The 121203-nt window shown below is 31.8% G+C and overlaps 9 protein-coding genes across 18 annotated transcripts; 6 read left to right on the forward strand and 3 right to left on the reverse strand.

The window, feature by feature from the left end:
* Positions 1 to 8691: 8691 nt before the first annotated feature.
* LOC130828431 (uncharacterized) lies at positions 8692 to 15832 on the forward strand. Its single transcript, XM_057694413.1, has 8 exons — positions 8692 to 8902; positions 10642 to 10713; positions 10919 to 11105; positions 12350 to 12504; positions 12744 to 12887; positions 12980 to 13080; positions 13421 to 13586; positions 14641 to 15832. The coding sequence occupies exons 2-8, from the start codon at positions 10648 to 10650 to the stop codon at positions 14734 to 14736; spliced, it is 915 nt and encodes a 304-aa protein (XP_057550396.1). The 5' UTR covers positions 8692 to 8902; positions 10642 to 10647; the 3' UTR covers positions 14737 to 15832.
* A 591-nt stretch (positions 15833 to 16423) lies between these two features.
* Positions 16424 to 22016, reverse strand: LOC130828430 (uncharacterized). The gene is made up of 3 exons (XM_057694411.1): positions 21722 to 22016; positions 20220 to 20388; positions 16424 to 19598 (listed from the first exon to the last, which is right to left on the reverse strand). Exons 1-3 carry the CDS (start codon positions 21833 to 21835, stop codon positions 16870 to 16872), a joined length of 3012 nt encoding a protein of 1003 aa, XP_057550394.1. The 5' UTR covers positions 21836 to 22016; the 3' UTR covers positions 16424 to 16869.
* Positions 22017 to 24580: 2564 nt separating this feature from the next.
* On the reverse strand, positions 24581 to 30477 carry LOC130828432 (aspartic proteinase-like). Of its 2 annotated transcripts, none has more exons than XM_057694414.1 (13): positions 30229 to 30477; positions 28596 to 28961; positions 28458 to 28518; positions 28165 to 28372; positions 27454 to 27622; positions 27297 to 27336; positions 26816 to 26880; positions 26561 to 26674; positions 26400 to 26452; positions 25868 to 26021; positions 25658 to 25777; positions 24973 to 25061; positions 24581 to 24878 (listed from the first exon to the last, which is right to left on the reverse strand). In XM_057694414.1, exons 2-13 carry the CDS (start codon positions 28944 to 28946, stop codon positions 24794 to 24796), a joined length of 1509 nt encoding a protein of 502 aa, XP_057550397.1. In that variant the 5' UTR covers positions 28947 to 28961; positions 30229 to 30477; the 3' UTR covers positions 24581 to 24793. The 2 variants fall into 2 exon arrangements, with proteins under 2 accessions (XP_057550397.1, XP_057550398.1); XM_057694415.1 differs by lacking the exon at positions 30229 to 30477 and adding an exon at positions 29905 to 30081.
* Positions 30478 to 37151: 6674 nt separating this feature from the next.
* LOC130828434 (uncharacterized) lies at positions 37152 to 40965 on the forward strand. Of its 3 annotated transcripts, none has more exons than XM_057694418.1 (3): positions 37152 to 37334; positions 38896 to 39130; positions 40521 to 40965. In XM_057694418.1, exons 2-3 carry the CDS (start codon positions 38983 to 38985, stop codon positions 40661 to 40663), a joined length of 291 nt encoding a protein of 96 aa, XP_057550401.1. In that variant the 5' UTR covers positions 37152 to 37334; positions 38896 to 38982; the 3' UTR covers positions 40664 to 40965. The 3 variants fall into 3 exon arrangements, with proteins under 3 accessions (XP_057550401.1, XP_057550402.1, XP_057550400.1); XM_057694419.1 differs by having other exon boundaries at positions 37153 to 37334; positions 38907 to 39130; positions 40521 to 40962; XM_057694417.1 differs by having other exon boundaries at positions 37154 to 37334; positions 38911 to 39130; positions 40521 to 40955.
* A 1731-nt stretch (positions 40966 to 42696) lies between these two features.
* Positions 42697 to 48977, forward strand: LOC130828433 (probable L-cysteine desulfhydrase, chloroplastic). The gene is made up of 2 exons (XM_057694416.1): positions 42697 to 44315; positions 48555 to 48977. Exon 1 carries the CDS (start codon positions 42907 to 42909, stop codon positions 44308 to 44310), a length of 1404 nt encoding a protein of 467 aa, XP_057550399.1. The 5' UTR covers positions 42697 to 42906; the 3' UTR covers positions 44311 to 44315; positions 48555 to 48977.
* A 3807-nt stretch (positions 48978 to 52784) lies between these two features.
* Positions 52785 to 60665, forward strand: LOC130828435 (thioredoxin-like fold domain-containing protein MRL7, chloroplastic). Of its 5 annotated transcripts, XR_009047385.1 has the most exons (7): positions 52791 to 53265; positions 54110 to 54188; positions 56093 to 57124; positions 57862 to 57946; positions 59659 to 59770; positions 59869 to 60035; positions 60426 to 60665. XR_009047385.1 is itself a non-coding variant. In XM_057694420.1 (6 exons), exons 3-6 carry the CDS (start codon positions 56364 to 56366, stop codon positions 59964 to 59966), a joined length of 1056 nt encoding a protein of 351 aa, XP_057550403.1. In that variant the 5' UTR covers positions 52791 to 53265; positions 54110 to 54188; positions 56093 to 56363; the 3' UTR covers positions 59967 to 60665. The 5 variants fall into 5 exon arrangements, 3 of the variants coding, with proteins under 3 accessions (XP_057550404.1, XP_057550403.1, XP_057550405.1); XR_009047386.1 differs by lacking the exon at positions 54110 to 54188; XM_057694420.1 differs by having other exon boundaries at positions 59869 to 60665.
* Positions 60666 to 63520: 2855 nt separating this feature from the next.
* On the forward strand, positions 63521 to 76114 carry LOC130828437 (polycomb group protein EMBRYONIC FLOWER 2-like). Of its 2 annotated transcripts, XM_057694423.1 has the most exons (15): positions 63521 to 64051; positions 65444 to 65607; positions 65861 to 65916; positions 66650 to 66714; positions 66808 to 66860; positions 69164 to 69217; positions 69290 to 69349; positions 69780 to 69826; positions 69928 to 70040; positions 71931 to 72180; positions 72792 to 72840; positions 73568 to 73651; positions 75221 to 75300; positions 75412 to 75501; positions 75581 to 76114. In XM_057694423.1, the coding sequence occupies exons 2-15, from the start codon at positions 65482 to 65484 to the stop codon at positions 75717 to 75719; spliced, it is 1266 nt and encodes a 421-aa protein (XP_057550406.1). In that variant the 5' UTR covers positions 63521 to 64051; positions 65444 to 65481; the 3' UTR covers positions 75720 to 76114. The 2 variants fall into 2 exon arrangements, with proteins under 2 accessions (XP_057550406.1, XP_057550407.1); XM_057694424.1 differs by lacking the exons at positions 63521 to 64051; positions 65444 to 65607 and adding an exon at positions 65676 to 65694.
* Positions 76115 to 77457: 1343 nt separating this feature from the next.
* Positions 77458 to 90075, forward strand: LOC130828438 (nuclear envelope-associated protein 2). Of its 2 annotated transcripts, none has more exons than XM_057694427.1 (6): positions 77458 to 77592; positions 85270 to 85820; positions 86034 to 86137; positions 88565 to 89026; positions 89126 to 89227; positions 89630 to 90075. In XM_057694427.1, exons 2-6 carry the CDS (start codon positions 85610 to 85612, stop codon positions 89795 to 89797), a joined length of 1047 nt encoding a protein of 348 aa, XP_057550410.1. In that variant the 5' UTR covers positions 77458 to 77592; positions 85270 to 85609; the 3' UTR covers positions 89798 to 90075. The 2 variants fall into 2 exon arrangements, with proteins under 2 accessions (XP_057550410.1, XP_057550409.1); XM_057694426.1 differs by lacking the exon at positions 77458 to 77592 and adding an exon at positions 84509 to 84991.
* Positions 90076 to 90120: 45 nt separating this feature from the next.
* Positions 90121 to 94621, reverse strand: LOC130828439 (PLASMODESMATA CALLOSE-BINDING PROTEIN 4-like). The gene is made up of 4 exons (XM_057694428.1): positions 94051 to 94621; positions 92945 to 93517; positions 92251 to 92416; positions 90121 to 91452 (listed from the first exon to the last, which is right to left on the reverse strand). Exons 1-4 carry the CDS (start codon positions 94112 to 94114, stop codon positions 91257 to 91259), a joined length of 999 nt encoding a protein of 332 aa, XP_057550411.1. The 5' UTR covers positions 94115 to 94621; the 3' UTR covers positions 90121 to 91256.
* Positions 94622 to 121203: the final 26582 nt, after the last annotated feature.

Raw genomic sequence — 121203 nt, forward strand, 5'->3', positions numbered from 1 at the left:
TGTTCTTTATTCAATTTTTTTATTGAACTTTCAGCTCTGATATCATGTTAAATTGAATTAGATTTATTGCGAATGTTAACATATAATCGAAAAAAATACAAGTTGCACACATTTCATAGGCCAATGAAATATCTTCACAAAACCGTAAATGGGAGGAAGCTAAGGGCTTTAATGATGACTTTGGGAAGGGGAGCAAAAAATCAAACCTATAGGACATCGACTTGAAAAAGTGATACATATTTTAACTGGATAAATCCCAATTCTCACAATGCAGTTTATTAAAATGTACAATTAAATGGAATAGGAGTTAAAATAAACAAAAAAATATTATTGAATTAAAAAATTACACCTAGCATGGATATCAAACCACCAATACTTTATTTTGTCTAAACAACGTGTAATGAAAATGCACTATTATAAATTAATTACACATTTAAATGAGCATAATTCATCGAATCAAAAAATACGATTTCAATTTATAAAAACAAAATTAGATGTTTTCACACTCAGCTATCAACAAAAAAAAAATTTAAGTTTAGAAAAAAAAATTAAGATTCTTTAGTTACCCACTAACAAGTGCACCCCAAAAAAAGCAAAGCAAATTAGTGCATTAGACTTAAAAATATTATAAAAATAGTATTATAATGCTTCTAGAAATTACACTAGAGTTTAATAGAATAATTTTTACATTATAGGCAGAGTAAAAATTGCCAAATTCTTTAAAGACTTTATGCAATTTTAAAAATTATGATATTTTTCTAATAACTTTATATCTTTAAATACTTAACATATACTATATAATCTAATATTCAACCCTCCAATTTTTTAAACCCCTTGCGATCAAATATGTTTGAACATGGTCATAACTACCCTATTTTTCAAACTACTCAAAATCAAGACACTATATTAATTTTTAAAATTAAATATACTTGAGCTTTCTCACGTGTATTGGATACTACAGTCTACCGACGGTGTTACACTCCCGTCCCAGTCTGTGTGTTTCTTAATTAATTATTAAATATCAACTAATATCGATTCTGATCAACAATTTTATGATCTAACAATCTGATCCTATAAGAATAATCTCAATTATAAATAATTTTTCTTATAATTTTAAATAAACTAATATATGAATATATATGCTAAAATTATTTTATCAATACGACAAAATTCATATATTTAATAATTTGCAGGTTTAAAATGTTATTAAAAGTAGTCCTTTTCGTAGCTTAATAGATGAAGTGAATAATTTTTTATTTACTACTTAAAAAATATGAACAAATATAATTGATAATCAATTATCTTAAGCATATTTGTAGGATCATACAATCCTATAATCCTACTCACTCCCTCGTCAATCGGGGTAGAATCTTAATCCTAACAACCTTGATTACTTATAAGTTATAATTAACTTTTTATTTATAAGTTAAAATATAATTAATTTTGAAATTTTTTTGATTTATTTCAACGTAAAAATTATTAATATTAAATTTTTAATTTGTAATTATGTTAAATTAGAGATCATCAAACTCAATGGGAAATACAATTAGGAGGAAGAAAAGGAAAATAAAATACCATACAACAACAACAATTAGGCACTATCAACAAGTGATTAGATGTTGAAGTCATCAATAAACATCAAAAGTCTGTAGGATTAAAACTAAATTTGAAGTTCATCGTCCCAACATACACTAATATATACTTAAAATTCGACAAAATAATTTTTTTTTTTTGCCTAAGTTTGACATATTACGTTTTATTTTTCCAATGTTCTTGGGACAAAAAGTTAGAATACAATAAAGAAATGAGTGTACAATCTAAGAGATCTCGATCAAAAACTTAGACTGATGATTGCAGCATTATAAATGTTATATGTTTGGAATTTCAATCAAAAACTTAATCTGATGGTTAGCTGTTGTTGAAAGAACGGCCATTGTTGGAGAATTGAGCTTGAGCTCGAGCTTTAAGATGAAACTCATTAATGAAAACTGAAGCTTTATTGTCAATACCCGGCTCGCCAACCCAATAACCTCTGTCATAGTCGCTAGGAAACACCTTGCTTGTAAGTTGTTCATCTCCATAATAATTCTCCACGTTGTTTTTACACTCTTTGCTGCTAAAGCATCCCATTTTATTTGCGACAAGGCTAAAAAATCTCTATAAACAAGCAATTTATTCTGTAGATGGTGAAAATTAAACCTTTATCTCGAGGATAAAATTAAAGAAACCTCAACCACTAGACTAACCTATTTACCTGAAGTATATATACTTCGTAATTTTTATTACTAGCTTTGTTTTGTGTAATTGTGTATGTACTAACTTAAACTTAGCTTACTTTCTTCTTGTTTGTGATGAATGAATGTAATAATTTATGACAAGTTTGGAGCTCTAAGAATCATCTTATCTATATATATAGTTAAAAAAAAAGGTGATTAATAAAGAATTCACATTTGGAAGGTGTTTAGTATGAACTTTTTAATACTAAGTAAGGAATTCAATTACTATTACTCTACATATTTGTTTGGTATGATATTAGGTTAACCCAATCCCTTTCTTGAGGGTAATGGATACCCTTACTTTGTTACCATCCATTTATGTCAAGTAACAAATTCCCTTTCTATGATCAATTAAGTGTTTCCCTTATATTTTCATACCAAACAACATATAACTACAACCCATACCCTTACTTTTACTCATCTTTATCATTTTCCTTTCCATTACATTTTACATTCCCGTACTAAACACCCCTTAGTATGCAATTAATAATAAAAAAATAGGGTTATGAAGACTTTGTTTTATGGTCTTCTATACTTATTGAACAAGTATTCATTTGTGAGTTGAATTAAGTGTCTCAAGTCAAGAATCAAGACTTATAAGCATGTTCTTTTTAAAATACTTAAAGCTACTTTTATATTATTAAGAAGTTGCTCTAATGTTAGATTGATAACACTTTTTTCTTGGTGTTGTTTGTTAGGGGAAATTTTTTTGACTTTGTGATCAAAATTTTTAATCTTGTTAATTATTTATGATAATTATAGAGGTTTCTTTATTCTTTTTAACTTTTTTTCTAATTTGGAGGTGTTTAGTTTGTGAAATTAAAATTAAATGAAAAAAAATGCTATAAGAAGGATTTGATATCGTTAAGCATTTATTTATCTATCCCAAAGAATTAACGCTATTTTCCTTTGTAGTTCGTCCATTGAATTTGCTTAATTTTTTTTGTCTTGACTTATATTTTTTATTTAATTCTCGTTTATATATATTTAAATTATTTTTTCATTTTATCAACATATTTATTTTACTTTTCTATTAAAATATATACCTTTTAACCATTTTTTTTTCACATTTCTTGATTTTCACTCGTTTTTATTTGGGGCTATTTCTTTAAAATAGATTTTGAGATAAAAAGGTGAAGGTAAGAATGAACTTGGGATATGTAGAATTTGTGAGAATGTTGGAAATGGGATTAGGAGGATGGATTTGTTTGTTTATTTATTTCTTCTATAAAATATTGATGTAACAAATTAAGTAAATGAATCATTTATATCAAAGTAATAGAAATAATAACTAGCACACACAATCACTTACTAGCTGGGTAGCTCACATAATTTGTTGGTATATTCAGGACAAAACCAGGTTCATTATTATTTTCATTCAAAATAATTTTAAAATTAAAATATAAATAAAGTGTTAATAATTCACCTAATTTTATTTTACTATGTTACGGACAATTCTATACTTATTATTTTTTGACAAAATGCTTGATATTGATTATTATGTTTTAGAGACTTTTACTCGTCATATTGATGGAGAGCCAAAGTAAAAATTGACAATTATATTTATGATTTATTTTGAATAAATTAAACAAAACCAACTATTAATTTTTAAAGTTCCTTAATACAAGTAGTACTTTATTGCGCACCTTTATTTAAATATTTTCATTCGTCTAAAATTTTATTAAAATATTAACGTTTTTAAAAATCTGTTTATTGCATGGGTTTCCATCCTAGTATTACTATTAGTGTAATATTATAGGTTATATATGTCCCTTTTAATTTGTATTGATTTACTTTAATGATTTCACTCTTCTTTTAGTCTTAATCATAGACTTATTATTTTTTTTTTCTATCTTAACCACTTAACAATATCATTTACTTGTTTTTTTTTATTATTCTCCGACTTAATTCCATTTTCATTAAATTTTAACATTACAATATTGTACTTGTAAAAAGTATTTGCGGTGCCCAATTATTCCATATCTTTTCATAGAAAGTAATTAAGAATATTATTTAATCAGATAAAACGGCATAAAACACTTTATTTTCTTGCCATCTCTTTTTTAATCAACTAATTTGTTGATCGATGCCTTTATCCTATTTTTTTTAAAGCAAAATTTTGTGTAAACTCAATTTACATATTAATAAAAGAAAAAATTACTCAGAGCAATTCAATCTTTTATTGATTTTCTTATAATAGTTTTAACTTTTGATTAATACATGAATAATTTCAATTATAAGGGTGCTTGCTAAAATTGCACCAAGGTTACTTTTTACCTATTAAACAAGTCATTTTGCATTAAAATTGAAAAATTAAATTCAAAATAAATTATAAAAAATGAAATTTTTTTAAAATTAAAAAGAGAAATCAAAGGTTGAGATTATTGTAGAGAAATCAATAAAAAGTTAAATTATATTCTGCCTAATTTTTTCTTAATAAAAATGTTGAAAAATGACAAATGTCATCTTTCAAAAGCTTCAACAAATGTAATTATTTTAGTGTGTTGATTTTTGATTACTTGGTAATATGACTTGATTTAGAATTTTTTTTTTTAATTAGAGCTACTTTATGTAAAAGTTTTGTATGATATATTTTAGCAATTCTATATACCTATCTAAAATTTGATATGTTTAATTAAATGAAAAAGTGATATAATTGATAAATTATTTTAACAGTAGTAATTAATTTTTAGATAAAAAAAGTAATTTAATCATGTAATATAATATTTATACCAATAAATTCGTACATTCTACGAGTTTTTGTACTAGTAAATAATATATAATACTCCATCCATTCCCTAAAGTTATTCTCATTTGGTATTTTGGGTTATTCCCTTAAAGAATATTTCTATGTACTTCACAAATTTTGGACATAAATAAATTTATTCATTTTCATGTTAATAGGAGTATTTTCCACTAAATTTGTTTCAACATTTTTATATTGCTTATGCTCCTTACATGTTTTCACTAATTTTATTTTTATAATTATAGACCAATATTTTTATAATTAACTTTATTTTAATATTTTAATGCTTATGATCCCCACATTTTCTCTATTAAATTTATTATTTAATAAAATAATAAATTCACCATCTAAAAGATTTTATTTATTATTAATTATTCCTGCAAACATTTCTTATAAGAACAATTTTAAAGAACGGAGAGGGTAATAGTCTTCAACAAATAATAATAATAATAATTATTATAATTATTATTATTATTATTATTATTATTATTATGGTATTTGTTGAAATGTTTGGTGACTCGAACGTCGATGAAGATGAATCAAAATGGTTGTTCCAGTAGCCAAAGTCGAGTTGGCTTGGCTTTAGGTTTGATGACAGTCGAGGCGGCTGCACTCGCTGCAATTCATGGCTTTTTCCGGAAGTTTCAGTCGAGTTGGGCGAATGTTGCTACCTTGGAGCAATTTTTGAAGCCATTAAAGCCGAGTAAATCTTCTTGAAATATTTACAATTTCAAAACTAAAAAACTATATATTTTTAACTCTATCCAAAATGAATAATTTAGAAAAATTCAGATTATTAAAATGAAAAGACAAAAATAAGAAATGATATACTTTATATATAATTTAAGTAGAGTTGTTCATTTGGATCATCCAGTCAATTTCAGGTCACATATTTCGGGTCGATTCAAAATCGGGTCGATTCAAAATCGGGTCTTGTGTTCACATTGATTTTTATATAATTTTAAATCATTTAATTTTAAAATCGGGTCAAGTCGAATTCAATTAAACGACACTTCTAATATCCCGTGCAAGGCAAGGTCGGGGTGAGGGTTTTCTTTTTCCTGAAAGATTCAAGAAATCATTCCCATTCTCGCAAGGAGAGAGTAAAAAGAAATACGCGCACTCAAGAAATCCCTCAATTAATACCTGCATTTAGTAGAGGTCGAACCTCAAACCTTCTGCTCCACGTATAAATCCTCTATTCATTGACTTACAAACATTTTTGGTCTGTTTTTAAATTATTGACTGCGACTTCTGTTAGGTTGATTGAGACGAATATGAGTAGTTGGTTAACGTGTTCTACCTAAATTGGTCAAATAATGATCATCTTTCTATTTCTTAACTTTATAAATCTGAACTTTCAGGTAAGACGTTGTAGATTCCTATTTTTTTGGTCTTGGTAAACTTCTATCCAAAGACATGAATATGTTTATTGTTCTTGCTATTTCTTATCAACTTATTTGATTTTTATGTTCCAAGTTACCGTCTCTTTAAGAAACGTCTCTCAAACTCAAGATGTTTAATCTTAATTAAACTAAAAAATGATAATAGACTAACTAAATTAGGAATGGTCTCTAAAGAGACCGTCTCTTACAAGAACTTTTGAAATTAATTTGATTTTTAATATTCATGTTCTAAGAGAAAGTCTTAGTAAATAACGTTATTTGTGAGGTTAACAAATTACTCTTATGTGGTAGGATTTAATAGGGAGAGAGTTTTGTCATTTTAATTTATCTTTTTAATTTTATTTGTTTTATTATTATTCTTTTTATCTTTTTGTGATGATTTATAAATTAAGATGATTGATTATAAATTTTTAAATATTCTGATTAATAGAGGCGTCAATTAAATTATTTTTTTAGTCGGACCCAATGTAGTCCATTTTTATATTAACACGGCCCATATCCAACCCTTTGCATAGTCATATTAACATATTTCATAAATCTTACAAGAGGAACTACCTCTGCGTCGTCAACTCCACTACCTGAATAATAGAAATACACACAAGTCATAAACTGCAACTAAAAAACAAAGAAAAAGAGTATATTACCTTCCAAGACTAGAGTAGCAAAAACTTTTGTGACCGTCGTTGATGTTAGGAAAAAACATTACTATAAATGTGATCTCCATAAAATTGGCACACGATTACAAAGATTTGTATTTTTGGTGTTTTGGTGAAAGAATTTCTTTCATCTTTATATAATTATCAACAACAAATAATTTAGAATAGGTTTGATGACCTGATATTAATTCGATTTGACCCGATTTCAAAATAAAATTAAAATAATATGTAGCAATTAATGTGAAAATAACACCCGATTTTTAACTAACCCGAAACACCTAACTCGAAATCGACCTAATAACCCGAATGAACACCTCTACCTGTATTTATTTGAAAACTCTCAAACACTCTCAAAAAATTAATGAGAACTCTCTCCCTAATCTCACAAATTTTTCTAATTGCGTTTGACCTCCAATTTCTTAATTATATTATCTAACAATAATAATAATAATAATAATAATAATAATAATAATGATATAGGACAAGAGGCTTGTCTTGGCCCTTAGGAGCTTTGGTTGGTTGCGCCGCCTTAGTTTATTGACTTGAGATGTAAAGTCTTAGCTTTTTCCTAACATCTTATAAAATTTACCTTGCCAAAACAAAATAATAATAATAATAATAATAATAATAATAATAATAATAATATCCATATTTGGTTTACTTCTTAAGGAATATTCCCTTAAATTCAATATGACTATCAACTCAAATTAATGAGTCACCAAAGCTCCATTTTGACAAACTTGTTTCAATGACACCTTCTCTTGAATGTAAATCTCTTCACTATTCTTATAAATATAAAGATTTCCCTCGTTTCTTTGACCAACCATAATGACCGAGAGCCAGCTAATGATCATAATCCATCCATCTATATTGTAAATATGATACCCTAATTTTCCAACCCTTCCTAACGAGATTACATCTCTTTCAAAATTGGGTACATACCTTACCTAATCTAAAGTTATTATTTGGCCATAGTGAATCACAATATCCACCTCTCTAACCACAATAACGTATTGATCTCTTTTTTATTGGGTAGAGTCATCACTTTATCTCCACACCTCTGTGAGAATAAAAATTCATTCCTCCCACATAGATGATTAGGACAACTAGAGTCAAAGATCCGCTCATCATACACCAACTCTTATATTAGAAGTCATCACCTCCATGTTGTGCAGTATCAACATTACCCTTCTTCTGCCTCTTTCAACTCTTCCATGACCTCATTTACTTCGGGTGGAAATCAAATGTGCGAATAACATATATATATATATATATATATATATATATATATATATATATATATGAGAGTAAGCACATATATACTTGGGGAGAAATGGGAAAATTAAATCATAGGGATAACATATGCGAATAAGAACATATAATGAATTAAGACTATATGACAATAGGACTATTACACCCACCAAATCTTTAGAGATGAACAAGGGTTTAAAACCCTACCCGAATCATATTTGACCCTATTTTTTTAAGGGTAAAGGTTTTTTTTTTAAACTCTAACTATTTGATTTCGAGTCTGAGTTTAAATTTAAAAAATATTTTAAATGTTTGGATCTAGGTTTATAGGACCCTACTCTTAACCCTTTTTCAATTGGCCTTCCCACTTCTTATTTTGACTCTACTCTTAGTCAGATCAGACCCACGCCATTTTCCCTTTTCAATTATCTCCTTCATTTTCATCTTCATCTTCATCTTCATCCCCTTTTTTTTCTCACTCTATCTCGTCGAACTTAAATCTCGTTAGAGTTGAAAGCAAGATAGTATCGGATCAAGGAGAGAGGAGCGAAGTCGTGGTTTCTTCTGGTAAAGGAAATTTCTAAAACACCCATCTTTTTCTTTTCATTTTTTCTTTGTATCTATATTGAATTTTCTTCCCCTTATGGTTTTTGGTGGGTACTAGTACTACAGTAGGACAGTGTAAAAATTAAATTGGTTGTTTGTGAATCCTCGATCTTGAATTTCTAGTTATATATTTGCTGTTTTGGTACTCTTTCTTATTTGCCAAAAATTAGTCCTATTGGGAAACTTCTAATTGTGTAAAGTTTCAATTTTTATTCATAAGTTGATAGAGAATTGATGGGTTTAGCATTGTATATCTGGTATTAACTATTAGCAAGTGATTTGTTAAATTTTTTGGGGTTTTTAAGGATATTTTTTTGATGCTCTTGAATATTGAAAAGAACAAAGATGAAATACCCTTGTCATAGAGCAGTGATAAAAAGATTATGTGTTCATGTATTTGGTTTGAAGAGATGATTTTTGTTATGTTGATTTGTTTAGGCTTAAGTTTGAATTGGAGTATCATCTATTAGCATAATATATGTATTACTTATATGAATGTTGCCCATATTATGTTCAACTTAATGAGTGTAAATAACCCTAGGAGGCTACTAGGCTAGACCTAATGTTAAACCCTAGATGCTTAAATGCTTATATATACTCCCTCTAGCACTTAAGATATGCTACAAGTACAAGTTTGATTTTTTTTTGTTAAGAAGTGGGACAAAAAGGTGTACTTCATGAGAAATGGGATAAATTTATGGATAAGTTGACAAGGATAAGTTATAGGAGTATTTATGTAAATTTAAGAAAGAGAGTAGGTCGTGATCATAATTTATAATTTTAGCAATCTTCATGTCATGGAGTTCAAAGGAATTCACAGCTATTCTAATGGGACATAGGGAGTGTATGCTAATATAATGTTGTTGAGAAATACTTGATGAGTTTGATTAGATTGAGTATCATGTTAGAGTGTTTTTTGTTATTTGGATGGCTTGTATTCGTTGTGGCTCGAGCTAGATGTTTAATGGGTTGATAGAAAGAGGTTATTGTTTGTTCACACTTAATTTTAGCTGAGATTGTGTGAACTTGGTGCTTCTATTGGCTGTGATTGTAGAAATTCAACATGGATAAGTTGTAAGTAGGCTGTCAAGGAGTGTCTTATGCTAAGTGTGATGCTTGGAGCAGTATGCTTTTAGGTACATGATAAGGTTCCAAGTATCTGTAGTGGCATTCTGGTGGTGACATACTGCTATTAGGTTGTTTGCCATGTTGCTGATATTGAAATGAACAAAGAAAAATCTATTTTTGGTTTTTTGATGTGAAATATTTTATATCATACTCTTGAATGTAGTTATAAAACCCCAAATCCTAATGCATTTTTTGCTTAAGTCATGATTATTTGTAATGGGGTTATAGAAATTTTTAGCATATGAATCAAATGGAACTCCTTAAACAATGGGTAAACACTTAAGTATTTTCTAGCTGCGGCTCCATTTCCATTTGTCTACACAAATTATGTTGCCCTCGAAGAAAATCTGGAAGTTGTTCGCTTGTCGTCTTGAATTTCTGTAAACAGTTGATGTTCTTTGTTTTAGCTTTTAAGGTGTTGAAAAATGGAAATTGAGATTGTGATCAACATTTTCTTTCTTAGAAGGACTTCAATCAAATAGTGTATCCCCGATTCCCCCCTATTAAATGAAGAAGCTCGTCAGACAAGAGAAATATCGTAATTCATTTTTTTTAATTATCTCATCTTACAGGGTAAAATGGACTATAGATTGAAGTATAGAGCGGAATCAAGCATGCGCGACAAAAAGCTGGAAAGGGAAGAGGTAAATTGTCTTTTTACTAGAGGTTTTCTCTGCATGAAATAACTCTTCCTTATTCAACTAGACCCTATTATGTTTTAGTGTCCTTTTAGTTTATGCCATGTAGCCTTTTCATTATGCTTTTGGGTAGTCATTCTAAAGTGGACTAAAATTGACTTCTATTATGTTTTGTTTTGTTTTTTCATTTCTGTACATGTTTGCTTATCAGGATTTATTTGGTGACGATTTTTGTGAAGATTTTTGCTTGCCAATCAACCACAGACCTACTGAGAACGTTGATTTAGATAATGTTGAACAAGCATCAGAAGACAGGCAACTGTCATCATCTAATATAGGATTCAAGCTTCTTCAGAAAATGGGATGGAAAGGAAAGGGACTGGGAAAGGATGAGCAGGGTATGTTTTGCTTTTACTTAATTACTAAAGTAATTTTCTTACATCCAAAACCTAACCACTTAAATCCCCCTTAGTGGGGGCCACTTAGTGGCAATTGGGTAATGGAATGATGTTGTACTAGAGAATCTTTTTTTAATGTTTATTCGATATTTTGATAACATGAATTGTGAAATGATATTCTACAATATATGTTGTTTTATGCATGTTAGGCCTTGTTTTTACGTTAAAGGATAAGTTATCTAAAAAGCTCACGTATGGGCTAAGAGTTGAGGGTTAGTTCAATTGATGACATAAAACTCTGCTCCAATGAGGGGTTTTCAGATGGAGTGAACAAGCCATAATTCTCATTTTCCATAGACGACATGGTTCATAACACTTACGTCCCTTAATACTTTGTCATACACCGCCTTTAAATCAATAAAAATCATAAGCAAACATTTTTCTTTACCCTATAGTACTTTCTTTGCCGTGTGAAATGAATAATTTTGAACGTAGATCGCCTGCAATAAAACCAAATTGGTTCTCAAAAATGCTTGTGCACCTTTTCATGCATTTTTCTTTCACCTTCTCCCACAACTTCATGATGTGGCTCATAAGCTTAATTCTTTGATAGTTACAATATTCCTGCCGCTTGTGCACCCCTTTGAATTATTGACAGGTACTACAATATTTATCCTCCAATTTTTCTGCATATTGTTTGTTTTCCATATGTTAAATAATAATTTAATTGATCAATTCAACTCATCTACTCTAAACACTTTCAAATCTTAATAGGAATACACTCGAGTTTGCTTTTGCTTCACTTTCTCAAATTTTTTCCCCATACTTTGTTATTTGTCTCATAAATTCCTTGTCATCTTCTACCAAGTCCACCAAGATGTTTAGTGTTGCCCCTTTGACATTGACTAAACAACGTGTCAAAGTACTCCTTCCATCTATCATCTTTCTTTGATATCTTCATCATGTATATGAATGTTCAGCTTTTGTTTCTGTTTCTCCTTGACAGTTGAGTTGTGACACTTCGCAGTTTTTGATGGAGTCATGTTAAGGTTGAGTCATTTTCAGGATTTGGGTTACCGTTGGGTTTGACCTACTTTTCCAATTTTTTCCGAGTCGGATATTTTGTTTCACATGTCAATTTTTTTGGGTCATGATTCAATCAGATTTTGGGTTCATTTCGGATCAGATTTTGGGTTACAGATTTTGGTATTTAGTAAAATGTAATCTCCGTTTGGCCCCTGTAGGTATAATTGAGCCAATAAAATCAGGCATGAGAGATCCTAAACTAGGAATCGGAAAGCAAGAAGAAGATGATTACTTCACCGCAGAAGAAAATATACAGCGTAGGAAGCTTGACATCGAGGTAGAGGAGACAGAGGAAGTTGCAAGGAAGAGAGAGGTATGCCGACTTTATAAATAAATCTAGAGTTTCAACAAGAAAATAATAAAATAAAGTGATTTGATTCGTTACTCTTTGTGAAACCATTAATTTTAAAGGCAGCATATACCTTATATGCATGTCTTTTGAGGGGAATGGTATATGATAAGCGAACATCCACTTTGGAAGCTCTTGAGAATTTCGTGCAGTTTTTATTACCTGGTGGGTTCTTCTGCCTGCTTCGTGCACATGAAAATTAGGTGATAGCAGAACGGGAGCAAAAAATTCAGACCGAGGTGAAAGAAATACACAAAGTATTTTTCTGTGATCTGTGTAACAAGCAATACAAGCTGGCTATGGAATTTGAAGCTCACTTGAGCTCTTACGATCACAATCATAGAAAGGTAACGAATGGACTCTGCATAAATTTATATTTTGTGCTTCATCTCTATGCAATCGCCCACAATCTAATTGATTTAAATAATTGTAATTTCAGCGCTTTAAGGAAATGAGAGAGATGCATGGTAGCAACCGTGATGATCGGCTAAAGAGAGAATTGCAGCGGCAAGAGAAGGAGATGGCCAAATTTGCCCAAATGTAAGTTCTTTTTCATGAGGTTTAATACTTCCTCCGTTCCCTAATACTTGCAACATTTGACTTTTTACGCAATCTAATGTGTTATTTTAATCATTTATAAATTGAACTATATACATTTAAAAATCATAAAAAGTTAGTATTATGAAAATATGCAATTAGACGATTTAAACAAGATCCATATTGACTATATTTTTTATTACACATTAGTCACAATATGTAAAATAAACTTAAATGGTGAATAGTGTTAATAACCGCTATGTAGCGAGTATTTCAAAAACGGAGGATGTTTCTATGGTTGATTGTGTTATAAGGTGTCTTATGCGGAATCTTTGGTGATCAGTGCTGATGCTCGCAAACAACAGCAAATGCAAGAGCAGGAGCAAGAGCAAGAGCAGTCTGGGAGTGGATCTGTTACGAATACTAATAAACCCGCCATTGCCTTTGTTGATAACGACCAGCGGAAGGCACTGAAGTTTGGCTTTTCTGCTAAAAGTGGGACATCTAAAGTAAGTAATATTGTGTTTTTGATATAAAATAAGATTCATGTGTAAAAGGGTCGTCTAATATAAGATTTGTGAATTGTTGTATCGCATTTTTGACAAATTTAAGAATTGTTATACTTCCTCGATCTCAGTTGCAAGTAAACATTACTTTTGGGCATAGGAGATTGAGAAACGATTGTACATGAAACGAAATTTAATATGAAACAAGAAACGAGAAATGGTATTTTGTGTTTCAGAAACTTAGGAAACGAAATTTCATCTAAAAGAAGCTAAGATAGAGCCATGGTGTTGTCCAAATACATTGATTATAAGTAGGAAACATATCACTAATCATAGGTCAAAAGTTTTTTATACAAAGTAGTATATAGCCATAACTATAACAAAAGAAAAAAGGATTAGTTTTCCATCTAGATGCAAACCAAAAATGGGAAACGGGAAATGTTTATTTTGTGTTTTAAATTGAGCTTCCATAGCATTTTGGTACAAATGGCTCAAATGTGGTATGGGCTGTAGTTTTGCACTTTTAGAGAGTAGATTAGCAAACAAAGTCGTTTTTTACCCTTCAAATTTTGAAGTTGCAGAAGTTGTATGAAACGAGAACATTAGCATGTTAAAATTTACAGTTTGGACAGAGAGGAGAATCATTGCGCATTATTATAGATACGGAAACTCCTCTTCACTAGTATAAGCTTCACCCTGTTTATTTAGTACTCCCTCTGTCCCATTATGATTCAATCAAAGAGTGTAGGAGTTTCTTAAGAAAAAAGTGGATAATGGTATAAAGAGAGAATGAATTGTGTGGATGAAATTAAAAGAGAAATAGAAAGTATGGATGAGATTAAAAGAAAGTGGTGGGCCGTGGGCCATTGTCCAAAAATAAAAATGATACAAATTAAGTGGGATGCACCAAAATGGCAAATAATACAAATTGAGTGGGACAGAGGAAGTAATTGTTTAAAGTCTATTTTCACTAAGTAGGCTATTGCAATGACACTTCACCAGAAACTATAAGCCTATGGGTTATGGCTAACTCCAGCATATATGTCTTTCTTGACAGGGCTTATTTGGTGCGGCCGCTAAGGGTGCTGCTAAGAAGCCAAAAGCTCCAGTGGCCTCCATTTTTGGCAATGACAGCGATGAAGATCAGTCGTGATCGTTAGATTTTTCAGCTGATAACAAACACATGCCCGTCCAAATGAAGCTCATTAGATTATATATATATATATATATATATATATATATGTGTGTGTGTGTGTGTGTGTGTGTGTGTTTGCTTAGTTTCTTTTCCCCTTGTTGGGATTTTATTATTTAAGTGTGACAAACAAAGTTTTCTGATATCTGTAGGGTGTTTAGTATTGCAGTGTCAATTGTAGTCAATTTCTCAGAATCATGTTGCAGTTTGCTGTATCTTTCTATTACTCTATTTTTCTTGTTTAGTTGACAACTACACTACTTAGCACAAGGTAGAGGAAATGGCTTATCCAATTCTTACTTCGTATGCTCGAGAAAGCGACATTCTACTCTTCAAGGATTGAAATTGTTATATTTCTTCCTGAAAGATTTGAGGACAAATTATTGAAAGACACGAGTTTGGATGAACATGTGACGTGCTTGGCCGAGCTAATGTACAAGAACAAGGCACAAGCATTGAAAAGGCCTGCTTAAATGAGCACAAACAATGCTTGGGCAAGTGCGTATGCTCAAGCAAGCATACAGATGCTCAGGCTAGCAAAATTAGTCAAGTGATAGAAAATGTTGGTGAGGCATGTTGCTTGAACGAGTAGCCTAGGTGCTTGAACAAGCAATATTTTGCATAGGTGAATAATGCATTGCCTATGAGCTTTATGTCAGGCATGTATTGTCACTTGTCTTTATATGACTTACAAGGAATGATTCCTTTAGTTTTTGGGGGCGATAAATATCTCATAGCTAGGATCTTCATAATCATTAGGCAAAAATGTGATTTCGTTCGTGATTGTTGTAATTGACATAATGATGAGATGACGGTTAATGGGATGATGCAGTTGTTATATTGTCAAATATCGATTAACACATCAGATATCTCTTGAATCACATAAATACAGAAAGTACTTGCAGATAGCTTGATTTTATAAAAACAAGGGATATTATCAATGGTACCCCTGTGTTATTCCACTTTATCTTTGGTACCCCCGTGTTTTTCGTAATTCTAATGGTACCCCCAAACTATCTTGCTAATTACAATCGTGACACTTTTTAAGTTTTTTCCATTAAGTGGCCGTTAATTTATGAATTTGACCTAACCATGGTTAGCTTCTTATTGCTTTCTTCTTCTTTCCTTTTTCTTCTCTTCCTTCTCCTTCCATGATTGCTTCTTCAATGTACTCATCAAATAAACTTAAACCAATCCGGTAAACTTAAACTAATGGCACAAAATTAAAATCAAATAACTAACAAGCTCACATCAATTACACAAACGTTCCATTTCCAACAATTAAAACAAATCCAGTTTCCAAATCCCAAACATTCTTCCAAAACATTCAAATTAAAAAAAATTGAAATTTTCTGGGTAAAAAAAGAAACATGAAAACAAGAAACAGCTGGTTAGTGCTAGCTCTATTCTTTTTTCCTTTCATACTTGATTCTTTTCCCCAAATTTTCTGGGTCAAAAAAGTTTTTGGGTTTCCTTTTTTTTTCATTTTGTTGATTTTTTTCCCCAATATTATTATTGTTCTGTAATTTTGTTGCTTAATGATTGGTTGACTGATGCATGTTTGATACTTGCAAAACTCAAATTGTATTGTAATTTGAGCAGTTTGTTGCTTGGAGATGCCAATAGTTGGTTTTATTGGTGTTGATTGATGAATGATGATTTACAATAGAAGTTTAGATTAGGAATTATTTCGATAGTGGTAATTGAGCATGGGCTGTGAAAGTAATAAACCTTGAAGAAGCAGCTATGGAAGGAGAGAAGAAAGAGAAGAGGAAAAAGGGAAGAAGAAGAAGCTAACCATGGTTGATTTTTTATAAAAATTAACGGCCACTTAATGGAAAAAACTTAAAAAGTATCACGTTTGTAATTAGCAAGATAGTTTGGAGTACCATTGGAATTATGAAAAACACGGGATACCAAAGATAGAGTGCAATAACACAGGGTTATCATTGATAATATCCTAAAAACAATTTAGCTTTACACTAGTCTTCATCCAACTCAAGTAGAATTGACATGTTTCCGTAAAATTAGGCAAACTTTTATGCTGTTTATTCTCAAGAATATAAGTGAAATCCATCATGAACATAATTATTATTATGAAGGCAGTGAGTTAAGCTTCTTTTCCATTTGTTTGGCTCGACGAAGGGCATCCAACGCCTCTGCTTGCTTTCCAGAGCGTTTCAGAGTTAGGGCCTTCGTTTTTTCAGCCTTGATTTGCACTTCTAATCGAGTTCTCTCTTGATTGGAATTCTCATTCCTGCTTACAATAAATGTTGTTTGCTCTACCTTGGATATCGGTTGTTCTGTCTTTACTGGGGTTTGATGGACAACTTCATCTTGCAAACCGATTGCCTTGAGGGCCGATATGAGCTGAGGGTCAAAAAGATCCTCAACAATTGCATCATCAGTTGATCCTACATCACTTGATGTAGCAGCATGGTTAGCAGGACTAGCTTCCTCGAGCTTTGATTCAATTTTCTTGGCCGATTCAAGTTCAGTATCTGCTTCTTTGGTTTTACCTTCTCTACGTAGCTTCAAAGCATTCCGTTTGTGATTAAGACATGCTCGCTGCAATTTTAAACGTTCACTGCTGGACAATGGTTTTGAAGGGCTCGCATTAGGAGCCTGCTCCTCGGGTAAGGTGGAACTGGTAGACAGGCTATCCTCCTCTCTGGCAGACGATGACACAATGGCAGATGAAGGTTCCACGAATACAGGACCAGTGGACTCCTCCAAATTTCTTTCCAACAACTTCGCTTTTCTAAGCTCCTCTTTGGCTTCCGCTAGTTTTCCCTCTTTCTTCAAAGCAAGTGCATTCCTTTTGTGAGAAAGAATTTCTTGTTGGATTGGACTTTTTTGGTTATCCGGAGAAACACCTGAAGAAAGGTTAGCTGAATGAATAGGAACCTGGACCAATTGACGTTTTTCCGAGGCATCATGGACTTCTACGGGTCTCTTGAGAGGTGTTTGGTGAGTTCCTTTTTCCACAAGCTCGATATTTTCAGGTGGATTTCCGGGTATTGCAGCTTCAATTTCAACCTTGGATTCGGAGATAAAAGCCGGTATCTCTACCTTTGGTGCTTCCAGTTCAGCCAACTCTTCCTCCAATATCTTCGCATTTTGAAGCACCTCATCAGCCTCAGTCTCCTGTCCTTGACGTCTGAGACCCAGAGCTTTCCTCTTCAAACCTAAAAGATCTCTTTGAATCTCGGCTTTACTTCTTCGCTTCACAACTGAAATAGAAGTGTTTTCGTTAGACGCCGCAGAGTTCGTCCCAATAACATCATCTTCATCCTGCCAGCCCAAGTTCTTGAGAAGCGAAAGATATGCCGGATCATGCAGATCTTGATCTGTGACATCTCCTTGTTCATCTTCGAGAGCAAGAGTAGAAGACAAATCAAGGGGCTCAATTAATGGCTCTGAAACTTCATACCCGCTATTTGAATAAGTGTCCACAACCCCAGAAGGATTATCCATCTCCTCCAGTTGCTGCTCAAGGGCTTTTCCTTTAATGAGTTCATTATTAGCCTCCTCCAGTTTCCCTTCCCTTCGTAAAGCAAGAGCTTTCTTTTTCAGTGCAAGAAGCTCCTTCTGAATAATATATCTACTCTTCACTGGAGCTTTTCTTTCGATATTGGGCACTACGTCAAAAGTTCTAGAATGTGGTCCAGCTGATTTAGGTTCCGTTTCATTAAACTTTTCAAGGTCCTTTTCTAGAGCTTTGGCTCTCTTAAGCAGAGACATTGCCTCTGCCATGTTTCCAGATCTTTTCTGATTTACAGCTTCTTTCTTTAATTTGAGGATCTCATCTGAATATACTTCTCTATTAACAGGAGAGGATTGAGTTACAATGTCCTCGAAACGATCAGGCTCCTCGGTCCAACCTAGCAATTGCAAGGCAGCAGCCATTTCTGGGTCATGCAGATCTTCTTCTGTAGCCTCAAAATTTCCATCAACACCAAGATCACTACTAAAGGCAGAGAAATTGTCCAGGTCAAATGCAGAATCCAAACTAAACCCAGCAGAAAAATCTTTTTTCTCATCATTATCCAAACTACGAATCAAAGCAGACAGCTCATCATCAGAGTCCTCAGCATCAGCCAAAAATTCCTGTTCCTCGAGTTGCCTCTCAAAAATTTTTGCTCTCTTTAGCTCTTCCTTGGCTTCAGCAAGTTTTCCCTCACGCTTAAGCAAGAGAGCCCGTTTCTTCAAAGCAAAAACTTCAGTCTTGTCTAAACTTGTAGACACTTTACGGCGGCTACTTTCACCAGAATCCTGGATTAGATTGAGAAGTTCACCTTCTAAGCTTGTTGGAACTGGTTTTTTACTTGTATCATTGATATCCATATCAGACCATCCAAGTTCTTTGAGTTCTGCTGTGAGATCATCATTTTGCTTGACCTTTAAGGACTTGTCTCTAGTACCTAAATAAAGAGATGTGCCTTGATCTTTCAGTGTCTCAGCCGAGCTTTTAGAAGCCAGAGCCTTTTTCCTATTCTTCCTCAATTGGAGTTCCAGAGCAGCCGCTTGTCGTTCAAGTTCCCTAGATCTCTTAAATGCTTTTAGAGATTCTGCGAATTTTCCTTCTTCCTTAAGGATCTTATATTTGTTCTTCTCATCCAAAGCTTGTTGGCGCAGTTCCTCTGGAGTAAAAGAATCCATCTCATTATTATTTTCATCAGACACAGACCCAAACATGTCTGCACCCTCATCTTGGCAAGCAATTTCTTTACCGGATCCCATACGAGCAGATTCTTTACCATCAGTCACCAAGATATCATTGAGAACTTCATCCACACTCCTGGATGCAGCTTTTGAGGACCCTGCTCAGAACTCAAAATGATTAATATAAGCTAAAGATGCAGATCTTAACATATGATATTATGCAAGGCCAGAACCTAAAAGAAAACAGGAAACCACATAGAATCATGGCATAAATGGTTTCCAGTCAGTTCTTCTCCAAGCAACACTCAACTCAACCAAAAAAGTGATAGACTAAAGGTTCATGGGGGCAAGGTCTCAAACTTCAGATAACTATTAGACTACGGAGTATGGACTAAGCAAATACCTCACTATATTGTGCTTTAACTTCTATTTTTCTGTGACTCAAAAAGCTACTTTGCAATCATCTAGACATAGTGACCATACTTACTCCATCCTTGACTTCTTGGCAAGAGTCTCAAAGCATTTGGATAATAATAGTAGAGTATGCTATGGTAGATCTACTGTACAAGAACCATATCTCAATCAATATTGTAAGTCTACTAGCATCCAACTTAACCCACCACGTCAATAAAAAATAAAGCTTGATTCTGACGTTATATGAAAGGGAAACGACATAGGCATTTGAATAACTAGTGCCAAAACAACATTAGCAAAGAGCAAGCACTTCAGCCAAGAATATGTTCCAAGAAGCAAGAAGCGTGAAAAACGAGAGTCAATACCTTTACCAGTTCGATTCTTATATCCGTATCGCTGCTCAAGGCGAGAAGCCTCTTCTAATTCCTTGCAAGCTTCACATATACGAACCAGGGATTCGCCTTGTCCCCGCAACACCATTCTGTGTTGAGAACAACTGTTACAAAAAATTCCTCCACACCTTCGACAATGATGCTGAAAACAGAAAAAGAAAAGCCCATGACTCCCTGCTTCAAAAACATGAATTTCTTTGATATTCCTATGACAATAATGATGATCTTTCTTAGAAAACCAAGCTCATATAAGGGCTATTTACACTATCATTTCAAACACAAAAGAACAATTCAGTATATCAATTGACATTCAAGAGTCTCCATTGACAACTAAATACCATTATTGGCATTATTTATTGTTGTGAAAGGTGACTTGTCTCACCCAAGAATTGACTTGGCTTAGCTAAGTTTTTGGAATCATTCATTAGGAGTCATGGGAAGTGGTGTTGATTCACCAAAGATAATCTTAGCTAATTTGAGCTAAGCTTTGAAATCATCAAGATTATGCACAAAATGAAGAGAAGTGTGTTTTCATTGGTCAAACATGTTGGGGAAGAGTGTCTAAGGATTTTGCCATACTAGTGCAGCACATAGTGTGTTGATATTTGGAGCATGCTTAAAGCAATCACGTGAAGAAGAAGGTTTTATGCCTTGTTGAGTGCTTGAATGAGTGACCTTGGAGCTCGAATGAGCTCAGAACAGAACATTGAGACAGAAGGTACTAACCTAAGTCTTATTTTAAGCTTCCCTTACATTGCTTGTAGTGTATCTCTATCTCTATAATCTCTTCCCTACTCTCATTAGTTACTTCACCATTGTACTACATTCAATTTGTGAGATTTAAGCTCTTACTTTGTAAGCACATGAATACAAACACTAGCCCTAACTGAGGACATTGCAAACTTTGGTGAACCTCGTGAATTTGTTGTTATTTGCTAGTTTAATTATTGCTTATTTCATTTAATCACATGCAATTAAAGTCCACTTTATAATTTGCACCTTAAACCACAATCCTCAATGTTCCTTAATCGTTTTTCATCACTTCAGCTCCTCTACACCATTCATACTTAATAGAACATAATCAAGAACAGCTAGGTGACTAAGCAATATCAACTCAGCACATCAATTAAACAATCAATAAGAGTCTTCATTAACAATTAAATACCATCATTGGCATTATTCTACCTGATCAAGAACAGCTAGATAACTCACCAATATCCATTTCCAATAACTTCAACGCAAACTTTCCTAATTTAAGTATCATAATAACCTAAATAAGTAGTAAAGCATACCAATTTCATCAATGTAGCAGGAAATTATTTTAATCAAAATCACCTAAACATATACTCAAAAACATCCATTTTCATCAAATTGCAAAAGATAATTGCCCACATCAATAATTCTCTCATAATCACCTAATGAATACTCTACAAATTAAGAGCAGAAAAAGTGAAGAGAATTGATTAAAAAAATACCTTCCGATTGATAAAGGTGAACTGAGAAGAGCAAGATTGACAGTGAGGAGCATCAACAACCCAATTATGACCTCGTGATAAGGGTTTTAGAGGTAAACCTATCTTCTCCAACATTTTTCTGTCAAAGAAGAGATTAATGCAGAAATGATAGACTAGCAAACAACAAATATTGATCAGTCTGCAATTTTCGGAGATCTAAAGTTTCAATACTAATGGATTTCTCTTACGTTTACCCCTGCCTGCCATTGCCCCTTTCTTTTTTTTTTTTCTTTTTTTTTTTTTTTTTTTTGTTTTTTGCTTCAGATTCCTTGACTTGAATACTAAAGTAGAAACACAAATAAGCTATTTTTCAGAAAAGTCTCTCGATTATTTTAATGTCTACTTATATTATTTTTAATATTTATTTACCGTATTGATATTTATTTATAATATCTTAAATACCTATTTACATCATTTTTAATGCCTAATTACAGTATTTTAAAAAAATATATAATGCGTCAGCCCAATCTCAAAAAAACCGTCTATCACATGAATTTGTGAAGACAAATTTGTATGTGACTGTCCTATCGAAAGACGCCTCTTACGAGTTAAAATCTTACTCATTTTGTTATATAGTCGACTAATGTAAATCTTTAGTTTATGAACTTCTTATTTTGAATTTGTCTCATCGAAAGACGATCTACTATAAGAATAAATTAAGCAATGATAGTCTATATGATATTCTAATTTGAGCTTTAGAGACTTTTTGAATATCTAAATATCTTTAATTACGTGTAGTTAAAAATTATTAAAATTATTTTAATAAAATTTATATTAAAATGAATTAAATGAGATGTTATTTGACTGTATTTTAACATATAAATTGAAAATAACATACAAGTTTAAAGTGATTGGTGAATTGAATAGCGTAAAAAAACCTCTAATAAAATGAAACAGAGTATACAATGACATAGGTCATCATCATCATACACAATATCCCGCTCGAGAGCAGGGTCTAGGTGAGGGAAGGTAACAATTTAATCCATACCTGTACTCTCTTCACAAAAAAGACTAGAGGAAAGTGGTTTACCCCAAATAGAAAAAGCCCTGCATAAGAGGATATGAATGACAACGTTCTCTCAAAAAAACACCTGCTTGCAAAAAAAAAAAAAAAAAAAAAAAAAAAAAAAAAAGATCTACATAAAATAAAATAAAAATAGATGACTAGATAGATAAAATAAAGGAAAATTTATTCATAATAATCTCATCTATTGTCCACTGCTGTGAATAATCCTCACAATTGATTGTTCTAAATAATCCAACCTTTGTATATTATTTGCTGACAGCACTGCTTTTTACATTTTAACCGGCTATTATAGGCATCTAAAACCCAAGAGGAGTAAAGTTAGAACAATGAAAAGCATAAGGAGGAAGAAGAAGTGAGTATAACGGCTAATAGATACTTATAATAGCTGGTTAAAATATGAAAAAAGGTGTTGTCAGCAAATAATATACAAAGGTTGGATTCTTTAAAAATAATCAATTATAGGAATTATTTACAGCTAATGAGCAATATATGAAATTATTTTTGACTATTTTTCCTAAAATAAAAATCACAATGAGAGTATAAAAAAACAAATAATGACATAGGTGTTTTTTGATTGATTTTGATATTTTGACATTTTGTTGGTCAGAGGATGAAAAATTTTTTAGTGTACCAGTTTTAAGCCACTTGCAAAGTTAATTTTGAAGCCAAATCAAAATACTAGTTCCTTCTATTTACTATTATTTTTATATTTGGTTTTTTGTATGTTTGTAAATGCAGAGATTCAATTATAAATATCTCAAATCATGTTTAATAAAAAATTATAAAATATTAATGTTAATTAAATTTTCACCAAGACTAATTAAATAAGATTCCACGTTTTAACTTATAAATTAAGGATAAGATACAAAAGAAGACTGATCGATGAATAGTAAAAAAAAATTATCAATGGTACCCCTAAATTTTAGCACTTTATCAATAGTACCCCTGAGTTTTGGCACTTTATCAATGGTACCCCTAAGTTTTTTTATTATCAATGGTACCCTCGTATTATTGAGCATTTTACAACCATAACCTTTTTAAATTTTTTCCGTCCAAAATCGTTCAAAACAATTAACTTTCTTTTATGTTTTGAATTGAAAAATAAAAGAAAAAGAAAAAAGTTACCGTTTTTGGATGCTATTAGACGGAAAAAATTTAAAAAGATTACGGTTGCAAAACGCTCAATAGTACGAGGGTACCATTGATAATAAAGAAAACTTAGGGGTACCATTGATAAAGTGCCAAAACTCAAGGGTACCATTGATAATTTCTCTAATAATGATAAACATCCAACAATTAATTGTTACGTACTACGATCCTATAACAACTAGTTTAAATAGCTGATTTAACAGCTAATAAAAAGTCAATGTTAACAATTTCTCAAATAAGCAAACAACCAACTGTCAAAAACCAATTTTAAACCCCACTATAATGATAATATATACTTGTATGAGTTACCGCTAAGACTTATTACATATCCTAGAGCCTCAAACATCATGTTAAACTTTTGATTAAATTACTTCCTTAACTTGGTATTAGAAGCTAGTATGACAAAAAGTCACTAGTTCGAATCTCAACCACCCCGCATTAATATCAACCATCTAGTATAAAAAGAGCATATTCTACATCCATACTTCTAGCCCAAAGGAGTATCATATGAAGGAGCGTATTAGAGTTTAAATCATATTCTGGACTTTAACCATCCGCTAAACTTGTAGTTGAAGTGGTTTCTCGACAAATAACAGATAATTAATCAATATTAACTACGATAGATGATGCCATTTATTGGTGTGTCAACACTCAACATGCTTAAAACTTCAAATTGAAGCATGATATAGCAATTTACATACAACGCATTGCTTCAAACTGCATCGGTTTATGTTCAAATAAGGTACACATCTCATGGGTGAACAAATTTGGTTCTAGTACAACATCTAAACAAGCACTAGTACATTATTACACAGCTACAATTACATGGCACGGGTAGGGGCGACTTGAGATGCTAATCAAGCAGCTTCTGCGAAACCCAACTGAAGATTACCGTAGTCAAAGACAGTGTGATAAACTCCCATGAATACATCTCCGAGGATCCTACAAATAATCAAACATATCGTTGTAAGGCACAATGGAAGTCAATGAAGTAGTGACAGACATATGAGTAATGCCTCGGTTTGGTAAAACATACCACAAGGGGCCTCTCGGAGGAGGCACATCAAATGCCATGAACCCGCTAAGGCAAATTGTTGCAAAGCCTGATCCGGTTTTCATAATGTACTGCAAGTTTGGAATACGTTAGTGATAGTCGTGAGTGCTAAATATGTAGGAGTGATCAACTAGCGCATCCAAGAAAAAAAAAGGTGATGTCCAAAAGAAAGTTAAGTAAAATGCACTTTTAAACCCTGGTCACTTGTGTGGAAGACAATACACTAGATATATTTATATATACTACTTGATTTTATTTTGGATTTAAAAGATGTCAACGGACCTCAATGACTTATACTGTACACACTAGATCCGCCCATGGATCAACAGTTAGCAAAATACCATCAAATGAGATGAAAAGAAATGAATAACTAAAAACAGCCATATTGTATTTAGACAATTTTGAAAATTAAGGAAATGTCATCATCGTCACCATCCCGTTCATAGAAGCTATGATTAGGGTCTAGGGAGGATAGGTTGACAACAAATCATGCCCTTATCAACGAATATAAAGAGGTTATGGCCAGTGAGTCCCTCCACTCGAGATGATGAAACGTAATATTGTAATGTGTAGATCAGCACACAAGCAATGGGATGACTCGAACAATTAAAATAAACAATACCGAAAGAAATTCTCATCTGCTTCCTATCATCTAATGAAAACAAACCTGATCAGGGCTTAAGGTGAAAGGTTTATCACCAATCGTAAACGTCACATTTGGCAAGTTGGGGATGGTATCACAGTCGATAACTGATTCTTGGTGCGGACTAGGTAAGCTACCGCAAAGCTGCATAAAACAATACTTTGTTATTAGAATCAAACCTTATTGGATGGTTAGTCTTGAAAATGCAAGCGAGTTTATTTCAGAACATGTTACCTTGTTTACATAATCAAGTACATAATCCTTGGTTTTCGATTGCTTCAATTGGTTCTGAACCCAAACCACAGTCATCTGACAGGCGGTGCAAAACAAGTCTCCACCTTCCACATTCTTCCCGCTCTCTTTTTCTACAACTGATTCTAAACCAGCACTGAAAACAGAAAATTCTTTCGTATTATGTAAGTCAAAGGAGATTTCCATCTTGATTTCGACATTAGAACTACTAAATAGTTGATACTATTCTTATTTATTATCTCCCATCCCTTTGAGTTGAGACTAGACCCATTTCGGGATTGAGGGAGTACAATCTAAGTGATCTCATTAGTGAGTTACAAACTCCTTTAAGTGGGTAATTGATAAGAAATACAGACAACAACACAATCTCAGAAAATTGGGGTCAACTACATGAATCAATAAATCAGTTCCAGTGATTATCTACATGAGATCTTCTCCATTTATTTCGATTTTCTACCGTCTCAACATATACCAATTGACAAATATAAGTTATGAAATGTTTAGATATTCTAACCTGCCGTAAATGGTGCACAAGTTAAGCTGAGAGCATACTTTATTTGGATTCACCTGCGTGATAGGAACTCCTATTAGAAACTTAATTCGAAGGTGTAATAAGTGCTATGAAATTCTCGGACATGATGAAAAATGAGGTTAAGAGGGGAATAGAAAACAAACCCCGGACACCAAAAGATCCCATATCATATCTCCATACTGGTTAACAATATCTTTACATTCATTGCTTATAACACCTTCAGCACCAATAGCGTGATTGATTTCAGTAATTACTGGCTGAAATAAGATACGTGTGAGGAAAACTGATCAACCAAAGCTATAGAACCAACTAAAATTTTATCGTAAGATGAGATAATCGAAATAACAATGTACGAGATTAAGATGCTTCGGTGTTGATTATAAAAGTTGCAGTCTTACCGTTGGACCTGAAAGTAACGAGGTCCCAGAATCTATGATAGCAGCACAACCATCAGCACAAAAACCTGAAGAAATGAAGCAACAGGGTCGTTATTTGATGGGGTTGTGCAGAGTTTCCTAAAAGATATTGTTCGGTTTCTACAGCACATTCCTCCATTATGTTGATGGGGCCAAAGAATCATGGGGTTTTTTTATTTTGGATTATAATTGAAAATATCGAAATGACTCATTAAATTATATATAGTTTTTTTTATGATGTTTGCTACTAAAGGTCAATGGTAAATAATTTATTTGTTATTACTAGCAAGGGTAAAGTTGAGTACATCCGACCTCCCTGAACCTTGCTAAGGTGGGAGTGACTTAAAAGCATAGAGGTACCGGAATGTAGCACATCTAGACTTCTTTGAAGAAATTCCTATTTTGTAACAGAAAAGGCTTACAGCTAAAAGTCAGATATCAAACATAACAGTCATAAACTTACTTGTTGAGTAACTCCCAATTAAGAAATCTCCCATATTAAACTGAGAAAATGAAATGGAAGTACATACGTTAAGTTAGAGTTAAGAATAAATACAATATAAGAAAATAAACCTTAATATACATGTTAAAAACCAAAGAATTTTATTTTTCTCACTAACCTGCCAATAACCTTTCTCGGTTAATGGCACATAAGTATGCTTTCCCTTGTAATGATTCTCATCAACTCCTCCAAATACCAACTCCCCTCCAACTTCGGCATTTACATCTCTATTAAGCCAGAATGAGAAAACCTGGTTTTTCACAAGTTCTTGATCTACCATGTTATACCTACATCATATGTTACAATCAGTAATGTCAAGAAACCAACTCAACAAAAGCTTAAGCTAATGGGTTATGGATGTAATTCCATGATACGTTATACGTACATCATATTTTACAACTAGCACTGTCAAGAAACCAACTCAACAAAAGCTTAAGCTAATGGATTATGGATGTAACTCCATGATACGTTATATATCTATCACTCTCCCTCACACAAGAGTCATTTAAGCAAGAATTATGGATGCAACACATGCCTTCTCACACATGGTGCTAAATATTCCAATTGAAATAATAAGAGAGGATGAAATTTGAATTCGTTTTCGTCACGTTAGCCTCTGATACCATGTCAAGGAACCAACTCAACCAAAAGCATAAACTAATGTTAAAAACAAGAAATCTCTATTATAGTCCCATAATATGTCATATACTCTATCAAGCACATCCAACAATCCACCAAAAGAACAAGAAAAGTAAAAACAAGTTTCGGGAATTAAGAACCAAATTAAGATACAGAATTTCGGGTTACCATCTAATTGAGAGTGGCTTACCATACAGGAGTAGCATTTCCAACAGAAATCTCTTGGAACCCAAGTCCGAATATGCCATCAAATTTAGCTAGTACAAAAGTAAGGCTTCCTTCTCTTGTTGCTTCTATAAATACTTGATCCTTTACAACAAGATCCCCAACTGTTACATCATCCTGACTGAAGAAACCAGAGACAGACCCCGTACCATAATTTATATGACACGACTTCCCTACAATAAAATTACGTCAAATATATGATTCACACAAAAAATTCGACAAACTTAACCGTTATGAAGCATCATGTTTATATGTTACCATTGGCAGTGTATGTACTCGACTTCCTAGCTCTGTACTTCGAGTGAAAATAGCAAGGAATCTGCACAAAAACGAGTGGTAAGTCGGATGATCATGTCAAAGATTGGAAGCACATTAGTATTATTCGTTATTACTTACAGAGAACAAGCATTTTGATGATGGAACCCAAAGGTTAGAACTTCCAGTATCAAATATCACATCAAATGTTTGTGGAGGTGTGCCAATACCAATCTCTCCATAGTATTGTGCACCCAAGTAATCTTTTAGATACACTGTGTCTGTTTTCGAACTGTCGTAACCAGATTGAAGCACATGCCTAGCGTTTTGATCTGATGCCAATTTCTTTGCAATTCTCATTGCATTGAAAGTGTCACGATCGAGGGCACGCCGCTTTAGAGTCATTCTCACTAAGGCTTCAGTTTGTGGAAAGAAGTAAGGGCTTATAAAAGCCAAGCACAAGAGAACTACTAGTAGGCTCTTAAGACCCATTATTGGAGTTGAATCCTAGCAACCATAGAAAAAAGGGTTTTAGCCTTTAGGATTCAATTCAAACCAAATCACAACAAATTTCTAAAATCATGTAATGTAAAATACAAGCATTATGCTTTGGAAAAGGGATAATCAAGTTTAGTTTATGATGGAAACAAAATGGCATAGAAATTATCACGCAATTCCCCAATTGTTCTGAATAATCCAACCTATTACTCATTCTTTGCTAATAATCCCACCTTTTGAAAAATTTTAAATAATCCGACCTTTGCATATATTTTGTTGCGAATGGACCTTTTATTGCAAAGAACTGATTACAACCGGCCAATGGCCAATAGGTTATATTATTCAGAACAATTTTTCCTTCTTTAGGTTGAAACTGTCAACAAACAATTCAACTAAAAGCTTAAGTTGATAGTTATAGCTCTTGGATACAAAAGCCCTATCGACTACTAGAAGTATGAACTTACACCGCGTTGGCTCTGATACCATAACGAGAAACTAACTCAACAACAGCCTAAGCCGATGATCCTAACCAACACATGCTATATACTCTTTCAGAAACTAATCTTTATACACATATGTTTAGTTTATGGAAACAGAAATATAGGCTCACAAGCCACAACCTTTGATGAGAGTTCACCAATTAAACAAGTAAATAAGTCAGTAAGCCACAAAACATCAAGAAATAAGTACAAGCAATTCATTAGACTCTAAAAAATTATAAAGAACTAAATCATTCAATTAAACATGATAAGCCTTTGACTTTTAAGAACCCTTCTTGATCACTTTCCACTGAATAGTCAACACAAGAAAAACCCACCTAAAAGAAAGGATATAAACATAGAATCCAACCAAGAAGAAAACCCAATATTAACAAATATATAAAAATTTTTAAAATTCCTTTTAAATTTTTTGGATTTATCAATTTTATGTATAAGTGATGATTATCAATTACCTGTTCATAATTAATTAAATAATTAATATACCCTTTCTATAGTTTATAAAGTGGAAAAAATTCAATGAAAAAATATATAAGTATTTTTAAAGGTGCAAGCTTTCTCCTTTACAAAATATTTGAAATTTGGAGTTTGAAAACAAAAAGATTCATAATAATCCAACATAAACTATAGCACAAACAGTCAAAAACTCAAATTCCAGCTCATGATTTTCATCAATAATAATAATAATAATAATAATAATAATAATAATAATAATAAATAATAATAATAATAAATAATAATAATCAATGAAAAATATAAAATATAAAGAAAACTTAAACCTTTCTCACTTCTCTTTAATGTTTTGTTCCCTGTGTATCTCTCTTTGGAAGTGAAAAAATATCCTACAAAAAGAGGAAAAACTAACAGTAGAGAAGATATGATTCACATGTCTTTTAAAAGAGGAGTAGAAATGGCTAGTGTCAATAGGTAGGTCCCACTTCGCGAAATTTCCACCATTGATATTATATTTTATTTGATGGTACACCATCTAATATAAAATTGTACTCCTATAATGGGTGATTGGTGAATGGAGATGTGTTGTTTTATGTGTTTCATGGCTAGTCTCAACTTTTAGCTACCTCCGGAAACAAAATCATTATCCCATTTCTATTATTTAATACCATAATTCTTAATCAATAAAGGTGATTTTGTAAATAACTAAAAAAACAAAATAATAATAATAAAATAAATAAAATTTAAAAGTTAAATTAAATTTATAAAACTCTCATCCTATCAAATCACACGCAAATAAAAGTAATTTATTAACTATATAAATCACCGTTATTTAGTAAGACTTCTTCTTATTTAATATAGTTGAAAAAGTTGATGTAAATTACCATCTTCCTTCTAAATTTGGAAGACTATGTTTTATTCTCAATGCCCAAAAACAATTGAACACAATTAATATAGATCTTGTTGAATTGAATTTGAATTGAAAGTTATTTATATTTTTTTTTTATGTTTTTTCTTTTTATAATATTTTACTTTAAGGAAAAATAAATTTGAATAAGTTTTTTGAGACATATATAGAAGATAAAATAAAGTCATGTGAGACCTTGTTAGATTCATTTTTATGTATACTTTTTTATTATATAATTTATAAATTTTTATGATGCATATTTAAAAATATTTAGGTTCATAATTTGCTTTGAAAATTATGAAAAAGGTAAATAAGAAGAATAAAAAAGAACAGAGGGAGTATGTATAGAAAAATGAAGATAGAAAATTATATATTTTTTTCTATTTTTAATATTTTGCTATAATTACTTTTAGGACTCCGTTTATACATTAATCAATTTCAATTTATATATTACTCCATTGTTAATGTATAAGTAGGAACAAACACCGTACATATACTATTATTACTTTTAAGTATGCCAAAATAATAAGGGTCCGTTTGGTTCAGTGAGCAGGATTGGAATGGTATGGATTCAGAACCTCATACCAGACTAAAACTGTTTGGTTCAATCCTGTAATAGATATTCAATCCATTAACACTGTTTAGTTCAATTATGGAATGGATTCTCTGTCCAGACTAATGAATTCGAATTATTTTCTATTGAGCTTGAAACCTCTTAAGCCTTAGCTGACCTTACCCATAAAACGGTATAGTACAAGTTTGGAATGTTGGCTAGCAAATATACTGTTATTTTCTTTAATTTTTTCTATCTATTTAAGAATAATTTGTGAAATATAGGCTTAAAGTTTAAGACTTTTACAAATTACAACTTTAAAGCCTTTTTTATCTGCGAATTACAAACTTTTAGTGGTCGGTATTGTTGTTAAGATTGCGATTCTGATCTACGATTCTACAATTTCACGATCCAAAAATAAGTGAGCGATTTGAATCATAGGTAGAATCTTCAAGTTGCAGAATCTTACGATTCTAGATGGAATAAAAGTTTTAGTGTAGAATCAAAACACGATCCTCCGATTTAACGATCCGATTATACTAATTTAGTATTAATTATTATTAATTTTTCTTATGTATCATCTTTCACTAATCTCTTTTACTTATATAAATAAATTTCAAATGTATAATCGTGATAACTTATAAAAAATAAATTCATAATCGGTTTGAAGATTTAAACTAATTATTAAAAAGTTTTCTTTACATTCTTAAAAACTTTGATTTATAAATTTAGACTTTTACAATGGACAATTATGATAAGATACTATATATTTTAATATATTTAAGTTTATTTGTAGAATCGTATGATTTTACGATTCGATTCTACCTCTGTAAACGATTCTAAGTAGAATTCCGATTTTAACAACTTTGGTGGTCGGAAATTTTATGTTAAATGGTCGGAATTTTGTGATTGGCCTAAATGTTCTAGATTTCAATACTTTGGTAACTGTAATTTGAAAAAAATAAAGACATTAAAATTATAATTTGCAAAAATTATAAACTTTAAAACTTTAATTCAGAAATTATTCTATATTTAATCACTTCACATATGTACGTTTTTTTGGTATTTGTTAAGTCGAGAGAAGGGAAAGATTATGCAAGAAGATAGTACAAATCGAACTCAAGTCTTTTCTCGAGAAAGCAATACACATTATAACCGACACAAAACTATGAATTTATGATTCTTAGATTTTTAATGTTTAAGATAAGATTTTTAACTTTGGTAGTTATTTCATAATGATCACTATAGATTTTACATTAAAGATTTTGCATTAAATCACGACTATCAATAAAGATTTTACATTAAAGCGCCAATTTACATTATTTTAATATTATCAATTATTATTAAGGTTTTTCTAAATAGAAGATAAGTCGAGCAAAGAAAATATTAATAAAAATTAATTAAAAAGTGATAAATATTTTAATTGAAATAAGATTTAATTTTGAAATTACTCACTCCATTTCATATTATTTGTTGGCGAGGTTTAAAAGAAAAATTAGTATAGCCACTTTTTTTTTTAGTACTTCTATTAAATATATGTTCTTAGTAACATTTTTTACCCATAAACTTCTACCGCTAATAGTAAATATTTGATGAGGATAGTTTTTTTATTGGAAAATTGCATGAGATAGGTTAAAATTTATTCTATTGAATTTTATTAGGTCGAACTTTATGAAATTTATTCGCTGAGATAAATAGTTTCATCCAACAACTTTTACATTTAAATTCTATTAAATAAATTTTTTATGTGAAGTTATTTCTATATGAATTTGCGAATATGTTATTAAATCGCTAGTTGAAACTATTAGGTTCATTCTTTTAAATTAATTTGAAATTATTTTTTATAAATTTTTGAAAATCCTTAGTAAATCGCTATTTGAGAGTATCCTTATTAAATTTTTGTGCTTTAAAATTTTATTAGGTTAATTTTAGTAGTATTCAATTATTTCTATTTGAAATTTTACGTACACAATCGCTATTTACAAATATCCTTAATAAATGTGTAGTAATAGATTTTAGATGAATTCTTTTGAAGTTTTATATCCTTCCCTTTAGAAATATCCTTATTTTTTTTAATATGCTTTTAAATTTGACAAAGATTGAAAACTACTATTTCTATCTTTTTCAATAACAGGAATATGCGCTAGTAATATAATAGTCTCTCCTGTACACTTGTCGATTTATGTACGAAATCAATTCTAAATATCTTTAATTGTCTTTAATTAAATTATAAATGGAGATATTAAAAGCTACATAAAGACAAATCAAATAATATATTTCAATGAAAATAAGAAACAAATTGAATATTTGATTAGACTGTAAGGGAGAAGAAATAGTAATTATACTCCCTAATCCCATGAAAAAGTTACTCCATTGATAATCAGTGGAAACATTAAGAAAAGTGAGTAAAGTGATACTTTATGATAAAGTGAGAGAAATATATGAATCTGAATCATGACAAAAAATAAAAGTATTGCACATTTATAGGTCAATAAAGTAAAGCAAATTCAATGGTATTTTTTTAAGCTATTCTAGTGAGATACCGTCTCTTGATAAAACGATATGAAAATAAGAAACTAATATACTAATAATTTATATTAGTTGAACTATCCAACCTATACATAAAATACATCTCGCGACCAAACCTTCTTATAAAAAAAATTTGTTTTTTTTAATAAAATAAATCTAATAAATGAATTGGCAAGTGAATGAGTATGACAAGGGTCAGTATGACTACAAGTGCAATCACTTAAAAAGTGTCAAACATGAGGAAATTACTTGGAATGTTCCACTCTCATATGCTTTCCTATTATTGTTGGCTTGTTAGTTTTCTAAAGCCACCAACAAAAAAGTTTAAAGAGTTAGGATATTATAATTATCCACACTCATTCTTTGTTTTGGCAACTTGTAATCATAACTTTTTATGTTTCCACCTTTATGTATTGTAACCTTAGAAGCTAAAATGTTTCATTTTTGCCAATTTCAATCTTTTAATTAATAGCTAATTACTAATAACTCATATTCAACTTATTAGTCTTATTTAGTTTTTCATATTTGTCGAGGCAATATTTTAACATTTAATATCTCTAATTATTCTTAATTAAAAATTATAAAAATTGATATTAATAATCTTTGTATTGAGACGAATTAAACAAGATCTTACATGACTATGTTTTAACTTTTATAGATTAAGAATAAAATACAAATTAAGAGTGATAAGTGAATAGTGAAAAAAATAAGTGGGACTAGTGGGTAAATAGAAGGGAATATGAAATTGTAATCTTAATTGCTAATCAACCTAGAAGCAAATAAACAACCATAACGAAAACACACACAAAGAATTTAACATGGTTCACCACATATGATAGTTATGTCAACCAGGTATCGAGAACAAACTTTTACTATATAAGGTGATCGAAAATAAAGATGATAGAGAAGTTTTGCTCTGTTCACCAAAACTCTCAATTTGTGGCTTTCTAGATTAATACCTTTCCTCTTAACCATAAACCTAAATGTTAAAGGTGTTTATCTAGTAAACCACCTTTGCAAAGATTAATTAGGGTTTAGGAAACTAAACAAAGTAACCGTCCAATCTTAATTTGCATACTCGCGACCAGTCTCAACCAAGACCGAGTAACACTTGACCGAGACTCCAAAATCTCAATCAAGATTGAGCACTAGTCTCACTCGAGACTAAGCACTAGAAACCATTGCCTTCCACAAACTTAAGCTTCAACCGAGATTGGGACACCCTTGCCCGAGACTCTATAATCTAGACCAAGATTGGGTCAGTTTCGATTGAGATGTTGAAACACCATAAACTTTTGTCTCCACAACACTTAAGCTTCAACCGAGATTAAGAGCAGTCTCGATCGAGACTTTAAGCAACTAAAAAATTTTCTTTCTCAAACCACTCAATTTAGTTGTTTCAATCCATGTTACAGACTTAAACGCGACACCACCAAACGTTTCACTCCTATATGCACCGCTAAATGTTACCTAATTTTCACTCTTGTCTGGACGAAGCTCTCATCAATAGGAGCAGAGGGGACTTTAAGGGTGTACCAGGTGATCGGCCACACATGGCTTTCTATTTCTCCCGTATATGAAAAAGGCTAATAAAAAATTTATTTATAAAATAAATTTATTTTACTATAAATAAGCCGAAAAACAAAAATTTTACATAAAATTCTAAAATTTTTAAGACGCCTCAGAATAGGAGCATTGAGAAAGCCCATTTCGTGGTCCTCCATTTACTTGCTCTACAACGATTTATGTTCTTGCAGTTAAGAGCGTCGGCACACGGCAGCTATAGAGCTTCTTTCTATCTTTACTTTTGTGCTAACGATTTTGTGCTATAGAGCTTCTTTCTATATTTCTACACCTAGTCTCTTGAGAGACTGTCTCTTTAAGAGACGTATCTCAAGTTCAGCCCATTAACTATTAATGCCTATTTACTATATTCTTAGTGTCTACTTATATTATTCTTATGATTATTTACTGTATTCTTAATGCCTATTTTTAATATCTTAAATATCTATTTACATTATTCTTAATGCCTACTTACAATAGTAAAAAAAATATATAATAAATCGGTCCACTTAGAGATGATCTCTCAAAAAGACCGTCTCTCGACTCCATAAACAAAAATCCAACACTGGTAATATTCGACCTGAGTGTTTAATTTGACTTTTACCACTTTTTAAATAGTTAAATGAGATCACATGTAAAAGAGAAAGAGTGTAGTATTTTTAAATTTGATACGGGTAAAGTGGGGTTGGTAAGTGTAGAGATATAAAAAAATAAAGTTTAATAAGGGTAAATCGGTAAAGTTAATATACCCAAAAAAAAAGTGAGGCATTTAGACTGACTTGACCCAATAAAATAAAAAGTATTATCCCTTATTTGTTATGTTAGGGACTTGAACGAAAAATATAAGAATCAAAGTCTCAATTCAAATACGACCCTGATATTTTTTTGAGGACTTTTCAATTTTTAATCTCATTCTTTATTCTCATTCCCTTCAAACAAATAAAGAATAAGTCTTTTTTAAGGTCAAAGTCTCATGTGTCAAACACCCCCTTAGGGTGAATAAAAGAGAGTATTTTGCAATGTATCTTAAATAAATAAATGTTGTCAATCCACACCCTTCAATGTAAGATATATTTTTTTGTTCCATTATACTTGTTACATTTTGACTTTTACGTAATCCGATGTGTTATTTTGTTCATTTATATAATACACATCTAAAAATCATAAAAAGTCAATATTATGAAAGTATGGAATTAGACGATTCAAACAAGATTTCAATTGACCATATTTTTATTTACAGATTAACTACAATATACTCCCTCCACACCATATTAATTGTCTCATTTGCTTGGGTACGGTTATTAAAGGTGGTGTAGGGTCCATTAAAAAGGTGGTAGTTGGATAATTAGTGAAGGGTAAGTACTGAAAGGTAGTTGGGTAAGTAGGATATATGGGGGTATATTCGTAATTACGTGTGTAAACTAAGAATATTTAGGTAAAAAAAGATTGACAAAAATAAAAACATGACAATTGATACGATTTTACCAAATAAGAAAATATGACAATTAAAATGAAGCGGAAGACAGTATAAAATAAACTTAAACAATGATAGTATTTCAAACCTTAGGAAGTTGAAGATTTGGTGGTTAACAACAGGGATGGAGTTCAAATCTCAACAAACACATTTTTTTAACCGGAGTTTTTTTTTTTTTTTTTTTTTTTTTTTTTTTTTTTTTTTTTTCCAAACCTCAATTCACATCCATGCGATACTACTAAGCATCCGACTAAGTAAGGCAAGTTCAGTACTTCACCTTCAAAAGCCCTCAAGCGTTTTTCAAACAGCAAAAGCACGTTAAGCACGGTACCACCCGTCTGCGGTCTTCAGCCATTCCACGCTACAGCCACCGACCCACTGGCCGCCGTCAACTTTCCGCCTTCATGTATGTACTTTTTTTTTTTCTTTTTCTTTCTTTCCATAAAAAATTTAATTTTGTGCACTATTATAGATTTGTTTGAATGTTAATTTTTAAACATTGTTTGTTGATTCATGATTGATGATTATACAATACCTGAAACACATTTGTTAATCAATTTAGGGTTTTTGGCTTAATTGGTGGTAAGTTTATAAATAGGGTTTCAGATTTTATTCTACAATTGATGTAGGGAATTAGTTTTAATTTCTTGAAATAAGAGTTCAGATAATTAATTTAAGGTTTTTTTTTGCTATAAAATCAAATGTCTTTACTGAAGGATGACCTTCAATGTTACTCTTACACCTTACTTTGTGCACTTAATGCATACATTATTATATAATAGGTTTTCATGGACAAGAAAAGAAATGTCTTTTACTGAATGATCTCATGGGCCTTGAATTTGTGTTGGAGAGAATTTCATGGTGATAGGTGGAATTAGGGTCAGTGAGGTATTTGAGTTATATCCAGGTATATGGAAGCCTTTGTTGTTAAACTTACTTATTTGTTGGAAAATAAGTGGGTGTAGCTTTGAGACTCCTACCGAGGCCATTGCCCATTAGATTGTTATCGGGTTGGAGGAGAAAGCAGAAGGTATATGGGCCTGTGGTATAGTTTTGAGATGAGGGAGCTATGGAAGTGTTGTCAAAACAATGAAAGCTTTTTTGATTGTGATTGTTGGGAGCATTCAGCAGTATCTTTCGATGGTTTAGCACACTAGTGGAAGACAAAATAGATAAAATAGAAAATATATTAATTGTAATGTATGCTCATTTTGATTCTTCCACTCTTTTTTCCCTTTTTCATTATTGCATTTTCTCTTGTATAAAGTAAGAGCCTTGGCCCCTGGGAGACAATGATTCACCTCTGATCTGCATGAAGATAACTATCATGGGGGAGTTATGAAGTTACTAATGTGTAGCTTTCAACAGAGCACCTTGACCAAATGTGGAAGGAACATAATTGAGAATGTGTTTTAACTTTTAAGGCTGAGAGTATGCTTCAGTTGGGGTTTTACTTGTATTGGCTAAGTGTTGAATAGTATGCGAAATATCAGGTCTTGTGTTTGTAACTTATAAGGAAGTTTAGTTTACCACATCTAAATTTTGGATTCATAATAAAAGATTTTGTAATAAACTGTAATGCTAAAATGGTGAGTTGTAATAAGGAACAATGATTAAAATGTTTTTGAATGTAATTTTTTATTTAAATTATTGACATACTTGTTTTTCTTCAGCTCCACTGAATTTTTAAGCATGCATGACTGGGTTTGATGAATTTCCTCAAAGAAAATTTGAATTTTTTGAACTAGTGTATAGAGTGGCTGTTAGCCTTTGCTACTTTCATTAATGATCGTTAATTAATATTGGTTGATTAATAATTCATCTAGCCGATCCCAATTGATATTTAAGATTTGATTCTGGTGATATACCAATTCAACACTAGAATTTTAATTATGAGGCAATGTGTCCTTATGCATTATTGGGTGCCTTAGTATCTGTTCAATGAGCTCCAACTGAAATATTTTTAGTAAATGCCTAGACAGACAAAACATTGAGAAGTATTCACGCTGTGAGTTGGGTTTAAAAGACTCAAAGAAGTAACTGATCTATAATTGATGGCATTGAGACGAGCACTTGGTTGGTCTGATGGTGAGCTCATGCGGTCAGATGCAAAGCCATGCTCGAGATTAATGAGACAGACTGCTGGCATTTTTACAGTTGGTGGAGCTATGGGTTTCTGGATTTTGTGTAGATTACATTATGGTTAGTGTTTGTTTTGGTTGAAATAATCTTTTCCTATTTTGTCGAAATTGTGCCATTTTTTGTTATTAGCTGATTTTTAACATTGAATGTGCATAATGCTTTATTTAATAGGGTAAGTATTTCTTTTACCTTTGCTAATGACTTTGTTGTCATACTTTTGTTTGATACTAATCGTTGTTTTACAATGAATATAATTATTCGTGTAAAGAGTAATTTGAAACTGGAAATTAGCGCTTGAGAGTGATTAGTGAGTGTCATTGTCATCTGCTAGGCAACTTGAATTGCTTGTCTGGTTAACATGTAAATCTAGGATATAGCCTTCAAATGATCTATGATGTTACTTCCCTTGATTTCATGTACTTCATTGTAGAATTACCTATTGGTATGTTTGGAAATTGGTATTTCATTTTTAGTTCAGATATCGTACAATTTCTTTGTATGGAATTTGGATATTCATAGCATATCAATTTGGAAATTGTTCAATTCCAAACTCATTTCAGCTCAAGCAGAAACAGATAATTTAAATTCTGTTATAAACCTTGTAATTTACAATTCCGCACTTGCTTCTTTATCGTAGTGATGTTTTAGCAGCCCAAGTTATTAGATTAACTTAGTTTTGGTACTGCAGTTCTACCTGAATAACAAGTAATATGTTCATCAGTTCAAATATAAAAAAAAAATACTGCTTGAGAAGAAATTATCCAATACAATTGGAGGGGAAATGAAGTTAATCTCAGAATAATGCTTTCACAAGTTCCTGAAATGAAGGAACTGAGCGGAATGGCAGTGAAATTTTAAACTTTATAAAGTTTTATAATGAGATGCTAAATAGTGAACATACATGCTTGATCCGATGTTGATGTGTTTGTTCATTAGTAAATTATTAGTTTTACACATATTTTCTTGGGGCTTGCCACTGAGAATGAAATTTTAAGTTCTGGTTGCAGATAACTAGCTGTTAGCCTGTTAGCACTTAGCAACCCTCTTGTTGAAGACAAATAGATTTCTCTGATTTGTGATTTCCTTCTCATCCCTTCGCCTATTCGCCCATTTGGGGAAATTCAAATTCCACCTTATTCCCCTCAGCCTTGTCCTTTTCCACCAAACTCTAGTAACATGCCTGGTACAAGAAAAATCGATTTTCATAAGTTTAGGACACTCTTGTTGCAGATTCAATTATCATATCATTTATCAACAGAAACCAATTACTGTTCATGGCAGATTAGAGTACAAAAGTTGTCTGATCTTGTCATTTTCATTTTTTATTAATAGTTATAATGAGTACTAATACAAGTACTGGAAACTTCCTATGGTACCTGTTTGTTGTTGGTTTTTTGTTTAATACTGTTGATTCTTTGGTGCGGATTATGATTTTGTACATGTCTGGCAGGACCCAGAGTAACAATTCCTAGAAGTCTAAGATGGGCAGCTTGTGGGGCTGTTTCTGTTAGCTCAACCACGGCTCTTCTGGTTCGCCTCTTCAGTCCTGAATGTGAACCTCAAAACATAGCTGCTTACGACACTAAAAAATGATCCTACACTTTAATCCAATTGAATTTCATGTCATGTAGAATCATCTTTCAAGTTCATACATCATTGCTTTCTAAAATGCATACATTGCATAGTACGTGCCTTTACTTCTTTCTGTTGGAAATCCTTATATCTGTGCGACTGTTTCACTACTAGTGACTTGTGAGTTGTGACTCAAAAGAGGATTGGTATTATATAATGTGGCCTTTGTCTTTTGGGCTGCGCACATAAGATTTTTGTGGATATATTTGCAAAAAATTGAATAAAATAATTTTTTTTATATACAATTCTCAAAATAAGTTTCGGAAATTTAATTCTCAAAATAAGTTTCGAAAATTTAATTCTCAAAATAAGTTTTGTTGTGTTTGAATTTTAGGTCAAGCTTTGTTTGTTGTTACTAACAACGAATAAAAGAAAAAAATTTACCATGGTTTTGTTCACTGTTACTAACAACGAACAAAAAGAAAGACAATGTCATAATGCTAGAAAGGATAAAAAATTACATCAACGAACAAGCATTGTTTTTATTTCTTTTTGTCCCTTCAAACTTTATTACATTGTCTTCATTCTTTTCGTATTATAACAGCAAATAAAGATTTGATTTTTTTATTAGCTTTTTTGTTCGTTGTTAGTAACAACAAACAAAAATTTGGCTTCGGATTTAGCATGAAGACGCTTATTTTGGAAATTAAAATATTTTGAAACTTAGTTCTAGAATTTTTTATAAATTAAGTTTTTTTTTCATAATTTCAAGATTTGCAGAAGTTGATACAAAGACATATAAAGTTTAGGTTTAGCAATTATTGAGAATAAAATGAAAGAAAACTCTATAAGATGGTTAACGATCGATTATCGAAAAACTGAAAAATACAAAGTTGAAACTCATTAAAATGAGGAAGATAGCAGAAGTGAACTATGTACCTGTCCTAAGGCACTAGCCCTACGAGTCTCACTCTCCCCCTCTCTGCCTCTACTCCATAGCATGACCTCTATACTCGGTATTACTCCTCTCATGTGGTAATCTCTAACTGGCCTAGAACTAGCCTTGCCTTAACCACCTCTACCAAATAACGGCTTTCCTAATCCAATACTATAACACAAATTCTTATGTAAGACGGATTCTTCGTGAGACGATCTTTATATATGGATTAAATAGTCTAACTAATATAATTTTTAGCATATGGACTCCTTATTTTAAAGTTGCTTCATCGAGAAACGGTCTTTCACAAAAGTAACTCATACCATAAATACCAAACATCGACAAAATAATTACATGCACAAATTAAACTCATACTAGTAATTAATAAAAACTGTATATTCAACGATTACAAATTAAATCTAAGTCACAAAAATACAATAATCAAATAATTAAATAATAATTCATCAATGATAAATTAACAATCACATGAATACATAATAATTTATAATATGAGAAATATTAATTAACAATAAAAATATAATAATGAAATTAAATAATAGGAAAAAAAAAAGAGTAAAATCGCAATGTAAGTGCTCTTTGACTTAGGTAAAACCTGACCAAAGTGCACGTACAATACATTTATGGGTTGGTTTTTTTTCCCAATAACATATGAATTTGAATTTATATACCTCTTGATGTAATATAATTTGTTTGACGTTAAATTTTTTAAATTTCAAATCTTCAAATGCCAGGAAAGTGAGTTTTTCATGAGATTTAGAGAGATAGAATTTAACTGAGGGAAGACATATATATATATATAAATATGACGAAAAATAAGAAGCGAGCTATACAAAATTTTATAAAATAACATATAGACTAAAAATAGAAATTGAATTGTAACAAATTTATTTGGGAGGAGAAAGCCATGGTAAGTGGAAATTGAGTAACTCTTGTATAAGACCGTTTTACGGTGAATATATCAAATTAAACTATTAAGTGAGCTTAATAATATTAAAAAATTTAAATTTTAGTTTTAAACATTAAACAGTTAAAAATGAGTAATTTAAATAAAAAAATAATTGTTTTTTTTTTTTTTATTTTAGTCGAGTTATTGGGAATTAGCAAAAGAAATCACAAACCGAAAAATTTAAGCCCTAAAAACCTATTCGAATCGGATCAAAACTCAATTACCAAAGCCAACGCATTAATTGTTGTTTGAAACTCTGACGTCAGCATCCTCTTAAATCTTATCATCTCCATTTTCACTTGAGCAATCATGGCTTCTAGTGTCATTCTTCTCTAACTTCTTCCTCTTTCTCTCTCCTCCATGGCTTCCACTCCTCAAAGCTCCTCCGAAAATGGCGACTCCAATCACACCTGCAAGAAACCCAAACTCAATCACGCTCTAACTCAACAACAAGAACAAGAACAAGAACAGGAACTACAAAACTCTGTCAAAACCCTAAGTTCCCCCTCCGAAATCGCCGCTGAATTCTCACATCACGACCAAACAATCGCTCGAATCAATAATGGAAGCTTCGGCTGCTGTCCTTCTTCCATTATCTCTGCGCAGCGAAAATGGCAGCTTCTCTTTCTCAAACAACCTGATTTATTTTACTTCTCCCACCTCCGACCTGGGATCGATTCCTCTCGTCGTCATCTTCTTCCTTTAATCAACGCATCCTCTCTTGATGAAATTTCCCTCGTTGATAACGCCACCACCGCAACCGCCATCGTTCTTCAGTACGTTTCCCGCGCTTTTTCCGAACGCCGCTTCTCCGCCGGTGACGCTGTTGTCATGCTTCACTACGCTTACGGCTCCGTTAAGAAATCTGTCCATGCTTACGTGTCGCGCGCCGGTGGCCACGTCATCGAGGTAAATCTCCCGTTTCCTGTTTACGATGATGGTGAGATAATCAAAGAATTTAGAAATGCTTTGAATTTGGCGAAATCCGAAAATCGTAGGGTTAGGTTTGCTGTGATTGATCATATAACTTCTATGCCATGTGTTGTTTTGCCTGTGAAAGAATTGGTTAAGATTTGTAGAGATGAAGGTGTTGATCAGGTTTTCGTTGATGGGGCTCATGCAATTGGGTGTTTGAAAGTTGATATGCAGGATATTGGGGCGGATTTTTATACTAGTAATTTGCATAAGTGGTTCTTTTGTCCGCCGGCGGTTGCCTTTTTGTATTGTAGGAAGAATAGGGAGGAAGTATATAATGATGTGCATCATCCGGTTGTTTCGCACGAGTATGGGAATGGGTTGCCGGTGGAGAGTGCGTGGACTGGGACCAGGGATTATAGCTCGCAACTTGTGGTGCCGGAGGTTTTGGAGTTTGTAAATCGTTTTGAGGGTGGAATTGATGGAATTATGAGGAGGAATCATGAGAAGGTTATTGAGATGGCGGAGATGTTGGCACAAGCTTGGGGAACAAAGTTGGGGTGTTCACCTGAAATGTGTGCAAGTTTGGCTATGGTTGGATTGCCTTCTTGTTTGGGGATTAATAGTGATAAAGATTGTAGTAGTTTGAGGACACATCTCAGGGAGAAGTTTGGGGTTGAGGTTCCCATATATTTTAGGCCTCGCAAGGATGGGGAAGTTGGATGTGTGACTGGTTATGCTCGGATTTCTCATCAGGTTTATAATACCATTAAGGATTATTATAAGTTTAGGGATGCGGTTAATCTGATGGTCCAAGAAGGCTTTACCTGCGCCAAACTCAATAACTAGAGAAGGTGTGTTCTTAACTTCTTTTCGTCAGCATTTTAAGAATAAAATTTATGCATCTCAAGAGCCTTTTTGCATTTTGTTTACTCATGATCATATTCATCAATCCATATCACTTTTTGTTTGCCTTTATGGCATCATCTGTATTGTAGTTCATGTATATCTATTTTTAAAAAATCCTCTCTTATGTTTGTTGTGACATGGCTGTGGTGAGTGCTAGATGATATACCCTTTTTTATACCGTAGTTTTGGATCATTTGACACTTAGAGCATACTTGGGTGCTTTCAAGTTATCTAAGCGGGCTAATCTTTGTGAATAGTAGGACCGGATAAGCTTGGATAATTGGTGTTATACCTTAATGTCTTGACAAAATGTTACCTCCGATTCAGATCATATGTTTCATTTATTTTGTGGCACTATTCACCAGTTACCAATAATTTGTAATTTATTCTCAAGCATTAAGTTATAACTTAAAACATAGTCAAGTGGTGGAATCTTGTTTCATCTCAATGTAAATTTTATTAACATTAATTTTTTATAATTTTAATCAAGTACAATTAAAAATATTTAGGATTGAAATAGCAGTGTGCAAAAGCAAATGAGACATTTGATTAAAATAGCATAGAGTACAATTGTTCTGCCTAGACTAGAGGGAGGATGACTAATGTATGCTGATGTTGGAATATAATTAAGTGGCTGACCCATGTGTACAATTTACACTAATTGAATTTAGTGTTGTATTCAAAGATAACTTTTGTGAATAGTAAGATTATTACCCACTATTCCACTCATTTCATGTTAAATAGCATGTGAAACTTGTGAAGCACAAAGTGAATAAGTGGTAGTAAATGCGAGATAGTCTTTTTTTTCATATCAAAACTGAATTAACATTAGTTAGTTGCTCTAAAAAATTCATAGGAGAGAATGTGAGGTTCATCATCGGAAGAGCATTATGTTGAAGATATTATGACAAAGTTCAGGTAGAAAGACAAGAAGTTCAGTTGTCTGTGAATCATGGAGAATGATAAATGGTGACTAGATGTTGCACAATAGTTAGGTGTTAACTTTCAGAAATATTGGATGAACTATTGGATATTTGCAAAGGGAACTCTCTCTTTTACCACAATGATCTTGCAATAAGTTTTTAGGCTGAAATCAGTTGTTTTTGCACCCTGGTATGATTGCTTTACTACAATTAGTTGCAAGTTCTATTTACTTATGCTTCAGTTTAGTCACAAGAATAAACAAACAGTGGTGAATACTGGAGATTTTTTTTATTATATATTGCTAGTATTCCTTTATATTTTCCCTTGCCATTTAACTATTGTTTTTTGGCTTTGTCCCCGAGAACAAATAAAACAAATATAAACGACCTTACTTCACTCACAAAATTGAATAAATAAATAAGTTCGATAAACTTTGTTTTTAATTGATTAATTTACACCCATTTACAAATTTACTTGTACGAGTATTGCTTCGTATTTTTTGTACTTCAATGACTAGAATTATTATTAGACTTACTATTTATGACTTCTGTGTAAAATTTCATATCAAACCAACTTTGCTACACTCCCCAATTAGCTTTGAATTTAGCTACGAATTCTAATCTTTTATTGTTAATTAGCTATGCATCCTAATTTTCCATTTCTAATTTACATGAGCTCGTATATTAAAATAGGAATAGTAATAAAGATATTATTGAACAACAATACTAAGTACTCTAGGATTACACACAATGACACAAGTAAAAAGTTGGGGTAGGAAAACCCGTATAAAAAGAAAAGACTCAAATGATATGTTGGTATGGTTTTCCACATGCATCCTGTATCACTAAATAGTTCACGTTCAGCCCTTTTCTTACATCCATGCACCTTGATGCAAATGTCCTAACTCCTAATCCAAAGGACAAACATTTGAAAAAAATGTCGTAGATTTATCATTCTAGTAAATGTTTTGGGTTGTAAGTGTTGTTATTATTATTATTTTTATTTGTAAGTGTTGTCATTTTAAATGCAGCAGGACAACTTGATTTAGGAGTTTCAAGGAGTGGGGGGAGGGCAGGGTCAAGGGACTCTTGATTTCCAAAATTCCCTAGTTAGGTTTGAGCTTGCAGTCTTGAGTTTGTGAGATACAAACTGTTACCACTTGACCAAACAATGCTTGGGTTTTAAATGTCGACACTCATATATCCCTTGTAAGTACGTGCTATTACTTATTTAACACCATTCTTAAACACTGATTAAAATAGTTATATATGAAAAACAAGTAAAAAAATAATTTGCAAGAGTTTGTGTGCTTCAATTTGATTTTTAAGATTTGGGTTTTTATAATGACTTTTCTTTGAAGTAAATACTAGAGAAAAAACTAGCTGGTTGACTCACACCTAATATAATTAAATGGCAGGCATGCGCTTTTTTTCTCAAATAAAATTGGTTAGATTTGGTTAGATTTTTATTTTTGACAGTTACTAATTTAACCAGGATCATCTATTTTCTTGCTCTAACAATGCTCAGAGTTGCACTTACCTCTTGCCTCGTGTTTTTTAATGACTTTTTATCGCTCCACATACTAGAAAACAATAGTCAAACCTTATTTTATATGGCACGCCTAGGCAAACCTAAAACAAGCACCTTGGATGGGCAATGAGTTGGACGCCTTAATATGGGTAAGCAAGACAATTCTTGAAGACGAGTGCCTCTGAGTGTCTTATGGCGCTTAAGTCGAGCGCCTAAATTTCCTTAAGAGTCTTGGCCTAAGAATAAGTCCTTTTTTGTACACGCATCCACCATTTATGCCCTTCTCTTTATTTCTCGTATTCTTTATTTATTTTTCCTCCTTCTACGGTTTCTTTGGTTCTTGTATTTTTGGTTCTTGGGGGAGCCATACTACCTCTCATCCAAAGACTAGCGCCTTCAATTGGGGCCTTGAGTAGGCTCTAGGGACCTTTGTTATCTTAGGGCGCCTCACAACTTTTAAAAGTAAGGTCAAATCCTTTTGTTGAAGTCGTAAATACCACCACTTATTCTCGTGATTGGTATATGAATGCAGCTACTTGAATAGGAGGATGCTTCAGATTCATAGCATCAATCTTCGCTAGATTTACATGAACCTGGATAGGATGATTGTGGATTTTTCTGGTGTTGAGATCATTTATGTTTCAACATTTTTTAAGAGTAGTTTTTCCTGGAGATCAGAAGAGAACATTTTAATTCTAAAAAGTATCTCAGCTCATGCACCTTCTTCTTATGCTTTCCTTGTTTATTTTATTTTTCATCCTCTTTATTTAACATATCTTAATTTCTTATCAAGATTTAAGAACTACTTCGTGCACATAACTATCTCAGGTTTTCCATCCTAACCATATGCTTTTCTTGTTTTTTCCATAGCCACAATTAATATAATATTTGCTCCACCTTTCGAAAGTTCAGCATGCTTTTCATTTAGATCATTAATGAGATTACACTCTCCTCTCTGAATTCATAAGAGAAAGAGCATGATTGTACGCGAGGATTGTAGCAAGATTTGAAGTACCACAAAGTGGCTTCTTAGTAAGCTTCCTTGTCAGGTTTATTGTTGATATGCATGATGGTGGCCCTTTGAGGCCTCTGTAATCTCTCTGCAGAATGATGATCTATGTTATTATGGCTTCTTGATTAGTGTGGGTTCAGTTGACATCTTTAATTACCAATAGAGTTTCATCTCCAACAATCAAGATAAATATGTGAGCATTCTTGTTTAGCCCTATCTCAATGCATGCTTGTTCCGTCAGTCTGCAGCTTATGAGGATGATGTATTAATGTTGATTTGACTAGGTATTCAAAATCAATTACTAAATAGGCTTTAGCTAACATATCAAGTTAGCTGATGTTTTCAATTCCTTTTACCTTATTTACTGCAGTTAGCAATAAAAGTGCCAAACACTGGACTTTTTGCAAAGGAGCACACACTTTAGTTTTGCAATTTGTAGGTTATTTTCCGCTAAGTTTCCCCCTTTTGACCAAAACATGTAAATTGCTTCAGTTCTCCGCTATCTGAAAATTTCTTGTTGGTTGCAGTTTTTCTGAAGCTGGCTATGGTAATGAAAGGGACTTCTTTCACATTACACTTCTGATGTGTGAACTTAGAACAAAGTTTATGTTGGATATGCTCTTATGCTATTCTAATTTGTGACTCTTGTGCTGTCTAATGAATAAATGGGGATTTGAACTTGCTGTTTGTAACCTTGTTGGTTTCCATTCTTGTGTAGGTGAGTGATGAACACATTCAAATGAAAGCTCTGATGAATAACTTTACCGTCCCATGTTGAACCTTTCAACGTTCTAGGCTTTGCTTACCTTGGATTGGTCCCATTGGAGTAGCTCAAGATACTAAAATGGCAATGAATCTAATTGTATAGTGCATTGAAAGGTGTATCTTGCCCCTGTGAAATACAGGGATACCTGCTCTTGTGGCTCTTGTGGGAACTTGTGCCGAGTGTTGTGTAAATCAGGTGAGCTGTAGGACAGTAGTAATTTGCATTTTTAGTTCATTTAGTGCACTACTAGAACATACCAGTTCACTAGCACTGGCAAATAATCAGGCTGACTGCTGTATGAGTTTTGTGATTTGCAACAATATTCAGCTAATTTAAGTTAAAAGGCAACTTCCATCTTTCCCTTTTCTTGCCACAGTGCTTATTTTGGTTTTTTGCCAAAAGAAATGTTGTATGGCGCATTATGTTACTTGGACTCATATACCATGTCTGATCATGGGCGGATCTAGTGAGTAGCAATTGAGGTCAGTTGATATTATTTTGTTCTAAAAAATATAAAATTAGGTAATATATGTAAATATATATATTAGATGAATTGGTTAGTGTATTCTTCCACATGAGTGACCAAGGTTCAAAACCCGTGAATTACATTTTATTTTTATATTTTTTTTGACATTACTTTTTTTTTCCTGTATCTGCAATCTCCTATCTTCAGATGTTGCTCTTAACAAACATTGATTACAGCATGGAAATCAAACTACATTTAAAAGTGTCTTTGTCCAAAACTTTAGAACCTTCATAACATTATCATTATATGAATACAAGTTGACGTGTATCCCTGTATCTCCTCTGTATCTGATGTTTTTTTGGTGATTCAATCTTGAATTGTTGCTTTCAGCTTGGATTACATTTCAGCTTTCAATATAAATGAGTCGTCTGTTTCACGTTACTAAGTTCTAGTGGAATCTATTTTTTTTATCTTAATCTTTTTTTTTTTTTTAGAATTTTCATCATTTTCAAATAAATAAATTAGACAAATTCAAGGTCTCTTAGTAAGATCATTTAAATTGGAGTCGTCCAATGTATATTCAAAATATCAAAGTGATCATTTAAAGTGATCACTTATAATTTTAAAATGATTAATAATCATCCTAAAGTGGAGTTTTAAAAATGATCATTTATAACTTTAAAATGATAAATGATCACATATAGTATTAAAGTGATTAATTGAAAAGATAGACTTATTATATAATCTCATAGTGAGAGTGTCTTATACAAGACTTGCTTAAAGCACAAAGGAAAACAAGGCAAAATCTAAAGAGGCAATAATAAAGCATACAACAAGATATATGACGTATCTTAGATACTTTCCCCTCAAACAAAGTAATATTTCATTAATTAATAAACATTACATTAATGATTCAATCCTCGCACACCTTGAGAACAAACTATCAAGCACAAAGTTTCACTTTTAATAGAAACTCTCTCATATAAAAAGGAAACGTTAGTAGCATTCAACCCTAGTTGTTATCTATGTGTTAGCCTCCATCTTGCATTCCCAATGATGATTTATGGCCCCTCTAAATTAGTGCAAAAAACCCTAGGACAAATGGACTACTTGCCCCTCAAGTATCAACCAAAATATAAAAACTAAATTGGCCTTGCACCAGGATGCTCGGATGAGCACTATATGTGCTTGAACGAGCACCAAGTTAGTAGTATTCATTGACTTCTTGATTGTTTGAGCCTCGTTCAAGGCACCTTTTTCACCATCATTGCCTCGTTTAAGGCATGAATTAAATGCTTTTCTTGAGCACCTTTTTGCCTTCCTCAAGGCACTTCATTTCCTGTCATTTGATTAATTAATAGAGTGATTCAAACCTCAACTCTCATATCCCATTGCACACACATCATCCTTATGCTTGACAAGGCATGGACTACGAGAAGATCAAAGTCATCCCCTACACTAGAAAATTGACACTTATTCTAACAAATATATCTATGCAAAATATGTAACTCCCAATCTCCTAGACTTTTTTAAATTTATTGTTTATTTGTTAAGAACCATAATTTCTACATTAGTTCATCTTAATTAGCATTACTTTTAGATTACTTTTCTAATATTGGTAGTGTTAGATGTAAAATTCTTTTTATATTTTGTTTTTTTGTGTGATAGTTAGAATAAAGTAAAGTAATTTAACTAGTTCTTATGTAATCGACCCATTAGCTACATATAGATCGTCTATTTGTGGTTAAAATAAAATTAACATATCAATTCCAAACACACAACAATATAAATAAAATGCACAAAATTCCTATTTTTTTCTACCCTTTAATATTTATGGTTCCTACTTTTTCTCCTTAAATTTATTATTCAATAAAATAATATATCCAATTTCTAAAAAATACTATTGAGAGAGTAAGAATAGGAGTGATAAAACTTGATCCACGCTATTTTAGTGTGGACCAACTCCACACAAGAGTTTCTCTTTTTCTTAATTCCGATGAACATTCTTGTGGGAATCTCATTAAGGAATATTATTATACGTATTTATTTTAAAGAGAAAGTCTTAGTAAATAACGGTTATTTGAGAGGTTAATAAATCACCCTTATGTGGTAGGATGTGATAGGGTGAGAGTTGCTTTAATTTATCTTTTTTGATTTTGTTTATTTTAATATTATTTCTTTTGTCTTTTTATAGTGATTTACAAATCAGGATTATTGATTAGATATTTTTGTATTTCAAATTACATACTCGATTTCGAAGTGATATTTTAATGCATGTTAGCATTTAATAGCCAATGATGTTTAGACATGTGGATGTATGAGAGCTTGACATGTGTTGTTTAATAGTTCTTTTATTATATTATAGTTTGATAGTTACCGTAGTTACCATAGTTACTATTGTCTATTGACTATTTTTTGCGGAACCTCATGGTGAATGTACTTAATGTAACCTCTTTTATAAGTATATAACTATTATGAAATTTGGATTGAGGGTTGGGAGAAGGAGAGTTAGAGTTGCATTTTCATTTCCTCTTTTATAAGTATATAACTATTATGAAATTTGACAAGTGTGTTCTGTAACTATGTTATAGACTATGCTTTGATAAAAAAGAATGCTGAAAAAATGAAGCAATCTTATTGGGGTAAAATTCATCGTTGTGTTGTGTTATAAAATTCAGAGGATTACGTTGCTGGTGTTATTCTCCTATTTTAACACTTTTTCTTTTGGATAATAGAATAGGAAATAGAGAAAGAGGAAGAGAAGAGAAAGGGAAGAGAAAAGTTCCCTCATTTGAATAAATGGTTGGAATTTGAGAGAAGGAGAATGAGGGATTCTCTTTTATAAACACTATTCCTCTAACGTTGGAGAGAATTGGAGTGAAAATGAAACCTCATCTTTTCTCTTCCATTCATCTCCGTTCAACAATAATATTCTATTACCACAATGCCATTAAGTGATTCCTACCAAGGGCAGAGTTTGGCGGTCGGATGTACGCAACCTTATCCTTGTTAATGATAACACTAAAAAGGAATTTATTTCTCGATTGACCCTTGGTAGCAAACATCGTGTGCAACTTCACATAAATAAAAAGTGCACGCAATTTAATGAGCCATTCTACTTCAGTCTTCTATTATTCAATACTAAACAAATATGTATCATTGGCCCATGAAAAAAGGGAAATGCTATATCTTCATCTCCCTTTTATGCATAATGCAAAAATACGTTTTATATGCGGTCAATACGACCTATTTTTTGGTTGCGGTAAAAGTCAAAAACCTTTACAATATGACCGTGATATGGTAATACGACCTTGTTTTGCACTATGCTTTCATATTCTAATTTAAATAGGCTATACGAAAGAAGGGAAAACATCAAGGAACTAATTGCTTGACTGAGCGTAACACCCCGGGATATTCTGACGTCATTATTTAATATTTTAATAACTTTTGGGGATTTTATAATTATATTAAATTAATTTAGAAGTAATTTTAATAAATTTTTTTCATATACGAATTTAAATATTAACATATATTTTTTAAAAAAATACAATTAAGATTTGTAAACCAAACGGGTTCGAATTAAAATTGTTATTTTATTAAAATGTATGAACAAAATGTATGTAAATTTTTCTTAGTCGGGCGTTGTGAGAAAATTAAACTAGAAAATAAATAAATAAAATAATTAAATAAGTCACGGTTTTAATGTTAAGTGAGACCAAACCCTTCCCTAATCTTATGAGCCATCATTCACCTTCCTTCTCTTCTTCTCTCCTTTCTCCCTCACTCACGGCTGACCACGAACACCACCACCATCAGCGGCAGCCCAGCCACGCAGCAGCAGGGCGCAGCCGCCTCCAGCAGCACCGTTTCCCCTACCAGCAGCTAGGCTGCGTTGTGCAGCCTGTGGACAGCAACTAGGCTGCGTTTGGACCCTTCAACCACCACGAACAGCCTCGGTTCACCATCACCAGGCCGCCTGCCTTTTTCCCTGCACCGTGAGCAGCCACCACAGCAAGGCAGCCCCTCTTCTTCCCCACGAACAATCACGAGCAGCAGTGGGCTGCGTGGCCAGCAGCGAGCAGGGCTGCGTGTTGCTCTCACAGCAGCCGGCTGCCCCTAGTGCCGCCAACTCCCCACCTTGGTCCTCCACCACCACAACAACCACCTACAATCTTACCATTTTCTAGTTCCTCCATTGTGAGCCATCTTTCTTTTCTCTAATTAATATTTTTTTTAGTTTCTAATTGAAATTTTATTAAGTTTATGTGTTTGATGTTGATTTGGTGTTATTTTAATTAAATCTTATTATGGGTAAGATTTTGATTGATGATTTTGAGTATAATTATTAATTAGGGTTGGAAGTATGAATGAAAAAGATAATGATGGTACTACTTTTGGGTTGAAAATGTTTAGTAAATTTAAATAGAATTGTATAAGCTTTGAATATGTAATTATATTGTGAATGGTCATAATAGTATTTATAAATGGTTAAGATTATTAGTCACTAAAAGTGGTTGTGAATTGTCTCTTTGCTTTGTAAAGATGATGGTGGATATTGTTTATATTATTGAGTATTATTGCTAGTTAATTGTGGTATAATCGTAATTATTAGAGTGATTGTTGGCATGTTAGGGATGCTTGAGATGGTTGATTCGTCAGTTGTTGTAAACGGCATAATTATAGCCAAATTATAAGTTACTATTAATGTTCGTGACACGAGTAAGTGTTAGTAGATTATGGCATTGCATGGTGATGTGGTTTTATAACTTGAGTCTCATTGGTTTAGAAGAAATGGTTATAACGTACACTTTGTTGTGAAAGCTTATTCGATTGTTGGTCTAGGGAATGTGAAGGCTTATTTAATTGTTGAGTTAATGTCATAACTTGTGAGCAAGTATAAATTGAGTAACGTGAATTGATTAACTGCGTATTAGAATAATTGATAGTTACTTTGAGTAGGTGAATGATAGTTTGTTTTAGCTTTTGGTCTCTGTTAAATGGAGAAAAGTAGGCTTATTAGTTCTACTTCAAACATGTATAGGTTACCAGTTCATAAGAGGAAAGTAGAACCTTTGTTGGATGATTTTTGTGACTTTTTGATCGTGCAGTGACGTTTACAGGTACGTATACGTAGTAATTAACCCTTACATGCATTGTATGTTTATCAATATTGAATTGTTTTAAAACATATGTTGTACACTATCTATGAATTATCATCGAATGAAATATCGAAGTTATTGATTATATGATTTTCAAGTTTATTGATAGAGAATGGTACTAGTATGCCAAATGCTGATAATGATTTAGAATGAGAATGATTCTCTTGTTATTGAGATTGGTTGTTATTTTTTTGAAAGGGAGCGAGTCCTTTATTAATGATATTGATTATCGTTAGTTTGAATAATGAATGGTTTTTTTATTTTTGAGATTGATTATTGCTAGTTTGAATGGGAATGACTCCCTTATTGATGATTTTGACTTATATTTTTTTGAACGGGAATGAGTCCCTTAATGATGGAGCAAGAAAGTTGTTGGTTGTAATGGGAAAGAGTCCCTTACTGATGAGATTCATATCAGACTTGTTTGGTTATTGTGACTCCACTGGATAGGGTACCCCAGTGGGTTTAGTTCCCGGAGGTAGGACCATCTGCATATGGTCGCTGTACGGGGGTGTGATCATGCTTTACCATTGGGCGCCGGTATGACCCGTCATCGCCCTTGGTTGAGGTGTTGCCATGTGGGTCTTGCAAACCTCAATATAGTGGCCTCTAGTCACATACGTTTAGGTATTGTGGCTCCACTGGTTTGGTACCCCAGTGAGTTTAGTTCCCGGAGGTAGGACCATCTGTATATGGTCGTTGTTCGGGGGTGTGATCATGCTTTATCATTGGGCTCCGGTATGGCCCTTTAGCCCTTGGTTGAGGTGTTGCCATGTGGGTCTTGCAAACCCCAATATGGTGGCCTCTAGTCACATATATAGATAGACATTTGAAAGTGGTTAAGCTCTTGGTTCAAGTGATACTGAGAAGTTATGAAGTCGAAAAGAAGTGAAGACGATGGAAATGACAGTGAGAAGTAGGAATTGATGTTTAGTGGTTATGATTAGCACCTGGAGTGTTGTGGAATCACCCTCATATTATGACACACTCTATTGATACTAATTATGCTTTGCTATGATATGATGTTAGTTTCTGACGTGTACATGTTTGATTTGTTTGAAATGACTCTTTCTATGATGGCCTTGTGATGACACGTTTGATATTTTCGTCATGCGTTGAGCAACAGGGAGATCATAGATAGACTTAAACAGGTTATGGAGTCTCTCGTGCATTGCATATGGGGGATCGAGCGCGCAACTTATGTTTATAATAATGTTTTCATGGGTTTTAACTCCAAAGTTTTATGTTTTGCTGGGTTGTATATGTTTTGAGAGGCATGCGACCTCCATTTGTATAAGTTTATTTCCGCTGCATAATTTTCTGGTTTGTATGTTTTAAATTAAAAGTTTTGTCATTTGAAACTCAAGCATTTACATTGGAACCACAATCCATGCTTGACATGAGAAGCTGGCAATGAATCATTCCGCCGTGATATAGTTTTGATAGGCGGTTGATGCCTTTATTTTATTAGGTTCTAAATAACTTTTGTTTTTTCTACAAAGGCGCACAGTTTTAGGGCAGATTTAAGAGTTTATCATTGTTTTATTTATTTTATTTTAATGTAACACCCGAATTTCCTTCCGTCCTTTACGGTTTTGGTTTCGTACAAGGGGTCAGAAATTCAGGGATGTTACACTGAGGCTCTTTTCAGTTGCGGTTAGCATTCATGGGATTTTTAATTGGATGACATTGGCACTGAATGCTTTTTTCTGTTGAATTGGAGACCTACTATATTTAGCTGTTTTGGGTAGATTAAGGACTTAAATTGCGACTCTTATTTTACTTATTTTCCAAAGGTTTTTTTTTTTTATTAATGCGGATAATTATTGTGGGGAATTGCCATTTATTTTTCCTTCAATGAGCAGGTAGTGATTTCTACAGAGAATAACCAGGAGCTGAGCATTATTAGCAGAAGAGGGATATTCCTTGTAACAAATTGTTGGGGTTTAGTCATTAAGCTAAAATAAGAAGTAATTGGTGAAGGCACGGATAACTGGACACATCAATGAGTAACCAAACTCCAATATTCTTGAATTTCTTGTTTTAATAGCTGCCTGAATTCTGGTTCATTGTGGTTCATCAGAATTTCGAAGCCTTTTCGTTTATAGAATCAGCTGGTTCTTTGACTATAGAAATATGTCTATTTGTACCACTAATCTGTTTCCTCGAGATTGTCTTTCTTTTGGCTCTTCAAAAACCACCATACAAATTCATCCACGATATGCTTCCCTTTCGGTTTCATTGTCTATGTTTCGTCATGGAACACAACGTTTGCACCATTGTGCTGCTTCAATAAGGAAATCTGATTCAACATCCAACTCTAAGCCCGACTCTAACTCGGACTCAAAGTCAAAGCCTAAGAGGAAAGGTCGTCCAAAGGAAACCCGAAATTTAGAAGCCGAGATAAACAATACTTCAGAGGTTCCACCATTGACAATACCAAGAAAACCAAGGCGTGGTCATAGGAGGGAAGCAGTTGCTGTTGAGGATTTTGTACGTGGTTCACTTGAAAAGACATTTGCTTCAATTCGACAGCAAAATCCTGATTACTTTGTTAACAAAGAGCAAATTCTTAGAGAAGGAAATGCCAAGACTCGCCCTAGTGATGGTAGTGAGGATGACAATGATATTGATGATGGTATAATAGATGAACATATGGTTATCGAGGAGGAGGATCCAACTTGGCCAGTGGATGCTGACGTGGGATGGGGCACTAGGGCATCAGACTATTTTGAAAAGCACCCTATCAAAAACATTGTTGGAGATGATGGTAATGAAATTGATTGGGAAGGTGAAATTGATGACAGTTGGGTTCAAGAAATCAATTGCCTTGAGTGGGAGAGTTATGCTTTTCACCCAAGTCCATTGATCGTTCTTGTTTTTGAAAGATACAACAGGTATCTACTTTCTCACTATTTTTACAATGTATTTCTACTTTCGTCTTTGAAGGGCCTAAAAATATTACTTGAAGTTTTGTACCCTGAATATGCGCTTCCCTAACCTTTGTCATGATATAAATTTAATGATCTTTCACATCAACTTGACATTGTCCAGAAAACAAGTTTGTCGATTGTTCAATCATGGTTTAACAAACTAACATGGATGTTGGGTTCTAGCTTAACAAAGTCAAGAAGCTAAATATAGTTGCTTAACCTAAAAGTTACCCTTTAAAGTTAGAAACCAAACACCCCCTTACTCTTAGTACTCTCGAGCATTTTTGTTTCTTTAAATTGGTGATGTGACTATGTAAGTAAGTCCAGGCTGCCTGTCTTTCTGTCCTATTTAGGGTTTCTTAAGGGATGCATCAATTTTAGAATTGTAGTCTACTAGTAACTCATGTTGATATATGGCTTAAATATAAGAGATAGGTTGCACTTAATTGGTTATTGTTCTGACTGGACATTGTATATTTGTATCCTTGAAAAACAATTAATCCATATTAGATATTCATTTTATTCTGTAGATGCAACTTAGATATATTATTTGTTTATTTATAAATTATTTTTCCTGGCTTTAACTGACTTGGCATTGTTGTGTTTTTCTTGGCTTTTTAGGAGCTTGTTGGAAGATACAAGTTTGACTTTATTAGTATAATACTGTGTAAAAGCTTTTTTTCTGTCTACTGTTAAAACAGGGGAAGTGATAACTGGAAACTTCTCAAAGAGTTGGAGAAGGCACTCAAGGTGTATTGGAATGCTAAAGATAGACTTCCCCCTCGTGTATGTAAGCTGATTACTCGATTTCTTTCATTACATGTAAAAGAGCATTATTTACCAAAAAAATCACCCGAAGTTTGCTGTTCTTGATTTGCTACCATTAAGTTCAAATATTAAGCAAGGTCATCATCCAGTTCGTTTATGTTAGTTAACTCTTATCAGTGATCTTGCTTGCTTAAAGTCCCCTTTCACCCTTCACCAAGGTAAATTCCCTTTTTTCCAAGACCTCTCCTACTGTGGTTGTTATGTGTTTGGGACCTGAACACTATTTTCCAATAAGAATTTAGAAGGGAAAGGATATAAAGGAAAGGGAAAGGAAGGGAGGGAATACTAAGGGAAGTGTTTCTTGTTTGTTTAGGAAGGAAGGGAAAGGAGAAGAGAAATTCCATTTTCCTTTCAAATATTTCCACCTTCATACTATGTTTGGATACGAGGAAATGGAAGGAAAGGTAAGGGAGGAAAATGGAGGGAATTTCCCTCATTGGATAACAATAACTCAATGTTTGGATAAAAATTTTGGAGAAAAAAGAAAGAATGGGGAGGGAAAGGAAGGAAAGAGATATGAAAGGAAAGTAACTATTGTTAGTTTAGGAGGGAAGGGAAGGAACATGAGAGTTTTCCCTCCAAATCTTTTCAACTTTGGAGATATTAAGACCTTAACTAAAATTATTCATATAATCCGTTCAAATTCCTTCGCCCCTATTTTGTTGTCTAAATAAGGGATCTTTCATCCCTCCAAGTCCCTCTCTTTCCTTTCACTCCATTTCCTTCCATCCAAACACTCCCTAAGGGTAGGAAGATAAATGGAGGGAAGGGGATTGGAAGGAGGAACTCGTTTACTTTTTAAACAAAACTCATTCTTTCAAGTTCTAAGATTAGAAAGATTTTAAGGGAAAACACAATGTTAGAGAGATTTGGTTATTTAAAACCAAGAGACTTAATCCCTTCAAATCCCTTCCTTCCAAATCTTTTGCCTCCGAAATTGGTATCCAAACAAAAGAAATGATATCTCTTCAAATCCCTCCCGATCATTTCCCTCCAATTCCTTAAATCCAAACAAAGTGGAAGAGAGGGAAATGTTGAAAATGGAGGGTTAATATGAACTTTTATGTAAAATCTTTGGGTGACCAGCATAAACTGTTACTATGTGTGATTCAGATTAGAACTTACAGGTGAATAACTTCTACAGAACCTTTCAGCTTGGTGGCCTTGTTTAGGGATGTTTTTCTCATATTGCTTCCATACAGAGATGGTTTACTTTCTATGACCCTCTTTATCATGTTTAAAATGTTCCAATATGATCAAGCTGATTTTTAATTGACTTCATGTCTCCCTGCCTTCTGGCCTTCACTTTGACTTTGAAGTTGTGGGTATCCTTTTGAGTGCTATCATTGACTGTAACTTGGGCACAAACTTTTCAGCGTAATAGTTTATTTTTTCCAAGACAGTAATTAAAAACTAAAAAGTTATGATATTTTTCTATCAACTTTGTATCTTTAAACATAACATATACCAAGTAATTTTATATTGAGGGCTCTAACTTTGTGGGGCCCTGTGTGGTCGAACATATTGAATACGCTCAGAACCTCCTTTGGATTCTAAATGGTCCTGATTCCCACTTCCAAGTTTCAACAATACTTTCAGATATAATCTCTTTTGGAATGTATTTTGGGTCTTCAAATCCTAATGGCATGTCCATACTCTTCATTATACAGGCAGTTAAATTGGACATCAATATTGAGAGAGATTTAGCGTATGCTCTTAAAGCTAGACAGTGCCCGCAAATACTATTTTTACGTGGGCAAAAAATTTTGTACAGAGATCACGGTAACTGCTGTAATATCTTTTTCATTCTTTCACACAGCTTCAGTAGGCATGTTGAGTTATTTGCTGCAAACTTAAACTATGGATGCTTTAACATGCAGAACTGAGAACTTCAGATGAATTGGTTCAAATGATTGCTTTCTTCTATTATGGAGCCAAAAAACCAGCATGGGTTGATGAAGCAGCTCTAGCTCGATAGTTTCAGTTCAGAAATTCAGGTGCACCATCTCGACACGAAGTATCCTCACCAGCGCAGATCTCTCATGAGGTGTTCTTTCTTTTTGTAATTCATATCTGTTATTTAGGTGTGATGTGTAAGTGGGAGCCAAGGATGCAGGGGGACCTAGGCGCCCTTCAATGCCCGCACTTGAGGGGATTGTGTTCAAAAAACGTTTTTACTTTTGATCAGTGAAACATAATCCGCTAGTTAGTTTGACTTTTGAATTCGCAATTGGCTCCAAATGGCTCAAAAATAGCCTAAAACCGATCTTAATTCACTTTTTTTATTCGTGATTCGCGAGGCGACTAGCAAATTATGTGACACTGCTATTGATACATTTTTTTGATAATATTGCTTATGTATTTTTGGATTGAACTTTTGTATTTTTATGACACTAGCAAATTTGTGTTCCCATTCACTCTTTCTTGAATCCGCCAGTGACGGATGTCAACACTTTGACGGATTGCAATAGCAGTGTAACATCATGTATGGAGATTGCTAGCGTTATGGATGATAGTGGCGAATAGACTACAATCAACATTAGGAGTGATCGAGAAGGGTTTTCATACTTTGTTGTAGGAATTCGAACTCTTTGTAATATATCAATGCTATGGGGATATTTGTATGTAAAGGTTGAAGATGTTTCTATTTTGATGCATTGAGATTTCCTATTCTTAACCTATGGCAAATAAAGAAATTTTTAGTTTATTTTTGACTTATTAATTGGTCAAATAATTAAAACTCTATATGTTTGATAAATAATTTTGAAGCCAATTGAAAAGCCCACAATTGACATTAGGTTTTTGTCCACTTTCTCTTTAATAAAAAGTAAACAACCAACAATTAATTTTTTTAATCAAACATCTACTTAACAATTAAGAAAATAAATCAATGTTATCAATTAATTAAACAAGCCAAATGAACTAACTAAAACTCTACAATCAATTACCAAACACCCCTATTAGGGCAAAATTGTATACTTCATTGAGCTTATGAGTATGCCATAAATTTAGACCTGTCGTATTGATTCGGTCGAATTGATTTGAAATTAGGTCTTAAATTTATCGACAATTATTATTGAGACCGTCTCTAGAAGAGACGTCTCAGTTATGGGCCGACCCAAATGTTAAATTAAAAAAATAATTAAACTAATGCAAACACGCGTCTTACTTTTCAACTTCCTTCTGTGGGTTTCTTTACACTCCCTCTGATAAAACTTCTCAACTTCTCATCTTCACCAACTTCCTCTCTCAAACTCTTTCAGTCTCCGTTTGCGTTTCTCAAGGTTCCATTTCGGTGTGTTTATCTGCATCATTGTTTGCTCATCCTTTGTTTATCTTCCTCAATATTTGCAAGACCATCAAAGGTATGTATTTATGCTTCATCTTCACCATTTTCGTTTTTAAAGCTTTCATTTTCATTTTTTTTGGGGTTAACTGTGTTATATGTTAGTTGGAATTACAATCCTCTGATCTTTTTTCTAAATTAAGCTTCATTAATGGTGAAAATAGTGATTTTAAAGAAGAAAACAATGTCTACTGTTTGGGAAGGTAATAAAAGCAATTGTGGTTTTTCTATTTTTTTTTTTAATTAAGCTTCATCAATGGTGGAAAACAATGATGTTGAAGAAGACAACAATGCAATGGCTACTCGTTGAGAAAGGTAATAAAAACAATTGTGGTTATAACATAATATATTTGTGGTTATAACATAATATATTTGGGTTTTTTTTACATCCCATAGTTACACATTTTTTATACATATGATTATCTAATAAATTTGCAATTTTTTACTGTAGTGTTGACAAGAACATATACATAAACTGCAAATCTCATTTATTTCACACCAATGGAAAAGAGATCGTGAAGCATACTCCCAAACAAATGGAGAATGTTACGGATATTGAATTTGAAGGATTGCTCAAGATGAAGTCTTTTGTTTATATTGTAGTTTTCACAAGAACATATACACAAGTTTTAGTTTATATTTTAACAGCCTTTACTGTTTGTAGTTCAAGACTTCTAAAGTATTAAATTATTAAGCTGATATATTTGACTATGTTATTGAAAATAAGTCACAATTGATATTATAATACTACTCTTTTGGTATTATAATACTATACAATTGGGGTTATAATGATTTACATTTTTCTTTGATATTATTGTCAAATTATAGTAGTTGGATTTATAATTTTATAAAATTTGTATTATATCGAAAAATTATTAGAAACTTGTAACAATGTAGTTGGATGTATAACCCCAAATATATGTTGTTTTAACACTAAATATATTATGGTATAACCTCAAATATATGTTGTTATAACACAAAATATATTATGTTATAACCCCAAATATACGTTGTTATAACTTCAAAAATATTATATTATAACCCAAAATATATTATGTTATTATCCCAAATGTATGGTGTTTTAACACCAAATACATGTTGTTATAACCTCAATATATGTTGTTATAAACCCAATTATATTATGTTATAACCCCAAATATATTATGTTATAACCCTAAATATATTATGTTATATCCCGACTACATCAACCTATGTTCAATGTTTACAGTTATAATACCAATTATATTTGGTTATATCCCCAAATATATGAATTTATAACTTACAATTGCTTTTATTACCCTTCTCAAAAAATTAGTCATTGTTATCTTCTTCAACATCATTGTTTTCCACCATTGATGAAGCTTAATTTAAAAAAAAATAAAAAAAATCAAAAGATCCACAATTGCTTTTATTACCATCTCCAAATAGTAAACATTGTTGTCTTCTTCAACATCATTATTTTCCACCATTGATGAAACTTAATTTAAAAAAAACCCACAATTGAATTCAAGCATTAAATCTTCTATTGTTAGAGAGTCTTCAAGTTGTAGAATGAGGGTATAGTTGAAAGTTGAAGAAGGGAGATGAAAATTTGATATCTTCATAATGGAGGTTTTATTTTGCTTGGGGAAGAAGCAATTAATCGTTATACTTTTTATATTCCAAAAAAAAACTGTATCGGCGTGAATGGAATCAAGAGAAGCATTTTTTTTTAAAAAAAGAAAGATATTAACTAAATATGAAATATGAACTAGGCTCTTGAGAGCCGTCTTTACAAAAGACGGTCTCTCAAGAGAGGACCTGTAAATTTATTATATTTATTCTGGCCATTATAAAATAGTTAAGTAACCATGTGAAGTAATCGTTTTGAAAATTTTTAAAAAATAGTTTACTTAAAGATATTTTCCCAAAAATAACTTTTTCAAGTCATATTATACAAAATTAAACTCAAATAATAAGAATAGTCAAAATATAGCAAGGTAAAACAACACAAAAATATTGACATGACACAAAAAATTCACATATTGTGAGTAAGTCGGATCAAATTAAAATTTAACAGGTCAAGTCTAGCCATAAAAACAAGAAAATTAAATAAAATAAGTTATTTTAGAAAAAAGTTAGTTTTGTAAAAATTTAATTTCCAAAATAAATGAGGTTTGTATTAAAGTCTAAAGTCAGCTGGTACCCACTTTCCCGCAAATGCTTCCACGCCCAAGCCTCGACTTCTTTCCCCTGCTCCTTCAACTGGTCATCTCCTCAGTTTATTCAACTTCCCTTTATTCTTTGTTGTTATTCATGTCCTCCTTTCCCTCTTCTCCATTTCTCCTTCTTCTCATTGTCCTTCATTTGCTTTACAAGTTCTTATTGATTTTCTTCTGAGTTTGTCCATTTTAGGTAATTGAAAACTTTCACATTATTTATATGCATATTTTCATTTGGATTAAAAAAAAAGATAAAACAAACTGCCAAAAAATCCCCTATAAGATTAGGCATGATTTACCACTCACCTAAATGACCGTGATTTATCTAAAGTCTCTCTCGTCGACAGCGAATTCAACTAGGATTATTATTTACTTCTAACAAATTTGAAACGTCTCTTCAATTAATTGCGTCACAACTCTCAAAACACGTCGCCTTTTTTACTTCTAATTCTAGCTCAACGTTTTCCCAATTCCGAATTCGCTGTCAGCTCCATCGAGATCTTGCCATTGCATCAGGTACGTTTAATTCTTTAAACTTTCTATCCTTTTCCTTCATAATCTTAGGATTTATGGGATCTTTCAATCTGAATTACAGAGCTATATGAACAAGTTCGATCTGATTTTCTGATGGTTTACATTTGTGGGTATACGTCAATTCTGTAATTACGATTAAGGGTGTTTTTTTGCTATAGGTTTTGATAGCTAAAAGGGGGGAGGAGGTGTTGGGTTCTATCTGGGGTGGGGAGAGGGAAATGTAAGTTAATTGTTACATTTATTACTTTAATTATAATGTTTTTTGAATAATTACTCAACGAAGGTCCGTAATTTTATGTTTGGAAGTAAGTTCATTGCAATCTGGGGCTGGAATTCTATGAGATTGTTTTTTCTTTTTGGCGGATTGAAATATAATGATTTTGATTATCACCATTATTTCTAGTGTTTAATTGATTTTGAAGAATAGAAGATAGAAGACTATATATAGATGCATCAGGCGGAAAAGTATCAAATTAGCCCCAAAGGTTTGAACTAATGTCAAAATTTGCTCCAAAGGTTTACAATATAGCAAATTATTCCCTTAAATTTGAGATCCAATGTGTAATTTTCCGGCAAAATTTGCTTTAATATTGTAATTTCTTTGAAAATAGTAAATTACTGTAACACCAACGTATTGCCCCTGATTGCTAAACCAACTCTTTTGGTATCTACAGACTAAACTGTCAAGCTTGATAGAAATCCGTAAATTCTTTATTGATTCATTCTAATTTATATATTAAGTAAAGAGATATAGAGTTGACCCCAGAAAAAATTTGATCAAAGGCTCTGAGATCATTAAACATGTTACATGCCCTTGAAAATGATTGTTCAAGTACCAGTTGAACTTGGCTTTGGTTGAAACTGAATAATGTATTACTATCAATTTTTATTTACTCTCTTTACTTGTTGTGTGGCTGTGTGAGTGCATTTCTTTCAAAATTCAATAACATGTAGATGTGATGCAATCTTTAAAAAGATGGAGCAGGCAAGTTAGCTAACATTTTTTGGTCTGTAAAAAGGTGGACTTGGAGAACCCTTCCATAATTATATACTATATAAACTTGTCCATGATTGAAATTTTTTAGATTATTATCAGCCTTTGTTAATGGTCATGTGTTGTGGTCTAGAATCTAAATGCATTTCATTCACAAGGATGAAGAAGTGATGTAGCTGTAACAAAATGTGAAGAAACCAACTTAGCTTGCATTTTCTTTTAGACTATGAAACATTGGATTTTGAGAATCCTTAGGTGTTTGACACTTCCCAATTTCTATTTGAGGCGAGCTGTCATTATTTCGTTCTAATCACATTTTCTTATGGTGCTTGGTCTTTATACATGAGAAATTTCATAAATTCAATGTTCTGTTGGTGTAGGATTTTACTAGTTAGGACATTGTCTGGCATAAAGCTCAATGTGCCACCAAAGCTCTTGTCCGTGTGTGACTGTGGAAGAGGATGTTGCTGCTGAAGAATGTCTCTTAGTGTATTGCAAACCTGTCGAATTGTATAATATACTTCAACGTCGTGCTCAGCACAATGTAATGTCAGCAAGTCTTTAAGTTACCCCTTATTAGTTCCTTATATGTTCGCATCGGATGGTTGGCTAATATAACAGGAGGATTCTGGTATTTATTTAATTAAGTAAAAGTGCTCTTTCGTAGCATGACGATTACATCCAGTTATTGATCCTACTATTTTAAAATTAATCAACTTGGCTGAAATGAACCATCATTAGCTGTCCTAGTTATCATCTCTTTGTTCGTGACTAGCTTGCTTTTAATTGCCATGCAGCCTTCATTTCTTGCCAGATGCTTGAACTACAAAATCGAGGCAAAATGGAAAAGAGTGTAAGAGACTAAGATTTACTAATGTATTTTTATTTCTTTAGAATAAGTTATCCAACTGTTCATGCTAATTCAGTTGAGGCGATTGCTTGCTCTCAAGACTGGCTAGACTTTAAAACTTAGAAAGATTTGATTATTGTTTTGTTTTGCATCCAAGAAGTAGAGAAACCTGCACTGGTGGTTGGCATTGCTGTAAGGAAATGTTATTATATAGAAATGCAATTTCATGACCTGTTTTAAAGAATACAGAATAATAACTCAAAAAGAGAGTATGGGAAGATAAATGCCATAATTGTGGAAGGACTATGGTGAAGGACAAGAAAGAAAGTTCAGAAAAGATAAGAAGATAACAAGTACGTAAACGTTAGGAAGTCAAAGAACATTTCAAACTATAAGAGGAAAGAGAAAATAGGAGAAGAAAAGAAATTTGCTTGGACCAAGTTGTTGGCTAATCAATTGCTTGCACTACTTTCGTCCAGTTGATGGTCCATAACTTTGGGACTTAAGAGATCTACTACAACTCAAGAACTTCTCATTTTTTATCCAAAGAGAAAGAAATGTGTAAACTTCCATTAATGCAGCAATGAGCTTAAACTTTCACCCCTTTGCATGAAAATAAAATATAAGAAGCCAAGCTAAATTGAGGGTATTTAGAGTTGTATGACGTGTAAAGTAATGATCATTCTTTTTGTTGCTTTTTGTAAATAAGTTTTTTGAACCTATTTTGCCCTTGTAGATTGATGGATGAAAATGTAATATTCAACTATAGGGACCACAACAACCTTCTTAGGAAAACTGAAGGTGTGTTTTCTTGTTGAAATTGATTCTATTTTTTAATCTTCTTCACTTTTTCAGTAATTGGAATTGCCTTTCGATTTCTTTGTTATTCTGCAGTTACAAGACATTTTTCATGTCCTTTTTGTTTGGTGAGATGTGGAAGCTTCAAGGTATGTATGAAATTATTTCTTGATTTGATTAGAAGTAATATAATGTGTTGTCTTTGTTTCTTATGATGTTGTCGTTACATAGCCAATATTTTATGCATGGGTAAAGAAAGAGAACTTATCTTAATAATCATGACAATGTTTTGCAAACTATTTTATGCTAGTCCAAATGGGACTGAAGGGTGTCTGAAGTGCAACAAGAGAACTTCTCAATGGCTGCCAAACTTGGAAGCGTTTTCGCCAAGCACAATAAGATTAAAACTTCCCATTCCCGTCTAGAAATTTAATCCGCGCAACTTTTTTTTCTTTAGTGAGATTGAATAAATGGATGATGATGCTTTATTAATTGAGAAGAATTCGGCTAATGGTGGGGAACTGTATGAAAATCATGATCAAAAACTAAAAAAAGTTAAAATGAAAATAAAATTTTCCGAGATTCCAACTCAGAGCTTCTTTATAAGGGAGGGAGTGGTCAAGAAAAAGTTGCATGGCGTAGCTTAAAATTATGTTTTCAATGCTAGTTAAAAGCATAAATACATGTATGATGGGAATTTGGCACCAAGGACCTCTCAAGTCTCAAGTGGGTTGATTTAATAGCTTTCATTGGAGTCCCTAAGGACCATTTATAGATATTTTGGAAGGAAGGAAAGTGTTAAAACGGGGTGATATTTAGGTATATAACGTTTTATGGAAAGAAATAAGTAATAATGCATTAATTGCATATTTGCTGCTTATATGCGGTTAAATGGATAGCTTCATTTAGTGATTTATTGTTTCTATTCGAAAGAAGCTTTTTTGAAATTCAATTTTTATCAAGGATACTTTTAGTGAATTATTTCTCCTATTAAAAAGTACGATCATAGTTACTGAAAGATTTTTAACCTATAAGCTATGTTAGTAGAGTGTAGTTTATGCCCTAAGCTCTTCTAAAATGATTGATTTTCAAGCTAGACCAAATTTGGTAGTGATGTATCTTATAAGATTATAAGTAAAACTCTACCATAATGTGATTGTGATGATATTTTACCTTTATGTTGGAGTTTGAGAGACTTAAAAAGAGAGTAAGGAAGGCCGAAGTGACTTAGAGGATATGAGTGGAAAAGGATATGAAGGATCCAGACTTACAAATTGAGATGATAGAAAATTGAAATGAAAAGAGAAAAAGAATACATGTGGATGACCATTGGAACTGATATGTTAGTTCATGTAGTCGACCCTATTCTTTTGGGAGTTTGGCTCTGGCATTGTTGTTGTTGTTGTTGATGTTGAATCATATTAGTCCTTACAACATTACTCGAAAAAGACACAATTATTACTTTGGTTGCTCGAAGGGATAAGAGAATTTCCTTGCTCGAGTGGATTGACGAACAGGCAAAAGAGGTACCTTATTACTGCCATGGTTATATCTAGAGACAGTTTTTGAGAGATTGGAAGGTGAAAGAGGAATCATCTAGATGAGGGTTTCTTTTAGTTTGATTTGGTCTCAGTTGTCCAAGATTCTCATGTACAATTTTATTTTCCATTGAGAAGGTGGAGAGATTTATTACTTTGGTTGTTCTTGAGGAGGGGTTGGAGGATGAGCATCATTTGTGGCACATGTTGTTTGAAAATGTTGTTTTTTGACATTGTGTTTTATCAAAAACAAGTTATGGCAGAGTAGGTGTGATGCTATGCTCACTACTGACCCTCTCTTTTTTCCTTTTTCCTCCCCCTGTCTCAGTGTGAGTTCAGCAATGAGGTCAAATTCTTGTGTTGCAGAGAAGACTTTATCTCTTTGCTTTCCTTGTATGTTTTTCTATTCTTGTAAAAGTGTAGTCTCATGAATATGATGCATTCATAATGTTCTGTCTTTTCTATCTTTTCCATGTAATTGGTGAGAAGAGCAGAATAGATGCATGTTACAGAGATTTTATATTTAAAATTCACTACTACTTGCCAAGAGTAGGTGACAGTGTTGATAATGTAACTCCACCTGCAGCCTTGATCCCTTGACAGTTGACACATGGTCCGTAGGGAACAGAAGTTCTGCTAATTGACATATTTTGAAGTTTCATATTCTCTAATTGAAAATGTTGCTTGAAAAGACCTTTTCAACTATGTAGTAAACCAGACTTCAAATATTTGAAGGTGGTCAAACTTTTATCACCTATTATAAGTTTTATATTGTTTACATGACGTGTGTTCCTATGCCTTTTGGTTGTTCTTGTTGAATTTCCTTTCCGCATGTGCTGTCTACATGTTGTAACTTAATGTGTTACTTTCTCAACATTTATCATGGAAACTACAAGTTGATTTTCTGTTTGCAGGGCCTCCGCTGTCATTTGATCACATCACACGACCTTTTCAAATGTGAATTCTGGGTTAGTAACATGAGTATGAACTCAAAATGTAGCAATTGAAGCTCAATGACTAACTATGATTTTCATTTGCAGATGACTGAAGAGTATAAAGCCATTAATGTCTCTGTCAAAACCGAAGCACTGCTTTCAGAGGTCAGAATATATCGCCCCCCCCCCCCCCCCCCCCCTCTTTGTTCCAACTATATAAGTTTCTCAATAAGCATTACTAGTAAGCTTTCTTTCCATTATCGAGTATTATTTCATTTAGGACTAATGGACTATAAAGAAACCTCATATTAGAACATTCTTCACATAACATCTTATTCCTAGCAACCTATGTTACGTGGTAAATTTTTATTTACTCAAACTGTGATAGCTTTCAATAAACGCAGAAATCGTCTTCTCCATTGCTGTATCGCCTTCTCTTTGGTCCTTAATATACATATCACAAAATCTAGAGGCATTGATGATTTTATGTGCTTTCCAGCTTCATAAGTCCTAGTTGAACATTTGGAGAACGCCATTACATGGTTCATATTATGATCCTCTATATTGCTATCTGAATATTATGTTAATCCTGCAGAGTGATGCTGATGCAGTTGAGCTTCGATTGCAGTCATTTAGTTTTTAGTAAGTTTAGCTGCAAGTTGCAACTTATTGAAGTTTAATATTGCAGGTTGCAACTTATGAAAGATATCCTTTTGCTAACAGGACTAACCATCTTTGAACAGTTCAAGGCCTCGAAAGCGCAAGCGTTTAGAAGATCCTCTTGAGAAAGGAAAATATGTATTTCCACATGTCTTGGAGCCAGCCTTGCCTGTTCTGGCCACTGAGAGTAATGAGGGTATGCTTTCTTTTGATTTCCTGCTACATGCAACTTCTTTGGTTCTTGCATCTCTAAATGATACATCTTGGCGATGAAACTGAAATTCTTGCTGAAGGACCTGTTTGTTTATTTTTGTTTCTTGCATAAATTATCAACCCTATCTTGTGGCTTCTATTTATGCTGTTATGCACATACTTGAAGATTAGATAAGCATTTAATACCTAGAATTATTTAAAGCTTTTTATTGAGATCCATGATTAATGGAAAATGTTAATGAGACATTTAAATGAATTTATTCAATGTTGAAAACTTCGCCTATCAGAGGCTCTTCTAGCTTTTCTGAGAGCACACCTTTCAAAGCTTTTCTAAGAGCACTCTTGTACAGGTTTGGATTTTCTTTGTAATGATGAACTTCTCTAGGGGGTCTAAAAAGGTTTGAAGACAATTAGGAAATTTCATCTATTCTAGGTGATTGAAACCAGATTCTGGAGAATGGCCCAGAAATATAACCTTTTGGAAGCATCGTCTCATGTGCAGCAAAAAACTTTCTTTCTGTCTTTTGTTATAGTTATTACTTCCTTTTTCTTTGCGTTTATCCTTTTTTTTTTTAATTATTCAATTTTGGATCTCAATCTTTATGTACCTTTTGCCAGAAAGGTATTAGCTTGTCTAAGTCTGTTTAGAGCACAGGGGACATTTTCTCGTGTCTCTATATTCTAAAACTGGTTTTTTGAGGTACTTGCCACAGCAGTGTCGATTAAAAAAGGAATGGGCAGAGAAAATGCAATTTAAAATGCAAGAAATAAAGTATTGAAATTTTAGCTTGTTAATATTTGGGTGACTAGTTCCACAAAACGTTAAAACTGCCCAGTATGTTTTAACTTGCTCACTAGCTTTGCTGTCAGGTTTATGGCCAAGCTGTTGACTATATGATTTTCTGGTGCTTTAGACTTGGTGATATGAAATTATCTAATTACCCACAGCCACAAACATGCATGTGAGCTAGGAAAGAAAAAGGAAATATAGAGGGTGGGGAAAGATTGATTTTGTGTTCTTTCCTTTTTTGTATCATTGTATGCAAGGAGCGATGTGTTGGATATTGATTTTAGTATTTTCCCATAGGAAACCCTGAAATACAGCTAACTGTTTGGTTCATGCCATGCTTTAGGTCCTTGATAGTTTGTTTCATATCATTCAGATAGATGAGAAAGCACAATACAAAATTAGTCTTATTATAGTGAACTTATGATTAGATTATCAATTCTATATTCTTCGACAATGTTCAAATCTTGAAAAACAGTATAATGATCACATCGAATTTAGTTATTTTAAATATTATCTGTGTGTGTTTGCTACTACTCTAAATCCTAATGTTCATTGTTTTACTTTCTTTTGTCTCTGTCCCGTATTTAAACATGGGAGTAGAGGAAAAGGGGAGTGTTCTGTTTGGACCAACTGCTTGTTCTGTCACAATTTCCCTAGGAGTAATTAGTTTATACATCATTTATTTTATTTGGTAATCATTGCTATGAAACTAGAAATTTGAAGCTAATAATTTTTATTTGTTACTTGTATCTTCATTATCTGATCTATCTCACCTTCAAACTCTAATGTTGCACAGTAATAAAACAAGCCAACAACATTGTAACGTCTTCCTAAAATGGTTCTCATAATTGGTCTCTTTTTTCTCAGCCGTTCCTTATGATTCTTTTCTTGGCAAAGGGGCCGGTGGAGATTATCCTCCCAATTGATTTTTTGTCTGCTCATTCTAATACTAGATGGTTGTTAACCTTTCTCTGTTACTTGTGCTTCAATGATACAATGGCCAAGAAATATCTGTGATGTGAAAATGCAATCCGTAAGAATTCTTCTGCTTGATTCTATTTTATTTGTTCTTTGGTGAAAAAGATACCATTGCATGTCCAATGTCACATAATCCAAGAACAGGAGAGTATTGTTACCTCCATGACAATGGAAATGCAAATGGCATGGATTGTGCGGCAGCCAACGGTAATCTAGGTGTTCCAGTCGCTAGAGCTCACTCTCTTGAAGATATAGACTGTATTCAAAGTACATGTGCAGACAAGAATACGTCTTTGACTCTGCTTCCAGCTGCCAAGTCTAGAAAACTTTCTTCCGATCGAACAGAGCCTAGAAGGTAATTAGATTGTTAATAGTGATATTTAAGTTGCCTTTTCTGCGTATGTATACGAATTTTGAGAAAGTGCCTTTTTACTTAACAAGATATAGCTATAGGCTTTATTTGATGAAGATACATCGAGGTTGCCTTCTCTGTCCCAATGATATACAAGGTTTTTTTTGGTGTTTTGAGTTTTGGATTCTGGTTGAATGGTAATCTGTATGCATTATATTTTGGATTATTTGATTATATGAAATCATGAATAGTATTGAAGCATTAAATTAGGGCTGCATAGAATTTTAGGGATGACTAGTAAAAACTTATGATGAAGTAAATATGGAAAAAAATGGAACAATCCAATCTTAATATATCATCTGGGACATTTTGAAATTCTATTGCCGGAGTTATATTTTAGTGTATGTATTATGGCATTGTATTATGTGCTTTTATGATTTATATTGTATCAAATTGTTTTAGTTGCCTATGTTTGTAGTTTCAAATATATGATTGCTTTGAATTGTGATTTAATTTGTAGATATTTTGTTTGAGATCTATTCAAATGTGGTATGGTTGTCAAAAAATTTCACTTGCCATGTCTAATTTGCTCTGGTGTTTTTTTGTTTATTCAGTTCTATCCTCCTGCAGAAGCGACAATTTTATCATTCTCATAGAGCTCAGGTGATTAGTTACATAAATTTGCATTTTGCTGTTGTCCTGTCTTCTGCTTAGATTTCCTTGAACTCTTTCCAATTATGGAAAAAATAAATAGTCAAATCTCACATGATAAGTCCCAAAATGATGGAACCTTGTATTAGGTGTCCTTGTTGCTCTTTGTCTTTTATCAATTGAAGTTGCATATAAATTTTGTTGTTGTATCATATTAATAGCATAACAAGTAATGTTGTTGAACCCTGATCTAGCTTCTATTAGAGGATATACTGGGAGGAAGTAATCTCCGGTGGTATGCCTGGACATTTGAAAAATACAGGATACTCTCCAATTTATACACTATTATCTCAAGTGTTTTAAACACCTAAAGATCCACTCCTAGTTAAACAGGGAGGAACTAAAAGTAAAAGGTAGAAATTGTGTTCAGTAATAAAAGTAAATAAGATTTAACATTTATCTTCCTCTTTCATTTTTCCTCTTGTTCTTGAAGGATGGTGGTGTTTCATGCAAGTGCATGGTCATGTAACATCTGTTGTAATTTTTCCAAATATGTTTTATCAAAAGACAAGGCTGGCATTGTTTCAGAATGTATTTTATCTGCAAATTGTTATTGCTACTCCTTTCGAATGTTTCTTCTTTGACAACCTTGTACTTTGCTCTTTGTTTGCCTTATTTTGTGTCAATCTTCAAATTGTTCATGATGCTGATCAAGAAAATCTTTTTTTTGCTCTCGCAGCCAATGACTTTGGAGCAAGTATTGTCAGACAGGGATAGCGAAGATGAAGTGGATGATGACATTTCTAATCTTGAAGATAGAAGAGTATGTTTGGCTGTACTCTCATTTGTTTGGATTACTATAACTATAGTATCGGTAGTTTTGACTGTCTGGTAACCAGTTATTCTTTCTTTTGTTTATTTGTTGAATCTGATGTCCATCCATCCGCCATCTGCTTTGCCACTCCTGATTGTAATTATTGCAATTGTCTCTGCAGTGGCAGAAAATGCAGAGTAACATTCACTAAGCTTGTCTCGTAGCTTGTATGTAGTTGAGTTTGTAGATTTTTTTTCATAAGACATTGATATTATAAGGTTACCGAATCTTTCTTCACTTCATTTTTGAAATAGATGTTGGGGGCTTGGGGCAAAAGATGTAGATTAATACAGATTGAGAAGTCTCTTGAATAGTTCAGTGATTTGCATATCCAATGACATAATCGGTAAATATACTTTAGTTCTTGTGGGGATGTCTTGGGTGAGGGTGTTTGAGAATTGAGACGGGATGATAATCAGAGAATTTGAATGAATGCTTCTTGCAGCCATATGCATCTGATTAGCTGAAGATATTGCAGTTTTACCCAATGACCTACCTGAGTGAAACCTTTACATGAACACGACTCGAACTCAACATGTTCTACTTGAAAGTCAGAACCCGCATAATGATCAAAATTAGTAAAGGGCTTCCGCACCATTAAAACGGCCAAAACCCTTCTAAAGTGAAAGTTCAACCATTGACTCGTCCAAATCTAATGTTGACTTATGCCTTGACACAGTTTGAACTACTTTGGGTCCTGATATGACGCAAGAACAATGTGCGCGAGAGACAACCAAATATCATGAACGATAGAACCTGACCTGTCGTCCTGTATTGACCAAAACCAACTTTAATTTTGTAGAAATCCGATTGACTCGTAGTAACCGTAGAGTGGATCTGACTCAACTTGTAATCAACTTGTCCTGCAATTTAACCTAACATAAAAACATTAGTTTGACCTAAACAGACCCTATCCATCTCAAATTTAATTCGAACCAGATTTGATTCAACCTAAAGTCGATCCAAACCCCAAATGACTGAATTCAAAATAACATGAACCTCACTTGGCTTGCTAAGCCCGAACTCGAGATGACTTGTACTGGACCCTGGACAAACCTTAGAGTTAGAGTTGACTCAACACAACTCAAATTTGGCACAACTTAATTTAGAAGCAACTGACGCTAATGGCTGCCGATGAGTGGACCTATATGAGTAATATAATATACATGTCATCAGTATGCTTAAACACAAGTATGATTCAATGTTCTGTTATAAGGAAAAAAAATTCTGATTCTTATTCGATTACTGTTTGATACTAGAAGTCATTGAACATGCATGCTCTATTGTCTTGCATTAAAGTAAAAATGACTACTCTACTAACCGTATACTACCCAATTTTTCATGAGAGTCCGCATAGGTCTGCTTAATTTGTCTGCTCATATATGTTTTCTGTTTTTTCTGCTTGTAACGGTGGCTCAACCCTTAGCCCTCTGTCCACTACACCTCTCTGCTATCTGTTTTTTGTACTTGAGCTATAGGCATTCTCAGTTATTGGCAGTTCTTTGCCTTTTGCTGCAGATGCTTGATGATTTTGTGGACGTGACCAAAGATGAGAAACATCTGATGCATCTATGGAATTCTTTTGTTAGAAAGCAAAGGTAGACCCTTTTCGTCTAACTTTCTTTATCCTCATATCATCCTTCCGTTGTGGATCTTGGCGTGGTGTATTCTTGTGACGTAGTATTATTTACCTGCTTTTCGTGCCATAGGGTTCTGGCCGATGGTCACATTCCTTGGGCTTGTGAGGCATTTTTGAGATTACATGGCAAATTGTTTATTCAGTCCTCCGCTCTTTTCTGGTAAGTTTTCTAAGCTCGAAAATTTATAATAAATCAACTGCTTCATTGCTCATCTATCTCGCTCTGTCCCCGTTCTCAGGTGTTGGAGGCTATTTATGATCAAACTCTGGAATCATGGTCTTCTTGATGCCTGCACTATGAACAATTGCAGCATAATTCTAGAGAAATACCGAGATGAAGCTTCGATAAAAGAAGTGCTTGAACATCAACAAAACTGAGCTGACGGAGATGATTTTCGTTGAAACTCAAAGGCAAGTGGATATTGCCCTCCGATCCATAGGTTCTAGCTTCATTTAGCAAAGTCGTCAATGGCTTCCATTTTGTGCATTCCCCTATGAAGGGCGTTGGTGTTTTTATTAAATTATTGAAACTATGTAAACTCAAATACTTTTATAGGATTATGTTTCAACTCGTATGCAATGATATCCTCCTAAAAAGTTTCATCATTTTGATCTTGATGTACTAAGTTTGATGATTTGATGAATTTGATCGGAGGGATCGTTCCAAATGATGTCTCAAGATTAGTTAGAGACGAGTCTAGAACAAAATCAAATGATGTTGATAATATTTTTAAATATGTGTTTAAGGAAGGTTGAACCCAGAGTTGAATTCATATGGCGAAGCTTTTACTAACTTAACTAATATTAGTATCTAGAACAAAATCAAATGATGTGATAATATTAGTGTTTCTAAGTATATGATTTATACATAAGTTGAATGTTATCAGTTGATTTTATTGACCAACCTTGAATTCGCCCTAGTGAATTTTGATCAGCGGGTAGTTTTGATTTTAATTCATAAGTTAAAAGTACTTGACTTTCAACCATAATTTACAAAGAAGTTTTGAAGATGGTTATAAACAATGGGTCTAATAGGTAAATTTAATTTTAGTGGATTAAATAAAAGGTTGTTAATTATTGACAATTTCTTATTTTTTGGAAAAGTTACGAATAATTCAACATTTTCATGATTTTTCTATAATAATCTCATTTATTAATTAATCATGAATAATTCAAACTTTATGAGGTATTTTTAACTATAGTAAACCCGATAACCGGATGACTCATTATAATAAGTTTTTTTTTTAAAAAAAGATAAATAATAAATAAAATGTCGAAAAAAATGTTTAAAATGTCCAAACTTTTTCCTACTTTTTTATTATTCAGAATCTTTTGTGTAAATTTTCAAAAATTTTCTCTAATTTTCATTAATTTTCAATCTAATTTTTTGGTAAATTATCTACTATAGTGAGCCATTTGGTTATCCAAGTTTAAATACCCCTAAAATTGAAATTAGTAATGATTAATTATAGAAAAATCAAGAAAATATTAAATTATTCTAAACAATTTTTCCTTACTTTTAATTTAAATCTGTTTATCTCCCTTAACATCTAATAAAAATAATAAATCCTCCTGATTTTTTAACAAAAAGTAACAAATCCTCTTCTGAATCATATTGCATAAGATTTTCTCACGGTGGGACGACCTCTATAAAAATCACATAAAATAAAATTTGACTTCAAAACAAAACAAAAGGCGCATAAGTCAATAATTCTATTATTAGACTATTTAAACTATTTTGAGTGTCTCATACAATAACGCGTGAAATCAAATTAGTTCCAAATTAAATCTTCAAATCATATCGGATCAAAATGGCCCAAAACCTGCCGCCTTTGCCTTCTCCGCTTTCTTCCGCCGTACTCTGCACTTCATGTCTCCATACCCTTAATTCTTCGAATCCACTTTCGACTGTTATTACGTCCAACGCCCCGACAACACATTGCAATTGCGTTCTTTGTAGGACTATTACTCCTTTGAAATTACTTGGTTTCAAGTTTCCCAGAAAATCTCAATCCAATCATGGGTCTAGCTCTAGGTCTGGATCTTCGTCCAATTCTGAGATGGTTCTGAAAGATTTTTGTAAACTTATTATTTGGAGGGCTTTCAGAGTGCTATTGTCGGCAAAGATTTCGTCGATTACGATGTCTGAAGAGGTTGATCAAGCAACAAGGGAATTTCATACGGCAGTTGAAGTATATGCATTGGCTAAGAAAACAGCCATAGAAGCTCTTTTTGTTTTTCAGGGAATCAGGTAACCTACATACACATTGTTAGCTGAAATTTTTTGGTTTTCGGATGAATCTTGTTGGGGTTTAGTTGTGGGGAATTATGAAGAAGACCAGTTTTATATACAGTTTTTAATTAGAAGAAGAAGATTAGGGAATTTGATTGATTTTTGATTTTCATATTTTGATATTTTGATTTTGTCTGATCATGGTGATAAAAATCTTAAGCCAATATGTTTACATCAATGCCAAATTTGGTGGTGTTTTCAGAATATACTATTAATAGAAACCTGTCCAATTGTGCATGTAGTGATAATAATGTATCCTTTATTGCTGCATTCTTTGTGGTTTGCTGGAGATGTTTTACTGTAAATGGGTCTTGTCTCAGTTCGATCAAATATCTTTTTTAATCATGATCTTCTGAGGGTAGGATCAAATCTCATTTACTCTTTCTCATCTCTTAGCCTACCTCCTTATAATCCAAACATGAGTGAATAGTATATGAATATTAGACCTATTAATTTTAACCGGAAATTCTACTATTTAACTAAAACTTCTCTCTGAATTGCATTCACCGAGAACAACCTTCATCTAATTGTTCGTCATCCTTACTTTGAATAACTTCATTTACTCTTGTGAGACAAGAGAACCTATTTAGGCCTCGCGTCATTATACGTTTTTCAAGTTAAGAGAGCTTGTTATCCAACATTTAAAAATCATAGTAACTTGAGCATCAGAGAAGTTTCCCCAATAACCTCTATGGGTCACCCTATCCTTGTTACTTGTGCAACTAAAGTCATCACGAAGCTCTTATTACAAAAAAAATGTTAGACACTAAGAACAAATCTTTCGAGACTAATCTTCACACTAACATCATATCTAGTGCAAATAAATTGTATTCAATACTAAATAGAACATATTGATTTTAGCATAGACTCAAATGCAAACTATCTCGAATATAAATTTTCAATTGAGTTAATGCGACTCAAACTTGATATAATTCAACATAGTCTAATCGAATAAAAAATCTAACGCCTATTGTGCGGCCTTATTACATCCATAAAGGGACCATTGAATGATGTTTAAAAATTAAGATTTCAAAATATAAATGTCTCATTCTCAACGTTCTAATTACATAAAATTCTTTCTAAGCATGTACTATTCTATTCCATTTAATTTGTTTTATTTTTCAGTTTAATCCATCGAATATCTAATTAAAATTATATTTTTGGATATTACATTAATATTTTTAATTTGTATATTATCACTTATTGTTTAATATCTTACAACTTAAGACTCATTACACTTTATTTTTAAAACTCTATGTTAAAACTAAATTGAGCGAAATTAGGTCTGTTTTATACTGCAGTAACTCGTGAATAGTATGAATACAGTAAATGTAATATACTTTTTCCATGCACATTAATCATACTCACATGTAGATCCTGTTCCTGTAGTCCCTCGTTCAAACGTTGGGATGATAAAACACATAGAGATAACGCTACCTAATATTTGCTACATTTCATTTTGTACTGCATTTTATTTCGTACTTAATTTAATATACCTTTTCATATTAAATATTTTTATTTTGTATAAACGAAAAAGTATGAAAATTATATGTTAAAAAACTAGGTTATAAGAAGAATAAAACAAGATTTTATATGACTACATTATTTCTTATGCATGAGTCGAAATTACCGAAACAAGATTGGAGATAAATAGTATTACTGTAAAAATGTAGCGAGTATTATGGAACTAAAAAAGTAATACTTTCTCCAAAATGCTCTCAATATTTAACTTTTTATGCAATATTTAATTAATTTTTAATATTTTAATTATGTAAAATAAAAAATTATAAAAATTTGATATTAATAATCTTTACACTTAGATGAATCAAACTATATCTCACTTGATTATGTTATAACTTATTGATTAAAAATTAATCACAAATTAAAAATAATAAATAAATAGTACAATCTTTCTAATATTGTAAATAATTTAAAATGGATAAAGCATAGCATAATAGGAGCAATTATGGCTTACCAACCTATAAAATTTTGAGATCATTTGAAATTAACCTGAACCCATTATTTACCCAATGACATAATATAAACGTGCTAAAAAAATGGGTCTAACATGACCATTTGGCGACCTGGTTTCTTAATTTTGTTGAGCTTTTCAGTTCCACCTTTTTGATTAAGATCCAGTAATTTTTTAGTTAATATTTATTTATTATAGTCGAGATATTTGTCCTTTTTATATAAAAAAATCTTTATCAAAAAAATGTTATTATAATTTTTTAAAAAAAATTTAATGCTAAGAAAAAATATTCTTAATTTTTAGATTGATGCAAATTCAACTCAATCTAAACTGAAAATAACCCAACTCAAAAGGACTTCATTTGAAAAACACAAGTATACTTAAAAAGTTAAACGTTGAATTTTAAGAGTAAAAAATGTATTTATAAGCTAAAAGTTTCAATATAAAAAAGATAAAGCAATATACAAAATTATAAATGATTTTGGATTCTGAATAGAATACAAAAATTCCGTAAACTAATCTCAATTATAAATTAACTGTTCAAAAGAATTTTTAGTATTAAATAATTCAAAATATTATCATACTATTAGATTAGAGTAACATTCTCATAATATTCCAAGGTATATTGAGAAGATGAGTAGAACTTCTAATTATTATGAAAATGTTAACAATTTGAGTATTTAAGTTAATTAATAGGAGTACTAAATAAGTATTATGTTATTCAAATAATATGAACACAAATTTTCATTATTCAAGTGCTTATCTATCTAATAACTTAGGTACATGCATGCAAAGTTATGACTAACAAATAGGCTTTAGGACCATTTTTATTGAGCTAGTCCATTAAAATAATCACTTATAATCTTAAAGGGATCATTTACAGTTTTAAATTATTTATTTTTAAAATATTAAAATAATCACTTATAAAATTAAAGTAATCATTTACAATATTAAAATAATCAATTTAAAAGTAATTTAATTATATAAACTTATTACATAATGAAACAGTTTAAACCCGTTAAAGTATTAGTCAAAATCAAATGTGGGCATATGATGTTTGTAACACACAAAATTGTAATCCAAAATATTTGGTCCTATTTAATTCAAACCCTATTCATAAAAAGAGTTGCTGTAGTCAGTCCATAGCAAATTTAACCCTACCATGTTAATACAACAAGCTAAGTTGGCAACCTCACCACAACTAAATGGTGCAGATTTCATTACGTTTTAACATCACTAATTTTGGAACCCACCTAATCTCAATCTTGCATAGCAATTAATTAAGTTGATTTTAGATTAGATTGAGAGAGGCGTTCACTTTAGACTCTATTAAAATTAAATATCTTAATTAATTTATGTATAAATAAGTTAGAATATGTTGATATATATACACTTTATGTTAGTAGTTGTTATTCGATATTTGAATCTGTCCATATAAATTATATTGTGGGAATATTAAATAATCTATTGGTAATGGATTTAGAAGGTTGGTCTAATAAAATAGAGACAAAACTAATTTTTAAGTTCTTAATATTATGCAATAGTAATTCAAGCATTGTTAATAAACTTTAAAAAAAGTTAAAAAAAAAAAAAAATTTAACTTAAAAAAAAAGTTAAAAAAAAAAAAAAAGAAAGCAAGTACTAAGATACATGGGTGGCATGCATGAATGCCATAGCAAAGAACGATTATCTTACCTTTATATAATTCTAAATGCCATAATAAAAAATGTTTTAGGTGTCATCTTTCATTCATAAGTTATATTTTTTATTCTCTATTTTATTAGTCACACTCCCAAACTCATACTCTTTAGAATATAATTTGGTGTGCATTACTTTTGTAGGGTCTAAATTTATGCAAGCTTACTCATACTAGAAATGATGTATGTAGTTTGCTAATTTGATTGTGAAAGATTTGTGGAAAATAACAAGGTATTTTTGGCTACTACAAAGTAAGTATTTTGAAATTTAAAGTAGGTATTATTAGATTTAAATAAAGTAGGTATTATAATATTTAAAGTGAATATTATAAGATTTAAAGTAGGTGTTTAATTAAGACCCAAATTAAGTGTTATAAGCCCTAAAAATAGATGAAGTAAAACAAAAAATAAGTGTTTTAAGATCCTGTGCAAGTACCGTAAGACTTAGAATAGTGTTGTAAGACTCAAAGTAGGTGTTGTAATACTCGAAATAGGCGTTGTGAGAGTTAAGTAGGTGTTATAATATACAAAGTATATTTTTTTAAGATTTAAAATAAATGTTTTTGAATTCAAAGTAGGTATTTTATCAAATATTCTTTCATATGCATATATTTTTGTGTTTCATTTGAAAATATGATGCTTTTAATTTGCTAATCTTATTGTTTCTCACACTAAAAATAGTGCTGATTTGATGAGAAGTTTGAGTGCTATATTCTAAAACTTTTAGTTTAGTTTTTTAATTCTTCTTATTTATTTTAATACATGCACTATATTTTCTTAATGTTTTTGAAAGTTGAAACATGCTATAAGCCATAAGGTATAACGTTATAAAAACAAATACTTATCCCATTAAAACAAGCTAAATTGTTACTATACCACACAATAATAAATTTTTTAAAATAATTATTTATCTCTATTAAACTATTATTAATATTTATATCACTTCCCATTGAAGTAACTCTAGGTACTTAAAACAAATCTAAATGACTCGACACTTAATCTCGTAATCAAACTCGATTTGACCTCACTTTAAAAAATTATAATTATATAGAAATATATATATGAACACAAGATCCTATTATGAACCAACCCAAAACATCATCATCATCATCAAACCCAGTGTATCCCGCTTATAGGAAAACTATGATCAGGGTCTGGGAAAGGAAAAAAGACGGCAACTCATACCCATAAAGGAGAGTGCGGTCAAACAATCCCTCGGCTTAAGAACATGGCAACTACTCTCAAAGCCTGCAACTTACACACACTATGATCAGTACCAATAAATAAAAGAAAATAAAAAGGAAAAAAGATAAGATACAAATAAAAAATCAAAAAATAAAAAATAAAAATCAAATAGAAATAGAAAGGTATAAAAATAAAAGCGAAAAAAGAGCGATATGGAAACGACTAGGAACAAAGGCAACGACATGTAACTGGAATAGACTCAGTAATCTAAGCGTGAATAAGGCGTTGCCAGCTACCCCTATCCCTGGTCAGGTCCTCCGAGCGGTGTAGGTCATACAAGTCACTTTTAATATCTTCCTCCCATGTTCTTCTAGGTCTTCTTCGACTTCTCTTACCCTCCACAATAATGTTTTCGATCCTTCTCACTAGTGCATCATACATTTTTCTCTACACATGTCTAAACCATCTTAACATGTTCTCACGCATCTTTGCAGAGAGAGGTGGAACCCCTAACCTCTCTCTAAACTCCTGATTTCTAATTCTATTATTGTGTGCCCACACATCCACCTCAGCATACACATTTCTATGACATCCGTCCTTTGTTCGAAAACCTTTTTTACGAGCCAACATTCTGTCCCATACAACAAAGCCGGTCTAATTGCAACGTGGTAAATTTTGCCTTTTAATCTACTAGGGAACTTTTTATCACAAAGCACCCCAGTTGCTGCTCGCCACTTAAGCTAACCCGCTTGTATACGTAAGTGACATCGCCATCAATCTCCCCATAATTACTTTGAATTACCGATCCCAAGTATTTGAACTTGGACGTACATGCAACAACTTCTCCCCATGGTCACCTCTGGTTCACCTATCAATTCTGTCCCACTGAAGTTGCATCGCAAATATTCTGTCTTCGTACGACTTATGTGCAACCCTTTATCCTCCAAGACTGCTCCACTCTTTCAAATTTCTATTTGCCTCCTCCTTAGTTTCCGCGACTATAACGATATTGTCAGCGAATAACATGCACCATGGTACAGTCTCCCAGATAGATTTAGAGATTTCGTCCATAACGACTGTAAAGATGAAAGGACTTAGTACTGATCTCTGATGCAATCCCACTTTCATTGGGAAAGACTATGTTATACCCACCGGAGTAAGAATGTTGGTCGATACTTTGTCATACATGTCCTGTATTGCCTCAATGTATCTTAGGGAAATACCTAGGCTATCCAAATAATGTTTCGCGGTATGCTATCATACGTTTTCTCTAGATCAATGAACACCATATGTAGATCCTTCTTTTGCTTCCTATACTTTTCATTAGTCTCTTCAAAATATGAATGGCCTCGGTACTTGTTCTTCCCGACATGAAGCCAAATTGGTTCTCTCTAAGCATTGTCTCTTGTCTAATCCTTATCTCAATCACTCTTTCCCGCAGTTTCATTGTGTGGCTTAGAAGTTTGATACTTCTATAGTTTCCGCATACCTGTGCATGACTTTTGTTTTTATATATTGGGACAAGTGTGCTAATCCTCCATTCTTCTGGCATTTTGCTTGACCTCAAGATGAGATTTAAGAGGTTTGTCAACCAACGAATGCCCTCTTCTCCTAAACTCCGCCATACTTAAATCGAAATGTTATCTGGTTCAACTGCCTTTGTTCTCCCCATCTTTCTGAGAGCTTCTCCTACTTCCTCTGTGGTAATATTAATAATCGATCCATACTTAAGAGTTCTATAAATGTCGGAAGTTTTTTTACCCTCCTCCTTTGCACCCCTAAATTCGTTAAGCAATTGAGAAAAATATTAATGCCAATGCATTTCAATGTCTCCTTGTTAAGAAGCACTCGTCTGCCCTAAAACATCTAACCCAAAACTTAGAAGTAACACTTTCGCAAGTCAATGAGAAGGAGAGAGAATAAAAATAAGTAAACAAACAACAAAACCGCTTAGGTGTTGCCTAGTTGGCTTTAAATTTGGAATTTGCCGCGGTATAACCACTTCCATTCAAATGACAAAATCTTCAGGTTCGGATATTGTCTTCACTGCCGAACCAAACATCTGTTTATTAATCCGAACCTCACCTCTCAAAATCAAAATTCCCCCCTTTTCTCACTGTACGTCACTTCTCTATCCTTCTTCTCTCTCTTCCTTCATTTCTTCCTCGTGTCACCCTTCCCATTTTCTGCAACTTTAATTACTGTTTTTGTTCAATCTAAACTTAAATACGGCGGAAATCGTTCTTCAACTTCAAGCTTTTGATTTCATGGATTTTATTCTGTAAATTTATGTACAACAATGGCGTTTTCTTTAGGTTTATTCATGTTCAAGCTTTCGATTTTTATTGAATTAAATCTGTAAATTTCTGTATGAAAATGGAGATTACTCGAGGTTTATTCATTTCAAAACCCTAATTTTCATGGAAATTTTTGAATATTCAACTTATTTATATATATTGAAGTTTGACGTAAGTGCACTAAGGCTTTGAGCTTTTTTCTCTTGGTAAGTTCTGCTGTTGCGTCAACTTTTTTAGAGTATTTTCTGTCCGATTTTGTTATTTCTTCGGTCAAACTATATTTCGGCGTTTTTCTTTCAGTAATAAAGAGCTGCACTGTAAGAGAGATTTACTTAATTACTAATAAGATTCGATAAAAAAAATCGGATTAGATTTCTTATATCTAAATTAATGGAACTTAATTGATTTATTAAGCTATCTTGTTTGCGTGAATGATTTCCGATGATTAATTAAATTCTTTGGTGTTGTTCTCGTGTTCATGCAGGTTAATTGAACTGGAAAAACAATAACTTGCGATATATTTAATGCGGAGATCAACTACCCCAATCAATTCACATGCATATGGGAATTTTATTTAAATTATTAATTAATTTGTCGACTCTTCGTATTTTCTTAGTTCTTACTATGCTTCTACAAGTTTCTTTCGTTTTGTAATTCAGATCACACAAAATAAACTTCTATCCCCAAAAATACAGAAAGAAAAAAAAATCATCACTGGCCCACACTTTTTTCCAGCTACTATTTTTTTTTTTTTTTTTTTGTAAAATGATGATTTCTAGCTTTTGAAATCATTGATTTAATTTTTTATTTGTTCAAAATAATTAATGGGTTCAATTTCTGAGAGATCTAATTCTTCTTCTTCATCTTCTTCCTCAAATGGCCGGGAAATTGATCCTTTGTTGAGGGATTTGAGTGAGAAAAAGCAGAACTTTAAGAGGAATGTTGTTTCATTAGCAGCTGAATTGAAGGATGTTCGAACTCGTCTTGCTTTGAAGGAACAATCTTATGCTAAAGAAACCCTAACTAGGCGGGCAAGTGATTTTAATTTTGGATCTCAGTTTCATCTTTTTTCGTAAAGTATTCTTTTGGTGGTAATTTAATTTTGAATTCGAAATGATTTTAACCTTTTTGTTGTTTTGTTCATCTAGTGCAATTTTCTATGTGGGTCCTTAGGTTGATATGATTTTTCTATTTGTGATGAATAAAGTTTAAATCTTTGTTTGTATTTGGGAAAAAAATTATAGGAAGCAGAAGCAAAGGCAAAGGGAATGGAAGATGAAGTGTATAGACTACATAAAACCTTGGAGGAAAGAAATAAAGAATTACACTCATCAGCTTCTAATGCTGAAAAGGTTTCAATCATAGCCTATTTTTATTATAATTCTGTGTTTTAATTAAGCTCTTGTGCCTTTTTTGATTGATGTTGTTTGGTTAGGAAGAATAAAACAAAGTTTTTATGCTTAAATATTTTTTCTAGGACAATTTGGGTTTATTACACACAGGACATGTGTTGACTAAACTTTTGATAGATGGGTATGGAGTTGTTTTGTTGAATCTCCTCATATCATTGCCTAATCTTTTCAGGTCATCTTTTTGGCTTTACTTGTATGTTTCTGAGTGGAAAATGTAATTGGCAAGTAGGTATCACTTCATTCTAAAATATTGTCTCACTTTAGAATTGAGATGTGGCTTTGAGTGATTCAAGGTGTTATGTCTTTACATTAGTGCGCTTTGTAAATGTTGCCAGCACTTGAAATTGTGCTTTTGGTTTGTATTTTTCTTTTTATTTTTAGCTGTAAGATATTGTGGTTGTACTGTTATTTTTAACTTGTAGGTATGGGACTATGGGAGTATGAAGGGTAGTCCTGAGAGATTAAATAGGGTCGGAAGTGAACTTTTTTTGGGTCCTTGTTGCTGGATAAATACGCTGAATTTGCAACTTTCCAATTAGTTCTCATCAAAGAATATACATCTATTATTGTATCGCATAACTTATGCGCTTTTTGATAAGATAGCAGTTCAACGGAACTATAAAGTAGTCTTTTACTTTTAACTATTTTCTTAAAAATGACTATTATGTTGGAATATTAAAAACTTGTGTTTAGCCTTGATTAAGAAATGCTTTTTATGTCTAGGTTTGACAATTTAATTGTGATATTTTACACAATAATTTCTAATCAATAACCGTGATTTATAAATCACCACAAAAAGACAAAAATAATAATAAAATAAACCAAATAAAAAAGGTTAATTAAACTCACAAATCACCGTATCAAATTCTATCACATAAGGATGATTTATTAACTTTATAAATCACTGTTGTTTATTAAAACCTTCCCTATTTTACGTTGTAAAAGTATAAAGAACAATAAAAAAAACATCATTTGGAGAATTTGTAAAAAAACATTGCAGCTCAAGAGGAATAGAGTATTACTCCACATTGGTTCATGTAGTATGTAACAAGCTGTTGAACATCAAGCTCTAATTTACTGAAGAAAATAAGAGAATAGAAAAGTTACTGAATCAAATCATTATTATTTGCATGTATGTAGATGTTTACAAGTCAAGGAATCAATATGGTTGCTTGGTCGTCACATTTATATAGTTATACTCCCTCTATTCACCACAAGTGTCCCATTTACTTTTTGGACACTATTCATCTCGTACTTTTAATTTGTATTTTATTATTAATCTATAAGTTAAACATAGTCAAGTGGGATCTTGTTTGATTCGTCTCAATGCAAGAGTCATATCAGCTTTTCATAATTTTTAATTATACACAATTACAGATATGAAATAAGTGCATTTTATAGAGTGCAAAAAGCAAATGGGACACTTGTGGTGAATAGGATGGAGTATTAGATAGTATCATGCCAATTACTATTGCAACTGGTTAAAAGTGATGGTGTTTTTTTTGGTGATCTCCATAATCAATTCATATACTTCATTAGATTTCAATCACTCCCATGTACCATCAAAGTATTAATTCAATGTTTTTGTGTTACTTTTTACAAATCTTCTATATGGTAGTATATCTTTTCCCCTTACAACTCACAAGTAATTTTCTACTTAATCAATTCTAGAAACAATTGTTTTGACAATAACCGGTGTATTGCCTCTTTTTTGGAAATTTGTTTAATCTGTCAACCTAATTATTTTTGTTTTAAGTTGTTGAAAGGAAGCATTTAAGGCGGTAATTATATTCAATAATTTTTGTGGTTTTTAAGATGCTAATTTATGTTCTCTTCCCTTGTGATAATTCATGCCATATATTTTCATAAGTAAATTTAGAACAATTAATATTCAACAAATTCATGATAACCTATTCAAATTTCTTTTCTGGATGTTTTTAATACAAATTTTTGTAAGACCGTTAATGGTAGATGCTCGTTTAGTTTTTACAAAACTATCTACAGCCGACGAGAAATTGTTTTGTCAGTCCTGGGATCTTAAAGAAAGAAACCAACAAAAATCCCTGAATGTACAATTGTGGAAGAAGTTTCATGACATTGCACACTAACTAAAGGAGCAGATCATACGCCTTATGCTATATATGAAAATGTCTTAGCAATAGTTATGGGCTTGTAGCTTATTATATTGAGCATCTTGCACTTGCTATTTTTTCACTTGAAATTGTTCTTGTGCTTTAGTATTGCCCCACATGTCGCTCTTAGTTTTATTATAAGCTAATGGCCTAACTTTATACAGAATAGCATTTTTAGCTACTGATGCTGGTTGATTTGTTTATTTTATGCTAATTGCGTTTTTTTCATGAACAGTACCTCCAAGAGCTGGATGATCTTAGAGTTCAGCTCACGGTTACTCAAGCTGCAGCAGACGCAAGTGCTGCCTCTGCTCAATCAGCCCATTTGCAGTGTTTGACATTGCGAAAGGACCTCGATGAAAAGAACAACTCAATAAAGGAACACGAAGATCGTGTGATGAGGCTTGCAGAGCAATTAGATAAATTGCAGACGGATCTTCAAGTGAGGGAGCATTCACAGAAGCAACTCAAAGATGAAGTCTTCAGAGTTGAACAAGACATCATGGAAGCCATGGCAAAAGCTAGCATTAACAAGGATTGTGAACTGAGGAGAATCTTAGATGAGGTTTCCCCAAAAAACTTTGAGAACATAAATCGGCTTTTGTCTGCAAAAGATGATGAAATCGCCAAACTAAGAGATGAGATCAGGATGCTATCTGCTCATTATAAGCTAAAGATCAAGGAAATGGAATCACAGGTAGATGAACATTACTTAAGTGATGCTACATTCCTTTTTTAATATTTATTGATTCACTTTTGAGTTCCAAAATGTAATTAGAGTTTTGTTCGTAAATAGTTGGAGAAGCATCATAAGACTGATCAAGATTTAAAGAAGCGAGTATTGAAACTGGAGTTCTGTCTCCAAGAAGCTCGTTCTCAAACAAGAAAATTTCAGCGGGTAATTGCGTAATCCATTTTTACAATAAATTTAGAATTTGAAGTCATTTAATCTGCACAGTGAATTTCTGCAACCATTCTACTTGAAATGTCATGATACACTTTATCCCATTCCTGATGCCTGACTTGCCTTAGTTATAGTAGAGGAGATGATTCTCTCTTTCTCGAGGTATTTATTATGATTTTTGAATAATGAAATTCTTCCATAATCTATACCAGTTCCAGCACTTAATGAATTTGATGTTACTACCTCCTGTTATTTCATCGATTTGTAAAATTTCCCTTCCCCAAAATGGATTTTGTTCAATGCTAGTGATTCTTATGGTGGGAAAGATTTGGAGTTCTTCGACTTGCCATATACAATTTTCTGTCTGTCAAATTGATCTGTCTTTTGTAATCACAGATGGGGGAGCGAAGGGACAAAGCTATAAAAGAACTGAGGGATCAATTAGCTTTGAAGCAACAGCCTGCAGCTAAGAGTAATGAGAAAGAAAATTTCTGGGAAAGCTCCAATTTTAAAATTTTGGTTTCAATGTCAATGTTAGTCTTGGTGGTCTTTTCGAGGCGGTAATGTATTGTTAAAAAGTATATGTTGTAGAATGTAAGGGAACTTACTGTAGGAATCCATGATTAGAAATATTAGGAAAAACTACAGAGGCATATTGTCTGTAAAATAGAAAGGGCCTTTTTCCAGTTTTTGTCCCAAATTTCAGTTAGTAGATCTGCAGTGAACCTCCTTTTTTTACAAGTAGAATATTTTAGAGTTGGAACATGTGATCAGAAACACATCCATATGAATGTAAAATTTAGGATTATATATATGAGATGGAAAATCAAATTTCTCTACTATTATTGCCTTTTTATATTCTGTTGAAGTATTTTAGAATCACACTTTTTGTGCTGGATTGATGCTGAGTTGCATGAAGTTAACAGAAACTTCATGGGAAAGGCAACACAGGTTGGTACAAAATGAAAAAAAAAAACTGTTTTCTACCAAACTAGTATGTGCCAACCAAAGGTTTCTCAAAAGCCTTGGATGATTGATATTGGGTGATGTTCATTAAGCTATTTGCCCCATATATCAGTTGCTAGTCAGCTACAATGTGATAAAAGTACAGTCCGGTGCTCAAAGCGTTCAGAGCAAGGGTCCTGAGTACGGACCTAAAAGGGTGTAATAGGGGCAAACTTTACCTTGTGACCTTTACAATTGGCTGTTTTTATGAATTGAATATGTGACCTTTCAGTCACACGAGTCCTGAACGAATGCGCTGAGGCTCCCCTTCCATAGCTATAATGTGGTAATTGCAAACAACTAAAGGTGGTTCCTGTTATATTTCTTGCTACTGTTGACACTGCAATCCCTCAAAGACTGAAAGATTTAAATTGCAAAATGAACTACTCCTTCATTCCTCGTTTCCTTTGAGTTTGCCCCTTATCACGCGAAAAACTGGCACAGAAATAGATACGGGGCAAACTTACCTTGCAAGCACCACTCATGTTCATCAACACCCACTATATCGGTGATGACCTCGTGATAATTTCTCTGATCTTCAAGGTTTCTTTGGTCATATCTCGAATTATAAGCGAGAACACAATAGGGCAGGCATAATTGTATAAGCAAAGCAAGAAATTTAAGCATTAACAGGTTCAAAAGACTTCTGATGCAATCATAATGCACAAGAAAACACTTTTAACTACCTGTAGTCTCATGAATCTAAAAATCACCGTTTTTTTTATACATCTATAATATCATAGAATGCTGTGAGTCTAGCTATTCCTAATCTAACATCTCATAATTTAATTCTCTTCTCTAGAAACTGCACATAATCCAAGGCAAAATCGCTGGCAACCGATGCTGTGATGAAGATTTCTCAATACAAACTTATAAATACTCCTTAGTAATATAGCAAACTAATGTTGATCTCTACTATATATTTTGTCGTCTCAATCCCAAAGGTCGGATGGTTCTGTACAAGAGCATATCGTTCTTTGTCACAAGTAGATATTTGGGTTAACCTTCTGATTTGAAATCAAAAACTCGTACCCAGAATTAGTTTTCCAGTGAAGAAGAATGCTACCAGGATGCCGAGACTGATGTGTGGTTGAAGAGCACCTGATCCTGAGGGAAAAGAGTTCCCATTTGGAGGGCTATTAGGCGCGTAACTTGCTGGAAAGAGTTGACTCGGGTTGCTTGGAGTTGTCGATGATGATGGAGATCCATAAATGCTGCAGAAACCAAAGAGAGCAAATTTTACTACAGGTAATCGACTCTGTTCCCGGATCATCCCCTCCCCAACTTCAGATAGAAAAAGGGAAAAACAAGCATGCAAGAAATGTATCTTGTGTGAAAGTGCATTTGCCAAAAGAAATTAAAAACTACCTCAATTAAAAGTTATAAATCATTACCACATTCAATATGTCCAACACCATAAAATGGCTTCCACTTAAGTGCGATTTGGCCATTTGGGGAGTCGGATGTATGCAGCCATGCCCTTGTTTGTGATAACAAAGAGGCTGTTTCCGATTGATCCTTGGTAGCAAATATCATCTTCAATTTATGTAAATAAGAAGTGCACATAATTTAATGAACATTATAATAGTCCTTTATAACACTTAACCAAAGAAAAATAAATCTTTGACCCCATCGGAACAAGGGACCACGGTTATGGATCAATACGAGAGTTAAAGCTGATCAACCTAAATGATCCATCGGAACAAGGGACTATGGTTATGAATCAATATAATAGTACAAGAATGTACACAAAATCATGAAGGATGATTTGGTATACCACAACAGTTCTTTCCAATTTCTTTCTCAAAAAACTGATCAACCAAAATGATCCTTCTCAGCTAGTTAATTAGTAAAAGCTATTTATATTACTGAGGCAAAGAACATAAAATCAAAGTATTTTTTTCATGTTCATTTGCAATGGTCTTAGAAAAGTTAAAAAAAGTGCTAAATTTTCATGCTTAATAGTTAATAATCCATCTCATTTTCAAGTAGCAGCTAATAAGATATCATACCCAGATGCTGGAATCCCATATGGTGATCCATTTGTCCCAGTTGAGGATGTTGTTGTTGGTGTTGGAACTGTTGTGGAAGGGATCCCTGTGGCTGGAGGAGAGGTTGATAAAGGCATAGATGTTCCTGATCCTGTTGCTGATGATGGGTAAATACAAGTACCAGTACCTGATACAAAATCCCAAATTTCCACAATTTAGAACATTCTAGAATCACATTTCACCAACATACTTGTCAAAGGACCAAAACCCTAAAAGCTCCCAATATATATAATATACTCTGGCACGTTCACGCTAGAGCCTTTTGTTGGAAAAATAATCCACATTTGATCAACAATTAGGAGGTTGACTAACATATAAGCTTGATAGGCTACTCCTCCAATTACCAATTAGTTTTAGAATGGAACCCCATCGAGTTTGTATGTAGTCAACTTTTCTCTTATGTGGGTTTTGTAGTGTACAGGCCCAATAATAAATTTATCCCCTTTTGGGCTAAATGCCTAGAAGTGTTGATGTAACACAAGTTTCCTTAGTCGTATGTGGCACTAAGATATGTCAATGAACCAATCAACCAAAAGCTTTAAACCAATGGTTAAGCCCCGATATATGTTATAAATCAGTATCAATCTCTTGAACTAAACTCATACTATTATCAGAGAAAAAAGAATAATCCTTTAGCTATTAAGTAAAAACATACTAGGATTAGTGTTGACCAGCACTGCAGTGCCCCCAAAATCACAACTTGTAGAGGAAGGATTCTTCTGGAAATAGCTATTAAAAGCAACAGAAGCATGATTCTCAAGACTATTAGGATTATAACAACTACCCCCTTCTTGTATTGTTGAACAATCAGCTCCACCAATTCCACAAGCATAATTTAAAGCATCTTGAAGAGCAGTTTCTGGTGCACCAGTTTTAGCAATACACCAAGTTTGACCTGGAGTTATAGGAGCATTTGTGGGCTGATTTACAGGATTAATCACTGGTGTATTACCAGGATTTACAGGGTTAGTGATTGGCTGAGTTGGGGTAGTTGTTGATGGAACTATAGTTGTAGGTGTTGGTGTAGGAAAAGGGTTTACAGGGGTTGGGTTTGAAGCAGGAACAGTAACAATTGCAGGTGTAGGAGTAAATGGTGGGAAATTTGCTGGGTTTGTTACAGGACTTGGGTTATTTAATTCATCCAATTTTCTCACAAACTTTTCTTGTTTACTTTTATCATTTGATGATGAATGAAATCTATCTGTTTTTCCTGCTGCTGCTAATCCTCCTGCAAATTCTGACTTGTTTAAGTGGTATGAAGTTTTAATGATCTTTGACAAAATAGTTTATCGGACAATTTTAGCTTATTTTGATGCAAATAAATGGTTGGGTGATCAAACGCTAATATTTGGTAAATTAGCTAATTGAATAAGCTCTTTTTGAATAAGTTGTTCATAATATCAGGTTTAAAATCAACTGACGCTATTAGCTATTTGTCAAACGATATAAAACTAGTTCTAGATTTATAGCTAATAGTACTATAAACTACTCAACTTATAAAACTAGTTCTAGATTTATAGCTAATAGTACTATAAACTACTCAACTTATAAAACTAGTTCTAGATTTATAGCTATAGTACTATAAACTACTCAACTTATAAAAGCTCTGACTGGGTTCTAGGAGGGTTGAATGAGGACAGACAATATCGACCATACACTTATCAAAAGAGATAGGAAGGTTGCAGCTAGTTAGACCCTTGGCTCGACAGTACTATATTGTAAAAACTACTATTGGGTATAAATTTTGAATAGTAAACTTACCAGATTTGGAGATGCATAGTGAGAGAAGTAAGAAGAGAATGTACAAGGAATTTAAGCTAGCCATGGAAAAAAGAGTTAGACGGTTTTGGTGGGTTTTTGGGAAGATACCCAAATGAGATTTAGAAGTAGAGAATGCTTTAGAAAATAATGATGGGTTTTAAGATTTATAATTATAAGATCACATTTGGAAGTACAAAAACTGAAAGTGAAATGGGTATGATATGTTTTGATAAAGAAGAAAGAGTAGGGTAGAAGAAAGGGGAAAGGGATTAGGGACCCAATAAAATGAATATTGGAATACTATTTGTTTAGGTGCAATTTGGTGCAATAGAAAAGGAAAAGACAGTTGCTTTGTTATTGGTCATGAAAGATGAAGATGCATGTTCAATTATTCACCAATTATCATTTTCAAGAAATCATAATAAATAAATTTAAATAAAAAAGATACCAGTCACCAGAGAATAAAAACAGAGCATTATTATGTTGGTATTTTCAGAAAGAATAGTATGAGCATATGGGAATATGGAGATAAGGAAGAATGTAGATTTTTATGGTCTTATGGGAGCTATACAAGAGGCATGAGTTCACATGGAAGTGATGGGTATTGGCATTTGGCCATTGGGAAGGATTTTTATTGCGCAGAAGGCATGACATGAGTCACAAATTTACTGCTCGGCACCTCCTCTTTTGAGGTGGGGACAATCATGAGTTGGTAATAATGTTTTTCCTCTTATCAGAAACGTGATAATATGAGCTAAATCTTCTTGCTCTTTTTTCATAATTATTTGGGGGTAGGGGTTTTTATTTTTATCTGACTGTTTTTAGATCCGAGCTTAAAATGAGTCTAAACCTAATTAGGTTAGGTTTAGTATTGAGGATATGTGCACTCCGCGGTATACTTCAGATATTTGGTGACGGTTACATTATCATACTTTCAGCAGTTTCATTATCTTTGGTGACGGTTTGGTATATTTGGTGACGGTTACATTATCACACTTTCAGCAGTTTCATTATCTTTGGTGACGGTTTTTTTTACTAATTCTACGGTTACCATCTTGTATTATATAAATATTGATTGGAGTTAATGAAAGGACAACACAGATTATTCCCGTATTATAGTTTTCTCATGATATCGGAGCCACGTTAAACACTAATTTTTCTCATCCGTCCTTGGTGTGTCGTCTTCGCAAGTCTTTGTATGGTTTGAAACAAGCCCCTCGTTGTTGGTTTGCTAAGTTGGTCTCTGCTTTGAAAGGGTATGGTTTCTTACAATGTTACTCTGATTACTCTCTTTTCACTTATACTAAAGGCACAGTTCAAATAAATGTCTTAGTATATGTTGATGATCTCATTATTTCTGGTAATAATTCCGCTGCCACTGGTGTTTTCAAAGCATATCTTAGTGACTGTTTTAAAATGAAAGATCTGGGTTGTTTGAAATATTTTCTGGGTATTGAAGTTGCTAGAAGTTCACAGGGTTTGTTTCTTTGTCAACGTAAGTATACGTTGGATATTATTTCTGAGGCCGGTTTACTTGGGGCGAAACCTTGTGGCTTTCCTATGGAACAAAACCACAGACTTGGTCTAGCTACAGGAGATCGCCTTTCCGATCCTGCGCCTTACAGACGGCTTGTGGGTCGTCTGATTTATCTTACAGTAACTCGCCCAGATTTAGCATACTCGGTGCATATTTTGTCTCAGTTTATGCAGGAGCCTCGCATTGATCATTGGGAGGCTGCAATGCGTGTAGTTCGGTATTTGAAAGGTACTCCTGGACAAGGTATTTTGTTGAGTGCAGACAGTGAGCTTTCTTTACAGGGGTGGTGTGACTCTGACTGGGCGGCTTGCCCTCTCACTCGTCGGTCTTTGACAGGTTGGTTTGTGTTTCTTGGGCATTCTCCAATTTCTTGGAAGACCAAGAAACAACATACGGCTTCTAGATCATCTGCTGAAGCAGAGTACAGGGCTATGGCCGCCATTACTTGTGAGTTGAAATGGTTGAAAGGTTTGTTGTTGAGCTTGGGAGTTCATCATCCCAAAGCTATTCCCCTTTTTTGTGACAGTGAGTCTGCATTGCATATTGCCAAAAACCCGGTTTTCCATGAGCGTACGAAGCACATTGAGGTTGATTGTCATTTTGTGCGGGATGCTATTTCCGAGGGTTTGATTACAACATCTCATGTTTCTACTTCTTCTCAATTGGCGGACATTTTCACTAAGGCTCTCGGAAAGTTCCAATTTGAGTTACTTATGTCCAAGTTGGGCATTTTTTAACCCCATGCTCCAACTTGAGGGGGGGTATTGAGGATATGTGCACTCCGCGGTATACATCAGATATTTGGTGACGGTTACATTATCACACTTTCAGCAGTTTCATTATCTTTGGTGACGGTTTGGTATATTTGGTGACGGTTACATTATCACACTTTCAGCAGTTTCATTATCTTTTGTGACGGTTTGGTGACGGTTTTTTTACTAATTCTACGGTTACCATCTTGTATTATATAAATATTGGTTGGAGTTAATGAAAGGACAACACAGATTATTCCCGTATTATAGTTTTCTCATTTAGTCATATCAGAAAATTTTGTTATTTCTTGTATTATCACCCATCAATCATTATTCTATTTATGTTTTCCTTCCTGATATTAATAAATTTTGTTTTTTTGTTTCGGTAGATATAGTTAACACAATGTTAATGAAGCACATGGAGTATATATTTGTGTAATTTATATTATTAATCTGTCTATTTATTTCTTGCGTTTTGTTTTCATTATAATAAGAAGAGCTTTATTCTGACCTTACAAGATTACTTTCCCTTCTGGTTGTATATAGGGGATTATCCAACCTAGAAGTTTTAAGGCAAACAAACATATTCATTTGGGTATGGCTTCTTATTCATATTCGATATTCTGGATGATAGCAAGTTTGGTTGGTAAAGTTACACAAAGGTATACTTAAGAATTAGCCCCTGTGGAACTTCGACTTGGGCTGGCCAGAGCCCTACCCCGTAAGCTTTTAAAATTGATTTAAATTTTTATTTAGTCCCTGTAAAATATGACTTAATAATTTAATTTTATGTTAAGGGGTCGCCCTGTAAAAAATGGTTAAAGATTTGCCATGAGAATCAAATTCTTCTCATTAAGCTTTGACAAAAAGTTATGTCATTCTATATTAGATAAATACTAGTACCATGTACGAATTAATTTTCAATATAAAAAATAAAAAATGACCTAGCCACACAAAAAGTACGACTTGCCTAGGACAAGTAACATTAACTCAAAATTAAAATCGATATTTTTAGATTTGTGCCTATATTGTGATTAAATTAATTAAAACGAAATTAATATTTTTTCATTTTTAAATAAATTAAAATTAATCGACCGACTTTAGCTTTGTTAATAATGCACTTACATTGATTTAAGCGATTTTAACCTTTTTTATTTTTATAATTGAATCGGAGTTAAATCGATTGACATTTCTGATTTATGTCTACATTGTACTGAATTTAGTTAAAATGAAATTAATGCATATATCTTTTAATTTATTTAAGTAATTGAAATAAATATATCAACTCACATTTTAAATTTATTTCTTATATGTATTTTCATCAATTAAAATTAATAAGAACGAAAATTCATATATTGCATTTACGTTAAATAAGTTATTGTTTGTGAGGTTTAGAGTGTTAATTGAATGTAGAGAGTCTTTAAAAGAAAGGTAAAATTAAAAGTTTATGAAAAAATAAGGGCGCAATGAAAAATGGTGAAACAATAAAAAAAGTTAAATAAACTCATGACGTCTATTATTGAAAGTAGTTTTGAAATCAATTTAATTGGAGGGTTTGTTTGTTTTGGCCGTAGAAGACAAATATCTTTTGCATCCACCAAAAATGACAAGCACCAAAAACAAATATTATATAGGAAGAATCTTAACAATATAAAAGTATTTATCTTTTATTGTATATTTACTACGTCTTATTTATTTTGTATTATTTCGAATTATTATGTAAGAGTTTATTATTTAATGATGGAAAATAAATAAAATAGAAGAGTACAAAAGAGTCAACTATTGACAATAATAATATCAGTGCTTTAATTCCAAAAGATTGAGGTTGACTATATAAACCGATAGAGCTATGTATGATTATAATTAAATATAATTAAATATAAGTAATAATTAATCTTATTAATTGTTGTGAAATTTATATAAAACCATTAGCAATTACATTCTTTAATCAAGTGGGATCGAACCATTAACTCTTTGTTTATCAACTTAATACATTAATTTAGTTTTGTTCATTGTTTGGTATACTATGTTTTCACAAGATTAAATTAATTTTGTTCAGCTTAATATTGCATATAATAATTATTATTGTCAATTTCACTGTCACATTTTCGCCATTTGTTAAATTTTTAATTCAATTCGGTTTAGAAAAGTACTTTAAACGGTAGGTCTATAAACAAATACAATAATATAGAAGTTTAATTAATTTTAATGTGGTACATAATAAATAAAAGTTAAAAGAAATATCTCGTGTCAATATAAATGAAAATCTCAAAATTTGCTCGACACACCATACCATGTATAGTATTGATATACAAAAAACACAACACACTTGTCTCAATCTAATTAATTAAGACACCTTTTGTTTTGATTTGTTGATTATACTTAAACGTATTTGATCCGATATTTATCCGACCTTGTAACTGAACCTGATTCTAACCCGACTTTAAAATAAATTTATAATTATGTGAAAATTAATATGGATTACACTTTGACCATAAAATACTAATTGGCTAAATTTTTTACTCTTTTGACAATCTCGATCACATGTAGGTAGTAATGCAATTACTTTTGGCCAACTTCCAAATATAATCACATTAAGATTAGAGATTTGTTTCTTCACAAAAAAAATAAATAAATAAATAAATAAAAATAAATAAAAATGTTAGAGATTTGTAAGGTGATCTAATATAAGATAAAGATGGCTTTTTAGCCATTAAAAAGGGGTGGGCAAAGTCATAAAGATGCCTTAACAACGTGTATATACGACATTTCTTTAATATAATAAAGTTATGATGACATAAATAAGTCTCATCTTTTTCCTACTTGGCCTTTATTGAGGGCAGCCTCATGCAAGTTTATGTGTCATGCAAAATATTTGTTTTTATAATATTTTTTTTTATTAGGTAGGCCGAGAAAAAGAAAGTGTTATGTGAAAATTAAAATTCAATTACTTGATTGAAAAATGATATATAATCTCCAACCGAAATGTAAGTCGATTATTCATATCTTATATTGAATATCTAATGATTTGGTAGTAAAGATCTTGTTTTCTAGTGTAAGTTATACTTGTGAATTAGTGATGGTGTAATTATATGACTAATATGAGTTTGGATGTTAGGTAGTCATCATCATGTTACTTAATCGCCTATAATTAGTACCTACTAGTGATTTTTATTACTAAAACTTAAAAAACATTAAACAATAGTAGAAATTCTAAAATAAAAATTGGAATTGTATGCTTTGCACTATGAATTAAACACCAAATCTTAATAGTCTATATCAATATTTCATTATACTAAAGTTATATGTTACTCACACCGTACCTATAGTCTCATGTCTCATTAGAAAGGATTTGGAAGGATCAGATAATGAAATAAACCTTATCTTGTGGTTGACCTATAACAACAAAAAATAAATTGTTTTCAAATGACTTTTGATAGCAATAATGATCATCAATAATTTTACATACATAACATGATTAGATAGTTTAATAAGAGCTTTTAATACAATAAACAAGAGATTTATGAACAAAGTATATATACGTATGGACTCATCAAGTTGCCAAGTAGTTGGGTTTAAACACAATGTAAACATCCTCGACCCTGATTCCGAGCATGGTAAAGTCTATTATAGATTTATTGTATACTAGTTTTATTATGTATTATTTCTCGGTCTTCATTTTCATTACCAGGTTTATTACTTTCGACTTCACTAATCCGGCCAGACTCGTTACTTTGAACTCCACTAATTTATACTCCTTGTCTGACCTTAAACTTGATAATTGTGATACATCACATCACTATGGAACACTTAGTGCAAACCCAACGTCAAAAATTTAGGATAAGGTATTATTAAATCATACAGTAAACACCATGTACGTATTTATGTTCAAAAGGAGCACAACTCCATGTTCCATGCACCCAATCCCAATTAAATCTTTCAAGGAAAAGGTTGTCATCAAAAGTATTGTTGACCATAGCCGTTCTTCTTGTTCAAATTTAAAACATGGTAGGGCCAAATCCCATTTCATCTCGATAAGTTTTCCTAAATGTTTTCTTCTTCTTAAAGGGTTTCCTTAAAGCAAGAAAGCAAACCCTAAGATGGCTAAAATAGACCAATACATTTAAGGTAAGTTTAGAATAGGTGAGGTTGGTTAGTCTAATGGTTAGGATTGTACCTTTAATTTAGATTTTGATGACTAATCTTTGTTAGTACGAGTTTAATTTAGTGTTTAAAGAGTGTATTTGATAAATGACTTTTTTTATTTACTTCGTAGTTAGTTTTTAGCTTTAAAATCTTAAGTTGGTCAATCTGTTAAAAAAATATTTGGTAAATAATTTTTAAACCAACTGAATAATTGTTATTTCTAGGTGTCATAAGTCAATTTAAACTCATAATAATGCCTCTAAAATCGACTATTAGGAACCTAATGAATTTGGAAAAAAATATCCGAAAACCCTATTTAAGAAATGGACAATTGCAAGAATAAAGCAACAATAAATCAACACACACAATTTAACGAGGTTTACCCGATGTGGGCTACTAGAGGTTGCATCAATCTCTACAAAAATACATAAAAGTAGATTGAGATGGTTTTTACATGTACAGAGAAAGTCCATCAACACGTATGTGAGAAGGGTGAAAAAACATCACAATTGTTGGAAAGAGATAAAATTACGTTGGGATGTTGTATTTGTGACCTAGGCTTCGGATAGTTACCTACGCCTACACCTATGTCACATATGCCTTGTTTATTGTTCTGGCCTCTATGATTAATTTTATATTTCTTTGGTCATGTTATTAACTTTAATTTTTATCTAGCATTGTCTTGTCATAAATTTTTATCTTGTCTTGCTTTGTTTTTTTTTTTTTGCAGGTCTTTCTCGAATCCAAAAACTCTTTATTCGTTTATGGTTCTGATTCTAAAGCTTTAAAACACCTTTTAAAATCGACTTAATTTTGGTAAGTTTTGAGGGTAAAGCCAACGAATTTATCATCTGCAACCACAGCTTAACGTTTTCTATTACTCAAATGTTGCATTATTGCTTCCCAAGCATTGCTACACTCATACGCATTGCACTTCCATATGCCCACACATGAATTCAAGACTCAACGCACCAAAACTTCAACAACAATTGACTTTTAGGTAAAAATTAAATTACTATAGCAGAAGTGATTTTATTTATTGGCTTTTGTCTTTTAAACCCACATTTTCTCTAATAAATATTTTTATCAGCCAACAAATAATTATTACCAAACTCTTTCATAATATTTGACTTAAAGAGTTTCTTATCTTCTATCTAATCACATCAGCCAACAAACCGATAGTCATTTGTTTAACAGATCGAGAATCTTATAAAATAAAGTTGAATGTAATTTTAGATGAGATGATAGGAGAATTTAGCCCAAAAACAAAAGTAGTCTTTTATGTGAGATATTTCAAAAAGAAGGATTATATTAAGAAGTGATTAACAGATAATAAGGCACTACTTGTGTTAGTATCTTGGTTTATTAGTGGATTAGTGCATTTGGTGCTGCTTTGTTTTAGATTACTTATCCTGTTCTCCAGTCCTGTCAATTTCTCTCTTTTTTTTTTTATCCCAATAAGCTGATTGGTTTGTTTTCCTTTTCTCCAAGTGAAATATTGTTCATAAAATGTGCTGATAGCATCATACATCATACATATTGGAAGCATGCATGCACATTCAACTTTTGATTTTTGAATATATCGTGTTATCATGTACTGCTTTTTTCCTCCATTTAAGTAAGATTATTTACAAATTTTTATAGGAGACGGTCTCATCGTGATTTAGTAGCGGACTTAGGATTTAAAACATAGGTTGTGAGCTTAATCAAAGCGTTTTAATTCTCATTAACAAATAAAGTATAACTTGAAAAACAACAATGTATGTAAAATGAAAAGAAGACAAAACTCAACTGACTCGTTACAAGAATTAACAATAGAGCATTTCTTGGTGATTTTTAATTTTCTTATGTATAACAATCAATGAAATCATACACAAATACAAAAACTCTTATGTATAACAATCAATGAAATCATACACAAATACAAAAACAAACTCTAATTCTAAATTGAAATTATCATAAATTAAAGCAAATAAAAAATTGCAAATATCATAACTTAAAGCAAATAAATTCTAATTCATGAACAAATAATACCCAAATAAATTGAAATTATCATAATTTATAGCAAATTAAAATTATATCCAAATCAAATCATACTCAAATTCATAATACAAAAACTTAATGAAGGAAATTGAGTTGAATATTGGGAGAATTAAGAAAATTAAATAGTCATTAATTTTCTTCCTTTAATGGTCATTAATTGTAATTGCTCTCATAAAATATTGCTTATGTTTAGAGTTATAAATTATCAAATCTAAATGTTGTAGCTTAGTAGTATTGAAGTGGGATTAATTATTTGCAATTTGCACTAGGTCATGAGTTCGAGCCCTTAGAACAACTTTTTTGAAATTTTTTTTAACGGGGTTGCACATATGCAATTCCATTACCTTAACTAGGTCGGTCTATGTCGTGAGATGTTTTTATATAAATGGGTTTAATAGCTCAACTAATACAATTATTTAGGCTACCATAGTCTTACAAATTATTTTTAATGTCTGAGGGTCATGAATATGAGGTGTATAATTAATTAAAGGTATAAAAAAGAATTCAAGCAACAGCATAAAATATATAATTAATTTGAAATTTCTTTTGACTTGACTAATAATATTTTGGTTTGTGCTCCTTAACATCATTACAAAACGTTTAGATTCTTCATTAAGGCTATACTTTCCCAAATTATCTTCGGTTTAGTTACATTTACTATTTATTCAATTCAGTTTAATTGGGGAAAATAGGCTCAACCTTTTATAGTGGTTTGATATATTCTTCATTAAATCTATATATCAAGCCTATTTTTTGTTGTCTTTATGATTGTTATTTAAATTTTTTTTTTAGTGTTAATGATTTTTATACTAATTTTACCTCGTCTTATCTTGTCTTATTATTTGTCTTAATTATGGCATGATCTTGGTCTTTAATTTTCATTAGCATGTTTTTGTTGAATTGAAAGTAGTACTATTAACTGCAATTTTTTATCGTATATTCTATTTTTTTTAGTTTCTATAAACGAAATGTATCGAATAAGATAATAATGATGGACAAATAATACGCCAAAGAAACCATCGAATCAAATTCCTGTTTGGTAAAAGTTGGGTGACCAAGAATGAAGATGATAGACATACAGCAGATGAAAAAGCTAAAACTTTAGTATTGCCATGCAAATTCAATGTCACCAAAAAAAAAAAAGGACTTTGCACACGTAACTACCCATGAGCCATGAGTCGGACATTTTAATATTATTGTTATTACAGAAATTCCTCTATAAAACGGTCTCACCATGAAATATGTCTCATATTTAGGTTAAATAATCTAATAATAAAAACTTTTTAGTTTATGGGCTTCTTGTTTTGAATTCGTTTCACTATGAGACGGTCTCATGTAAGACGCTGGAATATAACAATTTTATCTCAAGATGGGTTTCTATTATTATTATAAAGTAGGTTGAAAAAAGAAATATAATTTATGGGCTTTTTGTTTTGAAGTCGTCTCACCGTGAGACGGTCTCATGCAAGATGAGCTGGAAAATAACAATTATCATATGAGACGATCTTATTGTAAGACTCTTTTCATATATGGATCAAATAGCCCAATATTACAAATTATTAACATATTAACTTTTTGTTTAAGGCCATTACGTAGTTGGAAGAGAAAGATTAACTAACTAACTTGGAATTCGATGATTTTTGGGCAGGAATGCTTTTTCAGCCCCTCTAGCATGTGACCTTCTCACTGTGAGACGAATCCATATAAAAGGTCTGTTATGTTAAAAGTTTATATTATTAGGTTATTTAACCGTGCGTCTCATAGTGAGACCGTCTCATATAAGAATTTGTGATACTTTTTTAGGGCAACTCATCTTGCATGAGACCGTCTCACGATGAGACAACTTCAAAACAAAAAGCCCATAAGTTATGCTTAGTTAGTCCATCTTTCTCTTCCAACTACGAAACGGCCTTAAACAAAAAGTTATCATCATCATCATTATACTCCATGCATCACGCCTATAGAAAACTATGGTCAGGGTTTGGGGAAGGAAAGAAGGTGATAATTTACACCCATAAAGGAGAACGCGGACAAAGAGTCCCTCAACTCAAAAAGATCAAGAGATGTTCTTGTATTTTATTAACCTTTGAACATAAAATAAAATAAAAGAGAGCATATAAATAAAATAAATATAAAAAGGTACTGATAATAATAGTAATAAAAACGAGTAAAAGTCAAAGAACAAAACACCAACGGGTAAGCGAAATAGAATCAGAAGTATAAGACATGAATAAGGCGCCTCCAACAACCCTATCCCTGGTCAAGTTCTTAGAGAGGTGTAACTCATGCAAGTCAATTTTTATCTGTTCCTCCCAAGTTCTTCTAGGTCTTCCTCGACCCCCTCTTACCCTCTACTATGATGTTTTCTATCCTCCTCACAGGAGCGTCAAAAGTCTTCCTCTGCACATGTCCAAACCATCTTAATCTATTTTCGCACATTTTTGCAGAAATAAGAGCAACCTCTAGTTTCTCTCTAAACTCATGGTTTCTAATTTTATCCCTCAAAGTGTGAACACACATCCACCTCAGCATGCGCATTTCTGTAACTTTTATCTTATGTTCAAAAGTTTTCTTTATGGGTTAACATTCTGTCCCATACAACAAAGTAGGCCTTAAACAAAAAGTTAATATGCTAATAATTTGTAATATTGAACTATTTAATACATACATGAAAAGAGTCTTACAGTAAAACTGTCTCATACAAAAATTGTTATTTTCAGGGTGACGGTTGATTTTAGTTGGGCTTCGGTTCATTGGGCTAATGATTAATGAACTATTGTACTCTAGTCTCCAACAAAACGATAAAGTGCTAATGTTCTCAATATTATTGTTCTTATAAATTGTGTACATGTATTCCTTTTTTTCATGCAAAATTAAGATTACAAATTAAGGGAAATAATTTAAACTTAAAATTTAGGTTAACATTTGAGGGATAAAGATTAAAATTGTGAATTATTAATAATAAAATTTTAATAAAGATTAAAACTTTTACTAGTTCTTGAGACAGCTTTAATTGGGTCAGCTCAAAATCTTTAAAAAATTGCTTCTTGTACAAGTGAGAATTTAAATTTTATTTTTAATGTTGTTTTATTAATGGGTTGTTTGTATTGGCTCATCTTACGTGAGACGGTCTCATACAAGACTTGTTCAATAAAGTTTTATATGAGACCGTTTCATTATAAGACGAACCTATATAATTAATTTATTCTTGTAGTTGATTACTTTAAGATTGTTAGTGGTCACCTTAAAGTTATAAGTGACTACCTTAAGATTATAAATAGTGATCATTTTGAAAAATCATAGTTAATCACTTTAAGATTATTAGTAATCACTTTAAAACAGTATTAGTACATTGAGTCAGTCCATTAAAAATAATTTCATTATGAGAGCATCTCATTTTAGAATTTGCATCACCTAAGTTAAAACTTTATTACTATTATTGTTAATATAAAGACACGTTTTAATTAGAAGAACCCGATCTTTAAATTTCGCCACCTTTTTCATTTTATCGCCACCCCCCTCCAAATGAAATTACGAATTTGCCCCTGATTTTTAAAAAATTATAATTTTGCCACTCATTTCAAATTTCTTATTTATAATAATAATAATAATAATAATAATAATAATAATAATTAACTTTTTATATTTTTAAAAAAAATATAAATAATAATAATAATAATAATAATAATAATAATAATAATATAATAATAATAATAATAATAACAATAATAAAATTAAAATTAATAATTAAAAAAAAAAAAAATTGAGTCGCCCAGAATTGGGCGCCTGAACCATGGTTCAGCCGCCCAGAACCGGGCGACTGGACCCCGGTTCAGGCGCCCAATTTTGGGCGACTCAATTTTTTTTTTTTTTTTTTTGCTTTTTGGAAAATAATAATAATAATACTAATACTAATAATAATAATTTAAAATAATGACTTGTACAGGTCTCGAACCTGTGACCTTTATGTTATTAGTACAACGCTCTAACCAACTGAGCTAATAGGCCACATTAATCTATAAGTTATTATTATTAGTATTAGTATTATTATTATTATTTTCCAAAAAGCAAAAAAAAAAAAAAAAAATTGAGTCGCCCAAAATTGGGCGCCTGAACCGGGGTCCAGTCGCCCGGTTCTGGGCGGCTGAACCATGGTTCAAGTGCCCAATTCTGGGCGACTCAATTTTTTTTTTTTAATTATTAATTTTAATTTTATTATTATTATTATTATTATTATTATTATTATTATTATTATTATTATTATTATTATTACTACTGTTATTATTATTAATTTTATTTATATTTTTTAAGAATATAAAAAGTTAATTATTATTATTATTATTATTATTATTATTATAAATAAGAAATTTGTAAGGAGTGGCAATTTTGTAATTTTTTAAACTTCAGGGGCAAATACGTAATTTCGTGGGAAGGAGTGGCGATAAAATGAAAAGGGTGGCGAAATTTAGTAACTTCCAATAGAAAATTGCGTTGTATTATATACTTCCTCTGTTCCATAATTGTTGCTACATTTGCATGGGCACGGGAATTAAGAAAAGTGATTGACCTACACTGTAGCTGATTGTTTACTTTATAGAGTATAGTATTTTATTATTGTTAATTGAAAAAGAATAAGGAAAAATAGGTTGTTAGGTTACTTTATAGAGTATAGTATATATTTTATTATAGAGTATAGAGTATAGAGTAGGATAAAAATAGGGGTAGATAGAACTTTAAATGATTGTTTTATTACTAAAAACAGAAATGTAGCAAGTAATATGAAATTGCCAAAAATAGAATATGTAGCAAGTATTATGGAACGGAGGAAGTAGAATCCAAACATCAACAGATAAGATTGATGGAAGAGGATGTTAGTTGATAAATTTCTTTCAGATAACAACTAAATAACCATATTACTAGTATTGTTTAATATGTATCATTATTCCAACTTAATTAAAACTGTCAAATCTTTTGTATTAGAATTTTATTTTATTGCTCCAGAATTAATTTTTCAGGTAGACTTATGAAATAGGGGAAATAATTGGATGAGAATTGAAGTCGGTATCTTTTCTGAAAAGTATTATTATTTGCTTTTTAATGAGACAACACCTGATTCTAATTGCTCTGTTGGCCCATTTGATAATTGGTATTAAATGATAAGAATGATAATTGAAATTTAATGTAATTTTGGTGTGAAAAAACCTTTTCACAAGTTTAATGGTTATGCTTATTCTACTTCAAATTATCTCATTTTCTTCATAAGATTCATTTCAATACATTACTAGAAATTTATTTCAATACATTACCAGAAAATCATTAGAGTTGCAAGATAAAAAAATAATTCGAGAACTTGAAAATACAAAGAACATGGAAATAATTATGTTAGTGTAAACGAAAATCATAAGAATTTTGTGTAATAATATTGAGAAAGTTAAAAGAATCAAAAAATTGTTGTATTCATTGTTCATGTCTTTGTTTTGTATAAATACAAGTATACATTATTTCGTACATTATGATTTGTGTCACTACATGAACCAAAGCCATTGAAACAACAAAAGAAAAACGTGAAACAGAGAAAGAAACAAAGCAGCCTGAAGCTTCAATGGGCACGCATAGCCTGTTACGACACGCGGTTGCACAACCTGCACAGAATTTCGCGACCTGCAGAGCCTGTTTGTAGTGTGTCTCTATTTGCATTTTTTTCGATGTGACGAGGACTATAACATTTGACATATTTAAGCACACCTCTTTATTTTTAGGCCATGACAAGTCGTTACTTAATTTCACTGTGGCCCATTTGTATGGACATGGAATACTCGTGGGCTCGGGCTCACAAACCTACAGGAGCCCACGGGTCATGAGCATTGCACATACATTTAGTAAGGTTCATTGTTGCCCAAAACCATATGGTAGTAGGAGGATTAGCTCACTCAATATATATGCAAGTCTACAATCCACTATTTTATCGATGTGGATCTTGCATCACATGTGAAGTATTCCCAACACTCCCCCTCACATGTGAGCCACATCAGACCATGAACCACCTTCGGCGCTGATACCATATTAAACCGTGACAATTTGTCACATAATTTCACTGTAGCCCATTCGTGTGGACATGGGATACCCGTGGGCTCAGGCCCACAAGTCACAGGTCAAGAGCGTTGACTTGCATATACATTTGGTGAGATTCATTGTTTTCCAAAATCATATAGTAGCAGGAGGATTAGCTCACCCAATATATATGCAAGTCCACAACCCACAATATTATACTATATTATCGATGTGAGATTTTGAATATATTGGTCACACTTTAAAACTTAAATAGATAGGTTACCTTGTACGTATTGAATGTGTCCATATGATAAGACACCGTTATTTAGAGTTCTTTTCCCTAAAAGGCTAAAACTATAGAATTTTTACATTAACGACTACCTTGAACCATCATAGATCTTAAGCAACATTGGGTCTTTAAAAACTATTGGTTAAAAACATCGAATCAAGAGATTTAACTAAAAATAAAATACAACTATTAATCTTGTGTTAATCCAATTGTAAGCTGTCTCTTAGTAACTAATAATCCAATTGTATTCCAAACCAAGTTTGATAAGAAAATAAATACAACTAAAGACTATCGTATTAGGTAGAGTTGCGGATTATATTGCCTCGTGACCAATCTCGTCAACATCCTCAATCCATGAAGCAACCATGATAACTCCCTCACTCTCCAATTTATTTTTTTTACTACGAGTACAAGTACAATTAATTTGGTGAAACTTAAATAAAATTTTAACGGGAGGGAGTTAACAAAAAAATTGAATTCAATTAAAATATAGCCAATCAATACAAATAAAAAATATAATGTAAATTTTAAATTAAAACAAAGCTCGACGCAGCATTTTTAAATTATCTATAATGTCATTGGCACTATGTCTTTGCTTTTTGTCTCTAAATGTATATTACTAAACTATCAGCAAGAAAAGCGTCGTCCATTTTGTTATGAAATCCTTTTTTTACTATCTTTATATTTGATTTTTTTTTATGGATTTTCAGTGATTCAAGTATCCACTTATTCAAACAAATTATTAAATAAAAATAAAAAAATTCAAATAAAAATATAAAACGAACATTTATCCTTCAATTGTGGATGGTAAGCTTAATTTTTGATTTTGTCGATCTCTCTCACTCGCTTGCTTCTTTTTTCGTTTTTTTTTAATTGTTAAATGATAATCTCATTTCTAATTTGATAATCTATTATTACTTATAAGATTTTTTAATTCATTTTAGTTATTCTCTTCTTTTATAATTATGTTGCTTTTATTTGTTAGGCTGAAATTATAAAAAATATATAATGACGTTGTATATTAAAAAAATTTGTCAAAAATCTCAGGGGGGCAAAGCCCCTACCCGCCCCAAGAAAATTCCGCCATTGATTAATCACAAAAAACAAATCATAAGAAAGTTAGCGATATGTGTAGACAAATAAAAAACTAAATTTAATATATGGATAAGATTTAAAGAAAAAAATATATTTATTATAATTGAAGATAGAAATATAATTAGAAAAGTATGTTTCATATGAAATGGACTAAAAAAAATGTAGTAAAATATGTAAGGCTGATGCAGAGGCATATATGAGCCCATGTGGTAAAATTAAGCATATTTACTATGTATAATGAAGAAAAAATAAAGTAAGACTCTTGCATTAAATCCCCTGTACATTTAGATAACTAGAAAAAGTATTTAAAATTGAAAGTAGTACATTATTATAATAACATTTATCAATCAATTTCAAAGAGTTTAAATTTATGTTAATATGTTATTATTATTTTTTTTCGGTTTGTCGGGTAACTTATGGTCTACAATTACTTTTTTGAAAAAAAAAATTATATTTGGCGCAAGTTAAATTTTTTAGTCTAACAACAACAATTTGACATTTCTAAATATAGTCAACATATTAATTTATGACAATTAAACATAAATTGACAAATTAAATAATGTAACAGAAAAATTTTAATTAAACGATAATAACTTTTATATTGACATTGACTTTGACTTTTTAAATATATTTTATGAGATGTTTTGAACTGGCACTCTATGTGGAACAAGAAATAGTCATTGCTATCCCTAGCCATCCCAAATATTACTTCCCGATTTTTTTACTTACACCCAAATAACTTTTATGCAGTTCAATATGTTTGTCAAAATGTTTTATCTAGAGTTATACACATCTAAATATTATTTCATTCGTTCTTTAATGAAGTTCCCACAATAAATGTTCACTATACTAAGGAAAATAGACTCTTTTATACAGTGGATATATTATCTTATTATATAATAAATTTGATAGAGAAAAGTGAAAACCATAAACAATAAGAAGTATTAAAAGAAAGTAAGTGGAAAAAATATAGGAACCACAAATAATTAAAAATATTTTTATAAAGTTAGTGGGAAACATTTGGAACCATAAGGAATATAAAAATGTTAAAATGAAATTAGTGGAAAATATGTGGTGACCAATGACCATAAGCCTTATTAAAATATTAAAATGAGGATAAACAAAGTTATTTTTGTCTATTTGTGATATAATTAAACAGAAATATTTTTTACGGGAATAACAAATGGAACACCAAAAAATGGCAAATAAGAACTTCTTTAAGGAACGAAGAGATTATTATTTTACATATTTATATTTTTGGAAAATGACCCATCTTTTTTAATCTAAAATCATCCATTTATTTTACAAACTTTCTTTTAATTTCATCTACACTATTTATTGTCTCAATTTATTTATTACCAAATATCTATATTATCCTTCTAGTATCCTTGAGGGATAGGAGAGTAGAATGGATGAATGTGAAGTTTAATACTTAGAAAAATTGCTCTGAATAATCCAATCTATTATACATTCTTTGCTAATAATCCAACCTTTGCTTACATTTTGTTGCGAATGAATCTTTGCAGCAAAAATCCAATTACAACTGGCCAATTTAAATCGGTTTTTGGCAATTAAGATTTATTTGCAATAAAATATTTATAAAGGTTGAGTTATTTTAAAATTTTCAAAATATGAAATTATTAGTAAAAAACGGACAATATGCTGAATCATTCAGTACAATTTTTCATTAATACCTTTGGTAAATTACTAATGTGAGTAAATATTTTGAATAGCATGCCAAAGCAAAGCCTATCTATTTAGAGGAAATAAAGTTGACATGAATAGACTGGTGATGTAAACTAGGCATTTGTCACGCCACACATGCATGTAGCAGAGTACTATTGCCAAATCATGTACAGCTAAGCCTACTACTGCCAGTTGGATAATCTAATCCACTTGTACTTTTTAGTGGATCATTCATTTTCTTTTTAATTCTTAAATTATTCTAAGTCTGAATTTTATTCGGGCATTATTAAACTTTCCTTTCCTTTTTATTTTATTCTCATCTCTTAAATAATGAATTTCTAAAATTGTCTCTGAATAATTTTCTAACTTAAAAACTTTAATATTTTTCTAAAAACTCTCTGAAAACACTCTCTAAATTAAAACAAGCTAAAATTTGAAATCGAATTACAATGGCAAACCAAAATAAGCATGAATATTATTCGGTAAGTAATTTAATCGATTCGAAAATTTTTAAACAATAAAAAATAAAAAAATGAAGAAAACTAGTCGCTCGCGACTGGGCCGTAGTTGGGTCGCATAAAACGCGCGACTGGATCACAGTTGGGTCGCGCGTTTCACGCGACCCACCCACGGCCCAGTCGCGCTCGACTCCTTCCTTTTTTATTTTTTATTTTTTAATTTTTATTTCTCTTATTTATTTAAATTATTTTTTATTTTATTATTATTTAATATATGTTGTAGTAAATTATTTTATTTTATAATTTATACTCCCTTTGTTCTCTAATGATCTTTCCATTTGAAATATTCCATCTTAAGGAGAAAAAAATTTGATTAATGTTTTTTACACATATTTAGAAGATAAAATATATCCATGTGAGATCTCATTAGATTCGTCTTAATGTATACTTTTTTATTATGTATTTTAATACTATAATTTTTATTATGTGTATTTAGAGATATTGGGGTTTAAAATTTACTTTGAAAACTATGTAAAAAATAAACGGGAAGCACAAAAAGAAACGGAGGGAATATTTATTATATTTACCTAATTATTATTTATTTAATATTTTTATTGTTAATGTTTATTTATTTACCATTTTAATTATCAAACTTAATTATTATTTATTTAATATTTAATATTTTTATATTTTAATTATTAAACCTAATTATTATTTATTTAATATTTTTATTATTAATGTTTATTTATTTAACATTTTATTAACTTAATGTATGTTTTATTTTATATTTTAAAGTAACGTAATATTTAGATTGATTATTATAATTTACGTAATATTTATTAATGGCTGAAAATTAATTTACATTTGCAGGACTTTTAAAATTTAGGGGACAATGTAGATTTCTCTGAATTTGATTCTGTAGATGAATTACATGCTTAGGCCGATGAGATAGCAATATGAATTGATTTTCAATTTACACGAGCTTCATATAAACAAAAAGAAGGACGTTCTAGAGTTAGTTTGTACTTACGATGTCACCGCTATGGTAATATTAGGGGTGATCTGCATAACTTGGATAATGTTGCCCAACCTGGTTCTAAAAGTTGAACATGTGGGTGTAAATTTATGATTGGAGGAAGTAGTCGTAAATCAGGGGAAAGACCTTGGACGGTGAGGGTGTGTCCTGGTGAAAAAGGAAGACATAACTACCCGTTCTTAATATACAGAGATGGTCATATAAGGGCAAATAGGTCGACTGTATATATTCGACAGCACACACGAGAGTTTAATGCAATCGGCGTGCAACCTGCTTTTATCATGACCTCAATTAGACAAAATTTTCCTGGTTTTTTTGCTAGTATGAGTCAGATTTATAATGTAAGACAATAAATTAAGAGAGAAGAGATGGAGAGTAGGACTCCGCTTCAATACTGTCTTTATATGGTTATAGCGTACACACTTGGTACAACATACTCCAACGTTGGGCTTGACTATGTCTGGTTGCCTGAACCTGCCTAGCCTCTAATGAGGGTCCCCTCTCAATAAGGTCGGTTTAGAACTATTTCCACTCAACAAGCCTCTAAAGAAACCCTTTCCTCTTTCTTGGTTACCGGGTCATTTACTACATTTTTGATAATTTAATTAACTATTAATAATTAATTAAAATAATAAAATATTACGTTAAGTTAAACATGAATAAAAAATAATAATTAATTAACATATTAATTCTTGATTTGAAACGATTACTTAATTAACATTAATAAATTTCCGGCACTAAAAAAGCTATTAAATTAATTTTAATTACATTAATAATATTAAATTAATAAACATTTAATAATATAAATTGTTAACAAACAATATAATTCATACATATAAATTAATAAACATTTAAAAATTATAATTATTAAAATAATAAGTTAAATTAATAAATATTTAATTAATATAATATATTAGTTAATAATTATTAGTTTATTATTATTATTATTATTATTATTATTATTATTATTATTATTATTATTATTATTATTATTATTATTAATTTTCAAAAAACTTATAATAATAATAATAATAATAATAATATTATTATTATTAAATTAATAATTATTAACAAATATAATTTAATAACAAAAATATTAATTATTATTTATTAATGACATAAAATGCAAAAATTAAAAAAAAAATTTAAAAATTTTTGAATGACCCCAGTCGCACGCGACCCACTTGCGGAGGAGTCGCACAAAACGCGCGACTCTCAGCCGCGGTCCAGTCGCGAGTTTTTTGCGACTCCTCCCCGGGTGGGTTGCGTGTGATTGGCTTCCTTCATTTTTTTTTTTATGAATTTTGGAATGAGATTAGATTAGAAACTAGATGATCACCCGTGCTAAAGCACAAGACATTTAGAAATTATTATGCATAAATAATATAATCGTTACAAACAGAATAAATAAAAGTTAAGAAAGAGAACTATGAATAATAATTTTAAAAATTCACAACAAAGAAAATTAAATAATAAATAACAATATTTACACATTATTAGAATATAATTGTTGATTACTCGTGCTAAGCACGAGCTATTTAATAATCACTATATATTAAATGTATGTAGGTAATATTAATTGATTACTCTATTAAACACGATATACAAAAAGTTATTTTATCAAAAATTGAATAGACTACACAAGAAAAATGCATGGATAAATGCTTATTTTTATTTTTAGATTAAACAAATTATACAAAATGAAATAAAAAGTACTTGTAAGATAAGGAAAATATGTTCTTTAAAACTCAAAACACATAGCTTCTCTCTCCTTTCGATGTTTGATCAAAAAATCAATTTCTTACCAATTTTCAACTTATCTTTTAAGAAAACCTTCCCTTGAGATACCTTAAACTCCTATACCATATTTAGTTTTTAACACTTCTAATTATTCAAATTCAACTATACTTAAAACATTCTCGGATTCTCCCTTCATTTACCCAATTTATTAACATTATTCATAACACTCTTAGTTTGAATCATTCCAAATATATAAATTAAATTATAGTCAATTGAGATCTTATTTGATTCGTTATAATGCAATTTATTAATATCAACTTTTTATAATTTATAATTATGCACAATAAGATGCATTAAGACATCGATTAACATATTTGAAAATGTGCACAAACCAAGTGAGACAAAGATAGCGAAGTCATCATATCATATCATACAATAAACTAAAGAAAGACTCCTTAATTTTAAATAACGCTTTTTCAATGACTGAATACTTGGAAAAATATAATCAACTTAAATTGTTGATATATTTCAATAAATTTCCATATAGTAATATTTATAAATGTAAAGAAGAGTTCAAACATAAAAAAATTATCAAATATTAATTTTATCTCATTTATCTTTCTCTTTTCTAGGAGACTTTTCTTTTGAACGCAACATTTATTTCTGGGTGTTGATGAATAGAAATGGTGTATGAAAGTCATATTTCTTGCAAACGACGACATTTTATACACATCTTCACTTTGTTGCTCATCTCATTTGATTAACTTTAAGCCTTTGAGTTACCCATTTTATTTTTAATAATAATAAGTTTATTTATTTTTGTTTGACCTCTTTTTGTCTTTGATTCGCAATAGAAGATAAATATTTTTAGTATATCAAATGATGACTAATAATATACAGTATAAATAAAGAGGCATGCTCAATTTAGAGGTAGAAAGTATTACAGTATTTTGTATTAATATATAGAAGATAAATCTTAAATAGAAAATTTATTTTCAATCTTACTAAAATCACATATAATATTCCAACACATATAATGGGAAGAAAATTTATTTTCAATCTTACTAAAATCACATATATTATTCCAATTTGTATAAAGATGTAAATCTCCTTAATCTTAAATATGCAAAATTAATAGTCATATAGAATTGCAATAGCATGCATTAATGTATAGTAATATTGTTGTTTCCGTTTTGAATTTCCTTAGATTTAGCTCCATAAATTTTAAGTTTAGATTGAGTATTATTAGAGTGATAAAAGTGTTATTGAGTGAGATTGAAGTGTTTTATAAAATTTTAAGTCCATAGGCATTTTTCGTCATTTTATTTAAATAGAGGTGACAATAAAATGAAAACGATAGCGAAGTTTAAGGATTGGGTTTTATTTTATGGCATAGTGTTGACTCTTGAAATAAGCTTTTGGTTTCTTTCTGCTCCATTTTTATCCTAACTAAGGCTATAACATATTCTATGTTATAAGTTTCTAACTAATAGAATTAATAATTATTATTTTATTACTAATCTAATCATCAGGTTTAGGAGTTTTGTGAACTCGTACAAATGGGAATGGTAAGTTGCTAATACGTCTCATAAGTTAAAAGAGAGCCATGTGAGACAAGTGAGGGAGTGTTTGAGAGTTCTAATAGGTAGTCTTGTATTATTATTTATTGTTGATAATATAAAGGTGAAAATATTTTTTCATTAAAAATATAAATCTTTGGTTTGGGTGCAATTGTTGTGGGAATCTCATTTAGCGTAATATTTTTTTCAACATAGAGGTATCCAGAGCTTAAGTTTATTGTAGTAATGATAAAAAAATAATTAGGTGGAAGATTTCAATTTAATTCATTTAATGGTAAAAATAATTTTGATAAGTGCTATTATTTGCACTTATTTATATCATTGTATACTTCTTAATTATGGCCGTTGTTAGTAATTTCGTGCTTCTTTTGAAGATTTATGCTACATTACTCATTTTGGTTATTCATGTTGATTATGAGTGGTTTTGACTGTTTTAAGCATAATTCTTATGGTTTTAATGATGATGTAGTTTGCTAAGGAGATTTTAGCTCGGGTGAAGGTGTTCTACAAAGAAAATGAGCAAAAGAGTAGAAGAGTGTTTATAATGCAAAAGTTTTGAGGTGAAATTTGATACATGCCTACTCTTTTGGCCATAACTTTTAATAGGAAGATCGCATTAATTCAAAGTTTACAACATTGGAAACTAGACTTCAAGAGATTTCCAACGGTATATTATATACCCAATTCCAATAACCGAGTAAGAAATGACAATCATTTGAAGTTCACTGAAATTGTCAGCGTAAAACGCCGACCCAGCTTTTGGGTCGTGAAAGTGGCCGCCGAGTCGACTCTAGCTTCTGGATTTCCTTGCAACCTTTTCCAATTACTGTACTTTTGTATTATTTTATTTTATCTTTATACTAATTAACTTCTTAGGGTTTATTTAGTGGATAATAAGGGACAATTGTTTTCTTAGAAATTGTCATTTAATAAATTGTTCTTTCTATTTTGTCTGATCTCTTGGATCTTTAATTGTGTGTCTCATTATTTAATTATTGTTTTTCCTTGTAAATTTCGTTACTATCATCTATTATCATGCTTAGTTTCATTCTAGGGTTTGTGTTCATTGTTCCATCATGAATAGTGAGTAGATTTATTTTCTAGGGTTAGGGTTTGAACCTACAATTCAAGTATGATTAAAAGTGTCTATGAAATTAGGATTAAAGTGGTTAAATTGAGCCAATAACCCTAAATTAAATATACTTTATTGAACTAGTCAATAGAACTAGCGTGTGAGATTAGGATCAACTTTGCTTTAGGTAAATTTTAGTTAAATTCTTATTAATTCGTTCAACAAAACTAGCGTGTGAGAATTGAATTAGTAGGGTCTAAATCTAATAGTTAACAACAGAGCGAGAGTTTGAGATTAATAAGATCATATTTAATCACACAATTAATCCGACAATGAGAGTTTGATTATACAAGAATTTAGGGGATTCCTGACACCCTAGATCTTTCATTATATAGTTTCAATCACATTTCCTTATTACATTTTTAGTTTGTTAGAAAACAACCAATCAAACACATTTTTCTCTTTGAGCAATATAATTAGTAGAAATTTGCAAGTTTCTTGTCCTAATTTTCTTGTGTTCGACCTGCGACTACACGTACACCGTGCACTTGCGGTTAAATAAAATTTGCTCATCAAATTTTATGTTATGACAGAACACGATGAAAGATTTGTTAATCCAACAAAACTCATATGTAACTCTTGAGTGTAAGAAGAAGCCTGCATATGTAGAGAAACCGAAGTGAGTTGATATGACATTGCGTGCGTCATCTATATCATATTAGCACTTATACTAGAAATCAAGAATGATGTTTTTTAGGTGAATAACCCTAAGATTTTATATGAGCAATTAGCCAAGACGTATTAGTACTTGAAGTCTTTATCTAGTAAATTATTCCTAAAGGACTTGTTTGAGCTATCTATGGAGAAGATGGAAACTTGACATATTATCTATATGGCTTTAACATTTGATCACCTAGCTAAACAATTTCGATTAGAAATTCGAGGATGAAGACAAAGATATTCTCCTTTTGGTGTCTTTACCAAAGAAATATGATATAGCGATTACTTAATTATTGGTAAGGAAAATAAAACTAGCTTTGGATGCAATCATCGTGTGTTTTCTAGAAGTCGAGAGACTAATGGCGTAAGAATCGAAAGTTGACACGTCTGATAGGCATTAATGGTGGCTAAGGCATACAACAACAAGAAGAAATGTGGCAAAAAAGGTAAAGTGTCACTACTGTAAGAAAATTAGTCTTATCCAATATACTTGTCAAAAAGAAAAAGAGGACATTAAGGAGTTGAAAGAGTTCAAAGAGAAGGGAATTGTTGCTACTGTGCAAGATGAAGGTGATGACCTTCTTCTAATGCAAGAGTTGGTGAAAGATGAGTGAATCTTGGACTTTGGTTGTTCGATCTAATCACCTATGTGGGAGGAATGAAAGTCTTTTATCCTGAGAGGTGTGAAGATAAAAATGTGTGTCTGCCTTGCGGAAAAGAGATGAAAGTTAAAACGGCCAAAAAGTAAATCTAGGTCATGTAAGATATGTATCTAATTTAGGAAGAAATCTAATCTCTTTAGGAAGGGTGAAGAAATTGGGGTATTATATCTTCATGATAAATGAATGCATCTTGATCACTAGTGGGCTCTTGGTGATTATGGTCGATAGAAGGAACAACAAATTTTATGTTTATGAGCATGGCAGGGAGATTCACGTTCATGAGAAGGCACCATTGAGACGAGTTCGTCAAACTGGAGCTTATATGAATTGTTAATTTGTGTAAGTAGCCATATTGATTTTAAGGGAAAATCAGATATGCATATTATTATTATTATTATTTAATAGATTTATTATTATTATTATTATTATTATTATTATTATTATTATTATTATTATTATTTAATATCCATTAGAAAATGAGGTCAAATATATCTAGGAAGACAACATTATTTAGTTTTCTAACCTAACTCTATCATCAATTAACCATCTAAAATAAACAAATTTACATGCTTGATAAGCAATGCAAAGCAAATGATCAAAGTATTTGATGAGTTGGTTATTAACTTGAATAATAGAAAACTGAATTTTGTCTTTGTTAAAGAGTAAATATTATTTTTTAGGAAAAATTTTGAGATAGATTTTTATCTGGACTTCTCTTTAATTCCCTTAGCTTATAGTACTATAATAATAAAAATAATATATTAAAAAAAACTTATATGATTATGGCATGGAGTATATATATTGAGTGTAGTTTTTAAGCTTTTAACTCGAAAAATACAATAATAGGAAGTCTATGTCCAATAACTTTACTCCTATACGTATCACTAAATTTAATTAATTTTTTTCAACAAGTTAATCATCTCTTAATTGATCTTCACGAGTTCACATGCTTAACCAATTATTTTTTCCTTAATAAATTAAATTTTTTTAGCATCAAGGATGTAGTATTATTAATTATTATAGTGTTGTCACATGTTTATCCTATTGTTTTTCCTTTTTCGTAATAATAAATCAATTACAAAATCAAGTATTGCAAAATAGGAGGATGAACGGAGGTATGACACATTTATTTATCATCATAAATTCAGTCCATATTTAATATTCCCTTTGTTACCATTTGTTTCACTTAATGAAAATAAACTTATACCCTCCTTTTTTTCGTTTACTTTTTTCACAGTTTTCAAAACAATTTCGAATTTTAATATCTCTAAATATGCATCATAAAATATTATAAAAAATACGATAAAAAAGTATACATTAAACAAATATAACGGAATCTTATATGAACATATTTTATCTTCTATATAGCTCTCAAAAACTTTAATTAAATTTCTGAACAAAGAGAATAAAAACCAAAAACATTTAAAGACAAACCTAAATTAAATTGGAGGGAATAATTTTAATGTCCTTTAATTATTAGAGGCCCTATTCAATGGAAAAATTAATTTTTTCCTCCCAATAAATAAATTGGTAGATTAAATATAAGTAAATGTTGAATGAGATAGACGTCCTATTTATCACTCCTATTTAGAAACTTATAAATTTCAAATTTAAATGATTCCTTACAAAATTTATAATATATAATAGGCTGAATTTTTGCCAAATTTATAATGTTAACTAAAGCAAGAATTATGAACTAGATGAGTTGGTTTACTTCTCCAGATTGGTTGTAGAGAATCTTGTGTTCGATCCTTACCATGTGCATCTCACATCCTTTTCTCCTCTCTCTTTCTCCTTCTCTAGTTCTCCTAACCTTATGATCGAAATGCACTATACTTTTCTCCTCTCTCTTTCTCCTTCTCCAGTTCTCCTAACCTTATGACCGAATGTACTATACCCCTTCTACCTTTCAAAAAAATGTTGAACTTAAAACATTACATTTGCTAGGACAAACTTTGACCTCGGTTTCTGTTTAACAAAATTTTACTTGTTGGTGACCTGAACACCAGATAACTTGTTGATGTGTCTGCAAGTGTGTTACCACATGTACACATTAGTAAAAGGTGTTTACAATCACGTCAGAAAAGAGAGTTGCACATACAACAGATTAACAAGTGACATGATGTTCAGTTCACCAACAAGTAAAAACATGTTGAATGAAAATTAAATTCAAACATCATCATAAACAATATTTAAAGTTCGATCTAATAAACTATTTTTAATCAAATATCATCGTTTTACATGCAATGTACCTTTTGAGATTTTTTTTTTCCAATTTAGAGTAAA

Source organism: Amaranthus tricolor, chromosome 12, assembly GCF_026212465.1.
Source record: "Amaranthus tricolor cultivar Red isolate AtriRed21 chromosome 12, ASM2621246v1, whole genome shotgun sequence".
Taxonomy (NCBI): Eukaryota; Viridiplantae; Streptophyta; class Magnoliopsida; order Caryophyllales; family Amaranthaceae; genus Amaranthus; species Amaranthus tricolor.

Bases quoted from the DNA above. Each gene is read 5' to 3' on its own strand.
- LOC130828439 (XM_057694428.1), bottom strand. From the start codon at position 94,114: ATGGCTAGCTTAAATTCCTTGTACATTCTCTTCTTACTTCTCTCACTA. The intron at 93,518-94,050 runs GTAAGTTTACTA...CAGAATTTGCAG, and splicing joins ACTATGCATCTCCAAATCTG to GAGGATTAGCAGCAGCAGGA. The intron at 92,417-92,944 runs GTATGTTTTTAC...ATTTTGTATCAG, and splicing joins GCTGGTCAACACTAATCCTA to GTACTGGTACTTGTATTTAC.
- LOC130828433 (XM_057694416.1), top strand. From the start codon at position 42,907: ATGGCTTCCACTCCTCAAAGCTCCTCCGAAAATGGCGACTCCAATCAC.
- LOC130828431 (XM_057694413.1), top strand. From the start codon at position 10,648: ATGGACTATAGATTGAAGTATAGAGCGGAATCAAGCATGCGCGACAAA. The intron at 11,106-12,349 runs GTATGTTTTGCT...TGGCCCCTGTAG, and splicing joins ACTGGGAAAGGATGAGCAGG to GTATAATTGAGCCAATAAAA. The intron at 12,505-12,743 runs GTATGCCGACTT...CATGAAAATTAG, and splicing joins AAGTTGCAAGGAAGAGAGAG to GTGATAGCAGAACGGGAGCA.
- LOC130828432 (XM_057694414.1), bottom strand. From the start codon at position 28,946: ATGGGTCTTAAGAGCCTACTAGTAGTTCTCTTGTGCTTGGCTTTTATA. The intron at 27,623-28,164 runs GTAAGCCACTCT...CATATGATGTAG, and splicing joins GGAAATGCTACTCCTGTATG to GTATAACATGGTAGATCAAG. The intron at 25,778-25,867 runs GTAACATGTTCT...TGTTTTATGCAG, and splicing joins TACTTGATTATGTAAACAAG to CTTTGCGGTAGCTTACCTAG.
- LOC130828438 (XM_057694427.1), top strand. From the start codon at position 85,610: ATGGGTTCAATTTCTGAGAGATCTAATTCTTCTTCTTCATCTTCTTCC. The intron at 85,821-86,033 runs GTGATTTTAATT...AATTATAGGAAG, and splicing joins AACCCTAACTAGGCGGGCAA to CAGAAGCAAAGGCAAAGGGA. The intron at 86,138-88,564 runs GTTTCAATCATA...TTTCATGAACAG, and splicing joins CAGCTTCTAATGCTGAAAAG to TACCTCCAAGAGCTGGATGA.
- LOC130828437 (XM_057694423.1), top strand. From the start codon at position 65,482: ATGTGCCACCAAAGCTCTTGTCCGTGTGTGACTGTGGAAGAGGATGTT. The intron at 69,350-69,779 runs GTCAGAATATAT...TTAATCCTGCAG, and splicing joins CCGAAGCACTGCTTTCAGAG to AGTGATGCTGATGCAGTTGA. The intron at 75,502-75,580 runs GTAAGTTTTCTA...CCCCGTTCTCAG, and splicing joins CAGTCCTCCGCTCTTTTCTG to GTGTTGGAGGCTATTTATGA.
- LOC130828435 (XM_057694421.1), top strand. From the start codon at position 56,364: ATGTCTATTTGTACCACTAATCTGTTTCCTCGAGATTGTCTTTCTTTT. The intron at 57,125-57,861 runs GTATCTACTTTC...CTGTTAAAACAG, and splicing joins GTTTTTGAAAGATACAACAG to GGGAAGTGATAACTGGAAAC. The intron at 57,947-59,658 runs GTATGTAAGCTG...TTCATTATACAG, and splicing joins AAGATAGACTTCCCCCTCGT to GCAGTTAAATTGGACATCAA.
- LOC130828430 (XM_057694411.1), bottom strand. From the start codon at position 21,835: ATGTTGGAGAAGATAGGTTTACCTCTAAAACCCTTATCACGAGGTCAT. The intron at 20,389-21,721 runs GTATTTTTTTAA...TTCTGTTTTCAG, and splicing joins TCACCTTTATCAATCGGAAG to CATCATTGTCGAAGGTGTGG. The intron at 19,599-20,219 runs GTATTGACTCTC...AGTTCTGAGCAG, and splicing joins TAAGAATCGAACTGGTAAAG to GGTCCTCAAAAGCTGCATCC.
- LOC130828434 (XM_057694418.1), top strand. From the start codon at position 38,983: ATGGCATTGAGACGAGCACTTGGTTGGTCTGATGGTGAGCTCATGCGG. The intron at 39,131-40,520 runs GTTAGTGTTTGT...CATGTCTGGCAG, and splicing joins TTTGTGTAGATTACATTATG to GACCCAGAGTAACAATTCCT.